This window comes from Canis lupus, chromosome 9 (genome assembly GCF_011100685.1).
Source record: "Canis lupus familiaris isolate Mischka breed German Shepherd chromosome 9, alternate assembly UU_Cfam_GSD_1.0, whole genome shotgun sequence".
Classification (NCBI taxonomy): domain Eukaryota; kingdom Metazoa; phylum Chordata; class Mammalia; order Carnivora; family Canidae; genus Canis; species Canis lupus.
Genome location: NC_049230.1, coordinates 21,356,504 through 21,488,420, shown reverse-complemented (window position 1 = coordinate 21,488,420; position 131,917 = coordinate 21,356,504). Strand labels below are relative to the sequence as shown.

Sequence of the window (131,917 nt, the reverse complement as noted above, 5' to 3'; positions counted from 1 at the left end):
TTTTCAAACCTGACACATTTCATTTCTAGGAATCAGTCCTTAACTGTTACTCTTCTCCAGTATTATCAACACACTGTACCTGACATTTCTCTTCCTGTTAAATTCAAGATTCCATTGTGAACTACATGAGGGATGGGAACTGGATCTCATATAGCATGTGTACTTCCCAGAGCCCAATAGCACACAAAAACCTTGCTAGGTGGTCTATAATTCAATTTCTAATAAAAAGACATTCTTGTTTTCTCTCCATAAACTTGTTGACAGGTAAGGTGGATAATATGATTTTGGGGGAAATTTAATTATTTGCATTTTCTCTAACATAGGCTTTGATTGATATGTGCAAAATTAGTTTTCTTTGTTTGCCTGAGAGAAGCTCAAACTTATCTCCAGTTCATAACCAACATTAAAAAATAATTAAGGACCACAAATGTTTCTGACACCAAGAGAGTAAGTATTTATTGAGACATAGTTATTCTGTCACACATGATTCATTGTAAAGGCCAAGCCATGCACAGCAATCATAAGATTAGGAGCCTGTCCCCATGAAGTAGTGTAGACATTTGACTGAATGCCAAAGAAATAGGCATAGAACTTGGAGGGTCTGTGTGGTATTTAGTTTAGATTGTTGCTCTTTAAATAGTTGGTTGGTGGCATAACCAATGGGATAAATAAATATAGTGACAAATCAGAACAGGGCCAGATGCTGTGGACAAAAGAAATGAGAACAATACCAATATATTGGCATGATGGTGTTTAATTCAGGGCTGGTGGTGAAGAGCAAATTTCAACAATAAGAGGATCCACAGCATATTTGGCAACAGAAGGTGGTATGGCAGCAGGGGATCTGATAGCATGCTGGGCAGAAGCAGCTGGAGCCATAGCAGGAAAGGTGGCAGCAGCTGGACACATAGCAGCTGAGGCAGCAGCAATTCTATCAGAGGCCATGGTCAGAGCAGAAAGAGCCACAAAAGGAGGTGACCATAGTGCAAAAGAGTGGGGGTTCTGGGTAGGTTTCCAGGAGATTGGGATTCTCGAGTAAAAGTCTCCCAAATTCTGATGAGAATTCTGATGTCCAAGATTATTTTCTTTGTATTGTTTGTCATGTTTAAAGAGAACTTATCAGATATTGTGATTGTGGCATGATTCAGATGCAGAGGTCATCTTCACATTTAAAATGGATGCTTACAGTTTTTTTCTTAATATTTTATTTATTTATTTTAGAGAGAGAGAGAGACAGAGAGTAAGCAGGAGAGGAGAAGAGGGAGAGGGAGAGATCATCTTCAGCAGGCTCTGCACTGAGCATAGAACCCAGTGCAGGGCTCTACCCCAGGGCCCTAAGACCATGACCTGAGCCAAAACCAAGAGTTGGACGCTCAATCAACTGAGCCATCCAGGCACCTCTGCTTACACAATTTCCATAAAAGTGTTTCTTTATCCCTAAAAGCATCATTTCCCTTTCCTTTCATTTGAAAAATATTGTCCCATTGTCTCATTTGTTTGTCTACTTTTCATAAATGTCATTTGATATTCTGAACATAGTTAGAGTCATTCTTTGGCCTTCCAACCATTTAACCCCTTGCATCCAAAAGAGACATAGAGCTACATTTCCTCCTATTGGAACAACTCTTTTTTTTTTTTTTTATTTTTTATTGGTGTTCAATTTACTAACATACAGAATAACACCCAGTGCCCGTCACCCATTCACTCCCACCCCCCGCCCTCCTCCCCTTCTACCACCCTTAGTTCGTTTCCCAGAGTTAGCAGTCTTTACGTTCTGTCTCCCTTTCTGATATTTCCTACACATTTCTTCTCCCTTCCCTTATTTTCCCTTTCACTATTATTTATATTCCCCAAATGAACGAGAACAGTCGGAGATGGAACAACTCTTAATATAGACACAAGCATGGGTATGCTATTGTACAAAAAATCAGACCTCAATCCACTATAACACCATGGCTAGCGATAAAATCAGCACAACACATTTATTTTATTTTTTTTAAAGATTTATTTATTTATTTACGATAGACAGAGAAAGAGAGAGGCAGAGACATAGGAGGAGGGAGAAGCAGGCTCCATGCCGGGAGCCCGACATGGGACTCTATCCCGGGACTCCAGGATCGTGCCCTGGGCCAAAGGCAGGCGCTAAACCGCTGAGCCACTCAGGGATCCCCAGCACAACACATTTAAAACTGAATGAAGAAGCTAAGAAATATAATTGTATTTAAGGTGTGCGACTTCAAATTTACCTTGTTCAAAATTGAATTGGTCATTCTGTCACTTATCTAAACCAAACCCCAATTATCCAGTCCAATACAAATTATTGTTAGTCCAAGTTTTCAAGCTAATAAACTTCAAGTTCTCCTTTATTCAAATGATTGTGTATTGATTCTCACTCTGTGCGAGAGCCATTCTCAGGATGCAGACACAGAAACAAATAATATCCATCCCATCCTTTTGCTACTATGACTCCATTTTGATTCAATGAACAGCAGCTGATTGTTTGATAGGATGAATTGGTAAAGCCATTACCCATATGCTGGGTCTGCAAACAGAGTATTTACCCATCCAGTGCCCAGATCAGGACACTTCAGCAGCAGAGTCACCAGAAACACTAGCCACAGTTAAGTCAGAGTAAATGAAGCTGCATTAGGAGCCTCATTATTGCTTGCCACTGAAAGGAAAAGGCTCTTTCTTTCAAAGCTTACAAATGTAGTAATTGCTAAGTATCCAAAATATTATGCACTTGCTCTGCTTTGCTCCATTGATACACAAGATGAAATAATTGTCCCTTTTGTTCCTGCATGAATATGTTTGTATGTTTATTTTATTTTTTTAATTGAAGCATGATTAACATACAGTGTTATATTAGTTTCAAGTGTACAATATAATGATTCAACAATTCTATACATTATCCAGTGCTAATCATAGTAAATGTGCTCTTAATACACTTCATCTGTTTCATCCGTTCCCTCCCCCCCACCCCAATAACCACCAGTTTGTTCTCTATATTTTAGAGTCTGTTTTGTCATTTGTTTCTTTGTTTGTTCATTTGTTTTGTTTCTTTTATTCCACATATCAGTGAAACCATATGGTATTTGTCTTTATCTGACTTACTTTCCTTAACATTATACCTTCTAGGTCCATTCATATTGCTGCAAATGGCAAGATCTTGTTCTTTTTTATGGCTGAGTAATACTTGATTTTATATATATATATATATACCACAGCTTCTTGTCCATCCATCTAATGATGGACACTTGGGATGCTACCATATCTTGTTATTGCAAATATCTTTATTGATTATTGAATTTTGTGACACATAGGAACACGTTGTGAACATATGGCTTTAGTTACAAATGTGTTAAAATATGTTTTGAATTAATCACCTTTGTTTCATCTATCATCAGAAGTGTAGTATAATAGGTAATGCCAGGGCACCTGGGTAGCTCAGTTGATTAAAGCATCTGCCTTTGGCTCAGGTCATGATCCCAGAGTTCCAGGATTAAGCCCCACATTGGGCTCCCTGCCAGCAGGGAGTCTGCTTCACTCTCTGCCCCTCACCCTGCTTGTGCTCGCTCTCTCTTGCTTACCCTCTATCTCTCTCAAATAAATAAATAAAATATTTTAAAAATAAAATAAGTAGTGTCAAAGAAAAAAGTAGATGGTGATAGTGGTTCTGACTTCTCCAAATTTGCTTGAATTGTCAGGTAACTAGAGGATGTATTCTATCTTGAAAATGATGATTCATAGTTAAATGATGCTTTTTAAAAAAGATTTTGTTTATTCATGAGAGACACAGAGAGAGAGGCAGAGACAGGAGAGACAGGGAGCCTGATGCAGGGAGCCTGATGCAGGACTCAATCCCAGGACCTCAGGATCACAACCTGAGCCAAAGGCAGATGCTCAACCACTGAGCCATCCAGACTTCCCTAAATGATGCTATTACTGTCCATTACCTCTTGCATTCTGGAAATAAGTACCTAAGAGTTATCTATTAACTAGTAGAACAATCCTATCATTTATGTTCCAAAGTTCATATTCTTTAAGGAATTCTTTCTCCTTGGATAATTCTCCATGGATCTAAAAGAAAAAAATCATAAATAATACCAGGAAAATTTTAATCATTGGTCCCATATTTCACAACCAGTGTATGAAAGGCCTAGTGGAGAAGATGATTTCAAATCTTCAAGTTTGGGAATCCCTGGGTGGCACAGCGGTTTAGCACCTGCCTTTGGCCCAGGGCGTGATCCTGGGGTCCTGAGATTGAGTCCCACATTGACTTCCCAGCATGGAGCCTGCTTCTCCCTCTGTCTGTGTCTCTGCCTCTCTCTCTCTCTCTCTCTCTCTGTCTCTCTCTCCTCTCTCTCTTTGTGTCTCTCATGAATAAATAAATAAAATCTTTATAAAAATGGACTCTCCACAGAAACTCAATGCCCTATACCTGAGACCATGAGCCACTCTGTTGCTTTCCTTGGTACCAGCTTATGTGTCATGGGACCATCTGCTGCCAGCCTACCTGCTTTGGAACCAGTAGCTGTGGACAAACATGCTATGGGTCCAGCTATTATCAGCCTTGCTTACCTCCAACATGAAGTCAAACCACTTGCTGAAGGTCTACCTGCTCTCAGCTGCTGTGAGTCCAGTAGCTATGAACCAATGTACTGTGGGTCCAGCTGTTGCCAGCCAGCTTGCTGTGCACCTGTGTACTATAGTAGAACCTCTTACAGCCTACCTGCTTTTACCTGCCTGGATGCCTAGCCCAGGGCTTCAGATCCAGCTGCTGCCATCCTTGCTTCCTCCACCATACTGCAACACCTACCTATTGTAGGACCCCTGCTGCCAGCCTTCCTGCTGTTGATTGCCATGCCTAGAGCCATCATCGGAAAAAAAAAAAATTGCTGTTTGGGAAACAAAGTTACTGTCAAACGTTTCTCAAAGCCAGCATACAATTGCCAATGTTTTTGTCACTCATCTGCCTATTTACAAGCTAATGAGTAAGCTTGATGAAATGTGGACCATTTATCCCTTCTTCCTTAATCTTATGGATTATTATTCTCTTCTTCTTTCATCTTATGGATCATGTGCCACTCATGCATCCTGATTTGGAATCACGACCTTTGCCTTGACTCCTTCATAGTCAAGATCTTCATCCTATCTGTATCACTAAATTAGAGACACAAGTCCTTATGCCTATTGTACAGAGGTCTGCCACTAATGAAAGTCTTGGCATCATGTTTTCTCTTTCCGTGTCCTCACAGTCCTTGTATCCTTTTCTCATCCTTGCATGAACACATCAAAGGGCTCCCTCCATGCAGGGGGGAGGTCTCACCTATACCTTTTAATAAACCGTGTATCATTCTGCATCCCATATGGTGTCCATGTCTTCTTCAGTGCTCACAACATCACGATGTATACACAAGTTCCATACCACGTGCATTATCCATTTAGAGCCTCCTATAATCCCCCACAAATTTGTATCTCCACTTGGAGATGATAAAATCCCATGACATCATGTCACAGAGCTGACAGGGGCAGAATCAGATGCCAGGCTGTATCTCCTGCCCTGGCTGAAGGGCGCTCACATTCCCATCTGCAGACCAGTTAGGAAACACCCTGGCCCTGAGCTCCAGCAAGCTATTCAGTTGAGTGTCTTCATTGACCATGGAACTGGTCTCCCCTACATATGTGGGGAACATCTGGGACAAAGTTGTAGACATTGTGTCCTACACCTCAGTGACCAGAATCCCTGTGTGAGGGCAGTGGGCCCTTCCTTGTAGAGTTCCTGTGCACAGGAGCCCTTTGGTTGCCTTGGGCCCCATCCAGTCCCTCATGCACCCCTCCGCATCAAAGATAGGTGAGCCTACGGTGTCCTCATGACTGAGGGCTGCAGATGAACACACACATTGAGGGACACGGAAGACCCCTTCTGGTATGCCTTCCTGGTGCTCAGGACCTCTTGGCATTGTCCAGAGGCATCAGGCAACTTTCTGCCAAACACATCCTGCTCCCCAGCTGGAATGTAATTTGGCATTATGATCAACATGTCCCCAAGAAAAGGAAGGAAGGGGAAGATCTCGGACCAAGCGCCTGTGCAGTGGGCATGTATGATGACTTGGAGTAATGCAGGACCTCTGAATCATAGAAGGGAACAAAACAATCTCTGGCATTTGGTGCAGGAACTGTGAAGCATTGGAGGGAAAGAAAGCTGCCTGTTCTAGGGGGATGGGACAAATATGAGGAAGAAGAAAGAGAAAAGAATGTGGGCATTCATAGGAGTCATGATAGACAAAGGGCTGGCACTTCTGCTCCTGAACTAATGGTGCTGCCTTGATACTAAGGTATCTGAGGTTTGATTCAGGCTTTGAGAGGAAGAGGAGACCTAGGCCCTGGGTCACCTCCTGGGAGCCCTAGAGGGACCTTTGTAGAGCTAGGAAGGCTCCTGCCCCAGGCACACTCCAACATTGGAGACTTGCTCTCCAGGAGGCTCTGGACAGACTGCCGAGACCAGACAGACTGTCAAGCATGTTTGGATGACCAGATGAAAAACTACATGACCTATGTTTTCTACCATTTGCTGGATGTTGACTTAATGCTTCATATACATTTTCTTTCATTCTTGAAGCAATTTCTTTTTCTTTCAAGATTTTATTTAAATTCAAGTGTAGTGGTAGGGGAGACAGGTGGAGGGATGGGGTAACTGGGTGATGGGCACTGAGGAGGGCACTTGATGGGATGAACACTGGGTATGATACTATATGTTGGCAAATTGAACTTCAGTAAAATAAAGAAATAAATAAAATAAAATTAATTCAAGTTAGTTCACAAACAGTGTAGTATTAGTTTCAGGGGCAGAATTTAGTGATTTATCAGTTGCATATAATACCCAGTGCTTATTCCATCATGTGCCCTCCTTAATGCCCATCACCCAGTTACCCCATCTACCCATCCACCTCCCCTCCAGCAACCTTCAGTTTATTCCCTATACTTGAGTCTCTTATGGCTTGCCTCCCTCTCTGTCTTCATCTTATTTTATTTTCCTCTCTCTTCCCCTATGTTCATATGTTTTGTTTCTTAAATTCCACATATGAGTGAAATAATATGGTATTTGTCTTTCCCTGACTGACTTACCTCACTTAGCATAATACACTCTAGTTCCATCCATGTCATTGCAAATGGCAAGATTCAATTCTTTTTGAATTAAATATATATATTATATATATATAATATATATATAAAACTCAGCCACCAATATATATATATATATATATATATATATATATATATATATATATATATATATATCCATTCGTCAGTTGCTAGACATTTGGGCTCTTTCCAGGTTTTGGCTATTGTGGATCATGCTGCTATTAACATTTGGGTGTATTTGCTCTTCAAATCACTATTTTTGTATCCTTTGGATAAATATCTAATAGTGCAATTGATGGGTCCCAAGGTAGTTCTATTTTTAACTTATTGAGGAACTCCCTTTTCTAGAGTGGCCACAACAGTTTATGTTCCCACCAACAATGTAAGAGGGTTCTTTTTTTTCTGCATCCTCTCCAACATCTGTTGTTTCCTAAGTTGTTAATTTTAGCCGTTCTGGCAAGTGTGAGATGGTATCTCATTGTGTTTTTGATTTGTATTTCCCTGATTTCTGAGTAATGTTGAACATTTATTCATATTTCTGTTGGCCATTTGTATGTCTTCTTTGGAGAAATGTCTGTTCATGTCTTCTGCACATTTCATGATGAGCTTCTTTGTTTTTCGGGTGTTGAATTTGATAAGTTCTTTACAGATTTTGGATACTAACCCTTTATCCATATGTCATTTGCAAATAACTTCTCCCATTCCATCCCAATAGTTATTTTTTGCTTTTGTTTCTTTTTTCTCCAGAGACATCAGGTAAGAAGTTGCTATGTCGAAGGTCAAAGAGCTTGCTGCTCTAGGATTTTGATGGATTCCTGTGGCACATTTAGGTCCTTCATCCATTTTGAGTTTATTTTTATGTATGGTGCAAGAAACCAGTCCTGTTTCATTATTCTGCATGTTGCTGTTCAGTTTCCCAACACTATTTCTTTAAGAGATTGTCTTTTTTCCATTGTATATTTTTTCCTGCTTTTTGAAGATTAGTTGACCATAGAGTTGATGGTCCACTTCTGGGTTTTCTGTTCTGTTCCATTGATCTTTGTGTCTGTTTTGTGCCAGTATCATACTGTCTTGATGATTATGGCTTTGTAATATAGCTTGAAGTCTGGAATTGTGATGGCTCCTGCTTCACTTTTCTTTTTCAACATTAATCTGACTATTTGGGATTTTATTGGCTCCATAGAAAAAATTAGAATTGTTTGTTCTAGTTCTGTGTTATTTTGATAGAGATTGAATTGAATATGTAGATTGCTCTGGGAAATGTAGACATTTTAACAATATTTGTTCTTCCAATACATGAGCATGGAGTATTCTCCAATTCTTTGTGTCTTCCTCAATTTCATTCCTTTTATAAAAATATATTTTCTTATTGGAGTTAAATTTGACAACATATAGCATAACACCCAGTGCTCATCCCACGAAGTGCCCCCCTGAGTGCCCATGAAAAGTCACAGAACCCACCGCCCACCTCCCTTTCCATTACCCCATGTTTGCTTCCCAGAGTTAGGTGTCTCTCATGTTATATCACCCTCGCTGATACTTTCACTCATTTTCTCTCCTTTCCCTTTATTCCCTTTCATTATTCTTTATATTCCCCAAATGAATGAGACCATATAATCTTTGTTCTTCTCCAAAGTGAGGTATTTCACTCAGCATAATATACTCCAGTTCCACCCATGTCGAAGCAAATGGTGGGTATTTGTCATTTCTAATGGCTGAGTAATATTCCATTGTATACATAGACCACATCTTCTTTATCCATTCATCTTTGATGGACACCAAAGCTCCTTCCACAGTTTGGCTATTGTGGACATTGCTGCTATAAACATTGGGGTGCAGGTGTTCCGGTGTCTCACTGCATCTGTATCTTTGGGGTAAATCCCGAGCAGTGCAATTACTGGGTCTTAGGGCAGATCTATTTTTAGCTTTTTGAGGAACCTCCACACATGTGTTTTCTAGAGTAGCTGTACCAGTTCACATTCCTAACAACAGTGCAGGAGGGTTCCCCTTTCTCCACAACCTCTCCAACAGTTGTTGTTTCCTGTCTTGTTAATTTTCACTGGTGTGAGGTGGTATCTCATTGTGGTTTTGATTTGTATTTCCTTGATGGCAGGTGATGCGGAGAATTTCCTCATGTGCTTGTTGGCTGTGTCTATGTCTTCCTCTGTGAGATTTCTGTCCATGTCTTTTGCCCATTTCATGATTGGATTGTTTGTTTGCTGTTGAGTTTAATAAGTTCTTTATAGATCTTGGATACTAGCCTTTTATCTGATACGTCATTGGCAATTATCTTCTCCCATTACGTAGGTTGTCTTTCAGTTTTGTGCACTGTTTCTTTAGCTGTGCAGAAGCTTTTTATCTTAAGTCCCAATAATTTATTTTTGCTTTTGTTTCCCTTGCCTTCATGGATGTATCTTGCAAGAAGTTTCTGTGGCCAAGTTCAAAAAGGGTGTTGCCTGTGTTCTCCTCTAGGATTTTGATGGATTCTTGTCTCACATTTAGATCTTTCATCCATCTTGAGTTTATCTTTGTGTATGGTGTAAAGAATGGTCCAGTTTCATTCTTCTGCATGTGGATGTCCAATTTTCCCAGCACCATTTACTGAAGAGACTTTTTTCCAGTGGATAGTCTTTCCTGCTTTGTCGAATATTAGTTGACCATAGAGTTGAGGGCCCATTTCTGAGTTCTCTATTCTGTTCCATTGATCTATGTGTCTGTTTTTGTGCCAGTACCACACCGTCTTCATGACCACAGCTTTGTAGTACAACCTGAAATCTGGCATTGTGATGCCCCCAGATATGGTTTTCTTTTTTAAAATTCCCCTGGCTATTCGGGGTCTTTTCTGATTCCACACAAATCTTAAGATGATTTGTTCCAACTCTTTGAAGAAAGTCCATGGTATTTTGATAGGGATTGCATTAAATGTGTAAATTGCCCTGGGTAGCATTGACATTTTCACAATATTAGTTCTTCCAATCCATGAGCATGGAATATTTTTCCATCTCTTTGTGTCTTCCTCAATTTCTTTCAGAAGTGTTCTGTAGTTTTTAGGGTAGAGATCCTTTACCTCTTTGGTTAGGTTTATTCCTAGCTATCTTATGCTTTTGGGTGCAATTGTAAATGGAATTGACTCCTTAATTTCTCTTTCTTCAGTTTCATTGTTAGTGTATAGAAATGCCACTGACTTCTGGGCATTGATTTTGTATCCTACCATGCTACCAAATTGCTGTTTGAGTTCTAACAATCTTGGGGTGGAGTCTTTTGGGTTTTCTAGGTACACTATCATGCCATCTGTGAAGAGGGAGAGTTTGACTTCTTCTTTGCCAATTTGAATGCCTTTTATTTCTTTTTGTCGCCTGATTGCTGAGGCTAGGACTTCTAGTACTATGTTGAATAGCAGCCGTGAGAGTGGACATCCTTGTCATGTTCCTGCTCTTAGGGGAAAGGCTCCCAGTGTTTCCTCATTGAGAATGATATTTGCGGTGGGCATTTTGTAGATGGCTTTTAAGAAACTGAGTTATGTTCCCTCTATCCCTACACTCTGAAGAGTTTTGATCAGGAATGGATGCTGTATTTTGTCAAATGCTTTCTCTGCATCTATTGATAGGATCTATGGTTCTTGTTTTTTCTCTTGTTGATATGATCTATCACGTTGATTGTTTTACGAGTGTTGAACCAGCCTTGCATCCCGGGGATAAATCCCACTTGATTATGGTGAATAATCTTCTTAATATACTGTTGGATCCTATTGGCTAGTATCTTGTTGAGAATGTTTGCACCTGGGCAGCCCCGGGTGGCTCAGCAGTTTAGCGCCACCTTTAGCCCAGTTTGTGATCCTGGAGACCCGGGATCGAGTCCCACATCGGGCTCTCTGTATGGAGCCTGCTTCTCCCTCTCCCTGTGTCTCTGCCAATCTCTCTCTCTCTCTCTCTCTCTCTCTCTCTCTCTCTCCCCGTGTGTGTGTGTGTGTGTGTGTGTGTGTGTGTGTGTGTGTGTGTCATGAATAAATAAATAAAATCTTTAAAAAAAGAGAGAGAGAGAATGTTTGCTTCTGTGTTCATCAGGGATATTGGTCTATAATTCTCTTTTTTGGTGGGGTCTTTGTCTGGTTTTGGAATTAAGGTAATGCTGGCCTCATAGAAGTTTGGAAGTATTCCATCTCTTTCTATCTTTCGGAATAGCTTTGGTAGAATAGTATTGTTTCTTCTTTAAACGTTTGTTAGAATTCCCCTGGGGAACCATCTGGCCCTGGACTTTTGTGACTTGGGAGGTTTCTGATGACTGCTTCAGTTTCCTCCCTGGTTATCAGCCCGTTCAGGTTTTCTATTTCTTCCTGTTCCAGTTTTGGTAGTTTGTAGTCTTGCAGAAATATGTTCATTTCTTCTAGATTGCCTAATTTATTGGCATATAGCTGCTCATAATAAGTTTTTAAAATCGTTTGTATTTCCTTGGTATTGGTGATGATCTCTCCTTTTTCATTCATGATTTTATTAATTTGAGTCTTTTCTCTTTTGTTTTTAATAAGGCTGCCTAATGGTTTATCTATCTTATTAATTCTTTCAAGAGCCAACTCCTGGTTTTGTTGATCTGTTCTATAGTTCTTCTGGTCCCTATTGCATTGAGTTCTGCTCTAATCTTTATTAACTCTCTTCTTATGACTGGTGTAGGATTTACCTGCTGTTCTTTCTCCCATTTCTTTAGGTGCTAGGTTAGCTTGTGTTTGAGTTTTTTCCAATTTTTGAGGGATGCTTGTATTGTGATGTATTTCCCTCTTAGGCCTGCATTTGCTGTATCCCAAATATTTTGAATTGTTGTATCTTCATTCTCATTAGTTTCCATGATCCTTATAATTCTTCTCTGATTTCATGGTTGACACTTTCATCTTTTATTTTTTTTAAAGATTTTATTTATTTATTGAGAGACACAGAGAGAGACAGAGAGAGAGAGAGAGGCAGAGACACAGGCAGAGGGAGAAGCAGGCTCCATGCAGGGAGCCCGATGTGGGACTCGATCCCGGGTCTCCAGGATCATGCCCTGGGCCGAAGGCAGGTGCTAAACCGCTGAGCCACCCAGGGATCCCCGACACTTTCATCTTTTAGCAGGATGGTATTTAATCTCCACGTGTTTGAATTCCTTCCAAACTTCTTCTTATAGTTTAGTTCTGGTTTCAAAGCATATGTTCTGAAAAAATGCAGGGAACAATCCCAATCTTTTGGTATCGGTTAAGAACTGATTTGTGACCCAGTATGTGGTCTATTCTGGAGACAGCTCCATGTGCACTTGAGAAGAATGTGTATTCAGTTGCATTTGGATGTAAGCTTCTGTAAATATCTGTGAAATCCATCTGGTCCAGCGTATCATTTAAAGCTCTTGTTTCTTTGGAGATGTTGTGCTTAGAAGATCTATCTATTGAAGAAAGCACTGTGTTCAAGTCTCCCAGTGTAAGTGTAGTATTATCTAAGTATGTCTTAACTTTGGTTATTAATTGATTGATATACTTGGCAGCTCCCACATTAGGGGCATAAATATTCATGATTGTTAGGTCCTCTTGTTGGATAGATCCTTTAAGTATGATATTGTGTCCCTCTTCATCTCTTACAACAATCTTTGGGATAAACTTTAGTTTATCTGATATGAGGATGGCTACCCCTGCTTTCTTTGAGGACCATTTGAATGGTAAATGGTTTCCAACCTTTTATTTTCAGGCTGTAGGTGTCCTTAGGTCTAAAATGAGTCTCTTGTAGACAGCAAATAGATAGGTATTGCTTTTTTATGCAGCCTGAAACCCTGCACCTTTTGATGGGGTCATTAAGCCCCTTCACATTCAGAGTTACTATTGAAAGATATGAGTTTAGTGTCGTCATAATACCTATTCAGTCCCTGTTTTTTGTGGATTATTTCTTTGGACTTCCTCTTCTTTTACAGAGTCCCCCTTAATATTTCTTGCAGTACTGGTTTGGTGGTCACATATTCCTTCAGTTTCTACTTATGTTGGAAGCTCTTTATCTCTCCTTCTATTCTGAATGAGAGCCTTGCTGGATAAATTCTTCTCATTTAGGACCCTGAATATATCCTGCCAGCCCTTTCTGGCCTGCGAGGCCTCTGTGGAGAGGTCTGCTGTTAACCTAATACTTCTCCCCATAAAGGTTAGGGATCTCTTGTCTCTTGCTGCTTTAAGGATTTTCACTTTATCTTTGGAATTTGCAAGTTTTACTATTAAATGTCGGGGTGTTGAATGTTTTTTTATTGATTTTAGGGGGATCTCTCTATCTCCTGGATCTGAATGTCTGTTTCCCTTCCCAAGTTAGGGAAGTTCTCAGCTATGATTTGTTCAAATACGCTTTCTGGTCCTTCTTCCTTTTCAGCACCCTCTGGAACCGCAATTAAACGTAGATTTGTCCTTTGAGGCTGTCATTTATTTCCCTCAACTTTCCTCATGATCTTTTAATTGTTTTTCTCTTTTTTCCTCAGTTTCCTTCCTTGCCATCGACTTGTCTTCTATGTCACTCACTCTTCTTCTGACTCATTAACCCTCATGGTTAGGACCTCCAGTTTGGATTGCATCTCATTTAATTGATTTTTAATTTCGGCCTGATTAGATCTAAATTCTGCAGTCATAAAGTCTCTTGAATCCTTTATGCTTTTTTCCAGAGCCACCAGTAGCTTTATAATTGTGCTTCTGAATTGGCTTTCTGACATTGAATTGTAATCCAAATTCTGTAACTCTGTGGGAGAGATTACTGCTTCTGATTCTTTTGTGGTGAGTTCTTCCTTCTAATCATTTTGCTCAGTGTAGAATGGCTAAAAACAAGTTGTACTGGAAAAAGAGAAAAAGGAGGGCAAACTAAAAAACAAGGAGGGGTATCCTCTCATTCTATATTGTAAGTCCCTCGACTTCCCCTGGAGCTTTCCATTGCTGCTCTGTCAAGAACTTGCTCTTCCCCTGTCCTTCCAGCTGGTCTTCTTGGGGAGGGGCTGCTGTGCTGATTATCAGGTGTGTGCCCCCGAGGGCGCTGCCCTGCCCCCTGCCAGGTGCACGGTTCAGTGGGAGCCATTTATCCTGTGAGGCCCCTGTTCCCTGGCGGCCCTGCTCAGTCCCAGGCACAAGGTGACACCAGGAGGAACAACAACAGTGGCGGCGGCCAGCCGTCCAGCTCTAGAGTCAGCTCCCGCAGTAACTACCACAGTCTCCCAGTCCACAGGGGCCTGACCCTCTGGGGGCGGGCGTGGGGCACTGCTCTGCACAGCTCGGGGCCGCCGGGCAGCAGGAGCGTCCCTGCCGTCCTGTGACCTCCCAGCCTCTGCCTGTCCTGGGGGGAACACCGGATCCTAGGCTGTGTCCCCCAGCACCTTGGGTTCCGGGGCCTGCACCACTGGAATTGCGCTCCCGGGGCTGCGCAGCCCCCTCCGCGTGGAGCTGCCACCTGAGCCACCGCCTGAGCCGGTCCCGGGGCCTCGCAAGACACACGCTCCAGCCCTTTAGGGAGCTTAGCACGTGTGTGGCGTGCTCTTCCCCGGGAACAGTCCCTCTGTTAGTGACCCTGGGAGCCGGGGGCACCACTGCCCCTCCTGGGATCCTGCCCGAGTTCCCTGCAAGTGCCTTTCCGACCGGGAAGAATATCTTCCCGCTTCTCTGGGCCTGGACTTTCCTGCCCAGAGGCTCTCGCCTCTCTGCCTTAGCCCGACTCCTCGCGGGGGCCCCTCTCCCTTGGATGCTATTTTTATTTCTTTATTTTTTTCCGTCTTCCTACCTTGATAGAAGTGTGAACTCTTCTCACTGTAGCATTCCAGCTGTTCTCTCTTTAAATCTCAGGCCGAATTCGTAGGTTTTCAAGATGATTTGAAAGTTATTTAGGTAACTTGGTGGGGACAGGTGACTTGGGGACCCTACTCTTCTGCCATCTTGCCCTGCCTCCCCTCAATTTCATTCTTAAGTGTTATATAGTTTTCAGAGTATAAATCTTTTACCTCTTTGGTTACATGTATTTTTTGTATATTATTTATTGGAGTTCAATTTGCCAACATATAGTGTAACACCAGTGCTCATCCCACAAAGTGCCCCCCTCAGTGCTTGTCACCCAGTCACCCCATGCCCCCGCCCACCTCCCCTTCCAATACCCCTTGTTTGTTTCCCAGAGTTAGAAGTCTCTCATGTTTTGTCACCCTAATTTTTCCCACTCATTTTCCCTCCTTTCCCTTATAATCCCTTTCACTATTTCTTATATTCCCCATATGAGGGAAACCACATAATGATTGTCCTTCTCCGATTGATTTACTTCACTCAGCATAACATCCTCTGATTCCATCCACATCTAAGCAAATGGTGGGCATTTGTCATTTCAAATGGCTGAGTAATATTTGATTGTATATATAGACCACATATTCTTTATTCATTCATCTGTCAATGGACATTGAGGCTCCTTACACACTTTGGCTATTGTGGACACTGCTACTATAAACATTGGGGTGCAGGTGTCCCAGCATTTCACTGCATCTATATATTTGGGGTAAATCCCCAGTAGTACAATTGCTGAGTTGTAGGGTAGCTCTACTTTGAACTCTTTGAGAAACCTCCACAATTTTCCAGAGTGGCTGTACCAGTTCACATTCTGAAAGCCTTTCCCTTAAGATCAGGAACATAACAGGGATGTCCACTCTCACCACTGTTATTCAACATAGTACTAGAATTCCTAGCCTCAGCAATAAGGCAACAAAAGAAATAAAAGGCATTCACATTGGCAGAGAAGTCAAACTCTCCCTCTTTGCAGATGACATAGAAACCCAAAAGACTCCACTCCAAGATTGCTAGAACTTATACAGCAATTCGGCAGTGTGGCAGGATACAAAATCAATGCCCAGATTTCAGTGGCATTTCTATACACTAACAATGAGACTGAAGAAAGAGAAATTAAGGAGTCAATTCCATTTACAATTGCACCCAAAAGCATAAGATAGCTAGGAATAAACCTAACCAAAGAGGTAAAGGATCTCTACCCTAAAAACTACAGAACACTTCTGAAAGAAATTGAGGAAGACACAAAGAGATGGAAAAATATTCCATGCTCATGGATTGGAAGAATCAATATTGTGAAAATGTCAATGCTACCCAGGAAAATTTACATGTTCAATGCAATCCCTATCAAAATATCATGGACTTCCTTTTTTTAAGATTTTATTTATTTATTCATGAGACAGAGAGAGAGAGAGAAAGAGAGAGAGAGAGAGAGAGAGGCAGAGACACAGGCCGAGGGAGAAGCAGGCTCCATGCAGGGAGCCCAATGCAGGACTTGATCCCAAGATGCAAGGATCACACCTCAAGCCAAAGGCAGACACTCAACTGCTAAGCCAGTCAGGCATCCAATACCACAGAATTTCTTCACAGAGTTGGAACAAATCATCTTAAGATTTGTGTGGAATCAGAAAGGACCTTGAATAGCCAGGGGAATATTGAAGAAGAAAACTAATGCCAGGGGCATCACAATGATGGATTTCAAGGTGTATTACAAAGCTGTGATCATCAAGACAGTGTGGTCCTGGCACAAAAACAGACACATAGATCAATGGAACAGAATAGAGAACTCAGAAATGGGCCCTCAACTCTATGGTCAACTTGTCTTTAACAAAGCAGATAAGACTATCCACTGGAAAAAAGACAGTCTCTTCAATAAATGGTGCTGGGAAAATTGGACAGCCACATGCAGAAGAAGGATACTAGACCACTCTCTTGCACCATACACAAAGATAAACTCAAAATGGATGAAAGATCTAAATGTGAGACAAGAATCCATCAAAATTGTGGAGGAGAACAAGGGCAACACCCTTTTTTATCTTGGCCACAACAACTTCTTACAAGATACATCTATGAAGGCAAGGGAAACAAAATCAAAAATGAACTATTGGGACTTGATCAAGTTAAAAAGACTTCTGTATGGCAAAGAAACAGTCAACAAAACTAAAAGACAACCTACAGAATGGGAGAAGATATTTGCAAATGACCTATCAGATAAAGGGCTAGTATCCAAGATCTATAAAGAACTTATTAAACTCAACACCCAAGACAAACAATCCAATAATGAAATGGGCAAAAGACATGAACAGAAATTTCACCAAAGAAGGCATAGTATGGCCAACAAGCACATGAGAAAATACTCTGCATCACTTGCCATCAGGGAAATACAAATCAAAACCACAATGAGATACCACCTCACTCCAGTGAGAATGGGGAAAATTAACAAGACAAGAAATAACAAATATTGGAGTGGATGTGGAGAAAGGGGAATGCTCTTGCACTGTTGGTGGGAATCTCCTCTTTCCTTTATGATTTTACTTATTTGGATCCTTTATCTTTTATTTTTGATAAGCCTGGCTAGGGATTTACCCATTTTTTAATTTTTTTTACTTTATTTTTTATTGGTGTTCAATTTACCAACATACAGAATAACCCCCAGTGCCCATCACCCATTCACTCCCACCCCCACCCTCCTCCCCTTCTACCACCCCTAGTTCGTTTCCCAGAGTTAGCAGTCTTTACGTTCTGTCTCCCTTTCTGATATTTACCCATTTTGTTAATTCTTTCAAAGAACCAACTCCTGGTTTCATTGATCTGTTCTCTCTTATTTTTAATTTCTGTATCATTGATTTCTGCTCTAATCTTTATTATTTCCCTTCTCTGGCTGGACTTAGGCTCTATTTGCTATTCTTTTTCCAGCTCACCTAGGTGTAAGGTTAGGTTTTTATTTGAAACTTTTCTTGCCTCTTGCAGAAGGCCTGTATTGCTATCTACTTCCCTCTTAAGACTGCCTTTGTTACATCCCAAAGATTTTGGACTGTTTGCTTTTATTTTCATTTACTTCCATACATTTTTTAATTCTTCTTAATTTCCTGGTTAACCCATTCATTCTTTAGTTGAATGTTCTTTAATCTCCATGTATTTTGGTCTTTTCCAATTTTTTTCTTGTGATTGACTTGATGTTTCATAGCATTGTGGTCTGAAAGTATGCATGGTATGATTTCAATCTTTCTGTACCAGTTGAGGCCTGATTTGTGACCCAGTCTGTGATCTATTCTGGATAATTTTCCCTGTGCACTTGAAAAGAAAGATTCTACTGTCTTAAGATGAAAAGCTCTGAATATATCTGTTAAGTCCATCTGGTCTAGTGTGTCATTCAGAGCCCTTGTTTCCTTGTTTATTTTCTGCTTAGATTATACATCCCTTGCTGTGAGTGAGATGTTAAAGTCCCCTAATATTATTGCATTATTATCAATGAATTTCTTTAAGTTTATTATTAATTGATTTATATATTTGGCTGATCCCAAGTTAGGGCCATAAATATTTACAATTGTTAGATCTTCTTCTCAGATAGTAATTCCAGCTTTCTTTTGATGTCCATTAGATGGACATTAAATGGTTCTCCACCCTGTCACTTTCAATGTGGAGGTGTCTTTGGGTCTAAAATGAATCTCTTGTAAGCAGCAGATTGATGGGTCCTTTTATTACCCATTCTGATGCCCTTTGTCTTTTTATTAGAGCATCTAGGCCTTTTATATTCAGAGTAATTATTGAAAAATATGAATTTAGTGTTATTGTATTACCTATAAAGTTACTGTTCCTGTAGATTGTCTGTGTTCCTTTTTAGTCTGTATTGCTTTTGTTCTCTTTTTCCCAGTGTCCCCTTTAATATTTCTTGCAAAGCTGGTTTAACATTCACAAACTCTTATAGTTTCTGCTTGTCTTGGAAACTCTTTATCTCTCCTTGTATTTTGAATGACAGCTTTGCTGGATAAAGTATTCTTGGCTGCATATTGTTCCCATTTAGCACTTTGAATACTTCCATCCACTCCTTTATGGCCTGCCAGGTCTCAGTGGACGTGTCAGCTGCTAACTTTATGTGTCTATTCTTGTAAGTTAAGGACCTTTTGTCCCTAGTGGCTTTCTGAATTCCCTATCTTTGTGTTTTGCAAGTTTTACTATAATATATTATGGTGTTGACCTGTTTTTGTTGATTTTGAGGGGAGTTATTTATGCATCTTGGACTTGAATGCCTATTTTCTTACTCAGATTAGGGAAATCCTCAGCTATAATTTGTTCAAATATACCTTCGGCCCCTTTTTCCTCCTCTTCTTCTAGGACTTCTATGATACAAGTTTTTTGTTTGTTTATGGAATTGCTGAGTTCCCTAAGTCTACCTTCATGATATAATAGTTTCCTTTCCCTCTTCTCAGCTTTATTATTTTCCATAATTTTATCTTCTATATCACCTATTCTCTGCTTCTTCAGTCCTCGTGATTATATCCAGTTGTTTTTGCATCTCAGTTATAGCATTTTTTAATTTCAGCCTATTTTTAGGTCCTTTATCTCTGTAGCAGGGGCTTCCAGAGAAAACAGAGAAATCCCTGGTGTCTTCTGTGCTCTTTTTTCAAGCACATCTAATATTCTTATGGCTGCTGTTCTAAATTCTTATTCAGATATATTGCTTATATCTGTTTTGAGCAAGTTCCCTGCCTCTGATTTCTTCTTTAACTTTCTTTTGAGGAGAGTTCTTCCATCTTGTCATTTTGGCTAAGTTTCTGTCTTTTGCATATTATGGAAGCTTGTTATATTTTCTGCACCAGAGAGTAATACTATATTAAAAAGGGGTCATATACTTTCCAGGGCCTGGCACTTCAGCAAATGCTTTTGGTATATACTCTTTGCACTTTGCTGTTGCATTTTGGGTCTTATTTCCCACGAGTTGTCCTCTGCAGAGTTCCTCCTTGCTTGCAGTGGGGATAGTTTGGGCCTTTAACTAGGTATGCTTTGATTTGTTAAAATAAGCCTAAGAAAAAAGAAATAAGAAAAGAAAACGTCTGATCAAAAAAAGATACAGAAAAGGAAAAGGTAAGATAAAAAACCCAAAGACTATAAGCCTGATTTCAAAGAAAAAAAAAGTAAAGACAAAAGCTTTATTGGAAGGAAAATGGAAAAAGGAATGAAACAAACAAATAATTATAAGCCTGATTCTAAAGGGGAAAAAAAGAAGAAGGAAAAGAAAACAAACATCTGATGGTATTTCCAACAGAACTGAACATGATGCTTTGAAGCACTGTATGATCAGTAGGCTTGGCGCAAGTGGGGTGCTATCTGTGCTGCTGTTTGAGGGAGAGGCCCATTGTACTGGCTCAATCAGTGCTAACCAGGGAATATGCACTTGCGAAGCACGGGGCATGAGGACAGGCTTTGAAGTAAGCAGCTGCTACCTCCATTGGGGCCCACTGCATTGTTCTTTGAAGTCTGACCCTGTTGGTGGTGAGGGGAATATGGGATCACCCCACTCTGTTGTCATTAGACAGGGTGTCTCATATCCCCTGCTGTTCAGGAAGCCCTCACAGAAAACCAAGGACCATCAGCCTCCTACATTTTCTCTTTGGCACGTGGCGGGGATTCAAATCTTCACATCTCCTCTGCATAGATCCACTGCCTCCACTGAAGAAGAGCTCCCTACCAGGCTGTATCTAGCTCCCTCAGTGCCAGAAAAGCAGTCGCATTCCTGCACAGTGTGTGAAATCTGTGAGTAGCAGCTGAAAAAGCATCACCAGGTTATCTACCCTGTGTATACATCTCATCACCAGTGAGAGACAGGCTACTAGCTACCACCTGCAGGATCATTTGTCCTTAGAGAGGCAATATAGCCTCTTTCACATGTATTGCAGAAGGGGACCAAGCCCACTGAGACTCGGGAGATCCCGACAACACTTTAGGCCTCTACAGCTGGTGCCTTCCTTTTCCCCAAAAGGATATGACAAAGATCCAAAAGTAGACTCCCATAACATCGGAGAATGAGATGCACAACTGAAAAACACTGTGACACAAAGAAAACTTGGTTCCGAAAGTTGAGAGTCCACTAAGATTACATCATTTTTTATAGTTAAATCCTATTTATTTATTTGACAGAGAGTAAAAGAAGAAAGAAGAAGGGACAGAGGGAGAGGAGGGCAATAGCAGACTCCCCATAGAGCAAACACTGAGGGAGCCTGATGCTGGCCTCAGCCCCAGACCCCAGAGACATAACCTGAGCCAAATTCAGACTCTGAACAAACTGAGCCACACACGTGCCCCAGGGACTTTTCCTCTTGTGTGCACCCAACACACGACTCTCTCAACCTCTCTCTATTTGTCTACCTTTCCTCTCCCCACAGAAACGGCCCCCCTCCCCTCCGTGGCACAACAGTTTTCCTCTCCCCCAATTCACTTAAACACACCTCATACCTGCAGGGCCATGTGCCCCCAACCACACAGGTCCTTCTTCCCACATTCCTATCAATTTCCTGGGTGTTCCAAGTGACCTGACCTCAACAGAGCTGTGTTGGAGGGATCAGGAAAGCCCATGGCCCCCTCCTTCTCTGCCACTTAACTCCTCCCTCCTAATCCTTGAAGGAATTCTTAAAGTACATCCTAAGGTTCCCATGGTAGAAGTGAGGAAATCAGGACAGAGATAGGTAATGTCAGAGTTTGGTTTTTCCCAGAAGCTACTCTGAAGAACAGCATTCAGGCATGTGGTTTCTTGCGGGAGGGAGGGCAGATCCCACTGGTTGGAAGGTGGGGAAGTGATACAGGATGGAGGCCAGCGTCACAGTTTTCAACTGGCTCAATCCTGAGAAATATATCAGAAAAAAAAAAAAAAGAAAGAAAGAAAGAGCCATGTCAGGATTCTCCTATTTCAGGAGCAAGGACAGCCCTGTAGTCACATAAACCAACTCTGCAGAAGCATTGGTTGAGCGTTTCTGTCAGTGCGGCACACACCCAGGCAACATGACATCCTGCTGTTGCATGAAAACAGCCAGCCCCGAGGCATAGAGATGCGGATCTGCTGCTGCATAGAAATTGTCCTGAACACAGGAAGATCTGAGTTCTATGGCTGGCGTGTGTAAGGCATCATCTACAGTCCACGATTTTCTCCACTCAGACCCCACATTTTCTCCTTCACGATGGCAGGCAGGCAGGCGGGCACAATTTGTGTTAAAGGAAGACAGAGGAGAAAGACGAGGGAAAAGAGGAGGAGAAGGGATGGCACGGGGGGAGGGAGGAAGAGAAAACAGTAACTGTGGAGTCAGTGCCATTAAATATCTCACTCTGCTGGTTAACAAGGTTAGGACTAGGGTCACCGACTCACCCCAAAATGCCCCGCTTATACCCACAGCCTGGGAAAACACTCATTTCTGGGTAAATCAGAGCAGGACTGCTGGTCACTGAGGAAGTATGATCATGGATGCTGGTTTAGTCCTGTTTCTATCCACCTGCTCGATTCGGCCTTGACATATGGAAGACATGATGCCAGATGTCCTCCACCCAAGTTTCTTTGAATGCACTGCCCTATGCAAACGAGGTAGGGTGCTCCAAGAGACAGATGCCTGCGGGCCTCTGGAATGAGGCACTTTGGGGAAACAGACTCGGGCTCCAGCATGATTGCAATTCATCACTATGAACATATAACCATCAAGCTCCCTTCACCTCAGGGATACTCCCAGTCTGCATGCAGCCAAACTACCAATGCTGGGCAAGGAGCACGAAACTGACTCACCAACCACTTCCCAGGAACTGCATCACGTGATCCCACGGCCCCGGAAGCAAGAACGAGGCTGCTAACGTGACCACCTTGCTTCCCTCTGACAATCTTCCTATGAGTTACTCTCAATTAAAACATGTTAAGCACCCATTCTCTAGGGATTCCTAACACTTAGGGAACTTCCTCTTCTACCAGCCGCCAGTGACTATGGAAAACGGTATAAACAAGGGAAGTCCTGCCCATTGGTCCATACGTTGGGGGTGAGGGGGTCCAGTGTATAAAAGCCCCAGAATGGAAGGAGGCATCAGTCAGAATCTGAGAACGTCACCTCAGAACAGAAGCCCACGCCTCCACCTGCGACACCATGAGTGAATCGTGCTGCTCCCCGTGCTGCCAGCCCACGTGCTGCAGGACCACCTGCTGCGAACCCAGCTGCTGTGGATCCAGCTGCTGCGAGCCTTGCTGCTGCCGCCCAACGTGCTGTCACACCACCTGCTGCAGGACCACGTGCTGCAAGCCCGCATGCTCTGTGTCCAGCTGCTGCCAACCCAGCTGCTGTGGGTCCAGCGGCTGCGGGTCCAGCTGCTGCCAGCCTTGCTGCTGCCGCCCAACGTGCTGTCAGACCACCTGCTGTAGGACCACGTGCTGCAAGCCCGCATGCTGTGTGTCCAGCTGCTGCCAGCCTTGCTGCTGCCGCCCAACGTGCTGTCAGACCACCTGCTGTAGGACCACGTGCTGCAAGCCCGCATGCTGTGTGTCCAGCTGCTGCCAGCCTTGCTGCTGCCGCCCAACGTGCTGTCAGACCACCTGCTGTAGGACCACCTGCTGCAAGCCCGCATGCTGTGTGTCCAGCTGCTGCCAGCCCAGCTGCTGTGGGTCCAGTGGCTGCGGGTCCAGCTGCTGCCAGCCTTGCTGCTGCCGCCCAACTTGCTGTCAAACCACCTGCTGTAGGACCACCTGCTGCAAGCCCACATGCTGTGTGTCCAGCTGCTGCCAGCCTTGCTGCCACCCCAGTTGCTGCTGCACTCCCTGCTCCCAGCCAGCTTGCTGCACCCCCGTTATCTGCAGGAGAACCTGCTACCAGCCCACCTGCTGCTGCCTGCCCGGGTGCCTAGCCCAGGGCTGTGGATCCAGCTGCTGCCAGCCTTGCTGCTGCTGAGCAACTTGCTATAGACTCAGCACTCACCGGAATATATATCCTACGCCATTTTGCCAAAGTTCCTGTCTTACAAGAAGTTGCTCCCTCGGCTTTCCTGGGAACACATGCTTACACTGCCCCTGTCATCTTTCTCAGCAATGCTTATGAGTCTATGGAGGGAATGCAATCTACTTCAATTTGATTGTATTCTAGTGTCTCTGGCTTACTGTAGCAATTGCTGAGCCACAACATTTGGTCAACCCCAGATGCTGGTCAACATCCACTGATTCACACTCTCAGTCTCCGAAAAGTGATCATCACCTTTCACTTCTACGGCATAGAAACACATTCTTATGAGTGCATAGTTAGCTCTCCGCAGTGATCAGTACTGATCATCTTTTTAGATAGATGCATTATAGTTAGTAAGTCCTGCCAGGTTACTAAGCCCTTTGCAATGGCTTTGAACTTTCTTCCTTCCGTTCTTTCCTAATAAAATCTGTGTCATCCTGCATCCAATGTTTGTATGTTCATGTCGTTTTTCCTGTCTGTGTGTGTGTGTGTGTGTGTACGTGTGTGTGTGTTATTACAGCACTTCCTTTATGAAGTCCTTCTTGAAGTTTTACTTTAAGTATATGTATATATGTATATATACATATATATGTGTATATATATATATGTATACGTAGATATGACGCCCAAAAGTAAATTGTAGCTTCAATATATTTATTATCTCATTCAGTCATCACAATTGTCCCACAAATCAGGCAGAGCCAAGATTATCATTCCATTTTCATTCTCACTTAGAGAGCAGGAAATGCTTGACCATACAGCAAATAATTGACAGAAGCAGGTCCTTTGATTTCAGGTCAAGGACATTTTTAGTTACATCTTTCTAAAAATAGAAATAATCCTGGTGATGGGGCATACATTTTGAGTTGTTTCAATAACAAAGGAAATTATTATATCTTTCCTATAGAGAACCATTTCAGTCTACAAACCTCTTCCTAAACATTCTTCTCAGCTTTATGACCAATATGCCTTTAAGAGTTCTGGCTAATGAAAAGGGGCTTTGCATCTTCTCTGACATGAGGTTCATTGGCACATATAGTGTTCCTGGCCCCATTCTTGCCGAGGGGAACCTGTTCTTTGTGGTCATGGATTGGCGTACTGGTATCATTGCATTTATCTCTTTTTTTAAGAGTTATTTATTTATTTTTTTATTCATTCATTCATTCATTCATTTATTCATTTATATTTTGAGAGAGAGCATGAGTGGGAAAGGCAGAGGGAGCTGGAGAGAGAATCTCAAACAGACTTCCCCCATGAGCATAGAGCCTGACCCAGGACTCAGTCTCACAACCCTGAGATCATGATCGGAGCCAAAACCAAGAGTGGATGCTTCACTGACTGCGCCACCCAAGTGCCCCTCATTTCATTCATCTTAAAGAAATTGGTAGGAAGAATCGGCCTTGCAAGCACACAAGCTCAGGCCACAATCCAAGGCTCTCAAACTTTGGGGCAATTTGATCTCCTGACCTGGACATTGTTCAGAGAAGAGAAGTTTGTAGAGTCCTGATAGTTGAGGTACCTATGCAGTAGGCATAGACAGCTTTGACCAATCACAGTCCTCAGGCTGTAAACAAAAAGAGAACGATTTCCTGTGTTCCTTTCTTTTAAGATTTTCTGTCTTTCTTCGTGAGAGACACCGGGAGAGAGGCTGAGACATAGGCAGAGGGAGCACAGGCTCCCTGTTGGGGGGTCGATGTGGGACTCCATTCCAGGACCCCAGGATCACCACCTGAGCTGAAGGCAGATGCTCAACCACTGAGCCACCAGGCTTCCCCAACTTCCTGTGTTCTGTCAGATAAAGACACATAGGCTACAGGAAATTCACATCCGAATTTTCAAGAAAAGGAGGATAAAGGAGAATGAAAACAAAAACGGAGCAGAAAGGATGCACTCTTCCAAATCAAGACGGATGTTAGTTAGGTGACCTCCCCAAAGGTTGAAACCTTGATCTTTGGGTGAAAAGCTGAATAATAAAGACAACTGCCAAGGCACCCAGCAGGACAAGGATTAGGAAGGCTCTGGGCAGAAAATAAGAGGTTTTGATCATGGCCACCTTCTCAAGAGATATAAAAATGCTTTGGAATAGTTAACACACTACATGTGACAGAGAGTATCCTCTTCCTAGAGGACGTATCTGGAATTCTCTGCCAGAGTACTTAAGTTTCCAAGGCAGAGAACGTATGGGAAGAATTCCTGACATTTCCTGAGGACCTGCCACACACTGGGCACTCAGAGAGATGCTTTACCTGCACAGTCTTTATTTGTCATACAATCCTGGAAAGTGAGCATCACTACTTCCATATTGGAGCTGAGGAAACCAGTGTTGAGGAAAGTAACTTGTTCAAAATTGCATGTGCACTGAAACTCCATCTTGGTTTCAAAAACAGAGCTGTTTGGTGGGCTACACATGAAATGATGAACATAGAAATCAGTGCAACAAAACCGAGAGTCCACAAATAGACACACGTTGATTAGGCATTGAATTTTGCAGAAAGGTGCCAAGTTTATAGGCAGAGAAAGTGTAGTCTTTTAAACAGATGGTGTTGGAACAATTAAACAGACATGTCCCCCCACTCCTCAAAATAAACTTCAACCCAACCCTCATATCATATACAACATCCGACTCAAATAGATTATAGCCCCAAATGTAAAGCCTAAACCTATAAAACTTGCAGACAGAAATCTAGGGAAAGGTTCTATAGAGCTTCTAGCTTCCACCCCCACCCCATTTTGGGGCCTACGTCTGTTTGTGCCAACTTCAGAGGATGATGCTAGCTTGCATTATCCGTTTTCTGTACTACTCTCCTTCAATAATTGTGCAACTCTTCATCTCCAATTTTATGTTCAATCATTAGTTTCTCTATCAGAGATTACGGTAGATCTTGGTTATGAGAATTGGAATCGTTAAGAACACTATTCAAATTCCTCTTCTGCTACTCACTAGCTACATGTGTTGGGCAAAACATAAGCTGTATTTACGTTGCCTCATGAAAATCTCTCCTACATTTTGTGTCATCCATCTATTTTTTTTTTTTGAGAGACAGAGAGACAGAGAAAGAGAGAGAAAGCGAGCATTGCAGGGGTGTGGGACAAAGAAGGAAGGGACGAGAGGTCTCTCACTGAGCTCCCACTGAGAGAGCCTGATGCTGGCCTCAGCCCCAGGACCCAGAGATCATGACCTGAGCCAAAGTCAGACTCTGAACAAACTGAGCCACACACGTGCCCCAGGGACTTTTCCTCTTGTGTGCACCCAACACTGGACTCTCTCAACCCCTCTCTCTTTGTCTCCCTTTTCTCCCCCCACAGAAACGGCCCCCCTCCCCTCCGTGGCACAACAGTTTTCCTCTCCCCCAATTCACTTAAACACACCTCATACCTGCAGGGGCCATGTGCCCCCAACCACACAGGTCCTTCTTCCCACATTCCTATCAATTTCCTGGGTGTTCCAAGTGACCTGACCTCAACAGAGCTGTGTTGGAGGGATCAGGAAAGCCCATGGCCCCCTCCTTCTCTGCCACTTAACTCCTCCCTCCTAATCCTTGAAGGAATTCTTAAAGTACATCCTAAGGTTCCCATGGTAGAAGTGAGGAAATCAGGACAGAGATAGGTAATGTCAGAGTTTGGTTTTTCCCAGAAGCTACTCTGAAGAACAGCATTCAGGCATGTGGTTTCTTGCGGGAGGGAGGGCAGATCCCACTGGTTGGAAGGTGGGGAAGTGATACAGGATGGAGGCCAGCGTCACAGTTTTCAACTGGCTCAATCCTGAGAAATATATCAGAAAAAAAAAAAAAAGAAAGAAAGAAAGAGCCATGTCAGGATTCTCCTATTTCAGGAGCAAGGACAGCCCTGTAGTCACATAAACCAACTCTGCAGAAGCATTGGTTGAGCGTTTCTGTCAGTGCGGCACACACCCAGGCAACATGACATCCTGCTGTTGCATGAAAACAGCCAGCCCCGAGGCATAGAGATGCGGATCTGCTGCTGCATAGAAATTGTCCTGAACACAGGAAGATCTGAGTTCTATGGCTGGCGTGTGTAAGGCATCATCTACAGTCCACGATTTTCTCCACTCAGACCCCACATTTTCTCCTTCACGATGGCAGGCAGGCAGGCGGGCACAATTTGTGTTAAAGGAAGACAGAGGAGAAAGACGAGGGAAAAGAGGAGGAGAAGGGATGGCACGGGGGGAGGGAGGAAGAGAAAACAGTAACTGTGGAGTCAGTGCCATTAAATATCTCACTCTGCTGGTTAACAAGGTTAGGACTAGGGTCACCGACTCACCCCAAAATGCCCCGCTTATACCCACAGCCTGGGAAAACACTCATTTCTGGGTAAATCAGAGCAGGACTGCTGGTCACTGAGGAAGTATGATCATGGATGCTGGTTTAGTCCTGTTTCTATCCACCTGCTCGATTCGGCCTTGACATATGGAAGACATGATGCCAGATGTCCTCCACCCAAGTTTCTTTGAATGCACTGCCCTATGCAAACGAGGTAGGGTGCTCCAAGAGACAGATGCCTGCGGGCCTCTGGAATGAGGCACTTTGGGGAAACAGACTCGGGCTCCAGCATGATTGCAATTCATCACTATGAACATATAACCATCAAGCTCCCTTCACCTCAGGGATACTCCCAGTCTGCATGCAGCCAAACTACCAATGCTGGGCAAGGAGCACGAAACTGACTCACCAACCACTTCCCAGGAACTGCATCACGTGATCCCACGGCCCCGGAAGCAAGAACGAGGCTGCTAACGTGACCACCTTGCTTCCCTCTGACAATCTTCCTATGAGTTACTCTCAATTAAAACATGTTAAGCACCCATTCTCTAGGGATTCCTAACACTTAGGGAACTTCCTCTTCTACCAGCCGCCAGTGACTATGGAAAACGGTATAAACAAGGGAAGTCCTGCCCATTGGTCCATACGTTGGGGGTGAGGGGGTCCAGTGTATAAAAGCCCCAGAATGGAAGGAGGCATCAGTCAGAATCTGAGAACGTCACCTCAGAACAGAAGCCCACGCCTCCACCTGCGACACCATGAGTGAATCGTGCTGCTCCCCGTGCTGCCAGCCCACGTGCTGCAGGACCACCTGCTGCGAACCCAGCTGCTGTGGATCCAGCTGCTGCGAGCCTTGCTGCTGCCGCCCAACGTGCTGTCACACCACCTGCTGCAGGACCACGTGCTGCAAGCCCGCATGCTCTGTGTCCAGCTGCTGCCAACCCAGCTGCTGTGGGTCCAGCGGCTGCGGGTCCAGCTGCTGCCAGCCTTGCTGCTGCCGCCCAACGTGCTGTCAGACCACCTGCTGTAGGACCACGTGCTGCAAGCCCGCATGCTGTGTGTCCAGCTGCTGCCAGCCTTGCTGCTGCCGCCCAACGTGCTGTCAGACCACCTGCTGTAGGACCACGTGCTGCAAGCCCGCATGCTGTGTGTCCAGCTGCTGCCAGCCTTGCTGCTGCCGCCCAACGTGCTGTCAGACCACCTGCTGTAGGACCACCTGCTGCAAGCCCGCATGCTGTGTGTCCAGCTGCTGCCAGCCCAGCTGCTGTGGGTCCAGTGGCTGCGGGTCCAGCTGCTGCCAGCCTTGCTGCTGCCGCCCAACTTGCTGTCAAACCACCTGCTGTAGGACCACCTGCTGCAAGCCCGCATGCTGTGTGTCCAGCTGCTGCCAGCCTTGCTGCCACCCCAGTTGCTGCTGCACTCCCTGCTCCCAGCCAGCTTGCTGCACCCCCGTTATCTGCAGGAGAACCTGCTACCAGCCCACCTGCTGCTGCCTGCCCGGGTGCCTAGCCCAGGGCTGTGGATCCAGCTGCTGCCAGCCTTGCTGCTGCTGAGCAACTTGCTATAGACTCAGCACTCACCGGAATATATATCCTACGCCATTTTGCCAAAGTTCCTGTCTTACAAGAAGTTGCTCCCTCGGCTTTCCTGGGAACACATGCTTACACTGCCCCTGTCATCTTTCTCAGCAATGCTTATGAGTCTATGGAGGGAATGCAATCTACTTCAATTTGATTGTATTCTAGTGTCTCTGGTTTACTGTAGCAATTGCTGAGCCACAACATTTGGTCAACCCCAGATGCTGGTCAACATCCACTGATTCACACTCTCAGTCTCCGAAAAGTGATCATCACCTTTCACTTCTACGGCATAGAAACACATTCTTATGAGTGCATAGTTAGCTCTCCGCAGTGATCAGTACTGATCATCTTTTTAGATAGATGCATTATAGTTAGTAAGTCCTGCCAGGTTACTAAGCCCTTTGCAATGGCTTTGAACTTTCTTCCTTCCGTTCTTTCCTAATAAAATCTGTGTCATCCTGCATCCAATGTTTGTATGTTCATGTCGTTTTTCCTGTCTGTGTGTGTGTGTGTGTGTGTACGTGTGTGTGTGTTATTACAGCACTTCCTTTATGAAGTCCTTCTTGAAGTTTTACTTTAAGTATATGTATATATGTATATATACATATATATGTGTATATATATATATGTATACGTAGATATGACGCCCAAAAGTAAATTGTAGCTTCAATATATTTATTATCTCATTCAGTCATCACAATTGTCCCACAAATCAGGCAGAGCCAAGATTATCATTCCATTTTCATTCTCACTTAGAGAGCAGGAAATGCTTGACCATACAGCAAATAATTGACAGAAGCAGGTCCTTTGATTTCAGGTCAAGGACATTTTTAGTTACATCTTTCTAAAAATAGAAATAATCCTGGTGATGGGGCATACATTTTGAGTTGTTTCAATAACAAAGGAAATTATTATATCTTTCCTATAGAGAACCATTTCAGTCTACAAACGTCTTCCTAAACATTCTTCTCAGCTTTATGACCAATATGCCTTTAAGAGTTCTGGCTAATGAAAAGGGGCTTTGCATCTTCTCTGACATGAGGTTCATTGGCACATATAGTGTTCCTGGCCCCATTCTTGCCGAGGGGAACCTGTTCTTTGTGGTCATGGATTGGCGTACTGGTATCATTGCATTTATCTCTTTTTTTAAGAGTTATTTATTTATTTTTATTCATTCATTCATTCATTCATTTATTCATTTATATTTTGAGAGAGAGCATGAGTGGGAAAGGCAGAGGGAGCTGGAGAGAGAATCTCAAACAGACTTCCCCCATGAGCATAGAGCCTGACCCAGGACTCAGTCTCACAACCCTGAGATCATGATCGGAGCCAAAACCAAGAGTGGATGCTTCACTGACTGCGCCACCCAAGTGCCCCTCATTTCATTCATCTTAAAGAAATTGGTAGGAAGAATCGGCCTTGCAAGCACACAAGCTCAGGCCACAATCCAAGGCTCTCAAACGTTGAGGCAATTTGATCTCCTGACCTGGACATTGTTCAGAGAAGAGAAGTTTGTAGAGTCCTGATAGTTGAGGTACCTATGCAGTAGGCATAGACAGCTTTGACCAATCACAGTCCTCAGGCTGTAAACAAAAAGAGAACGATTTCCTGTGTTCCTTTCTTTTAAGATTTTCTGTCTTTCTTCGTGAGAGACACCGGGAGAGAGGCTGAGACATAGGCAGAGGGAGCACAGGCTCCCTGTTGGGGGGTCGATGTGGGACTCCATTCCAGGACCCCAGGATCACCACCTGAGCTGAAGGCAGATGCTCAACCACTGAGCCACCAGGCTTCCCCAACTTCCTGTGTTCTGTCAGATAAAGACACATAGGCTACAGGAAATTCACATCCGAATTTTCAAGAAAAGGAGGATAAAGGAGAATGAAAACAAAAACGGAGCAGAAAGGATGCACTCTTCCAAATCAAGACGGATGTTAGTTAGGTGACCTCCCCAAAGGTTGAAACCTTGATCTTTGGGTGAAAAGCTGAATAATAAAGACAACTGCCAAGGCACCCAGCAGGACAAGGATTAGGAAGGCTCTGGGCAGAAAATAAGAGGTTTTGATCATGGCCACCTTCTCAAGAGATATAAAAATGCTTTGGAATAGTTAACACACTACATGTGACAGAGAGTATCCTCTTCCTAGAGGACGTATCTGGAATTCTCTGCCAGAGTACTTAAGTTTCCAAGGCAGAGAACGTATGGGAAGAATTCCTGACATTTCCTGAGGACCTGCCACACACTGGGCACTCAGAGAGATGCTTTACCTGCACAGTCTTTATTTGTCATACAATCCTGGAAAGTGAGCATCACTACTTCCATATTGGAGCTGAGGAAACCAGTGTTGAGGAAAGTAACTTGTTCAAAATTGCATGTGCACTGAAACTCCATCTTGGTTTCAAAAACAGAGCTGTTTGGTGGGCTACACATGAAATGATGAACATAGAAATCAGTGCAACAAAACCGAGAGTCCACAAATAGACACACGTTGATTAGGCATTGAATTTTGCAGAAAGGTGCCAAGTTTATAGGCAGAGAAAGTGTAGTCTTTTAAACAGATGGTGTTGGAACAATTAAACAGACATGTCCCCCCACTCCTCAAAATAAACTTCAACCCAACCCTCATATCATATACAACATCCGACTCAAATAGATTATAGCCCCAAATGTAAAGCCTAAACCTATAAAACTTGCAGACAGAAATCTAGGGAAAGGTTCTATAGAGCTTCTAGCTTCCACCCCCACCCCATTTTGGGGCCTACGTCTGTTTGTGCCAACTTCAGAGGATGATGCTAGCTTGCATTATCCGTTTTCTGTACTACTCTCCTTCAATAATTGTGCAACTCTTCATCTCCAATTTTATGTTCAATCATTAGTTTCTCTATCAGAGATTACGGTAGATCTTGGTTATGAGAATTGGAATCGTTAAGAACACTATTCAAATTCCTCTTCTGCTACTCACTAGCTACATGTGTTGGGCAAAACATAAGCTGTATTTACGTTGCCTCATGAAAATCTCTCCTACATTTTGTGTCATCCATCTATTTTTTTTTTTGAGAGACAGAGAGACAGAGAAAGAGAGAGAAAGCGAGCATTGCAGGGGTGTGGGACAAAGAAGGAAGGGACGAGAGGTCTCTCACTGAGCTCCCACTGAGAGAGCCTGATGCTGGCCTCAGCCCCAGGACCCAGAGATCATGACCTGAGCCAAAGTCAGACTCTGAACAAACTGAGCCACACACGTGCCCCAGGGACTTTTCCTCTTGTGTGCACCCAACACTGGACTCTCTCAACCCCTCTCTCTTTGTCTCCCTTTTCTCCCCCCACAGAAACGGCCCCCCTCCCCTCCGTGGCACAACAGTTTTCCTCTCCCCCAATTCACTTAAACACACCTCATACCTGCAGGGGCCATGTGCCCCCAACCACACAGGTCCTTCTTCCCACATTCCTATCAATTTCCTGGGTGTTCCAAGTGACCTGACCTCAACAGAGCTGTGTTGGAGGGATCAGGAAAGCCCATGGCCCCCTCCTTCTCTGCCACTTAACTCCTCCCTCCTAATCCTTGAAGGAATTCTTAAAGTACATCCTAAGGTTCCCATGGTAGAAGTGAGGAAATCAGGACAGAGATAGGTAATGTCAGAGTTTGGTTTTTCCCAGAAGCTACTCTGAAGAACAGCATTCAGGCATGTGGTTTCTTGCGGGAGGGAGGGCAGATCCCACTGGTTGGAAGGTGGGGAAGTGATACAGGATGGAGGCCAGCGTCACAGTTTTCAACTGGCTCAATCCTGAGAAATATATCAGAAAAAAAAAAAAAAGAAAGAAAGAAAGAGCCATGTCAGGATTCTCCTATTTCAGGAGCAAGGACAGCCCTGTAGTCACATAAACCAACTCTGCAGAAGCATTGGTTGAGCGTTTCTGTCAGTGCGGCACACACCCAGGCAACATGACATCCTGCTGTTGCATGAAAACAGCCAGCCCCGAGGCATAGAGATGCGGATCTGCTGCTGCATAGAAATTGTCCTGAACACAGGAAGATCTGAGTTCTATGGCTGGCGTGTGTAAGGCATCATCTACAGTCCACGATTTTCTCCACTCAGACCCCACATTTTCTCCTTCACGATGGCAGGCAGGCAGGCGGGCACAATTTGTGTTAAAGGAAGACAGAGGAGAAAGACGAGGGAAAAGAGGAGGAGAAGGGATGGCACGGGGGGAGGGAGGAAGAGAAAACAGTAACTGTGGAGTCAGTGCCATTAAATATCTCACTCTGCTGGTTAACAAGGTTAGGACTAGGGTCACCGACTCACCCCAAAATGCCCCGCTTATACCCACAGCCTGGGAAAACACTCATTTCTGGGTAAATCAGAGCAGGACTGCTGGTCACTGAGGAAGTATGATCATGGATGCTGGTTTAGTCCTGTTTCTATCCACCTGCTCGATTCGGCCTTGACATATGGAAGACATGATGCCAGATGTCCTCCACCCAAGTTTCTTTGAATGCACTGCCCTATGCAAACGAGGTAGGGTGCTCCAAGAGACAGATGCCTGCGGGCCTCTGGAATGAGGCACTTTGGGGAAACAGACTCGGGCTCCAGCATGATTGCAATTCATCACTATGAACATATAACCATCAAGCTCCCTTCACCTCAGGGATACTCCCAGTCTGCATGCAGCCAAACTACCAATGCTGGGCAAGGAGCACGAAACTGACTCACCAACCACTTCCCAGGAACTGCATCACGTGATCCCACGGCCCCGGAAGCAAGAACGAGGCTGCTAACGTGACCACCTTGCTTCCCTCTGACAATCTTCCTATGAGTTACTCTCAATTAAAACATGTTAAGCACCCATTCTCTAGGGATTCCTAACACTTAGGGAACTTCCTCTTCTACCAGCCGCCAGTGACTATGGAAAACGGTATAAACAAGGGAAGTCCTGCCCATTGGTCCATACGTTGGGGGTGAGGGGGTCCAGTGTATAAAAGCCCCAGAATGGAAGGAGGCATCAGTCAGAATCTGAGAACGTCACCTCAGAACAGAAGCCCACGCCTCCACCTGCGACACCATGAGTGAATCGTGCTGCTCCCCGTGCTGCCAGCCCACGTGCTGCAGGACCACCTGCTGCGAACCCAGCTGCTGTGGATCCAGCTGCTGCGAGCCTTGCTGCTGCCGCCCAACGTGCTGTCACACCACCTGCTGCAGGACCACGTGCTGCAAGCCCGCATGCTCTGTGTCCAGCTGCTGCCAACCCAGCTGCTGTGGGTCCAGCGGCTGCGGGTCCAGCTGCTGCCAGCCTTGCTGCTGCCGCCCAACGTGCTGTCAGACCACCTGCTGTAGGACCACGTGCTGCAAGCCCGCATGCTGTGTGTCCAGCTGCTGCCAGCCTTGCTGCTGCCGCCCAACGTGCTGTCAGACCACCTGCTGTAGGACCACGTGCTGCAAGCCCGCATGCTGTGTGTCCAGCTGCTGCCAGCCTTGCTGCTGCCGCCCAACGTGCTGTCAGACCACCTGCTGTAGGACCACCTGCTGCAAGCCCGCATGCTGTGTGTCCAGCTGCTGCCAGCCCAGCTGCTGTGGGTCCAGTGGCTGCGGGTCCAGCTGCTGCCAGCCTTGCTGCTGCCGCCCAACTTGCTGTCAAACCACCTGCTGTAGGACCACCTGCTGCAAGCCCACATGCTGTGTGTCCAGCTGCTGCCAGCCTTGCTGCCACCCCAGTTGCTGCTGCACTCCCTGCTCCCAGCCAGCTTGCTGCACCCCCGTTATCTGCAGGAGAACCTGCTACCAGCCCACCTGCTGCTGCCTGCCCGGGTGCCTAGCCCAGGGCTGTGGATCCAGCTGCTGCCAGCCTTGCTGCTGCTGAGCAACTTGCTATAGACTCAGCACTCACCGGAATATATATCCTACGCCATTTTGCCAAAGTTCCTGTCTTACAAGAAGTTGCTCCCTCGGCTTTCCTGGGAACACATGCTTACACTGCCCCTGTCATCTTTCTCAGCAATGCTTATGAGTCTATGGAGGGAATGCAATCTACTTCAATTTGATTGTATTCTAGTGTCTCTGGTTTACTGTAGCAATTGCTGAGCCACAACATTTGGTCAACCCCAGATGCTGGTCAACATCCACTGATTCACACTCTCAGTCTCCGAAAAGTGATCATCACCTTTCACTTCTACGGCATAGAAACACATTCTTATGAGTGCATAGTTAGCTCTCCGCAGTGATCAGTACTGATCATCTTTTTAGATAGATGCATTATAGTTAGTAAGTCCTGCCAGGTTACTAAGCCCTTTGCAATGGCTTTGAACTTTCTTCCTTCCGTTCTTTCCTAATAAAATCTGTGTCATCCTGCATCCAATGTTTGTATGTTCATGTCGTTTTTCCTGTCTGTGTGTGTGTGTGTGTGTGTACGTGTGTGTGTGTTATTACAGCACTTCCTTTATGAAGTCCTTCTTGAAGTTTTACTTTAAGTATATGTATATATGTATATATACATATATATGTGTATATATATATATGTATACGTAGATATGACGCCCAAAAGTAAATTGTAGCTTCAATATATTTATTATCTCATTCAGTCATCACAATTGTCCCACAAATCAGGCAGAGCCAAGATTATCATTCCATTTTCATTCTCACTTAGAGAGCAGGAAATGCTTGACCATACAGCAAATAATTGACAGAAGCAGGTCCTTTGATTTCAGGTCAAGGACATTTTTAGTTACATCTTTCTAAAAATAGAAATAATCCTGGTGATGGGGCATACATTTTGAGTTGTTTCAATAACAAAGGAAATTATTATATCTTTCCTATAGAGAACCATTTCAGTCTACAAACGTCTTCCTAAACATTCTTCTCAGCTTTATGACCAATATGCCTTTAAGAGTTCTGGCTAATGAAAAGGGGCTTTGCATCTTCTCTGACATGAGGTTCATTGGCACATATAGTGTTCCTGGCCCCATTCTTGCCGAGGGGAACCTGTTCTTTGTGGTCATGGATTGGCGTACTGGTATCATTGCATTTATCTCTTTTTTTAAGAGTTATTTATTTATTTATTCATTCATTCATTCATTCATTTATTCATTTATATTTTGAGAGAGAGCATGAGTGGGAAAGGCAGAGGGAGCTGGAGAGAGAATCTCAAACAGACTTCCCCCATGAGCATAGAGCCTGACCCAGGACTCAGTCTCACAACCCTGAGATCATGATCGGAGCCAAAACCAAGAGTGGATGCTTCACTGACTGCGCCACCCAAGTGCCCCTCATTTCATTCATCTTAAAGAAATTGGTAGGAAGAATCGGCCTTGCAAGCACACAAGCTCAGGCCACAATCCAAGGCTCTCAAACGTTGAGGCAATTTGATCTCCTGACCTGGACATTGTTCAGAGAAGAGAAGTTTGTAGAGTCCTGATAGTTGAGGTACCTATGCAGTAGGCATAGACAGCTTTGACCAATCACAGTCCTCAGGCTGTAAACAAAAAGAGAACGATTTCCTGTGTTCCTTTCTTTTAAGATTTTCTGTCTTTCTTCGTGAGAGACACCGGGAGAGAGGCTGAGACATAGGCAGAGGGAGCACAGGCTCCCTGTTGGGGGGTCGATGTGGGACTCCATTCCAGGACCCCAGGATCACCACCTGAGCTGAAGGCAGATGCTCAACCACTGAGCCACCAGGCTTCCCCAACTTCCTGTGTTCTGTCAGATAAAGACACATAGGCTACAGGAAATTCACATCCGAATTTTCAAGAAAAGGAGGATAAAGGAGAATGAAAACAAAAACGGAGCAGAAAGGATGCACTCTTCCAAATCAAGACGGATGTTAGTTAGGTGACCTCCCCAAAGGTTGAAACCTTGATCTTTGGGTGAAAAGCTGAATAATAAAGACAACTGCCAAGGCACCCAGCAGGACAAGGATTAGGAAGGCTCTGGGCAGAAAATAAGAGGTTTTGATCATGGCCACCTTCTCAAGAGATATAAAAATGCTTTGGAATAGTTAACACACTACATGTGACAGAGAGTATCCTCTTCCTAGAGGACGTATCTGGAATTCTCTGCCAGAGTACTTAAGTTTCCAAGGCAGAGAACGTATGGGAAGAATTCCTGACATTTCCTGAGGACCTGCCACACACTGGGCACTCAGAGAGATGCTTTACCTGCACAGTCTTTATTTGTCATACAATCCTGGAAAGTGAGCATCACTACTTCCATATTGGAGCTGAGGAAACCAGTGTTGAGGAAAGTAACTTGTTCAAAATTGCATGTGCACTGAAACTCCATCTTGGTTTCAAAAACAGAGCTGTTTGGTGGGCTACACATGAAATGATGAACATAGAAATCAGTGCAACAAAACCGAGAGTCCACAAATAGACACACGTTGATTAGGCATTGAATTTTGCAGAAAGGTGCCAAGTTTATAGGCAGAGAAAGTGTAGTCTTTTAAACAGATGGTGTTGGAACAATTAAACAGACATGTCCCCCCACTCCTCAAAATAAACTTCAACCCAACCCTCATATCATATACAACATCCGACTCAAATAGATTATAGCCCCAAATGTAAAGCCTAAACCTATAAAACTTGCAGACAGAAATCTAGGGAAAGGTTCTATAGAGCTTCTAGCTTCCACCCCCACCCCATTTTGGGGCCTACGTCTGTTTGTGCCAACTTCAGAGGATGATGCTAGCTTGCATTATCCGTTTTCTGTACTACTCTCCTTCAATAATTGTGCAACTCTTCATCTCCAATTTTATGTTCAATCATTAGTTTCTCTATCAGAGATTACGGTAGATCTTGGTTATGAGAATTGGAATCGTTAAGAACACTATTCAAATTCCTCTTCTGCTACTCACTAGCTACATGTGTTGGGCAAAACATAAGCTGTATTTACGTTGCCTCATGAAAATCTCTCCTACATTTTGTGTCATCCATCTATTTTTTTTTTTTGAGAGACAGAGAGACAGAGAAAGAGAGAGAAAGCGAGCATTGCAGGGGTGTGGGACAAAGAAGGAAGGGACGAGAGGTCTCTCACTGAGCTCCCACTGAGAGAGCCTGATGCTGGCCTCAGCCCCAGGACCCAGAGATCATGACCTGAGCCAAAGTCAGACTCTGAACAAACTGAGCCACACACGTGCCCCAGGGACTTTTCCTCTTGTGTGCACCCAACACTGGACTCTCTCAACCCCTCTCTCTTTGTCTCCCTTTTCTCCCCCCACAGAAACGGCCCCCCTCCCCTCCGTGGCACAACAGTTTTCCTCTCCCCCAATTCACTTAAACACACCTCATACCTGCAGGGGCCATGTGCCCCCAACCACACAGGTCCTTCTTCCCACATTCCTATCAATTTCCTGGGTGTTCCAAGTGACCTGACCTCAACAGAGCTGTGTTGGAGGGATCAGGAAAGCCCATGGCCCCCTCCTTCTCTGCCACTTAACTCCTCCCTCCTAATCCTTGAAGGAATTCTTAAAGTACATCCTAAGGTTCCCATGGTAGAAGTGAGGAAATCAGGACAGAGATAGGTAATGTCAGAGTTTGGTTTTTCCCAGAAGCTACTCTGAAGAACAGCATTCAGGCATGTGGTTTCTTGCGGGAGGGAGGGCAGATCCCACTGGTTGGAAGGTGGGGAAGTGATACAGGATGGAGGCCAGCGTCACAGTTTTCAACTGGCTCAATCCTGAGAAATATATCAGAAAAAAAAAAAAAAGAAAGAAAGAAAGAGCCATGTCAGGATTCTCCTATTTCAGGAGCAAGGACAGCCCTGTAGTCACATAAACCAACTCTCCAGAAGCATTGGTTGAGCGTTTCTGTCAGTGCGGCACACACCCAGGCAACATGACATCCTGCTGTTGCATGAAAACAGCCAGCCCCGAGGCATAGAGATGCGGATCTGCTGCTGCATAGAAATTGTCCTGAACACAGGAAGATCTGAGTTCTATGGCTGGCGTGTGTAAGGCATCATCTACAGTCCACGATTTTCTCCACTCAGACCCCACATTTTCTCCTTCACGATGGCAGGCAGGCAGGCGGGCACAATTTGTGTTAAAGGAAGACAGAGGAGAAAGACGAGGGAAAAGAGGAGGAGAAGGGATGGCACGGGGGGAGGGAGGAAGAGAAAACAGTAACTGTGGAGTCAGTGCCATTAAATATCTCACTCTGCTGGTTAACAAGGTTAGGACTAGGGTCACCGACTCACCCCAAAATGCCCCGCTTATACCCACAGCCTGGGAAAACACTCATTTCTGGGTAAATCAGAGCAGGACTGCTGGTCACTGAGGAAGTATGATCATGGATGCTGGTTTAGTCCTGTTTCTATCCACCTGCTCGATTCGGCCTTGACATATGGAAGACATGATGCCAGATGTCCTCCACCCAAGTTTCTTTGAATGCACTGCCCTATGCAAACGAGGTAGGGTGCTCCAAGAGACAGATGCCTGCGGGCCTCTGGAATGAGGCACTTTGGGGAAACAGACTCGGGCTCCAGCATGATTGCAATTCATCACTATGAACATATAACCATCAAGCTCCCTTCACCTCAGGGATACTCCCAGTCTGCATGCAGCCAAACTACCAATGCTGGGCAAGGAGCACGAAACTGACTCACCAACCACTTCCCAGGAACTGCATCACGTGATCCCACGGCCCCGGAAGCAAGAACGAGGCTGCTAACGTGACCACCTTGCTTCCCTCTGACAATCTTCCTATGAGTTACTCTCAATTAAAACATGTTAAGCACCCATTCTCTAGGGATTCCTAACACTTAGGGAACTTCCTCTTCTACCAGCCGCCAGTGACTATGGAAAACGGTATAAACAAGGGAAGTCCTGCCCATTGGTCCATACGTTGGGGGTGAGGGGGTCCAGTGTATAAAAGCCCCAGAATGGAAGGAGGCATCAGTCAGAATCTGAGAACGTCACCTCAGAACAGAAGCCCACGCCTCCACCTGCGACACCATGAGTGAATCGTGCTGCTCCCCGTGCTGCCAGCCCACGTGCTGCAGGACCACCTGCTGCGAACCCAGCTGCTGTGGATCCAGCTGCTGCGAGCCTTGCTGCTGCCGCCCAACGTGCTGTCACACCACCTGCTGCAGGACCACGTGCTGCAAGCCCGCATGCTCTGTGTCCAGCTGCTGCCAACCCAGCTGCTGTGGGTCCAGCGGCTGCGGGTCCAGCTGCTGCCAGCCTTGCTGCTGCCGCCCAACGTGCTGTCAGACCACCTGCTGTAGGACCACGTGCTGCAAGCCCGCATGCTGTGTGTCCAGCTGCTGCCAGCCTTGCTGCTGCCGCCCAACGTGCTGTCAGACCACCTGCTGTAGGACCACGTGCTGCAAGCCCGCATGCTGTGTGTCCAGCTGCTGCCAGCCTTGCTGCTGCCGCCCAACGTGCTGTCAGACCACCTGCTGTAGGACCACCTGCTGCAAGCCCGCATGCTGTGTGTCCAGCTGCTGCCAGCCCAGCTGCTGTGGGTCCAGTGGCTGCGGGTCCAGCTGCTGCCAGCCTTGCTGCTGCCGCCCAACTTGCTGTCAAACCACCTGCTGTAGGACCACCTGCTGCAAGCCCGCATGCTGTGTGTCCAGCTGCTGCCAGCCTTGCTGCCACCCCAGTTGCTGCTGCACTCCCTGCTCCCAGCCAGCTTGCTGCACCCCCGTTATCTGCAGGAGAACCTGCTACCAGCCCACCTGCTGCTGCCTGCCCGGGTGCCTAGCCCAGGGCTGTGGATCCAGCTGCTGCCAGCCTTGCTGCTGCTGAGCAACTTGCTATAGACTCAGCACTCACCGGAATATATATCCTACGCCATTTTGCCAAAGTTCCTGTCTTACAAGAAGTTGCTCCCTCGGCTTTCCTGGGAACACATGCTTACACTGCCCCTGTCATCTTTCTCAGCAATGCTTATGAGTCTATGGAGGGAATGCAATCTACTTCAATTTGATTGTATTCTAGTGTCTCTGGTTTACTGTAGCAATTGCTGAGCCACAACATTTGGTCAACCCCAGATGCTGGTCAACATCCACTGATTCACACTCTCAGTCTCCGAAAAGTGATCATCACCTTTCACTTCTACGGCATAGAAACACATTCTTATGAGTGCATAGTTAGCTCTCCGCAGTGATCAGTACTGATCATCTTTTTAGATAGATGCATTATAGTTAGTAAGTCCTGCCAGGTTACTAAGCCCTTTGCAATGGCTTTGAACTTTCTTCCTTCCGTTCTTTCCTAATAAAATCTGTGTCATCCTGCATCCAATGTTTGTATGTTCATGTCGTTTTTCCTGTCTGTGTGTGTGTGTGTGTGTGTACGTGTGTGTGTGTTATTACAGCACTTCCTTTATGAAGTCCTTCTTGAAGTTTTACTTTAAGTATATGTATATATGTATATATACATATATATGTGTATATATATATATGTATACGTAGATATGACGCCCAAAAGTAAATTGTAGCTTCAATATATTTATTATCTCATTCAGTCATCACAATTGTCCCACAAATCAGGCAGAGCCAAGATTATCATTCCATTTTCATTCTCACTTAGAGAGCAGGAAATGCTTGACCATACAGCAAATAATTGACAGAAGCAGGTCCTTTGATTTCAGGTCAAGGACATTTTTAGTTACATCTTTCTAAAAATAGAAATAATCCTGGTGATGGGGCATACATTTTGAGTTGTTTCAATAACAAAGGAAATTATGATATCTTTCCTATAGAGAACCATTTCAGTCTACAAACGTCTTCCTAAACATTCTTCTCAGCTTTATGACCAATATGCCTTTAAGAGTTCTGGCTAATGAAAAGGGGCTTTGCATCTTCTCTGACATGAGGTTCATTGGCACATATAGTGTTCCTGGCCCCATTCTTGCCGAGGGGAACCTGTTCTTTGTTGTCATGGATTGGCGTACTGGTATCATTGCATTTATCTCTTTTTTTAAGAGTTATTTATTTATTTATTCATTCATTCATTCATTCATTCATTCATTTATTCATTTATATTTTGAGAGAGAGCATGAGTGGGAAAGGCAGAGGGAGCTGGAGAGAGAATCTCAAACAGACTTCCCCCATGAGCATAGAGCCTGACCCAGGACTCAGTCTCACAACCCTGAGATCATGATCGGAGCCAAAACCAAGAGTGGATGCTTCACTGACTGCGCCACCCAAGTGCCCCTCATTTCATTCATCTTAAAGAAATTGGTAGGAAGAATCGGCCTTGCAAGCACACAAGCTCAGGCCACAATCCAAGGCTCTCAAACGTTGAGGCAATTTGATCTCCTGACCTGGACATTGTTCAGAGAAGAGAAGTTTGTAGAGTCCTGATAGTTGAGGTACCTATGCAGTAGGCATAGACAGCTTTGACCAATCACAGTCCTCAGGCTGTAAACAAAAAGAGAACGATTTCCTGTGTTCCTTTCTTTTAAGATTTTCTGTCTTTCTTCGTGAGAGACACCGGGAGAGAGGCTGAGACATAGGCAGAGGGAGCACAGGCTCCCTGTTGGGGGGTCGATGTGGGACTCCATTCCAGGACCCCAGGATCACCACCTGAGCTGAAGGCAGATGCTCAACCACTGAGCCACCAGGCTTCCCCAACTTCCTGTGTTCTGTCAGATAAAGACACATAGGCTACAGGAAATTCACATCCGAATTTTCAAGAAAAGGAGGATAAAGGAGAATGAAAACAAAAACGGAGCAGAAAGGATGCACTCTTCCAAATCAAGACGGATGTTAGTTAGGTGACCTCCCCAAAGGTTGAAACCTTGATCTTTGGGTGAAAAGCTGAATAATAAAGACAACTGCCAAGGCACCCAGCAGGACAAGGATTAGGAAGGCTCTGGGCAGAAAATAAGAGGTTTTGATCATGGCCACCTTCTCAAGAGATATAAAAATGCTTTGGAATAGTTAACACACTACATGTGACAGAGAGTATCCTCTTCCTAGAGGACGTATCTGGAATTCTCTGCCAGAGTACTTAAGTTTCCAAGGCAGAGAACGTATGGGAAGAATTCCTGACATTTCCTGAGGACCTGCCACACACTGGGCACTCAGAGAGATGCTTTACCTGCACAGTCTTTATTTGTCATACAATCCTGGAAAGTGAGCATCACTACTTCCATATTGGAGCTGAGGAAACCAGTGTTGAGGAAAGTAACTTGTTCAAAATTGCATGTGCACTGAAACTCCATCTTGGTTTCAAAAACAGAGCTGTTTGGTGGGCTACACATGAAATGATGAACATAGAAATCAGTGCAACAAAACCGAGAGTCCACAAATAGACACACGTTGATTAGGCATTGAATTTTGCAGAAAGGTGCCAAGTTTATAGGCAGAGAAAGTGTAGTCTTTTAAACAGATGGTGTTGGAACAATTAAACAGACATGTCCCCCCACTCCTCAAAATAAACTTCAACCCAACCCTCATATCATATACAACATCCGACTCAAATAGATTATAGCCCCAAATGTAAAGCCTAAACCTATAAAACTTGCAGACAGAAATCTAGGGAAAGGTTCTATAGAGCTTCTAGCTTCCACCCCCACCCCATTTTGGGGCCTACGTCTGTTTGTGCCAACTTCAGAGGATGATGCTAGCTTGCATTATCCGTTTTCTGTACTACTCTCCTTCAATAATTGTGCAACTCTTCATCTCCAATTTTATGTTCAATCATTAGTTTCTCTATCAGAGATTACGGTAGATCTTGGTTATGAGAATTGGAATCGTTAAGAACACTATTCAAATTCCTCTTCTGCTACTCACTAGCTACATGTGTTGGGCAAAACATAAGCTGTATTTACGTTGCCTCATGAAAATCTCTCCTACATTTTGTGTCATCCATCTATTTTTTTTTTTTGAGAGACAGAGAGACAGAGAAAGAGAGAGAAAGCGAGCATTGCAGGGGTGTGGGACAAAGAAGGAAGGGACGAGAGGTCTCTCACTGAGCTCCCACTGAGAGAGCCTGATGCTGGCCTCAGCCCCAGGACCCAGAGATCATGACCTGAGCCAAAGTCAGACTCTGAACAAACTGAGCCACACACGTGCCCCAGGGACTTTTCCTCTTGTGTGCACCCAACACTGGACTCTCTCAACCCCTCTCTCTTTGTCTCCCTTTTCTCCCCCCACAGAAACGGCCCCCCTCCCCTCCGTGGCACAACAGTTTTCCTCTCCCCCAATTCACTTAAACACACCTCATACCTGCAGGGGCCATGTGCCCCCAACCACACAGGTCCTTCTTCCCACATTCCTATCAATTTCCTGGGTGTTCCAAGTGACCTGACCTCAACAGAGCTGTGTTGGAGGGATCAGGAAAGCCCATGGCCCCCTCCTTCTCTGCCACTTAACTCCTCCCTCCTAATCCTTGAAGGAATTCTTAAAGTACATCCTAAGGTTCCCATGGTAGAAGTGAGGAAATCAGGACAGAGATAGGTAATGTCAGAGTTTGGTTTTTCCCAGAAGCTACTCTGAAGAACAGCATTCAGGCATGTGGTTTCTTGCGGGAGGGAGGGCAGATCCCACTGGTTGGAAGGTGGGGAAGTGATACAGGATGGAGGCCAGCGTCACAGTTTTCAACTGGCTCAATCCTGAGAAATATATCAGAAAAAAAAAAAAAAGAAAGAAAGAAAGAGCCATGTCAGGATTCTCCTATTTCAGGAGCAAGGACAGCCCTGTAGTCACATAAACCAACTCTCCAGAAGCATTGGTTGAGCGTTTCTGTCAGTGCGGCACACACCCAGGCAACATGACATCCTGCTGTTGCATGAAAACAGCCAGCCCCGAGGCATAGAGATGCGGATCTGCTGCTGCATAGAAATTGTCCTGAACACAGGAAGATCTGAGTTCTATGGCTGGCGTGTGTAAGGCATCATCTACAGTCCACGATTTTCTCCACTCAGACCCCACATTTTCTCCTTCACGATGGCAGGCAGGCAGGCGGGCACAATTTGTGTTAAAGGAAGACAGAGGAGAAAGACGAGGGAAAAGAGGAGGAGAAGGGATGGCACGGGGGGAGGGAGGAAGAGAAAACAGTAACTGTGGAGTCAGTGCCATTAAATATCTCACTCTGCTGGTTAACAAGGTTAGGACTAGGGTCACCGACTCACCCCAAAATGCCCCGCTTATACCCACAGCCTGGGAAAACACTCATTTCTGGGTAAATCAGAGCAGGACTGCTGGTCACTGAGGAAGTATGATCATGGATGCTGGTTTAGTCCTGTTTCTATCCACCTGCTCGATTCGGCCTTGACATATGGAAGACATGATGCCAGATGTCCTCCACCCAAGTTTCTTTGAATGCACTGCCCTATGCAAACGAGGTAGGGTGCTCCAAGAGACAGATGCCTGCGGGCCTCTGGAATGAGGCACTTTGGGGAAACAGACTCGGGCTCCAGCATGATTGCAATTCATCACTATGAACATATAACCATCAAGCTCCCTTCACCTCAGGGATACTCCCAGTCTGCATGCAGCCAAACTACCAATGCTGGGCAAGGAGCACGAAACTGACTCACCAACCACTTCCCAGGAACTGCATCACGTGATCCCACGGCCCCGGAAGCAAGAACGAGGCTGCTAACGTGACCACCTTGCTTCCCTCTGACAATCTTCCTATGAGTTACTCTCAATTAAAACATGTTAAGCACCCATTCTCTAGGGATTCCTAACACTTAGGGAACTTCCTCTTCTACCAGCCGCCAGTGACTATGGAAAACGGTATAAACAAGGGAAGTCCTGCCCATTGGTCCATACGTTGGGGGTGAGGGGGTCCAGTGTATAAAAGCCCCAGAATGGAAGGAGGCATCAGTCAGAATCTGAGAACGTCACCTCAGAACAGAAGCCCACGCCTCCACCTGCGACACCATGAGTGAATCGTGCTGCTCCCCGTGCTGCCAGCCCACGTGCTGCAGGACCACCTGCTGCGAACCCAGCTGCTGTGGATCCAGCTGCTGCGAGCCTTGCTGCTGCCGCCCAACGTGCTGTCACACCACCTGCTGCAGGACCACGTGCTGCAAGCCCGCATGCTCTGTGTCCAGCTGCTGCCAACCCAGCTGCTGTGGGTCCAGCGGCTGCGGGTCCAGCTGCTGCCAGCCTTGCTGCTGCCGCCCAACGTGCTGTCAGACCACCTGCTGTAGGACCACGTGCTGCAAGCCCGCATGCTGTGTGTCCAGCTGCTGCCAGCCTTGCTGCTGCCGCCCAACGTGCTGTCAGACCACCTGCTGTAGGACCACGTGCTGCAAGCCCGCATGCTGTGTGTCCAGCTGCTGCCAGCCTTGCTGCTGCCGCCCAACGTGCTGTCAGACCACCTGCTGTAGGACCACCTGCTGCAAGCCCGCATGCTGTGTGTCCAGCTGCTGCCAGCCCAGCTGCTGTGGGTCCAGTGGCTGCGGGTCCAGCTGCTGCCAGCCTTGCTGCTGCCGCCCAACTTGCTGTCAAACCACCTGCTGTAGGACCACCTGCTGCAAGCCCGCATGCTGTGTGTCCAGCTGCTGCCAGCCTTGCTGCCACCCCAGTTGCTGCTGCACTCCCTGCTCCCAGCCAGCTTGCTGCACCCCCGTTATCTGCAGGAGAACCTGCTACCAGCCCACCTGCTGCTGCCTGCCCGGGTGCCTAGCCCAGGGCTGTGGATCCAGCTGCTGCCAGCCTTGCTGCTGCTGAGCAACTTGCTATAGACTCAGCACTCACCGGAATATATATCCTACGCCATTTTGCCAAAGTTCCTGTCTTACAAGAAGTTGCTCCCTCGGCTTTCCTGGGAACACATGCTTACACTGCCCCTGTCATCTTTCTCAGCAATGCTTATGAGTCTATGGAGGGAATGCAATCTACTTCAATTTGATTGTATTCTAGTGTCTCTGGTTTACTGTAGCAATTGCTGAGCCACAACATTTGGTCAACCCCAGATGCTGGTCAACATCCACTGATTCACACTCTCAGTCTCCGAAAAGTGATCATCACCTTTCACTTCTACGGCATAGAAACACATTCTTATGAGTGCATAGTTAGCTCTCCGCAGTGATCAGTACTGATCATCTTTTTAGATAGATGCATTATAGTTAGTAAGTCCTGCCAGGTTACTAAGCCCTTTGCAATGGCTTTGAACTTTCTTCCTTCCGTTCTTTCCTAATAAAATCTGTGTCATCCTGCATCCAATGTTTGTATGTTCATGTCGTTTTTCCTGTCTGTGTGTGTGTGTGTGTGTACGTGTGTGTGTGTTATTACAGCACTTCCTTTATGAAGTCCTTCTTGAAGTTTTACTTTAAGTATATGTATATATGTATATATACATATATATGTGTATATATATATATGTATACGTAGATATGACGCCCAAAAGTAAATTGTAGCTTCAATATATTTATTATCTCATTCAGTCATCACAATTGTCCCACAAATCAGGCAGAGCCAAGATTATCATTCCATTTTCATTCTCACTTAGAGAGCAGGAAATGCTTGACCATACAGCAAATAATTGACAGAAGCAGGTCCTTTGATTTCAGGTCAAGGACATTTTTAGTTACATCTTTCTAAAAATAGAAATAATCCTGGTGATGGGGCATACATTTTGAGTTGTTTCAATAACAAAGGAAATTATGATATCTTTCCTATAGAGAACCATTTCAGTCTACAAACGTCTTCCTAAACATTCTTCTCAGCTTTATGACCAATATGCCTTTAAGAGTTCTGGCTAATGAAAAGGGGCTTTGCATCTTCTCTGACATGAGGTTCATTGGCACATATAGTGTTCCTGGCCCCATTCTTGCCGAGGGGAACCTGTTCTTTGTTGTCATGGATTGGCGTACTGGTATCATTGCATTTATCTCTTTTTTTAAGAGTTATTTATTTATTTATTCATTCATTCATTCATTCATTCATTTATTCATTTATATTTTGAGAGAGAGCATGAGTGGGAAAGGCAGAGGGAGCTGGAGAGAGAATCTCAAACAGACTTCCCCCATGAGCATAGAGCCTGACCCAGGACTCAGTCTCACAACCCTGAGATCATGATCGGAGCCAAAACCAAGAGTGGATGCTTCACTGACTGCGCCACCCAAGTGCCCCTCATTTCATTCATCTTAAAGAAATTGGTAGGAAGAATCGGCCTTGCAAGCACACAAGCTCAGGCCACAATCCAAGGCTCTCAAACGTTGAGGCAATTTGATCTCCTGACCTGGACATTGTTCAGAGAAGAGAAGTTTGTAGAGTCCTGATAGTTGAGGTACCTATGCAGTAGGCATAGACAGCTTTGACCAATCACAGTCCTCAGGCTGTAAACAAAAAGAGAACGATTTCCTGTGTTCCTTTCTTTTAAGATTTTCTGTCTTTCTTCGTGAGAGACACCGGGAGAGAGGCTGAGACATAGGCAGAGGGAGCACAGGCTCCCTGTTGGGGGGTCGATGTGGGACTCCATTCCAGGACCCCAGGATCACCACCTGAGCTGAAGGCAGATGCTCAACCACTGAGCCACCAGGCTTCCCCAACTTCCTGTGTTCTGTCAGATAAAGACACATAGGCTACAGGAAATTCACATCCGAATTTTCAAGAAAAGGAGGATAAAGGAGAATGAAAACAAAAACGGAGCAGAAAGGATGCACTCTTCCAAATCAAGACGGATGTTAGTTAGGTGACCTCCCCAAAGGTTGAAACCTTGATCTTTGGGTGAAAAGCTGAATAATAAAGACAACTGCCAAGGCACCCAGCAGGACAAGGATTAGGAAGGCTCTGGGCAGAAAATAAGAGGTTTTGATCATGGCCACCTTCTCAAGAGATATAAAAATGCTTTGGAATAGTTAACACACTACATGTGACAGAGAGTATCCTCTTCCTAGAGGACGTATCTGGAATTCTCTGCCAGAGTACTTAAGTTTCCAAGGCAGAGAACGTATGGGAAGAATTCCTGACATTTCCTGAGGACCTGCCACACACTGGGCACTCAGAGAGATGCTTTACCTGCACAGTCTTTATTTGTCATACAATCCTGGAAAGTGAGCATCACTACTTCCATATTGGAGCTGAGGAAACCAGTGTTGAGGAAAGTAACTTGTTCAAAATTGCATGTGCACTGAAACTCCATCTTGGTTTCAAAAACAGAGCTGTTTGGTGGGCTACACATGAAATGATGAACATAGAAATCAGTGCAACAAAACCGAGAGTCCACAAATAGACACACGTTGATTAGGCATTGAATTTTGCAGAAAGGTGCCAAGTTTATAGGCAGAGAAAGTGTAGTCTTTTAAACAGATGGTGTTGGAACAATTAAACAGACATGTCCCCCCACTCCTCAAAATAAACTTCAACCCAACCCTCATATCATATACAACATCCGACTCAAATAGATTATAGCCCCAAATGTAAAGCCTAAACCTATAAAACTTCCAGACAGAAATCTAGGGAAAGGTTCTATAGAGCTTCTAGCTTCCACCCCCACCCCATTTTGGGGCCTACGTCTGTTTGTGCCAACTTCAGAGGATGATGCTAGCTTGCATTATCCGTTTTCTGTACTACTCTCCTTCAATAATTGTGCAACTCTTCATCTCCAATTTTATGTTCAATCATTAGTTTCTCTATCAGAGATTACGGTAGATCTTGGTTATGAGAATTGGAATCGTTAAGAACACTATTCAAATTCCTCTTCTGCTACTCACTAGCTACATGTGTTGGGCAAAACATAAGCTGTATTTACGTTGCCTCATGAAAATCTCTCCTACATTTTGTGTCATCCATCTATTTTTTTTTTTTGAGAGACAGAGAGACAGAGAAAGAGAGAGAAAGCGAGCATTGCAGGGGTGTGGGACAAAGAAGGAAGGGACGAGAGGTCTCTCACTGAGCTCCCACTGAGAGAGCCTGATGCTGGCCTCAGCCCCAGGACCCAGAGATCATGACCTGAGCCAAAGTCAGACTCTGAACAAACTGAGCCACACACGTGCCCCAGGGACTTTTCCTCTTGTGTGCACCCAACACTGGACTCTCTCAACCCCTCTCTCTTTGTCTCCCTTTTCTCCCCCCACAGAAACGGCCCCCCCTCCCCTCCGTGGCACAACAGTTTTCCTCTCCCCCAATTCACTTAAACACACCTCATACCTGCAGGGGCCATGTGCCCCCAACCACACAGGTCCTTCTTCCCACATTCCTATCAATTTCCTGGGTGTTCCAAGTGACCTGACCTCAACAGAGCTGTGTTGGAGGGATCAGGAAAGCCCATGGCCCCCTCCTTCTCTGCCACTTAACTCCTCCCTCCTAATCCTTGAAGGAATTCTTAAAGTACATCCTAAGGTTCCCATGGTAGAAGTGAGGAAATCAGGACAGAGATAGGTAATGTCAGAGTTTGGTTTTTCCCAGAAGCTACTCTGAAGAACAGCATTCAGGCATGTGGTTTCTTGCGGGAGGGAGGGCAGATCCCACTGGTTGGAAGGTGGGGAAGTGATACAGGATGGAGGCCAGCGTCACAGTTTTCAACTGGCTCAATCCTGAGAAATATATCAGAAAAAAAAAAAAAAGAAAGAAAGAAAGAGCCATGTCAGGATTCTCCTATTTCAGGAGCAAGGACAGCCCTGTAGTCACATAAACCAACTCTGCAGAAGCATTGGTTGAGCGTTTCTGTCAGTGCGGCACACACCCAGGCAACATGACATCCTGCTGTTGCATGAAAACAGCCAGCCCCGAGGCATAGAGATGCGGATCTGCTGCTGCATAGAAATTGTCCTGAACACAGGAAGATCTGAGTTCTATGGCTGGCGTGTGTAAGGCATCATCTACAGTCCACGATTTTCTCCACTCAGACCCCACATTTTCTCCTTCACGATGGCAGGCAGGCAGGCGGGCACAATTTGTGTTAAAGGAAGACAGAGGAGAAAGACGAGGGAAAAGAGGAGGAGAAGGGATGGCACGGGGGGAGGGAGGAAGAGAAAACAGTAACTGTGGAGTCAGTGCCATTAAATATCTCACTCTGCTGGTTAACAAGGTTAGGACTAGGGTCACCGACTCACCCCAAAATGCCCCGCTTATACCCACAGCCTGGGAAAACACTCATTTCTGGGTAAATCAGAGCAGGACTGCTGGTCACTGAGGAAGTATGATCATGGATGCTGGTTTAGTCCTGTTTCTATCCACCTGCTCGATTCGGCCTTGACATATGGAAGACATGATGCCAGATGTCCTCCACCTAAGTTTCTTTGAATGCACTGCCCTATGCAAACGAGGTAGGGTGCTCCAAGAGACAGATGCCTGCGGGCCTCTGGAATGAGGCACTTTGGGGAAACAGACTCGGGCTCCAGCATGATTGCAATTCATCACTATGAACATATAACCATCAAGCTCCCTTCACCTCAGGGATACTCCCAGTCTGCATGCAGCCAAACTACCAATGCTGGGCAAGGAGCACGAAACTGACTCACCAACCACTTCCCAGGAACTGCATCACGTGATCCCACGGCCCCGGAAGCAAGAACGAGGCTGCTAACGTGACCACCTTGCTTCCCTCTGACAATCTTCCTATGAGTTACTCTCAATTAAAACATGTTAAGCACCCATTCTCTAGGGATTCCTAACACTTAGGGAACTTCCTCTTCTACCAGCCGCCAGTGACTATGGAAAACGGTATAAACAAGGGAAGTCCTGCCCATTGGTCCATACGTTGGGGGTGAGGGGGTCCAGTGTATAAAAGCCCCAGAATGGAAGGAGGCATCAGTCAGAATCTGAGAACGTCACCTCAGAACAGAAGCCCACGCCTCCACCTGCGACACCATGAGTGAATCGTGCTGCTCCCCGTGCTGCCAGCCCACGTGCTGCAGGACCACCTGCTGCGAACCCAGCTGCTGTGGATCCAGCTGCTGCGAGCCTTGCTGCTGCCGCCCAACGTGCTGTCACACCACCTGCTGCAGGACCACGTGCTGCAAGCCCGCATGCTCTGTGTCCAGCTGCTGCCAACCCAGCTGCTGTGGGTCCAGCGGCTGCGGGTCCAGCTGCTGCCAGCCTTGCTGCTGCCGCCCAACGTGCTGTCAGACCACCTGCTGTAGGACCACGTGCTGCAAGCCCGCATGCTGTGTGTCCAGCTGCTGCCAGCCTTGCTGCTGCCGCCCAACGTGCTGTCAGACCACCTGCTGTAGGACCACGTGCTGCAAGCCCGCATGCTGTGTGTCCAGCTGCTGCCAGCCTTGCTGCTGCCGCCCAACGTGCTGTCAGACCACCTGCTGTAGGACCACCTGCTGCAAGCCCGCATGCTGTGTGTCCAGCTGCTGCCAGCCCAGCTGCTGTGGGTCCAGTGGCTGCGGGTCCAGCTGCTGCCAGCCTTGCTGCTGCCGCCCAACTTGCTGTCAAACCACCTGCTGTAGGACCACCTGCTGCAAGCCCGCATGCTGTGTGTCCAGCTGCTGCCAGCCCAGCTGCTGTGGGTCCAGTGGCTGCGGGTCCAGCTGCTGCCAGCCTTGCTGCTGCCGCCCAACTTGCTGTCAAACCACCTGCTGTAGGACCACCTGCTGCAAGCCCGCATGCTGTGTGTCCAGCTGCTGCCAGCCTTGCTGCCACCCCAGTTGCTGCTGCACTCCCTGCTCCCAGCCAGCTTGCTGCACCCCCGTTATCTGCAGGAGAACCTGCTACCAGCCCACCTGCTGCTGCCTGCCCGGGTGCCTAGCCCAGGGCTGTGGATCCAGCTGCTGCCAGCCTTGCTGCTGCTGAGCAACTTGCTATAGACTCAGCACTCACCGGAATATATATCCTACGCCATTTTGCCAAAGTTCCTGTCTTACAAGAAGTTGCTCCCTCGGCTTTCCTGGGAACACATGCTTACACTGCCCCTGTCATCTTTCTCAGCAATGCTTATGAGTCTATGGAGGGAATGCAATCTACTTCAATTTGATTGTATTCTAGTGTCTCTGGTTTACTGTAGCAATTGCTGAGCCACAACATTTGGTCAACCCCAGATGCTGGTCAACATCCACTGATTCACACTCTCAGTCTCCGAAAAGTGATCATCACCTTTCACTTCTACGGCATAGAAACACATTCTTATGAGTGCATAGTTAGCTCTCCGCAGTGATCAGTACTGATCATCTTTTTAGATAGATGCATTATAGTTAGTAAGTCCTGCCAGGTTACTAAGCCCTTTGCAATGGCTTTGAACTTTCTTCCTTCCGTTCTTTCCTAATAAAATCTGTGTCATCCTGCATCCAATGTTTGTATGTTCATGTCGTTTTTCCTGTCTGTGTGTGTGTGTGTGTGTGTACGTGTGTGTGTGTTATTACAGCACTTCCTTTATGAAGTCCTTCTTGAAGTTTTACTTTAAGTATATGTATATATGTATATATACATATATATGTGTATATATATATATGTATACGTAGATATGACGCCCAAAAGTAAATTGTAGCTTCAATATATTTATTATCTCATTCAGTCATCACAATTGTCCCACAAATCAGGCAGAGCCAAGATTATCATTCCATTTTCATTCTCACTTAGAGAGCAGGAAATGCTTGACCATACAGCAAATAATTGACAGAAGCAGGTCCTTTGATTTCAGGTCAAGGACATTTTTAGTTACATCTTTCTAAAAATAGAAATAATCCTGGTGATGGGGCATACATTTTGAGTTGTTTCAATAACAAAGGAAATTATGATATCTTTCCTATAGAGAACCATTTCAGTCTACAAACGTCTTCCTAAACATTCTTCTCAGCTTTATGACCAATATGCCTTTAAGAGTTCTGGCTAATGAAAAGGGGCTTTGCATCTTCTCTGACATGAGGTTCATTGGCACATATAGTGTTCCTGGCCCCATTCTTGCCGAGGGGAACCTGTTCTTTGTTGTCATGGATTGGCGTACTGGTATCATTGCATTTATCTCTTTTTTTAAGAGTTATTTATTTATTTATTCATTCATTCATTCATTCATTCATTCATTTATTCATTTATATTTTGAGAGAGAGCATGAGTGGGAAAGGCAGAGGGAGCTGGAGAGAGAATCTCAAACAGACTTCCCCCATGAGCATAGAGCCTGACCCAGGACTCAGTCTCACAACCCTGAGATCATGATCGGAGCCAAAACCAAGAGTGGATGCTTCACTGACTGCGCCACCCAAGTGCCCCTCATTTCATTCATCTTAAAGAAATTGGTAGGAAGAATCGGCCTTGCAAGCACACAAGCTCAGGCCACAATCCAAGGCTCTCAAACGTTGAGGCAATTTGATCTCCTGACCTGGACATTGTTCAGAGAAGAGAAGTTTGTAGAGTCCTGATAGTTGAGGTACCTATGCAGTAGGCATAGACAGCTTTGACCAATCACAGTCCTCAGGCTGTAAACAAAAAGAGAACGATTTCCTGTGTTCCTTTCTTTTAAGATTTTCTGTCTTTCTTCGTGAGAGACACCGGGAGAGAGGCTGAGACATAGGCAGAGGGAGCACAGGCTCCCTGTTGGGGGGTCGATGTGGGACTCCATTCCAGGACCCCAGGATCACCACCTGAGCTGAAGGCAGATGCTCAACCACTGAGCCACCAGGCTTCCCCAACTTCCTGTGTTCTGTCAGATAAAGACACATAGGCTACAGGAAATTCACATCCGAATTTTCAAGAAAAGGAGGATAAAGGAGAATGAAAACAAAAACGGAGCAGAAAGGATGCACTCTTCCAAATCAAGACGGATGTTAGTTAGGTGACCTCCCCAAAGGTTGAAACCTTGATCTTTGGGTGAAAAGCTGAATAATAAAGACAACTGCCAAGGCACCCAGCAGGACAAGGATTAGGAAGGCTCTGGGCAGAAAATAAGAGGTTTTGATCATGGCCACCTTCTCAAGAGATATAAAAATGCTTTGGAATAGTTAACACACTACATGTGACAGAGAGTATCCTCTTCCTAGAGGACGTATCTGGAATTCTCTGCCAGAGTACTTCCGTTTCCAAGGCAGAGAACGTATGGGAAGAATTCCTGACATTTCCTGAGGACCTGCCACACACTGGGCACTCAGAGAGATGCTTTACCTGCACAGTCTTTATTTGTCATACAATCCTGGAAAGTGAGCATCACTACTTCCATATTGGAGCTGAGGAAACCAGTGTTGAGGAAAGTAACTTGTTCAAAATTGCATGTGCACTGAAACTCCATCTTGGTTTCAAAAACAGAGCTGTTTGGTGGGCTACACATGAAATGATGAACATAGAAATCAGTGCAACAAAACCGAGAGTCCACAAATAGACACACGTTGATTAGGCATTGAATTTTGCAGAAAGGTGCCAAGTTTATAGGCAGAGAAAGTGTAGTCTTTTAAACAGATGGTGTTGGAACAATTAAACAGACATGTCCCCCCACTCCTCAAAATAAACTTCAACCCAACCCTCATATCATATACAACATCCGACTCAAATAGATTATAGCCCCAAATGTAAAGCCTAAACCTATAAAACTTCCAGACAGAAATCTAGGGAAAGGTTCTATAGAGCTTCTAGCTTCCACCCCCACCCCATTTTGGGGCCTACGTCTGTTTGTGCCAACTTCAGAGGATGATGCTAGCTTGCATTATCCGTTTTCTGTACTACTCTCCTTCAATAATTGTGCAACTCTTCATCTCCAATTTTATGTTCAATCATTAGTTTCTCTATCAGAGATTACGGTAGATCTTGGTTATGAGAATTGGAATCGTTAAGAACACTATTCAAATTCCTCTTCTGCTACTCACTAGCTACATGTGTTGGGCAAAACATAAGCTGTATTTACGTTGCCTCATGAAAATCTCTCCTACATTTTGTGTCATCCATCTATTTTTTTTTTTGAGAGACAGAGAGACAGAGAAAGAGAGAGAAAGCGAGCATTGCAGGGGTGTGGGACAAAGAAGGAAGGGACGAGAGGTCTCTCACTGAGCTCCCACTGAGAGAGCCTGATGCTGGCCTCAGCCCCAGGACCCAGAGATCATGACCTGAGCCAAAGTCAGACTCTGAACAAACTGAGCCACACACGTGCCCCAGGGACTTTTCCTCTTGTGTGCACCCAACACTGGACTCTCTCAACCCCTCTCTCTTTGTCTCCCTTTTCTCCCCCCACAGAAACGGCCCCCCTCCCCCCCGTGGCACAACAGTTTTCCTCTCCCCCAATTCACTTAAACACACCTCATACCTGCAGGGGCCATGTGCCCCCAACCACACAGGTCCTTCTTCCCACATTCCTATCAATTTCCTGGGTGTTCCAAGTGACCTGACCTCAACAGAGCTGTGTTGGAGGGATCAGGAAAGCCCATGGCCCCCTCCTTCTCTGCCACTTAACTCCTCCCTCCTAATCCTTGAAGGAATTCTTAAAGTACATCCTAAGGTTCCCATGGTAGAAGTGAGGAAATCAGGACAGAGATAGGTAATGTCAGAGTTTGGTTTTTCCCAGAAGCTACTCTGAAGAACAGCATTCAGGCATGTGGTTTCTTGCGGGAGGGAGGGCAGATCCCACTGGTTGGAAGGTGGGGAAGTGATACAGGATGGAGGCCAGCGTCACAGTTTTCAACTGGCTCAATCCTGAGAAATATATCAGAAAAAAAAAAAAAAGAAAGAAAGAAAGAGCCATGTCAGGATTCTCCTATTTCAGGAGCAAGGACAGCCCTGTAGTCACATAAACCAACTCTCCAGAAGCATTGGTTGAGCGTTTCTGTCAGTGCGGCACACACCCAGGCAACATGACATCCTGCTGTTGCATGAAAACAGCCAGCCCCGAGGCATAGAGATGCGGATCTGCTGCTGCATAGAAATTGTCCTGAACACAGGAAGATCTGAGTTCTATGGCTGGCGTGTGTAAGGCATCATCTACAGTCCACGATTTTCTCCACTCAGACCCCACATTTTCTCCTTCACGATGGCAGGCAGGCAGGCGGGCACAATTTGTGTTAAAGGAAGACAGAGGAGAAAGACGAGGGAAAAGAGGAGGAGAAGGGATGGCACGGGGGGAGGGAGGAAGAGAAAACAGTAACTGTGGAGTCAGTGCCATTAAATATCTCACTCTGCTGGTTAACAAGGTTAGGACTAGGGTCACCGACTCACCCCAAAATGCCCCGCTTATACCCACAGCCTGGGAAAACACTCATTTCTGGGTAAATCAGAGCAGGACTGCTGGTCACTGAGGAAGTATGATCATGGATGCTGGTTTAGTCCTGTTTCTATCCACCTGCTCGATTCGGCCTTGACATATGGAAGACATGATGCCAGATGTCCTCCACCCAAGTTTCTTTGAATGCACTGCCCTATGCAAACGAGGTAGGGTGCTCCAAGAGACAGATGCCTGCGGGCCTCTGGAATGAGGCACTTTGGGGAAACAGACTCGGGCTCCAGCATGATTGCAATTCATCACTATGAACATATAACCATCAAGCTCCCTTCACCTCAGGGATACTCCCAGTCTGCATGCAGCCAAACTACCAATGCTGGGCAAGGAGCACGAAACTGACTCACCAACCACTTCCCAGGAACTGCATCACGTGATCCCACGGCCCCGGAAGCAAGAACGAGGCTGCTAACGTGACCACCTTGCTTCCCTCTGACAATCTTCCTATGAGTTACTCTCAATTAAAACATGTTAAGCACCCATTCTCTAGGGATTCCTAACACTTAGGGAACTTCCTCTTCTACCAGCCGCCAGTGACTATGGAAAACGGTATAAACAAGGGAAGTCCTGCCCATTGGTCCATACGTTGGGGGTGAGGGGGTCCAGTGTATAAAAGCCCCAGAATGGAAGGAGGCATCAGTCAGAATCTGAGAACGTCACCTCAGAACAGAAGCCCACGCCTCCACCTGCGACACCATGAGTGAATCGTGCTGCTCCCCGTGCTGCCAGCCCACGTGCTGCAGGACCACCTGCTGCGAACCCAGCTGCTGTGGATCCAGCTGCTGCGAGCCTTGCTGCTGCCGCCCAACGTGCTGTCACACCACCTGCTGCAGGACCACGTGCTGCAAGCCCGCATGCTCTGTGTCCAGCTGCTGCCAACCCAGCTGCTGTGGGTCCAGCGGCTGCGGGTCCAGCTGCTGCCAGCCTTGCTGCTGCCGCCCAACGTGCTGTCAGACCACCTGCTGTAGGACCACGTGCTGCAAGCCCGCATGCTGTGTGTCCAGCTGCTGCCAGCCTTGCTGCTGCCGCCCAACGTGCTGTCAGACCACCTGCTGTAGGACCACGTGCTGCAAGCCCGCATGCTGTGTGTCCAGCTGCTGCCAGCCTTGCTGCTGCCGCCCAACGTGCTGTCAGACCACCTGCTGTAGGACCACCTGCTGCAAGCCCGCATGCTGTGTGTCCAGCTGCTGCCAGCCCAGCTGCTGTGGGTCCAGTGGCTGCGGGTCCAGCTGCTGCCAGCCTTGCTGCTGCCGCCCAACTTGCTGTCAAACCACCTGCTGTAGGACCACCTGCTGCAAGCCCACATGCTGTGTGTCCAGCTGCTGCCAGCCTTGCTGCCACCCCAGTTGCTGCTGTACTCCCTGCTCCCAGCCAGCTTGCTGCACCCCCGTTATCTGCAGGAGAACCTGCTACCAGCCCACCTGCTGCTGCCTGCCCGGGTGCCTAGCCCAGGGCTGTGGATCCAGCTGCTGCCAGCCTTGCTGCTGCTGAGCAACTTGCTATAGACTCAGCACTCACCGGAATATATATCCTACGCCATTTTGCCAAAGTTCCTGTCTTACAAGAAGTTGCTCCCTCGGCTTTCCTGGGAACACATGCTTACACTGCCCCTGTCATCTTTCTCAGCAATGCTTATGAGTCTATGGAGGGAATGCAATCTACTTCAATTTGATTGTATTCTAGTGTCTCTGGTTTACTGTAGCAATTGCTGAGCCACAACATTTGGTCAACCCCAGATGCTGGTCAACATCCACTGATTCACACTCTCAGTCTCCGAAAAGTGATCATCACCTTTCACTTCTACGGCATAGAAACACATTCTTATGAGTGCATAGTTAGCTCTCCGCAGTGATCAGTACTGATCATCTTTTTAGATAGATGCATTATAGTTAGTAAGTCCTGCCAGGTTACTAAGCCCTTTGCAATGGCTTTGAACTTTCTTCCTTCCGTTCTTTCCTAATAAAATCTGTGTCATCCTGCATCCAATGTTTGTATGTTCATGTCGTTTTTCCTGTCTGTGTGTGTGTGTGTGTGTGTACGTGTGTGTGTGTTATTACAGCACTTACTTTATGAAGTCCTTCTTGAAGTTTTACTTTAAGTATATGTATATATGTATATATACATATATATGTGTATATATATATATGTATACGTAGATATGACGCCCAAAAGTAAATTGTAGCTTCAATATATTTATTATCTCATTCAGTCATCACAATTGTCCCACAAATCAGGCAGAGCCAAGATTATCATTCCATTTTCATTCTCACTTAGAGAGCAGGAAATGCTTGACCATACAGCAAATAATTGACAGAAGCAGGTCCTTTGATTTCAGGTCAAGGACATTTTTAGTTACATCTTTCTAAAAATAGAAATAATCCTGGTGATGGGGCATACATTTTGAGTTGTTTCAATAACAAAGGAAATTATTATATCTTTCCTATAGAGAACCATTTCAGTCTACAAACCTCTTCCTAAACATTCTTCTCAGCTTTATGACCAATATGCCTTTAAGAGTTCTGGCTAATGAAAAGGGGCTTTGCATCTTCTCTGACATGAGGTTCATTGGCACATATAGTGTTCCTGGCCCCATTCTTGCCGAGGGGAACCTGTTCTTTGTGGTCATGGATTGGCGTACTGGTATCATTGCATTTATCTCTTTTTTTAAGAGTTATTTATTTATTTTTTTATTCATTCATTCATTCATTCATTTATTCATTTATTCATTTATATTTTGAGAGAGAGCATGAGTGGGAAAGGCAGAGGGAGCTGGAGAGAGAATCTCAAACAGACTCCCCCCATGAGCATAGAGCCTGACCCAGGACTCAGTCTCACAACCCTGAGATCATGATCGGAGCCAAAACCAAGAGTGGATGCTTCACTGACTGCGCCACCCAAGTGCCCCTCATTTCATTCATCTTAAAGAAATTGGTAGGAAGAATCGGCCTTGCAAGCACACAAGCTCAGGCCACAATCCAAGGCTCTCAAACGTTGAGGCAATTTGATCTCCTGATCTGGACATTGTTCAGAGAAGAGAAGTTTGTAGAGTCCTGATAGTTGAGGTACCTATGCAGTAGGCATAGACAGCTTTGACCAATCACAGTCCTCAGGCTGTAAACAAAAACAGAACGATTTTCTGTGTTCCTTTCTTTTAAGATTTTCTGTCTTTCTTCGTGAGAGACACCGGGAGAGAGGCTGAGACATAGGCAGAGGGAGCACAGGCTCCCTGTTGGGGGGTCGATGTGGGACTCCATTCCAGGACCCCGGGATCACCACCTGAGCTGAAGGCAGATGCTCAACCACTGAGCCACCAGGCTTCCCCAACTTCCTGTGTTCTGTCAGATAAAGACACATAGGCTACAGGAAATTCAAATCCGAATTTTCAAGAAAAGGAGGATAAAGGAGAATGAAAACAAAAACGGAGCAGAAAGGATGCACTCTTCCAAATCAAGACGGATGTTAGTTAGGTGACCTCCCCAAAGGTTGAAACCTTGATCTTTGGGTGAAAAGCTGAATAATAAAGACAACTGCCAAGGCACCCAGCAGGACAAGGATTAGGAAGGCTCTGGGCAGAAAATAAGAGGTTTTGATCATGGCCACCTTCTCAAGAGATATAAAAATGCTTTGGAATAGTTAACACACTACATGTGACAGAGAGTATCCTCTTCCTAGAGGACGTATCTGGAATTCTCTGCCAGAGTACTTCCGTTTCCAAGGCAGAGAACGTATGGGAAGAATTCCTGACATTTCCTGAGGACCTGCCACACACTGGGCACTCAGAGAGATGCTTTACCTGCACAGTCTTTATTTGTCATACAATCCTGGAAAGTGAGCATCACTACTTCCATATTGGAGCTGAGGAAACCAGTGTTGAGGAAAGTAACTTGTTCAAAATTGCATGTGCACTGAAACTCCATCTTGGTTTCAAAAACAGAGCTGTTTGGTGGGCTACACATGAAATGATGAACATAGAAATCAGTGCAACAAAACCGAGAGTCCACAAATAGACACACGTTGATTAGGCATTGAATTTTGCAGAAAGGTGCCAAGTTTATAGGCAGAGAAAGTGTAGTCTTTTAAACAGATGGTGTTGGAACAATTAAACAGACATGTCCCCCCACTCCTCAAAATAAACTTCAACCCAACCCTCATATCATATACAACATCCGACTCAAATAGATTATAGCCCCAAATGTAAAGCCTAAACCTATAAAACTTCCAGACAGAAATCTAGGGAAAGGTTCTATAGAGCTTCTAGCTTCCACCCCCACCCCATTTTGGGGCCTACGTCTGTTTGTGCCAACTTCAGAGGATGATGCTAGCTTGCATTATCCGTTTTCTGTACTACTCTCCTTCAATAATTGTGCAACTCTTCATCTCCAATTTTATGTTCAATCATTAGTTTCTCTATCAGAGATTACGGTAGATCTTGGTTATGAGAATTGGAATCGTTAAGAACACTATTCAAATTCCTCTTCTGCTACTCACTAGCTACATGTGTTGGGCAAAACATAAGCTGTATTTACGTTGCCTCATGAAAATCTCTCCTACATTTTGTGTCATCCATCTATTTTTTTTTTGAGAGACAGAGAGACAGAGAAAGAGAGAGAAAGCGAGCATTGCCGGAGTGTGGGACAAAGAAGGAAGGGACGAGAGGTCTCTCACTGAGCTCCCACTGAGAGAGCCTGATGCTGGCCTCAGCCCCAGGACCCAGAGATCATGACCGGAGCCAAAGTCAGACTCTGAACAAACTGAGCCACACACGTGCCCCAGGGACTTTTCCTCTTGTCACTGAGCTACACCCCCACCCGGGACTTTTCCTCTTGTGTGCACCCAACACCGGACTCTCTCAACCCCTCTCTCTTTGTCTCCCTTTCCTCTCCCCACAGAAACGGCCCCCCTCCCCTCCGTGGCACAACAGTTTTCCTCTCCCCCAATTCACTTAAACACACCTCATACCTGCAGGGGCCATGTGCCCCCAACCACACAGGTCCTTCTTCCCACATTCCTATCAATTTCCTGGGTGTTCCAAGTGACCTGACCTCAACAGAGCTGTGTTGGAGGGATCAGGAAAGCCCATGGCCCCCTCCTTCTCTGCCACTTAACTCCTCCCTCCTAATCCTTGAAGGAATTCTTAAAGTACATCCTAAGGTTCCCATGGTAGAAGTGAGGAAATCAGGACAGAGATAGGTAATGTCAGAGTTTGGTTTTTCCCAGAAGCTACTCTGAAGAACAGCATTCAGGCATGTGGTTTCTTGCGGGAGGGAGGGCAGATCCCACTGGTTGGAAGGTGGGGAAGTGATACAGGATGGAGGCCAGCGTCACAGTTTTCAACTGGCTCAATCCTGAGAAATATATCAGAAAAAAAAAAAAAAAAGAAAGAAAGAAAGAGCCATGTCAGGATTCTCCTATTTCAGGAGCAAGGACAGCCCTGTAGTCACATAAACCAACTCTCCAGAAGCATTGGTTGAGCGTTTCTGTCAGTGCGGCACACACCCAGGCAACATGACATCCTGCTGTTGCATGAAAACAGCCAGCCCCGAGGCATAGAGATGCGGATCTGCTGCTGCATAGAAATTGTCCTGAACACAGGAAGATCTGAGTTCTATGGCTGGCGTGTGTAAGGCATCATCTACAGTCCACGATTTTCTCCACTCAGACCCCACATTTTCTCCTTCACGATGGCAGGCAGGCAGGCGGGCACAATTTGTGTTAAAGGAAGACAGAGGAGAAAGACGAGGGAAAAGAGGAGGAGAAGGGATGGCACGGGGGGAGGGAGGAAGAGAAAACAGTAACTGTGGAGTCAGTGCCATTAAATATCTCACTCTGCTGGTTAACAAGGTTAGGACGAGGGTCACCGACTCACCCCAAAATGCCCCGCTTATACCCACAGCCTGGGAAAACACTCATTTCTGGGTAAATCAGAGCAGGACTGCTGGTCACTCAGGAAGTATGTTCATGGATGCTGGTTTAGTCCTGTTTCTATCCACCTGCTTGATTCGGCCTTGACATATGGAAGACATGATGCCAGATGTCCTCCACCCAAGTGTCTTTGAATGCACTGCCCTATGCAAACGGGGTAGGGTGCTCCAAGAGACAGATGCCTGCGGGCGTCTGGAATGAGGCACTTTGGGGAAACAGACTCGGGCTCCAGCATGATTGCAATTCATCACTATGAACATATAACCATCAAGCTCCCTTCACCTCAGGGATACTCCCAGTCTGCATGCAACCAAACTACCAATGCTGGGCAAGGAGCACGAAACTGACTCACCAACCACTTCCCAGGAACTGCATCACGTGATCCCACGGCCCCGGAAGCAAGAACGAGGCTGCTAACTGACCACCTTGCTTCCCTCTGACAATCTTCCTATGAGTTACTCTCAATTAAAACATGTTAAGCACCCATTCTCTAGGGATTCCTAACACTTAGGGAACTTCCTCTTCTACCAGCCGCCAGTGACTATGGAAAACGGTATAAACAAGGGAAGTCCTGCCCATTGGTCCATACGTTGGGGTTGAGGGGGTCCAGTGTATAAAAGCCCCAGAATGGAAGGAGGCATCAGTCAGAATCTGAGAACGTCACCTCAGAACAGAAGCCCACGCCTCCACCTGCGACACCATGAGTGAATCGTGCTGCTCCCCGTGCTGCCAGCCCACGTGCTGCAGGACCACCTGCTGCGAGCCCAGCTGCTGTGGATCCAGCTGCTGCGAGCCTTGCTGCTGCCGCCCAACGTGCTGTCACACCACCTGCTGCAGGACCACGTGCTGCAAGCCCGCATGCTCTGTGTCCAGCTGCTGCCAGCCCGGCTGCTGTGGGTCCAGCGGCTGCGGGTCCAGCTGCTGCCAGCCTTGCTGCTGCCGCCCAACGTGCTGTCAGACCACCTGCTGTAGGACCACCTGCTGCAAGCCCGCATGCTGTGTGTCCAGCTGCTGCCAGCCTTGCTGCTGCCGCCCAACGTGCTGTCAGACCACCTGCTGTAGGACCACCTGCTGCAAGCCCGCATGCTGTGTGTCCAGCTGCTGCCAGCCCAGCTGCTGTGGGTCCAGTGGCTGCGGGTCCAGCTGCTGCCAGCCTTGCTGCTGCCGCCCAACTTGCTGTCAAACCACCTGCTGTAGGACCACCTGCTGCAAGCCCACATGCTGTGTGTCCAGCTGCTGCCAGCCTTGCTGCCACCCCAGTTGCTGCTGCACTCCCTGCTCCCAGCCAGCTTGCTGCACCCCCGTTATCTGCAGGAGAACCTGCTACCAGCCCACCTGCTGCTGCCTGCCCGGGTGCCTAGCCCAGGGCTGTGGATCCAGCTGCTGCCAGCCTTGCTGCTGCTGAGCAACTTGCTATAGACTCAGCACTCACCGGAATATATATCCTACGCCATTTTGCCAAAGTTCCTGTCTTACAAGAAGTTGCTCCCTCGGCTTTCCTGGGAACACATGCTTACACTGCCCCTGTCATCTTTCTCAGCAATGCTTATGAGTCTATGGAGGGAATGCAATCTACTTCAATTTGATTGTATTCTAGTGTCTCTGGTTTACTGTAGCAATTGCTGAGCCACAACATTTGGTCAACCCCAGATGCTGGTCAACATCCACTGATTCACACTCTCAGTCTCCGAAAAGTGATCATCACCTTTCACTTCTACGGCATAGAAACACATTCTTATGAGTGCATAGTTAGCTCTCCGCAGTGATCAGTACTGATCATCTTTTTAGATAGATGCATTATAGTTAGTAAGTCCTGCCAGGTTACTAAGCCCTTTGCAATGGCTTTGAACTTTCTTCCTTCCGTTCTTTCCTAATAAAATCTGTGTCATCCTGCATCCAATGTTTGTATGTTCATGTCGTTTTTCCTGTCTGTGTGTGTGTGTGTGTGTGTGTGTGTACGTGTGTGTGTGTTATTACAGCACTTACTTTATGAAGTCCTTCTTGAAGTTTTACTTTAAGTATATGTATATATGTATATATACATATATATGTGTATATATATATGTATACGTAGATATGACGCCCAAAAGTAAATTGTAGCTTCAATATATTTATTATCTCATTCAGTCATCACAATTGTCCCACAAATCAGGCAGAGCCAAGATTATCATTCCATTTTCATTCTCACTTAGAGAGCAGGAAATGCTTGACCATACAGCCAATAATTGACAGAAGCAGGTCCTTTGATTTCAGGTCAAGGACATTTTTAGTTACATCTTTCTAAAAATAGAAATAATCCTGGTGATGGGGCATACATTTTGAGTTGTTTCAATAACAAAGGAAATTATTATATCTTTCCTATAGAGAACCATTTCAGTCTACAAACCTCTTCCTAAACATTCTTCTCAGCTTTATGACCAATATGCCTTTAAGAGTTCTGGCTAATGAAAAGGGGCTTTGCATCTTCTCTGACATGAGGTTCATTGGCACATATAGTGTTCCTGGCCCCATTCTTGCCGAGGGGAACCTGTTCTTTGTGGTCATGGATTGGCGTACTGGTATCACTGCATTTATCTCTTTTTTTAAGAGTTATTTATTTATTTATTTATTCATTCATTCATTCATTCATTTATTCATTTATTCATTTATATTTTGAGAGAGAGCATGAGTGGGAAAGGCAGAGGGAGCTGGAGAGAGAATCTCAAACAGACTCCCCCCATGAGCATAGAGCCTGACCCAGGACTCAGTCTCACAACCCTGAGATCATGATCGGAGCCAAAACCAAGAGTGGATGCTTCACTGACTGCGCCACCCAAGTGCCCCTCATTTCATTCATCTTAAAGAAATTGGTAGGAAGAATCGGCCTTGCAAGCACACAAGCTCAGGCCACAATCCAAGGCTCTCAAACGTTGAGGCAATTTGATCTCCTGACCTGGACATTGTTCAGAGAAGAGAAGTTTGTAGAGTCCTGATAGTTGAGGTACCTATGCAGTAGGCATAGACAGCTTTGACCAATCACAGTCCTCAGGCTGTAAACAAAAAGAGAACGATTTCCTGTGTTCCTTTCTTTTAAGATTTTCTGTCTTTCTTCGTGAGAGACACCGGGAGAGAGGCTGAGACATAGGCAGAGGGAGCACAGGCTCCCTGTTGGGGGGTCGATGTGGGACTCCATTCCAGGACCCCAGGATCACCACCTGAGCTGAAGGCAGATGCTCAACCACTGAGCCACCAGGCTTCCCCAACTTCCTGTGTTCTGTCAGATAAAGACACATAGGCTACAGGAAATTCACATCCGAATTTTCAAGAAAAGGAGGATAAAGGAGAATGAAAACAAAAACGGAGCAGAAAGGATGCACTCTTCCAAATCAAGACGGATGTTAGTTAGGTGACCTCCCCAAAGGTTGAAACCTTGATCTTTGGGTGAAAAGCTGAATAATAAAGACAACTGCCAAGGCACCCAGCAGGACAAGGATTAGGAAGGCTCTGGGCAGAAAATAAGAGGTTTTGATCATGGCCACCTTCTCAAGAGATATAAAAATGCTTTGGAATAGTTAACACACTACATGTGACAGAGAGTATCCTCTTCCTAGAGGACGTATCTGGAATTCTCTGCCAGAGTACTTCCGTTTCCAAGGCAGAGAACGTATGGGAAGAATTCCTGACATTTCCTGAGGACCTGCCACACACTGGGCACTCAGAGAGATGCTTTACCTGCACAGTCTTTATTTGTCATACAATCCTGGAAAGTGAGCATCACTACTTCCATATTGGAGCTGAGGAAACCAGTGTTGAGGAAAGTAACTTGTTCAAAATTGCATGTGCACTGAAACTCCATCTTGGTTTCAAAAACAGAGCTGTTTGGTGGGCTACACATGAAATGATGAACATAGAAATCAGTGCAACAAAACCGAGAGTCCACAAATAGACACACGTTGATTAGGCATTGAATTTTGCAGAAAGGTGCCAAGTTTATAGGCAGAGAAAGTGTAGTCTTTTAAACAGATGGTGTTGGAACAATTAAACAGACATGTCCCCCCACTCCTCAAAATAAACTTCAACCCAACCCTCATATCATATACAACATCCGACTCAAATAGATTATAGCCCCAAATGTAAAGCCTAAACCTATAAAACTTGCAGACAGAAATCTAGGGAAAGGTTCTATAGAGCTTCTAGCTTCCACCCCCACCCCATTTTGGGGCCTACGTCTGTTTGTGCCAACTTCAGAGGATGATGCTAGCTTGCATTATCCGTTTTCTGTACTACTCTCCTTCAATAATTGTGCAACTCTTCATCTCCAATTTTATGTTCAATCATTAGTTTCTCTATCAGAGAAGACGGTAGATCTTGGTTATGAGAATTGGAATCGTTAAGAACACTATTCAAATTCCTCTTCTGCTACTCACTAGCTACATGTGTTGGGCAAAACATAAGCTGTATTTACGTTGCCTCATGAAAATCTCTCCTACATTTTGTGTCATCCATCTATTTTTTTTTTGAGAGACAGAGAGACAGAGAAAGAGAGAGAAAGCGAGCATTGCCGGAGTGTGGGACAAAGAAGGAAGGGACGAGAGGTCTCTCACTGAGCTCCCACTGAGAGAGCCTGATGCTGGCCTCAGCCCCAGGACCCAGAGATCATGACCGGAGCCAAAGTCAGACTCTGAACAAACTGAGCCACACACGTGCCCCAGGGACTTTTCCTCTTGTCACTGAGCTACACCCCCACCCGGGACTTTTCCTCTTGTGTGCACCCAACACCGGACTCTCTCAACCCCTCTCTCTTTGTCTCCCTTTCCTCTCCCCACAGAAACGGCCCCCCTCCCCTCCGTGGCACAACAGTTTTCCTCTCCCCCAATTCACTTAAACACACCTCATACCTGCAGGGGCCATGTGCCCCCAACCACACAGGTCCTTCTTCCCACATTCCTATCAATTTCCTGGGTGTTCCAAGTGACCTGACCTCAACAGAGCTGTGTTGGAGGGATCAGGAAAGCCCATGGCCCCCTCCTTCTCTGCCACTTAACTCCTCCCTCCTAATCCTTGAAGGAATTCTTAAAGTACATCCTAAGGTTCCCATGGTAGAAGTGAGGAAATCAGGACAGAGATAGGTAATGTCAGAGTTTGGTTTTTCCCAGAAGCTACTCTGAAGAACAGCATTCAGGCATGTGGTTTCTTGCGGGAGGGAGGGCAGATCCCACTGGTTGGAAGGTGGGGAAGTGATACAGGATGGAGGCCAGCGTCACAGTTTTCAACTGGCTCAATCCTGAGAAATATATCAGAAAAAAAAAAAAAAAGAAAGAAAGAAAGAGCCATGTCAGGATTCTCCTATTTCAGGAGCAAGGACAGCCCTGTAGTCACATAAACCAACTCTCCAGAAGCATTGGTTGAGCGTTTCTGTCAGTGCGGCACACACCCAGGCAACATGACATCCTGCTGTTGCATGAAAACAGCCAGCCCCGAGGCATAGAGATGCGGATCTGCTGCTGCATAGAAATTGTCCTGAACACAGGAAGATCTGAGTTCTATGGCTGGCGTGTGTAAGGCATCATCTACAGTCCACGATTTTCTCCACTCAGACCCCACATTTTCTCCTTCACGATGGCAGGCAGGCAGGCGGGCACAATTTGTGTTAAAGGAAGACAGAGGAGAAAGACGAGGGAAAAGAGGAGGAGAAGGGATGGCACGGGGGGAGGGAGGAAGAGAAAACAGTAACTGTGGAGTCAGTGCCATTAAATATCTCACTCTGCTGGTTAACAAGGTTAGGACGAGGGTCACCGACTCACCCCAAAATGCCCCGCTTATACCCACAGCCTGGGAAAACACTCATTTCTGGGTAAATCAGAGCAGGACTGCTGGTCACTCAGGAAGTATGTTCATGGATGCTGGTTTAGTCCTGTTTCTATCCACCTGCTTGATTCGGCCTTGACATATGGAAGACATGATGCCAGATGTCCTCCACCCAAGTGTCTTTGAATGCACTGCCCTATGCAAACGGGGTAGGGTGCTCCAAGAGACAGATGCCTGCGGGCGTCTGGAATGAGGCACTTTGGGGAAACAGACTCGGGCTCCAGCATGATTGCAATTCATCACTATGAACATATAACCATCAAGCTCCCTTCACCTCAGGGATACTCCCAGTCTGCATGCAACCAAACTACCAATGCTGGGCAAGGAGCACGAAACTGACTCACCAACCACTTCCCAGGAACTGCATCACGTGATCCCACGGCCCCGGAAGCAAGAACGAGGCTGCTAACTGACCACCTTGCTTCCCTCTGACAATCTTCCTATGAGTTACTCTCAATTAAAACATGTTAAGCACCCATTCTCTAGGGATTCCTAACACTTAGGGAACTTCCTCTTCTACCAGCCGCCAGTGACTATGGAAAACGGTATAAACAAGGGAAGTCCTGCCCATTGGTCCATACGTTGGGGTTGAGGGGGTCCAGTGTATAAAAGCCCCAGAATGGAAGGAGGCATCAGTCAGAATCTGAGAACGTCACCTCAGAACAGAAGCCCACGCCTCCACCTGCGACACCATGAGTGAATCGTGCTGCTCCCCGTGCTGCCAGCCCACGTGCTGCAGGACCACCTGCTGCGAGCCCAGCTGCTGTGGATCCAGCTGCTGCGAGCCTTGCTGCTGCCGCCCAACGTGCTGTCACACCACCTGCTGCAGGACCACGTGCTGCAAGCCCGCATGCTCTGTGTCCAGCTGCTGCCAGCCCGGCTGCTGTGGGTCCAGCGGCTGCGGGTCCAGCTGCTGCCAGCCTTGCTGCTGCCGCCCAACGTGCTGTCAGACCACCTGCTGTAGGACCACCTGCTGCAAGCCCGCATGCTGTGTGTCCAGCTGCTGCCAGCCTTGCTGCTGCCGCCCAACGTGCTGTCAGACCACCTGCTGTAGGACCACCTGCTGCAAGCCCGCATGCTGTGTGTCCAGCTGCTGCCAGCCCAGCTGCTGTGGGTCCAGTGGCTGCGGGTCCAGCTGCTGCCAGCCTTGCTGCTGCCGCCCAACTTGCTGTCAAACCACCTGCTGTAGGACCACCTGCTGCAAGCCCACATGCTGTGTGTCCAGCTGCTGCCAGCCTTGCTGCCACCCCAGTTGCTGCTGCACTCCCTGCTCCCAGCCAGCTTGCTGCACCCCCGTTATCTGCAGGAGAACCTGCTACCAGCCCACCTGCTGCTGCCTGCCCGGGTGCCTAGCCCAGGGCTGTGGATCCAGCTGCTGCCAGCCTTGCTGCTGCTGAGCAACTTGCTATAGACTCAGCACTCACCGGAATATATATCCTACGCCATTTTGCCAAAGTTCCTGTCTTACAAGAAGTTGCTCCCTCGGCTTTCCTGGGAACACATGCTTACACTGCCCCTGTCATCTTTCTCAGCAATGCTTATGAGTCTATGGAGGGAATGCAATCTACTTCAATTTGATTGTATTCTAGTGTCTCTGGTTTACTGTAGCAATTGCTGAGCCACAACATTTGGTCAACCCCAGATGCTGGTCAACATCCACTGATTCACACTCTCAGTCTCCGAAAAGTGATCATCACCTTTCACTTCTACGGCATAGAAACACATTCTTATGAGTGCATAGTTAGCTCTCCGCAGTGATCAGTACTGATCATCTTTTTAGATAGATGCATTATAGTTAGTAAGTCCTGCCAGGTTACTAAGCCCTTTGCAATGGCTTTGAACTTTCTTCCTTCCGTTCTTTCCTAATAAAATCTGTGTCATCCTGCATCCAATGTTTGTATGTTCATGTCGTTTTTCCTGTCTGTGTGTGTGTGTGTGTGTGTGTGTGTGTGTACGTGTGTGTGTGTTATTACAGCACTTCCTTTATGAAGTCCTTCTTGAAGTTTTACTTTAAGTATATGTATATATGTATATATACATATATATGTGTATATATATATATGTATACGTAGATATGACGCCCAAAAGTAAATTGTAGCTTCAATATATTTATTATCTCATTCAGTCATCACAATTGTCCCACAAATCAGGCAGAGCCAAGATTATCATTCCATTTTCATTCTCACTTAGAGAGCAGGAAATGCTTGACCATACAGCCAATAATTGACAGAAGCAGGTCCTTTGATTTCAGGTCAAGGACATTTTTAGTTACATCTTTCTAAAAATAGAAATAATCCTGGTGATGGGGCATACATTTTGAGTTGTTTCAATAACAAAGGAAATTATTATATCTTTCCTATAGAGAACCATTTCAGTCTACAAACCTCTTCCTAAACATTCTTCTCAGCTTTATGACCAATATGCCTTTAAGAGTTCTGGCTAATGAAAAGGGGCTTTGCATCTTCTCTGACATGAGGTTCATTGGCACATATAGTGTTCCTGGCCCCATTCTTGCCGAGGGGAACCTGTTCTTTGTGGTCATGGATTGGCGTACTGGTATCACTGCATTTATCTCTTTTTTTAAGAGTTATTTATTTATTTATTTATTCATTCATTCATTCATTCATTTATTCATTTATTCATTTATATTTTGAGAGAGAGCATGAGTGGGAAAGGCAGAGGGAGCTGGAGAGAGAATCTCAAACAGACTCCCCCCATGAGCATAGAGCCTGACCCAGGACTCAGTCTCACAACCCTGAGATCATGATCGGAGCCAAAACCAAGAGTGGATGCTTCACTGACTGCGCCACCCAAGTGCCCCTCATTTCATTCATCTTAAAGAAATTGGTAGGAAGAATCGGCCTTGCAAGCACACAAGCTCAGGCCACAATCCAAGGCTCTCAAACGTTGAGGCAATTTGATCTCCTGACCTGGACATTGTTCAGAGAAGAGAAGTTTGTAGAGTCCTGATAGTTGAGGTACCTATGCAGTAGGCATAGACAGCTTTGACCAATCACAGTCCTCAGGCTGTAAACAAAAAGAGAACGATTTCCTGTGTTCCTTTCTTTTAAGATTTTCTGTCTTTCTTCGTGAGAGACACCGGGAGAGAGGCTGAGACATAGGCAGAGGGAGCACAGGCTCCCTGTTGGGGGGTCGATGTGGGACTCCATTCCAGGACCCCAGGATCACCACCTGAGCTGAAGGCAGATGCTCAACCACTGAGCCACCAGGCTTCCCCAACTTCCTGTGTTCTGTCAGATAAAGACACATAGGCTACAGGAAATTCAAATCCGAATTTTCAAGAAAAGGAGGATAAAGGAGAATGAAAACAAAAACGGAGCAGAAAGGATGCACTCTTCCAAATCAAGACGGATGTTAGTTAGGTGACCTCCCCAAAGGTTGAAACCTTGATCTTTGGGTGAAAAGCTGAATAATAAAGACAACTGCCAAGGCACCCAGCAGGACAAGGATTAGGAAGGCTCTGGGCAGAAAATAAGAGGTTTTGATCATGGCCACCTTCTCAAGAGATATAAAAATGCTTTGGAATAGTTAACACACTACATGTGACAGAGAGTATCCTCTTCCTAGAGGACGTATCTGGAATTCTCTGCCAGAGTACTTCCGTTTCCAAGGCAGAGAACGTATGGGAAGAATTCCTGACATTTCCTGAGGACCTGCCACACACTGGGCACTCAGAGAGATGCTTTACCTGCACAGTCTTTATTTGTCATACAATCCTGGAAAGTGAGCATCACTACTTCCATATTGGAGCTGAGGAAACCAGTGTTGAGGAAAGTAACTTGTTCAAAATTGCATGTGCACTGAAACTCCATCTTGGTTTCAAAAACAGAGCTGTTTGGTGGGCTACACATGAAATGATGAACATAGAAATCAGTGCAACAAAACCGAGAGTCCACAAATAGACACACGTTGATTAGGCATTGAATTTTGCAGAAAGGTGCCAAGTTTATAGGCAGAGAAAGTGTAGTCTTTTAAACAGATGGTGTTGGAACAATTAAACAGACATGTCCCCCCACTCCTCAAAATAAACTTCAACCCAACCCTCATATCATATACAACATCCGACTCAAATAGATTATAGCCCCAAATGTAAAGCCTAAACCTATAAAACTTGCAGACAGAAATCTAGGGAAAGGTTCTATAGAGCTTCTAGCTTCCACCCCCACCCCATTTTGGGGCCTACGTCTGTTTGTGCCAACTTCAGAGGATGATGCTAGCTTGCATTATCCGTTTTCTGTACTACTCTCCTTCAATAATTGTGCAACTCTTCATCTCCAATTTTATGTTCAATCATTAGTTTCTCTATCAGAGAAGACGGTAGATCTTGGTTATGAGAATTGGAATCGTTAAGAACACTATTCAAATTCCTCTTCTGCTACTCACTAGCTACATGTGTTGGGCAAAACATAAGCTGTATTTACGTTGCCTCATGAAAATCTCTCCTACATTTTGTGTCATCCATCTATTTTTTTTTTGAGAGACAGAGAGACAGAGAAAGAGAGAGAAAGCGAGCATTGCCGGAGTGTGGGACAAAGAAGGAAGGGACGAGAGGTCTCTCACTGAGCTCCCACTGAGAGAGCCTGATGCTGGCCTCAGCCCCAGGACCCAGAGATCATGACCGGAGCCAAAGTCAGACTCTGAACAAACTGAGCACACACGTGCCCCAGGGACTTTTCCTCTTGTCACTGAGCTACACCCCCACCCGGGACTTTTCCTCTTGTGTGCACCCAACACCGGACTCTCTCAACCCCTCTCTCTTTGTCTCCCTTTCCTCTCCCCACAGAAACGGCCCCCCTCCCCTCCGTGGCACAACAGTTTTCCTCTCCCCCAATTCACTTAAACACACCTCATACCTGCAGGGGCCATGTGCCCCCAACCACACAGGTCCTTCTTCCCACATTCCTATCAATTTCCTGGGTGTTCCAAGTGACCTGACCTCAACAGAGCTGTGTTGGAGGGATCAGGAAAGCCCATGGCCCCCTCCTTCTCTGCCACTTAACTCCTCCCTCCTAATCCTTGAAGGAATTCTTAAAGTACATCCTAAGGTTCCCATGGTAGAAGTGAGGAAATCAGGACAGAGATAGGTAATGTCAGAGTTTGGTTTTTCCCAGAAGCTACTCTGAAGAACAGCATTCAGGCATGTGGTTTCTTGCGGGAGGGAGGGCAGATCCCACTGGTTGGAAGGTGGGGAAGTGATACAGGATGGAGGCCAGCGTCACAGTTTTCAACTGGCTCAATCCTGAGAAATATATCAGAAAAAAAAAAAAAAAAAAAAGAAAGAAAGAAACAGCCATGTCAGGATTCTCCTATTTCAGGAGCAAGGACAGCCCTGTAGTCACATAAACCAACTCTCCAGAAGCATTGGTTGAGCGTTTCTGTCAGTGCGGCACACACCCAGGCAACATGACATCCTGCTGTTGCATGAAAACAGCCAGCCCCAAGGCATAGAGATGCGGATCTGCTGCTGCATAGAAATTGTCCTGAACACAGGAAGATCTGAGTTCTATGGCTGGCGTGTGTAAGGCATCATCTACAGTCCACGATTTTCTCCACTCAGACCCCACATTTTCTCCTTCACGATGGCAGGCAGGCAGGGCGGGCACAATTTGTGTTAAAGGAAGACAGAGGAGAAAGACGAGGGAAAAGAGGAGGAGAAGGGATGGCACGGGGGGAGGGAGGAAGAGAAAACAGTAACTGTGGAGTCAGTGCCATTAAATATCTCACTCTGCTGGTTAACAAGGTTAGGACGAGGGTCACCGACTCACCCCAAAATGCCCCCGCTTATACCCCACAGCCTGGGAAAACACTCATTTCTGGGTAAATCAGAGCAGGACTGCTGGTCACTCAGGAAGTATGTTCATGGATGCTGGTTTAGTCCTGTTTCTATCCACCTGCTTGATTCGGGCCTTGACATATGGAAGACATGATGCCAGATGTCCTCCACCCAAGTGTCTTTGAATGCACTGCCCTATGCAAAACGGGGTAGGGTGCTCCAAGAGACAGATGCCTTGCGGGCGTCTGGAATGAGGCACTTTGGGGAAACAGACTCGGGCTCCAGCATGATTGCAATTCATCACTATGAACATATAACCATCAAGCTCCCTTCACCTCAGGATACTCCAGTCTGCATGCAACCAAACTACCAATGCTGGGCAAGGAGCACGAAACTGACTCACCAACCACTTCCCAGGAACTGCATCACGTGATCCCGACGGCCCCCGGAAGCAGAACGAGGCTGCTAACTGACCACCTTGCTTCCCTCTGACAATCTTCCTATGAGTTACTCTCAATTAAAACATGTTAAGCACCCTATTCTCTAGGGATTCCTAACACTTAGGGGAACTTCCTCTTCTACCAGCCGCCAGTGACTATGGAAAACGGTATAAACAAGGGAAGTCCTGCCCATTGGTCCATACGTTGGGGTTGAGGGGGTCCAGTGTATAAAGCCCCCAGAATGGAAGGAGGCATCAGTCAGAATCTGAGAACGTCACCTCAGAACAGAAGCCCACGCCTCCACCTGCGACACCATGAGTGAATCGTGCTGCTCCCCGTGCTGCCAGCCCACGTGCTTGCAGGACCCACCTGCTGCGAGCCCAGCTGCTGTGGATCCAGCTGCTGCGAGCCTTGCTGCTGGGCCGCCCAACGTGCTGTCACACCACCTGCTGCAGGAACCACGTGCTGCAAGCCCGCATGCTCTGTGTCCAGCTGCTGCCAGCCCGGCTTGCTGTGGGTCCAGCGGCTGCGGGTCCAGCTGCTGCCAGCCTTGCTGCTGCCGCCCCAACGTGCTGTCAGACACACCTGCCTGTAGGACCACCTGCTGCCAAGCCCGCAGGCTGTTGTGTCCAGCTGCTGCCAGCCTTGCTGCTGCTCTGCCGCCCAACCGTGCTGTCCAGGACCACCTGCTGTAGGACCACCACCTGCTGCAAAGCACCGCATGCGTGTGGTCCATCTGCTGCCAGCCCAGCTGCTGTGGGGTCCAGTGGGCTGCGGGTCCAGCTGCTGCCAGCCTTGCCTGCTGGCCCGCCAACCTTGCTGTCAAACAACCTGCTGTGGAGGAACCACCTGGGCTTGCAAGCCCACATGGCTGTGTGTCAGCTGCTGGCCAGCCATTGCTGCCCACCCCAGTGCCTGCTGCACTCCTCCCTGCTCCCAGCCAGCTTGCCTGCAACCCGCCGTTAGCTGCATAGAGAACCTGCTACCAGCCCACCTGCTGCTGCCTGCCCGGGTGGCCTAGCCCAGGGCTGTGGATCCAGCTGCTGCCAGCTGCTTGCGCTGCTGAGCACTTGCTATAGACTCAGCACTCACCGGAATATATATCCTACGCCATTTTGCCAAAGTTCCTGTCTTACAAGAAGTTGCTCCCTCGGCTTTCCTGGGAAACACATGCTTACACTGCCCCTGTCATCTTTCTCAGCAATGCTTATGAGTCTATGGAGGGAATGCAATCTACTTCAATTTGATTGTATTCTAGTGTCTCTTGGTTTACTGTAGCAATTGCTGAGCCACAACATTTGGTCAACCCCAGATGCTGGTCAACATCCACTGATTCACACTCTCAGTCTCCGAAAAGTGATCATCACCTTTCACTTCTACGGCATAGAAACACATTCTTATGAGTGCATAGTTAGCTCTCCGCAGTGATCAGTACTGATCATCTTTTTAGATAGATGCATTATAGTTAGTAAGTCCTGCCAGGTTACTAAGCCCTTTGCAATGGCTTTGAACTTTCTTCCTTCCGTTCTTTCCTAATAAAATCTGTGTCATCCTGCATCCAATGTTTGTATGTTCATGTCGTTTTTCCTGTCTGTGTGTGTGTGTGTGTGTGTGTGTGTGTACGTGTGTGTGTGTTATTACAGCACTTACTTATGAAGTCCTTCTTGAAGTTTTACTTTAAGTATATGTATATATGTATATATACATATATATGTGTATATATATATATGTATACGTAGATATGACGCCCAAAAGTAAATTGTAGCTTCAATATATTTATTATCTCATTCAGTCATCACAATTGTCCCACAAATCAGGCAGAGCCAAGATTATCATTCCATTTTCATTCTCACTTAGAGAGCAGGAAATGCTTGACCATACAGCCAATAATTGACAGAAGCAGGTCCTTTGATTTCAGGTCAAGGACATTTTTAGTTACATCTTTCTAAAAATAGAAATAATCCTGGTGATGGGGCATACATTTTGAGTTGTTTCAATAACAAAGGAAATTATTATATCTTTCCTATAGAGAACCATTTCAGTCTACAAACCTCTTCCTAAACATTCTTCTCAGCTTTATGACCAATATGCCTTAAGAGTTCTGGCTAATGAAAAGGGGCTTTGCATCTTCTCTGACATGAGGTTCATTGGCACATATAGTGTTCCTGGCCCCATTCTTGCCGAGGGGAACCTGTTCTTTGTGGTCATGGATTGGCGTACTGGTATCACTGCATTTATCTCTTTTTTTAAGAGTTATTTATTTATTTATTTATTCATTCATTCATTCATTCATTTATTCATTTATTCATTTATATTTTGAGAGAGAGCATGAGTGGGAAAGGCAGAGGGAGCTGGAGAGAGAATCTCAAACAGACTCCCCCCATGAGCATAGAGCCTGACCCAGGACTCAGTCTCACAACCCTGAGATCATGATCGGAGCCAAAACCAAGAGTGGATGCTTCACTGACTGCGCCACCCAAGTGCCCCTCATTTCATTCATCTTAAAGAAATTGGTAGGAAGAATCGGCCTTGCAAGCACACAAGCTCAGGCCACAATCCAAGGCTCTCAAACGTTGAGGCAATTTGATCTCCTGACCTGGACATTGTTCAGAGAAGAGAAGTTTGTAGAGTCCTGATAGTTGAGGTACCTATGCAGTAGGCATAGACAGCTTTGACCAATCACAGTCCTCAGGCTGTAAACAAAAAGAGAACGATTTCCTGTGTTCCTTTCTTTTAAGATTTTCTGTCTTTCTTCGTGAGAGACACCGGGAGAGAGGCTGAGACATAGGCAGAGGGAGCACAGGCTCCCTGTTGGGGGGTCGATGTGGGACTCCATTCCAGGACCCCAGGATCACCACCTGAGCTGAAGGCAGATGCTCAACCACTGAGCCACCAGGCTTCCCCAACTTCCTGTGTTCTGTCAGATAAAGACACATAGGCTACAGGAAATTCAAATCCGAATTTTCAAGAAAAGGAGGATAAAGGAGAATGAAAACAAAAACGGAGCAGAAAGGATGCACTCTTCCAAATCAAGACGGATGTTAGTTAGGTGACCTCCCCAAAGGTTGAAACCTTGATCTTTGGGTGAAAAGCTGAATAATAAAGACAACTGCCAAGGCACCCAGCAGGACAAGGATTAGGAAGGCTCTGGGCAGAAAATAAGAGGTTTTGATCATGGCCACCTTCTCAAGAGATATAAAAATGCTTTGGAATAGTTAACACACTACATGTGACAGAGAGTATCCTCTTCCTAGAGGACGTATCTGGAATTCTCTGCCAGAGTACTTCCGTTTCCAAGGCAGAGAACGTATGGGAAGAATTCCTGACATTTCCTGAGGACCTGCCACACACTGGGCACTCAGAGAGATGCTTTACCTGCACAGTCTTTATTTGTCATACAATCCTGGAAAGTGAGCATCACTACTTCCATATTGGAGCTGAGGAAACCAGTGTTGAGGAAAGTAACTTGTTCAAAATTGCATGTGCACTGAAACTCCATCTTGGTTTCAAAAACAGAGCTGTTTGGTGGGCTACACATGAAATGATGAACATAGAAATCAGTGCAACAAAACCGAGAGTCCACAAATAGACACACGTTGATTAGGCATTGAATTTTGCAGAAAGGTGCCAAGTTTATAGGCAGAGAAAGTGTAGTCTTTTAAACAGATGGTGTTGGAACAATTAAACAGACATGTCCCCCCACTCCTCAAAATAAACTTCAACCCAACCCTCATATCATATACAACATCCGACTCAAATAGATTATAGCCCCAAATGTAAAGCCTAAACCTATAAAACTTGCAGACAGAAATCTAGGGAAAGGTTCTATAGAGCTTCTAGCTTCCACCCCCACCCCATTTTGGGGCCTACGTCTGTTTGTGCCAACTTCAGAGGATGATGCTAGCTTGCATTATCCGTTTTCTGTACTACTCTCCTTCAATAATTGTGCAACTCTTCATCTCCAATTTTATGTTCAATCATTAGTTTCTCTATCAGAGAAGACGGTAGATCTTGGTTATGAGAATTGGAATCGTTAAGAACACTATTCAAATTCCTCTTCTGCTACTCACTAGCTACATGTGTTGGGCAAAACATAAGCTGTATTTACGTTGCCTCATGAAAATCTCTCCTACATTTTGTGTCATCCATCTATTTTTTTTTTGAGAGACAGAGAGACAGAGAAAGAGAGAGAAAGCGAGCATTGCCGGAGTGTGGGACAAAGAAGGAAGGGACGAGAGGTCTCTCACTGAGCTCCCACTGAGAGAGCCTGATGCTGGCCTCAGCCCCAGGACCCAGAGATCATGACCGGAGCCAAAGTCAGACTCTGAACAAACTGAGCCACACACGTGCCCCAGGGACTTTTCCTCTTGTCACTGAGCTACACCCCCACCCGGGACTTTTCCTCTTGTGTGCACCCAACACCGGACTCTCTCAACCCCTCTCTCTTTGTCTCCCTTTCCTCTCCCCACAGAAACGGCCCCCCTCCCCTCCGTGGCACAACAGTTTTCCTCTCCCCCAATTCACTTAAACACACCTCATACCTGCAGGGGCCATGTGCCCCCAACCACACAGGTCCTTCTTCCCACATTCCTATCAATTTCCTGGGTGTTCCAAGTGACCTGACCTCAACAGAGCTGTGTTGGAGGGATCAGGAAAGCCCATGGCCCCCTCCTTCTCTGCCACTTAACTCCTCCCTCCTAATCCTTGAAGGAATTCTTAAAGTACATCCTAAGGTTCCCATGGTAGAAGTGAGGAAATCAGGACAGAGATAGGTAATGTCAGAGTTTGGTTTTTCCCAGAAGCTACTCTGAAGAACAGCATTCAGGCATGTGGTTTCTTGCGGGAGGGAGGGCAGATCCCACTGGTTGGAAGGTGGGGAAGTGATACAGGATGGAGGCCAGCGTCACAGTTTTCAACTGGCTCAATCCTGAGAAATATATCAGAAAAAAAAAAAAAAAAAAAAAAGAAAGAGCCATGTCAGGATTCTCCTATTTCAGGAGCAAGGACAGCCCTGTAGTCACATAAACCAACTCTCCAGAAGCATTGGTTGAGCGTTTCTGTCAGTGCGGCACACACCCAGGCAACATGACATCCTGCTGTTGCATGAAAACAGCCAGCCCCGAGGCATAGAGATGCGGATCTGCTGCTGCATAGAAATTGTCCTGAACACAGGAAGATCTGAGTTCTATGGCTGGCGTGTGTAAGGCATCATCTACAGTCCACGATTTTCTCCACTCAGACCCCACATTTTCTCCTTCACGATGGCAGGCAGGCAGGCGGGCACAATTTGTGTTAAAGGAAGACAGAGGAGAAAGACGAGGGAAAAGAGGAGGAGAAGGGATGGCACGGGGGGAGGGAGGAAGAGAAAACAGTAACTGTGGAGTCAGTGCCATTAAATATCTCACTCTGCTGGTTAACAAGGTTAGGACGAGGGTCACCGACTCACCCCAAAATGCCCCGCTTATACCCACAGCCTGGGAAAACACTCATTTCTGGGTAAATCAGAGCAGGACTGCTGGTCACTCAGGAAGTATGTTCATGGATGCTGGTTTAGTCCTGTTTCTATCCACCTGCTTGATTCGGCCTTGACATATGGAAGACATGATGCCAGATGTCCTCCACCCAAGTGTCTTTGAATGCACTGCCCTATGCAAACGGGGTAGGGTGCTCCAAGAGACAGATGCCTGCGGGCGTCTGGAATGAGGCACTTTGGGGAAACAGACTCGGGCTCCAGCATGATTGCAATTCATCACTATGAACATATAACCATCAAGCTCCCTTCACCTCAGGGATACTCCCAGTCTGCATGCAACCAAACTACCAATGCTGGGCAAGGAGCACGAAACTGACTCACCAACCACTTCCCAGGAACTGCATCACGTGATCCCACGGCCCCGGAAGCAAGAACGAGGCTGCTAACTGACCACCTTGCTTCCCTCTGACAATCTTCCTATGAGTTACTCTCAATTAAAACATGTTAAGCACCCTATTCTCTAGGGATTCCTAACACTTAGGGAACTTCCTCTTCTACCAGCCGCCAGTGACTATGGAAAACGGTATAAACAAGGGAAGTCCTGCCCATTGGTCCATACGTTGGGGTTGAGGGGGTCCAGTGTATAAAAGCCCCAGAATGGAAGGAGGCATCAGTCAGAATCTGAGAACGTCACCTCAGAACAGAAGCCCACGCCTCCACCTGCGACACCATGAGTGAATCGTGCTGCTCCCCGTGCTGCCAGCCCACGTGCTGCAGGACCACCTGCTGCGAGCCCAGCTGCTGTGGATCCAGCTGCTGCGAGCCTTGCTGCTGCCGCCCAACGTGCTGTCACACCACCTGCTGCAGGACCACGTGCTGCAAGCCCGCATGCTCTGTGTCCAGCTGCTGCCAGCCCGGCTGCTGTGGGTCCAGCGGCTGCGGGTCCAGCTGCTGCCAGCCTTGCTGCTGCCGCCCAACGTGCTGTCAGACCACCTGCTGTAGGACCACCTGCTGCAAGCCCGCATGCTGTGTGTCCAGCTGCTGCCAGCCTTGCTGCTGCCGCCCAACGTGCTGTCAGACCACCTGCTGTAGGACCACCTGCTGCAAGCCCGCATGCTGTGTGTCCAGCTGCTGCCAGCCCAGCTGCTGTGGGTCCAGTGGCTGCGGGTCCAGCTGCTGCCAGCCTTGCTGCTGCCGCCCAACTTGCTGTCAAACCACCTGCTGTAGGACCACCTGCTGCAAGCCCACATGCTGTGTGTCCAGCTGCTGCCAGCCTTGCTGCCACCCCAGTTGCTGCTGCACTCCCTGCTCCCAGCCAGCTTGCTGCACCCCCGTTATCTGCAGGAGAACCTGCTACCAGCCCACCTGCTGCTGCCTGCCCGGGTGCCTAGCCCAGGGCTGTGGATCCAGCTGCTGCCAGCCTTGCTGCTGCTGAGCAACTTGCTATAGACTCAGCACTCACCGGAATATATATCCTACGCCATTTTGCCAAAGTTCCTGTCTTACAAGAAGTTGCTCCCTCGGCTTTCCTGGGAACACATGCTTACACTGCCCCTGTCATCTTTCTCAGCAATGCTTATGAGTCTATGGAGGGAATGCAATCTACTTCAATTTGATTGTATTCTAGTGTCTCTGGTTTACTGTAGCAATTGCTGAGCCACAACATTTGGTCAACCCCAGATGCTGGTCAACATCCACTGATTCACACTCTCAGTCTCCGAAAAGTGATCATCACCTTTCACTTCTACGGCATAGAAACACATTCTTATGAGTGCATAGTTAGCTCTCCGCAGTGATCAGTACTGATCATCTTTTTAGATAGATGCATTATAGTTAGTAAGTCCTGCCAGGTTACTAAGCCCTTTGCAATGGCTTTGAACTTTCTTCCTTCCGTTCTTTCCTAATAAAATCTGTGTCATCCTGCATCCAATGTTTGTATGTTCATGTCGTTTTTCCTGTCTGTGTGTGTGTGTGTGTGTGTGTGTGTGTACGTGTGTGTGTGTTATTACAGCACTTCCTTTATGAAGTCCTTCTTGAAGTTTTACTTTAAGTATATGTATATATGTATATATACATATATATGTGTATATATATATATGTATACGTAGATATGACGCCCAAAAGTAAATTGTAGCTTCAATATATTTATTATCTCATTCAGTCATCACAATTGTCCCACAAATCAGGCAGAGCCAAGATTATCATTCCATTTTCATTCTCACTTAGAGAGCAGGAAATGCTTGACCATACAGCAAATAATTGACAGAAGCAGGTCCTTTGATTTCAGGTCAAGGACATTTTTAGTTACATCTTTCTAAAAATAGAAATAATCCTGGTGATGGGGCATACATTTTGAGTTGTTTCAATAACAAAGGAAATTATTATATCTTTCCTATAGAGAACCATTTCAGTCTACAAACCTCTTCCTAAACATTCTTCTCAGCTTTATGACCAATATGCCTTTAAGAGTTCTGGCTAATGAAAAGGGGCTTTGCATCTTCTCTGACATGAGGTTCATTGGCACATATAGTGTTCCTGGCCCCATTCTTGCCGAGGGGAACCTGTTCTTTGTGGTCATGGATTGGCGTACTGGTATCACTGCATTTATCTCTTTTTTTAAGAGTTATTTATTTATTTATTTATTCATTCATTCATTCATTCATTTATTCATTTATTCATTTATATTTTGAGAGAGAGCATGAGTGGGAAAGGCAGAGGGAGCTGGAGAGAGAATCTCAAACAGACTCCCCCCATGAGCATAGAGCCTGACCCAGGACTCAGTCTCACAACCCTGAGATCATGATCGGAGCCAAAACCAAGAGTGGATGCTTCACTGACTGCGCCACCCAAGTGCCCCTCATTTCATTCATCTTAAAGAAATTGGTAGGAAGAATCGGCCTTGCAAGCACACAAGCTCAGGCCACAATCCAAGGCTCTCAAACGTTGAGGCAATTTGATCTCCTGACCTGGACATTGTTCAGAGAAGAGAAGTTTGTAGAGTCCTGATAGTTGAGGTACCTATGCAGTAGGCATAGACAGCTTTGACCAATCACAGTCCTCAGGCTGTAAACAAAAAGAGAACGATTTCCTGTGTTCCTTTCTTTTAAGATTTTCTGTCTTTCTTCGTGAGAGACACCGGGAGAGAGGCTGAGACATAGGCAGAGGGAGCACAGGCTCCCTGTTGGGGGGTCGATGTGGGACTCCATTCCAGGACCCCAGGATCACCACCTGAGCTGAAGGCAGATGCTCAACCACTGAGCCACCAGGCTTCCCCAACTTCCTGTGTTCTGTCAGATAAAGACACATAGGCTACAGGAAATTCAAATCCGAATTTTCAAGAAAAGGAGGATAAAGGAGAATGAAAACAAAAACGGAGCAGAAAGGATGCACTCTTCCAAATCAAGACGGATGTTAGTTAGGTGACCTCCCCAAAGGTTGAAACCTTGATCTTTGGGTGAAAAGCTGAATAATAAAGACAACTGCCAAGGCACCCAGCAGGACAAGGATTAGGAAGGCTCTGGGCAGAAAATAAGAGGTTTTGATCATGGCCACCTTCTCAAGAGATATAAAAATGCTTTGGAATAGTTAACACACTACATGTGACAGAGAGTATCCTCTTCCTAGAGGACGTATCTGGAATTCTCTGCCAGAGTACTTCCGTTTCCAAGGCAGAGAACGTATGGGAAGAATTCCTGACATTTCCTGAGGACCTGCCACACACTGGGCACTCAGAGAGATGCTTTACCTGCACAGTCTTTATTTGTCATACAATCCTGGAAAGTGAGCATCACTACTTCCATATTGGAGCTGAGGAAACCAGTGTTGAGGAAAGTAACTTGTTCAAAATTGCATGTGCACTGAAACTCCATCTTGGTTTCAAAAACAGAGCTGTTTGGTGGGCTACACATGAAATGATGAACATAGAAATCAGTGCAACAAAACCGAGAGTCCACAAATAGACACACGTTGATTAGGCATTGAATTTTGCAGAAAGGTGCCAAGTTTATAGGCAGAGAAAGTGTAGTCTTTTAAACAGATGGTGTTGGAACAATTAAACAGACATGTCCCCCCACTCCTCAAAATAAACTTCAACCCAACCCTCATATCATATACAACATCCGACTCAAATAGATTATAGCCCCAAATGTAAAGCCTAAACCTATAAAACTTGCAGACAGAAATCTAGGGAAAGGTTCTATAGAGCTTCTAGCTTCCACCCCCACCCCATTTTGGGGCCTACGTCTGTTTGTGCCAACTTCAGAGGATGATGCTAGCTTGCATTATCCGTTTTCTGTACTACTCTCCTTCAATAATTGTGCAACTCTTCATCTCCAATTTTATGTTCAATCATTAGTTTCTCTATCAGAGAAGACGATAGATCTTGGTTATGAGAATTGGAATCGTTAAGAACACTATTCAAATTCCTCTTCTGCTACTCACTAGCTACATGTGTTGGGCAAAACATAAGCTGTATTTACGTTGCCTCATGAAAATCTCTCCTACATTTTGTGTCATCCATCTATTTTTTTTTTGAGAGACAGAGAGACAGAGAAAGAGAGAGAAAGCGAGCATTGCCGGAGTGTGGGACAAAGAAGGAAGGGACGAGAGGTCTCTCACTGAGCTCCCACTGAGAGAGCCTGATGCTGGCCTCAGCCCCAGGACCCAGAGATCATGACCGGAGCCAAAGTCAGACTCTGAACAAACTGAGCCACACACGTGCCCCAGGGACTTTTCCTCTTGTCACTGAGCTACACCCCCACCCGGGACTTTTCCTCTTGTGTGCACCCAACACCGGACTCTCTCAACCCCTCTCTCTTTGTCTCCCTTTCCTCTCCCCACAGAAACGGCCCCCCTCCCCTCCGTGGCACAACAGTTTTCCTCTCCCCCAATTCACTTAAACACACCTCATACCTGCAGGGGCCATGTGCCCCCAACCACACAGGTCCTTCTTCCCACATTCCTATCAATTTCCTGGGTGTTCCAAGTGACCTGACCTCAACAGAGCTGTGTTGGAGGGATCAGGAAAGCCCATGGCCCCCTCCTTCTCTGCCACTTAACTCCTCCCTCCTAATCCTTGAAGGAATTCTTAAAGTACATCCTAAGGTTCCCATGGTAGAAGTGAGGAAATCAGGACAGAGATAGGTAATGTCAGAGTTTGGTTTTTCCCAGAAGCTACTCTGAAGAACAGCATTCAGGCATGTGGTTTCTTGCGGGAGGGAGGGCAGATCCCACTGGTTGGAAGGTGGGGAAGTGATACAGGATGGAGGCCAGCGTCACAGTTTTCAACTGGCTCAATCCTGAGAAATATATCAGAAAAAAAAAAAAAAAAAAAAAAAGAAACAGCCATGTCAGGATTCTCCTATTTCAGGAGCAAGGACAGCCCTGTAGTCACATAAACCAACTCTCCAGAAGCATTGGTTGAGCGTTTCTGTCAGTGCGGCACACACCCAGGCAACATGACATCCTGCTGTTGCATGAAAACAGCCAGCCCCAAGGCATAGAGATGCGGATCTGCTGCTGCATAGAAATTGTCCTGAACACAGGAAGATCTGAGTTCTATGGCTGGCGTGTGTAAGGCATCATCTACAGTCCACGATTTTCTCCACTCAGACCCCACATTTTCTCCTTCACGATGGCAGGCAGGCAGGCGGGCACAATTTGTGTTAAAGGAAGACAGAGGAGAAAGACGAGGGAAAAGAGGAGGAGAAGGGATGGCACGGGGGGAGGGAGGAAGAGAAAACAGTAACTGTGGAGTCAGTGCCATTAAATATCTCACTCTGCTGGTTAACAAGGTTAGGACGAGGGTCACCGACTCACCCCAAAATGCCCCGCTTATACCCACAGCCTGGGAAAACACTCATTTCTGGGTAAATCAGAGCAGGACTGCTGGTCACTCAGGAAGTATGTTCATGGATGCTGGTTTAGTCCTGTTTCTATCCACCTGCTTGATTCGGCCTTGACATATGGAAGACATGATGCCAGATGTCCTCCACCCAAGTGTCTTTGAATGCACTGCCCTATGCAAACGGGGTAGGGTGCTCCAAGAGACAGATGCCTGCGGGCGTCTGGAATGAGGCACTTTGGGGAAACAGACTCGGGCTCCAGCATGATTGCAATTCATCACTATGAACATATAACCATCAAGCTCCCTTCACCTCAGGGATACTCCCAGTCTGCATGCAACCAAACTACCAATGCTGGGCAAGGAGCACGAAACTGACTCACCAACCACTTCCCAGGAACTGCATCACGTGATCCCACGGCCCCGGAAGCAAGAACGAGGCTGCTAACGTGACCACCTTGCTTCCCTCTGACAATCTTCCTATGAGTTACTCTCAATTAAAACATGTTAAGCACCCATTCTCTAGGGATTCCTAACACTTAGGGAACTTCCTCTTCTACCAGCCGCCAGTGACTATGGAAAACGGTATAAACAAGGGAAGTCCTGCCCATTGGTCCATACGTTGGGGTTGAGGGGGTCCAGTGTATAAAAGCCCCAGAATGGAAGGAGGCATCAGTCAGAATCTGAGAACGTCACCTCAGAACAGAAGCCCACGCCTCCACCTGCGACACCATGAGTGAATCGTGCTGCTCCCCGTGCTGCCAGCCCACGTGCTGCAGGACCACCTGCTGCGAGCCCAGCTGCTGTGGATCCAGCTGCTGCGAGCCTTGCTGCTGCCGCCCAACGTGCTGTCACACCACCTGCTGCAGGACCACGTGCTGCAAGCCCGCATGCTCTGTGTCCAGCTGCTGCCAGCCCGGCTGCTGTGGGTCCAGCGGCTGCGGGTCCAGCTGCTGCCAGCCTTGCTGCTGCCGCCCAACGTGCTGTCAGACCACCTGCTGTAGGACCACCTGCTGCAAGCCCGCATGCTGTGTGTCCAGCTGCTGCCAGCCTTGCTGCTGCCGCCCAACGTGCTGTCAGACCACCTGCTGTAGGACCACCTGCTGCAAGCCCGCATGCTGTGTGTCCAGCTGCTGCCAGCCCAGCTGCTGTGGGTCCAGTGGCTGCGGGTCCAGCTGCTGCCAGCCTTGCTGCTGCCGCCCAACTTGCTGTCAAACCACCTGCTGTAGGACCACCTGCTGCAAGCCCACATGCTGTGTGTCCAGCTGCTGCCAGCCTTGCTGCCACCCCAGTTGCTGCTGCACTCCCTGCTCCCAGCCAGCTTGCTGCACCCCCGTTATCTGCAGGAGAACCTGCTACCAGCCCACCTGCTGCTGCCTGCCCGGGTGCCTAGCCCAGGGCTGTGGATCCAGCTGCTGCCAGCCTTGCTGCTGCTGAGCAACTTGCTATAGACTCAGCACTCACCGGAATATATATCCTACGCCATTTTGCCAAAGTTCCTGTCTTACAAGAAGTTGCTCCCTCGGCTTTCCTGGGAACACATGCTTACACTGCCCCTGTCATCTTTCTCAGCAATGCTTATGAGTCTATGGAGGGAATGCAATCTACTTCAATTTGATTGTATTCTAGTGTCTCTGGTTTACTGTAGCAATTGCTGAGCCACAACATTTGGTCAACCCCAGATGCTGGTCAACATCCACTGATTCACACTCTCAGTCTCCGAAAAGTGATCATCACCTTTCACTTCTACGGCATAGAAACACATTCTTATGAGTGCATAGTTAGCTCTCCGCAGTGATCAGTACTGATCATCTTTTTAGATAGATGCATTATAGTTAGTAAGTCCTGCCAGGTTACTAAGCCCTTTGCAATGGCTTTGAACTTTCTTCCTTCCGTTCTTTCCTAATAAAATCTGTGTCATCCTGCATCCAATGTTTGTATGTTCATGTCGTTTTTCCTGTCTGTGTGTGTGTGTGTGTGTGTGTGTGTGTACGTGTGTGTGTGTTATTACAGCACTTCCTTTATGAAGTCCTTCTTGAAGTTTTACTTTAAGTATATGTATATATGTATATATACATATATATGTGTATATATATATATGTATACGTAGATATGACGCCCAAAAGTAAATTGTAGCTTCAATATATTTATTATCTCATTCAGTCATCACAATTGTCCCACAAATCAGGCAGAGCCAAGATTATCATTCCATTTTCATTCTCACTTAGAGAGCAGGAAATGCTTGACCATACAGCAAATAATTGACAGAAGCAGGTCCTTTGATTTCAGGTCAAGGACATTTTTAGTTACATCTTTCTAAAAATAGAAATAATCCTGGTGATGGGGCATACATTTTGAGTTGTTTCAATAACAAAGGAAATTATTATATCTTTCCTATAGAGAACCATTTCAGTCTACAAACCTCTTCCTAAACATTCTTCTCAGCTTTATGACCAATATGCCTTTAAGAGTTCTGGCTAATGAAAAGGGGCTTTGCATCTTCTCTGACATGAGGTTCATTGGCACATATAGTGTTCCTGGCCCCATTCTTGCCGAGGGGAACCTGTTCTTTGTGGTCATGGATTGGCGTACTGGTATCACTGCATTTATCTCTTTTTTTAAGAGTTATTTATTTATTTATTTATTCATTCATTCATTCATTCATTTATTCATTTATTCATTTATATTTTGAGAGAGAGCATGAGTGGGAAAGGCAGAGGGAGCTGGAGAGAGAATCTCAAACAGACTCCCCCCATGAGCATAGAGCCTGACCCAGGACTCAGTCTCACAACCCTGAGATCATGATCGGAGCCAAAACCAAGAGTGGATGCTTCACTGACTGCGCCACCCAAGTGCCCCTCATTTCATTCATCTTAAAGAAATTGGTAGGAAGAATCGGCCTTGCAAGCACACAAGCTCAGGCCACAATCCAAGGCTCTCAAACGTTGAGGCAATTTGATCTCCTGACCTGGACATTGTTCAGAGAAGAGAAGTTTGTAGAGTCCTGATAGTTGAGGTACCTATGCAGTAGGCATAGACAGCTTTGACCAATCACAGTCCTCAGGCTGTAAACAAAAAGAGAACGATTTCCTGTGTTCCTTTCTTTTAAGATTTTCTGTCTTTCTTCGTGAGAGACACCGGGAGAGAGGCTGAGACATAGGCAGAGGGAGCACAGGCTCCCTGTTGGGGGGTCGATGTGGGACTCCATTCCAGGACCCCAGGATCACCACCTGAGCTGAAGGCAGATGCTCAACCACTGAGCCACCAGGCTTCCCCAACTTCCTGTGTTCTGTCAGATAAAGACACATAGGCTACAGGAAATTCAAATCCGAATTTTCAAGAAAAGGAGGATAAAGGAGAATGAAAACAAAAACGGAGCAGAAAGGATGCACTCTTCCAAATCAAGACGGATGTTAGTTAGGTGACCTCCCCAAAGGTTGAAACCTTGATCTTTGGGTGAAAAGCTGAATAATAAAGACAACTGCCAAGGCACCCAGCAGGACAAGGATTAGGAAGGCTCTGGGCAGAAAATAAGAGGTTTTGATCATGGCCACCTTCTCAAGAGATATAAAAATGCTTTGGAATAGTTAACACACTACATGTGACAGAGAGTATCCTCTTCCTAGAGGACGTATCTGGAATTCTCTGCCAGAGTACTTCCGTTTCCAAGGCAGAGAACGTATGGGAAGAATTCCTGACATTTCCTGAGGACCTGCCACACACTGGGCACTCAGAGAGATGCTTTACCTGCACAGTCTTTATTTGTCATACAATCCTGGAAAGTGAGCATCACTACTTCCATATTGGAGCTGAGGAAACCAGTGTTGAGGAAAGTAACTTGTTCAAAATAGCATGTGCACTGAAACTCCATCTTGGTTTCAAAAACAGAGCTGTTTGGTGGGCTACACATGAAATGATGAACATAGAAATCAGTGCAACAAAACCGAGAGTCCACAAATAGACACACGTTGATTAGGCATTGAATTTTGCAGAAAGGTGCCAAGTTTATAGGCAGAGAAAGTGTAGTCTTTTAAACAGATGGTGTTGGAACAATTAAACAGACATGTCCCCCCACTCCTCAAAATAAACTTCAACCCAACCCTCATATCATATACAACATCCGACTCAAATAGATTATAGCCCCAAATGTAAAGCCTAAACCTATAAAACTTCCAGACAGAAATCTAGGGAAAGGTTCTATAGAGCTTCTAGCTTCCACCCCCACCCCATTTTGGGGCCTACGTCTGTTTGTGCCAACTTCAGAGGATGATGCTAGCTTGCATTATCCGTTTTCTGTACTACTCTCCTTCAATAATTGTGCAACTCTTCATCTCCAATTTTATGTTCAATCATTAGTTTCTCTATCAGAGAAGATGGTAGATCTTGGTTATGAGAATTGGAATCGTTAAGAACACTATTCAAATTCCTCTTCTGCTACTCACTAGCTACATGTGTTGGGCAAAACATAAGCTGTATTTACGTTGCCTCATGAAAATCTCTCCTACATTTTGTGTCATCCATCTATTTTTTTTTTGAGAGACAGAGAGACAGAGAAAGAGAGAGAAAGCGAGCATTGCCGGAGTGTGGGACAAAGAAGGAAGGGACGAGAGGTCTCTCACTGAGCTCCCACTGAGAGAGCCTGATGCTGGCCTCAGCCCCAGGACCCAGAGATCATGACCGGAGCCAAAGTCAGACTCTGAACAAACTGAGCCACACACGTGCCCCAGGGACTTTTCCTCTTGTCACTGAGCTACACCCCCACCCGGGACTTTTCCTCTTGTGTGCACCCAACACCGGACTCTCTCAACCCCTCTCTCTTTGTCTCCCTTTCCTCTCCCCACAGAAACGGCCCCCCTCCCCTCCGTGGCACAACAGTTTTCCTCTCCCCCAATTCACTTAAACACACCTCATACCTGCAGGGGCCATGTGCCCCCAACCACACAGGTCCTTCTTCCCACATTCCTATCAATTTCCTGGGTGTTCCAAGTGACCTGACCTCAACAGAGCTGTGTTGGAGGGATCAGGAAAGCCCATGGCCCCCTCCTTCTCTGCCACTTAACTCCTCCCTCCTAATCCTTGAAGGAATTCTTAAAGTACATCCTAAGGTTCCCATGGTAGAAGTGAGGAAATCAGGACAGAGATAGGTAATGTCAGAGTTTGGTTTTTCCCAGAAGCTACTCTGAAGAACAGCATTCAGGCATGTGGTTTCTTGCGGGAGGGAGGGCAGATCCCACTGGTTGGAAGGTGGGGAAGTGATACAGGATGGAGGCCAGCGTCACAGTTTTCAACTGGCTCAATCCTGAGAAATATATCAGAAAAAAAAAAAAAAAAAAAAAAGAAACAGCCATGTCAGGATTCTCCTATTTCAGGAGCAAGGACAGCCCTGTAGTCACATAAACCAACTCTCCAGAAGCATTGGTTGAGCGTTTCTGTCAGTGCGGCACACACCCAGGCAACATGACATCCTGCTGTTGCATGAAAACAGCCAGCCCCAAGGCATAGAGATGCGGATCTGCTGCTGCATAGAAATTGTCCTGAACACAGGAAGATCTGAGTTCTATGGCTGGCGTGTGTAAGGCATCATCTACAGTCCACGATTTTCTCCACTCAGACCCCACATTTTCTCCTTCACGATGGCAGGCAGGCAGGCGGGCACAATTTGTGTTAAAGGAAGACAGAGGAGAAAGACGAGGGAAAAGAGGAGGAGAAGGGATGGCACGGGGGGAGGGAGGAAGAGAAAACAGTAACTGTGGAGTCAGTGCCATTAAATATCTCACTCTGCTGGTTAACAAGGTTAGGACGAGGGTCACCGACTCACCCCAAAATGCCCCGCTTATACCCACAGCCTGGGAAAACACTCATTTCTGGGTAAATCAGAGCAGGACTGCTGGTCACTCAGGAAGTATGTTCATGGATGCTGGTTTAGTCCTGTTTCTATCCACCTGCTTGATTCGGCCTTGACATATGGAAGACATGATGCCAGATGTCCTCCACCCAAGTGTCTTTGAATGCACTGCCCTATGCAAACGGGGTAGGGTGCTCCAAGAGACAGATGCCTGCGGGCGTCTGGAATGAGGCACTTTGGGGAAACAGACTCGGGCTCCAGCATGATTGCAATTCATCACTATGAACATATAACCATCAAGCTCCCTTCACCTCAGGGATACTCCCAGTCTGCATGCAACCAAACTACCAATGCTGGGCAAGGAGCACGAAACTGACTCACCAACCACTTCCCAGGAACTGCATCACGTGATCCCACGGCCCCGGAAGCAAGAACGAGGCTGCTAACTGACCACCTTGCTTCCCTCTGACAATCTTCCTATGAGTTACTCTCAATTAAAACATGTTAAGCACCCATTCTCTAGGGATTCCTAACACTTAGGGAACTTCCTCTTCTACCAGCCGCCAGTGACTATGGAAAACGGTATAAACAAGGGAAGTCCTGCCCATTGGTCCATACGTTGGGGTTGAGGGGGTCCAGTGTATAAAAGCCCCAGAATGGAAGGAGGCATCAGTCAGAATCTGAGAACGTCACCTCAGAACAGAAGCCCACGCCTCCACCTGCGACACCATGAGTGAATCGTGCTGCTCCCCGTGCTGCCAGCCCACGTGCTGCAGGACCACCTGCTGCGAGCCCAGCTGCTGTGGATCCAGCTGCTGCGAGCCTTGCTGCTGCCGCCCAACGTGCTGTCACACCACCTGCTGCAGGACCACGTGCTGCAAGCCCGCATGCTCTGTGTCCAGCTGCTGCCAGCCCGGCTGCTGTGGGTCCAGCGGCTGCGGGTCCAGCTGCTGCCAGCCTTGCTGCTGCCGCCCAACGTGCTGTCAGACCACCTGCTGTAGGACCACCTGCTGCAAGCCCGCATGCTGTGTGTCCAGCTGCTGCCAGCCTTGCTGCTGCCGCCCAACGTGCTGTCAGACCACCTGCTGTAGGACCACCTGCTGCAAGCCCGCATGCTGTGTGTCCAGCTGCTGCCAGCCCAGCTGCTGTGGGTCCAGTGGCTGCGGGTCCAGCTGCTGCCAGCCTTGCTGCTGCCGCCCAACTTGCTGTCAAACCACCTGCTGTAGGACCACCTGCTGCAAGCCCACATGCTGTGTGTCCAGCTGCTGCCAGCCTTGCTGCCACCCCAGTTGCTGCTGCACTCCCTGCTCCCAGCCAGCTTGCTGCACCCCCGTTATCTGCAGGAGAACCTGCTACCAGCCCACCTGCTGCTGCCTGCCCGGGTGCCTAGCCCAGGGCTGTGGATCCAGCTGCTGCCAGCCTTGCTGCTGCTGAGCAACTTGCTATAGACTCAGCACTCACCGGAATATATATCCTACGCCATTTTGCCAAAGTTCCTGTCTTACAAGAAGTTGCTCCCTCGGCTTTCCTGGGAACACATGCTTACACTGCCCCTGTCATCTTTCTCAGCAATGCTTATGAGTCTATGGAGGGAATGCAATCTACTTCAATTTGATTGTATTCTAGTGTCTCTGGTTTACTGTAGCAATTGCTGAGCCACAACATTTGGTCAACCCCAGATGCTGGTCAACATCCACTGATTCACACTCTCAGTCTCCGAAAAGTGATCATCACCTTTCACTTCTACGGCATAGAAACACATTCTTATGAGTGCATAGTTAGCTCTCCGCAGTGATCAGTACTGATCATCTTTTTAGATAGATGCATTATAGTTAGTAAGTCCTGCCAGGTTACTAAGCCCTTTGCAATGGCTTTGAACTTTCTTCCTTCCGTTCTTTCCTAATAAAATCTGTGTCATCCTGCATCCAATGTTTGTATGTTCATGTCGTTTTTCCTGTCTGTGTGTGTGTGTGTGTGTGTGTGTGTGTGTACGTGTGTGTGTGTTATTACAGCACTTCCTTTATGAAGTCCTTCTTGAAGTTTTACTTTAAGTATATGTATATATGTATATATACATATATATGTGTATATATATATGTATACGTAGATATGACGCCCAAAAGTAAATTGTAGCTTCAATATATTTATTATCTCATTCAGTCATCACAATTGTCCCACAAATCAGGCAGAGCCAAGATTATCATTCCATTTTCATTCTCACTTAGAGAGCAGGAAATGCTTGACCATACAGCAAATAATTGACAGAAGCAGGTCCTTTGATTTCAGGTCAAGGACATTTTTAGTTACATCTTTCTAAAAATAGAAATAATCCTGGTGATGGGGCATACATTTTGAGTTGTTTCAATAACAAAGGAAATTATTATATCTTTCCTATAGAGAACCATTTCAGTCTACAAACGTCTTCCTAAACATTCTTCTCAGCTTTATGACCAATATGCCTTTAAGAGTTCTGGCTAATGAAAAGGGGCTTTGCATCTTCTCTGACATGAGGTTCATTGGCACATATAGTGTTCCTGGCCCCATTCTTGCCGAGGGGAACCTGTTCTTTGTGGTCATGGATTGGCGTACTGGTATCACTGCATTTATCTCTTTTTTTAAGAGTTATTTATTTATTTATTTATTCATTCATTCATTCATTTATTCATTTATTCATTTATATTTTGAGAGAGAGCATGAGTGGGAAAGGCAGAGGGAGCTGGAGAGAGAATCTCAAACAGACTCCCCCCATGAGCATAGAGCCTGACCCAGGACTCAGTCTCACAACCCTGAGATCATGATCGGAGCCAAAACCAAGAGTGGATGCTTCACTGACTGCGCCACCCAAGTGCCCCTCATTTCATTCATCTTAAAGAAATTGGTAGGAAGAATCGGCCTTGCAAGCACACAAGCTCAGGCCACAATCCAAGGCTCTCAAACGTTGAGGCAATTTGATCTCCTGACCTGGACATTGTTCAGAGAAGAGAAGTTTGTAGAGTCCTGATAGTTGAGGTACCTATGCAGTAGGCATAGACAGCTTTGACCAATCACAGTCCTCAGGCTGTAAACAAAAAGAGAACGATTTCCTGTGTTCCTTTCTTTTAAGATTTTCTGTCTTTTTTCGTGAGAGACACCGGGAGAGAGGCTGAGACATAGGCAGAGGGAGCACAGGCTCCCTGTTGGGGGGTCGATGTGGGACTCCATTCCAGGACCCCAGGATCACCACCTGAGCTGAAGGCAGATGCTCAACCACTGAGCCACCAGGCTTCCCCAACTTCCTGTGTTCTGTCAGATAAAGACACATAGGCTACAGGAAATTCACATCCGAATTTTCAAGAAAAGGAGGATAAAGGAGAATGAAAACAAAAACGGAGCAGAAAGGATGCACTCTTCCAAATCAAGACGGATGTTAGTTAGGTGACCTCCCCAAAGGTTGAAACCTTGATCTTTGGGTGAAAAGCTGAATAATAAAGACAACTGCCAAGGCACCCAGCAGGACAAGGATTAGGAAGGCTCTGGGCAGAAAATAAGAGGTTTTGATCATGGCCACCTTCTCAAGAGATATAAAAATGCTTTGGAATAGTTAACACACTACATGTGACAGAGAGTATCCTCTTCCTAGAGGACGTATCTGGAATTCTCTGCCAGAGTACTTCCGTTTCCAAGGCAGAGAACGTATGGGAAGAATTCCTGACATTTCCTGAGGACCTGCCACACACTGGGCACTCAGAGAGATGCTTTACCTGCACAGTCTTTATTTGTCATACAATCCTGGAAAGTGAGCATCACTACTTCCATATTGGAGCTGAGGAAACCAGTGTTGAGGAAAGTAACTTGTTCAAAATTGCATGTGCACTGAAACTCCATCTTGGTTTCAAAAACAGAGCTGTTTGGTGGGCTACACATGAAATGATGAACATAGAAATCAGTGCAACAAAACCGAGAGTCCACAAATAGACACACGTTGATTAGGCATTGAATTTTGCAGAAAGGTGCCAAGTTTATAGGCAGAGAAAGTGTAGTCTTTTAAACAGATGGTGTTGGAACAATTAAACAGACATGTCCCCCCACTCCTCAAAATAAACTTCAACCCAACCCTCATATCATATACAACATCCGACTCAAATAGATTATAGCCCCAAATGTAAAGCCTAAACCTATAAAACTTGCAGACAGAAATCTAGGGAAAGGTTCTATAGAGCTTCTAGCTTCCACCCCCACCCCATTTTGGGGCCTACGTCTGTTTGTGCCAACTTCAGAGGATGATGCTAGCTTGCATTATCCGTTTTCTGTACTACTCTCCTTCAATAATTGTGCAACTCTTCATCTCCAATTTTATGTTCAATCATTAGTTTCTCTATCAGAGAAGACGGTAGATCTTGGTTATGAGAATTGGAATCGTTAAGAACACTATTCAAATTCCTCTTCTGCTACTCACTAGCTACATGTGTTGGGCAAAACATAAGCTGTATTTACGTTGCCTCATGAAAATCTCTCCTACATTTTGTGTCATCCATCTATTTTTTTTTGAGAGACAGAGAGACAGAGAAAGAGAGAGAAAGGGAGCATTGCAGGGGTGTGGGACAAAGAAGGAAGGGACGAGAGGTCTCTCACTGAGCTCCCACTGAGAGAGCCTGATGCTGGCCTCAGCCCCAGGACCCAGAGATCATGACCGGAGCCAAAGTCAGACTCTGAACAAACTGAGCCACACACGTGCCCCAGGGACTTTTCCTCTTGTGTGCACCCAACACCGGACTCTCTCAACCCCTCTCTCTTTGTCTCCCTTTCCTCTCCCCACAGAAACGGCCCCCCTCCCCTCCGTGGCACAACAGTTTTCCTCTCCCCCAATTCACTTAAACACACCTCATACCTGCAGGGGCCATGTGCCCCCAACCACACAGGTCCTTCTTCCCACATTCCTATCAATTTCCTGGGTGTTCCAAGTGACCTGACCTCAACAGAGCTGTGTTGGAGGGATCAGGAAAGCCCATGGCCCCCTCCTTCTCTGCCACTTAACTCCTCCCTCCTAATCCTTGAAGGAATTCTTAAAGTACATCCTAAGGTTCCCATGGTAGAAGTGAGGAAATCAGGACAGAGATAGGTAATGTCAGAGTTTGGTTTTTCCCAGAAGCTACTCTGAAGAACAGCATTCAGGCATGTGGTTTCTTGCGGGAGGGAGGGCAGATCCCACTGGTTGGAAGGTGGGGAAGTGATACAGGATGGAGGCCAGCGTCACAGTTTTCAACTGGCTCAATCCTGAGAAATATATCAGAAAAAAAAAAAAAAAAAAAAAAAAGAAACAGCCATGTCAGGATTCTCCTATTTCAGGAGCAAGGACAGCCCTGTAGTCACATAAACCAACTCTGCAGAAGCATTGGTTGAGCGTTTCTGTCAGTGCGGCACACACCCAGGCAACATGACATCCTGCTGTTGCATGAAAACAGCCAGCCCCGAGGCATAGAGATGCGGATCTGCTGCTGCATAGAAATTGTCCTGAACACAGGAAGATCTGAGTTCTATGGCTGGCGTGTGTAAGGCATCATCTACAGTCCACGATTTTCTCCACTCAGACCCCACATTTTCTCCTTCACGATGGCAGGCAGGCAGGCGGGCACAATTTGTGTTAAAGGAAGACAGAGGAGAAAGACGAGGGAAAAGAGGAGGAGAAGGGATGGCACGGGGGGAGGGAGGAAGAGAAAACAGTAACTGTGGAGTCAGTGCCATTAAATATCTCACTCTGCTGGTTAACAAGGTTAGGACGAGGGTCACCGACTCACCCCAAAATGCCCCGCTTATACCCACAGCCTGGGAAAACACTCATTTCTGGGTAAATCAGAGCAGGACTGCTGGTCACTCAGGAAGTATGTTCATGGATGCTGGTTTAGTCCTGTTTCTATCCACCTGCTCGATTCGGCCTTGACATATGGAAGACATGATGCCAGATGTCCTCCACCCAAGTGTCTTTGAATGCACTGCCCTATGCAAACGGGGTAGGGTGCTCCAAGAGACAGATGCCTGCGGGCGTCTGGAATGAGGCACTTTGGGGAAACAGACTCGGGCTCCAGCATGATTGCAATTCATCACTATGAACATATAACCATCAAGCTCCCTTCACCTCAGGGATACTCCCAGTCTGCATGCAACCAAACTACCAATGCTGGGCAAGGAGCACGAAACTGACTCACCAACCACTTCCCAGGAACTGCATCACGTGATCCCACGGCCCCGGAAGCAAGAACGAGGCTGCTAACGTGACCACCTTGCTTACCCTCTGACAATCTTCCTATGAGTTACTCTCAATTAAAACATGTTAAGCACCCATTCTCTAGGGATTCCTAACACTTAGGGAACTTCCTCTTCTACCAGCCGCCAGTGACTATGGAAAACGGTATAAACAAGGGAAGTCCTGCCCATTGGTCCATACGTTGGGGTTGAGGGGGTCCAGTGTATAAAAGCCCCAGAATGGAAGGAGGCATCAGTCAGAATCTGAGAACGTCACCTCAGAACAGAAGCCCACGCCTCCACCTGCGACACCATGAGTGAATCGTGCTGCTCCCCGTGCTGCCAGCCCACGTGCTGCAGGACCACCTGCTGCGAGCCCAGCTGCTGTGGATCCAGCTGCTGCGAGCCTTGCTGCTGCCGCCCAACGTGCTGTCACACCACCTGCTGCAGGACCACGTGCTGCAAGCCCGCATGCTCTGTGTCCAGCTGCTGCCAGCCCGGCTGCTGTGGGTCCAGCGGCTGCGGGTCCAGCTGCTGCCAGCCTTGCTGCTGCCGCCCAACGTGCTGTCAGACCACCTGCTGTAGGACCACCTGCTGCAAGCCCGCATGCTGTGTGTCCAGCTGCTGCCAGCCTTGCTGCTGCCGCCCAACGTGCTGTCAGACCACCTGCTGTAGGACCACCTGCTGCAAGCCCACATGCTGTGTGTCCAGCTGCTGCCAGCCCAGCTGCTGTGGGTCCAGTGGCTGCGGGTCCAGCTGCTGCCAGCCTTGCTGCTGCCGCCCAACTTGCTGTCAAACCACCTGCTGTAGGACCACCTGCTGCAAGCCCACATGCTGTGTGTCCAGCTGCTGCCAGCCTTGCTGCCACCCCAGTTGCTGCTGCACTCCCTGCTCCCAGCCAGCTTGCTGCACCCCCGTTATCTGCAGGAGAACCTGCTACCAGCCCACCTGCTGCTGCCTGCCCGGGTGCCTAGCCCAGGGCTGTGGATCCAGCTGCTGCCAGCCTTGCTGCTGCTGAGCAACTTGCTATAGACTCAGCACTCACCGGAATATATATCCTACGCCACTTTGCCAAAGTTCCTGTCTTACAAGAAGTTGCTCCCTCGGCTTTCCTGGGAACACATGCTTACACTGCCCCTGTCATCTTTCTCAGCAATGCTTATGAGTCTATGGAGGGAATGCAATCTACTTCAATTTGATTGTATTCTAGTGCCTCTGGTTTACTGTAGCAATTGCTGAGCCACAACATTTGGTCAACCCCAGATGCTGGTCAACATCCACTGATTCACACTCTCAGTCTCCGAAAAGTGATCATCACCTTTCACTTCTACGGCATAGAAACACATTCTTATGAGTGCATAGTTAGCTCTCCGCAGTGATCAGTACTGATCATCTTTTTAGATAGATGCATTATAGTTAGTAAGTCCTGCCAGGTTACTAAGCCCTTTGCAATGGCTTTGAACTTTCTTCCTTCCGTTCTTTCCTAATAAAATCTGTGTCATCCTGCATCCAATGTTTGTATGTTCATGTCGTTTTTCCTGTCTGTGTGTGTGTGTGTGTGTGTGTACGTGTGTGTGTGTTATTACAGCACTTCCTTTATGAAGTCCTTCTTGAAGTTTTACTTTAAGTATATGTATATATGTATATATACATATATATGTGTATATATATATGTATACGTAGATATGACGCCCAAAAGTAAATTGTAGCTTCAATATATTTATTATCTCATTCAGTCATCACAATTGTCCCACAAATCAGGCAGAGCCAAGATTATCATTCCATTTTCATTCTCACTTAGAGAGCAGGAAATGCTTGACCATACAGCAAATAATTGACAGAAGCAGGTCCTTTGATTTCAGGTCAAGGACATTTTTAGTTACATCTTTCTAAAAATAGAAATAATCCTGGTGATGGGGCATACATTTTGAGTTGTTTCAATAACAAAGGAAATTATTATATCTTTCCTATAGAGAACCATTTCAGTCTACAAACGTCTTCCTAAACGTTCTTCTCAGCTTTATGACCAATATGCCTTTAAGAGTTCTGGCTAATGAAAAGGGGCTTTGCATCTTCTCTGACATGAGGTTCATTGGCACATATAGTGTTCCTGGCCCCATTCTTGCCGAGGGGAACCTGTTCTTTGTTGTCATGGATTGGCGTACTGGTATCATTGCATTTATCTCTTTTTTTAAGAGTTATTTATTTATTTATTTATTTATTTATTTATTTATTCATTCATTCATTCATTCATTTATTCATTTATTCATTTATATTTTGAGAGAGAGCATGAGTGGGAAAGGCAGAGGGAGCTGGAGAGAGAATCTCAAACAGACTCCCCCCATGAGCATAGAGCCTGACCCAGGACTCAGTCTCACAACCCTGAGATCATGATCGGAGCCAAAACCAAGAGTGGATGCTTCACTGACTGCGCCACCCAAGTGCCCCTCATTTCATTCATCTTAAAGAAATTGGTAGGAAGAATCGGCCTTGCAAGCACACAAGCTCAGGCCACAATCCAAGGCTCTCAAACTTTGAGGCAATTTGATCTCCTGACCTGGACATTGTTCAGAGAAGAGAAGTTTGTAGAGTCCTGATAGTTGAGGTACCTATGCAGTAGGCATAGACAGCTTTGACCAATCACAGTCCTCAGGCTGTAAACAAAAAGAGAACGATTTCCTGTGTTCCTTTCTTTTAAGATTTTCTGTCTTTCTTCGTGAGAGACACCGGGAGAGAGGCTGAGACATAGGCAGAGGGAGCACAGGCTCCCTGTTGGGGGGTCGATGTGGGACTCCATTCCAGGACCCCAGGATCACCACCTGAGCTGAAGGCAGATGCTCAACCACTGAGCCACCAGGCTTCCCCAACTTCCTGTGTTCTGTCAGATAAAGACACATAGGCTACAGGAAATTCACATCCGAATTTTCAAGAAAAGGAGGATAAAGGAGAATGAAAACAAAAACGGAGCAGAAAGGATGCACTCTTCCAAATCAAGACGGATGTTAGTTAGGTGACCTCCCCAAAGGTTGAAACCTTGATCTTTGGGTGAAAAGCTGAATAATAAAGACAACTGCCAAGGCACCCAGCAGGACAAGGATTAGGAAGGCTCTGGGCAGAAAATAAGAGGTTTTGATCATGGCCACCTTCTCAAGAGATATAAAAATGCTTTGGAATAGTTAACACACTACATGTGACAGAGAGTATCCTCTTCCTAGAGGACGTATCTGGAATTCTCTGCCAGAGTACTTCCGTTTCCAAGGCAGAGAACGTATGGGAAGAATTCCTGACATTTCCTGAGGACCTGCCACACACTGGGCACTCAGAGAGATGCTTTACCTGCACAGTCTTTATTTGTCATACAATCCTGGAAAGTGAGCATCACTACTTCCATATTGGAGCTGAGGAAACCAGTGTTGAGGAAAGTAACTTGTTCAAAATTGCATGTGCACTGAAACTCCATCTTGGTTTCAAAAACAGAGCTGTTTGGTGGGCTACACATGAAATGATGAACATAGAAATCAGTGCAACAAAACCGAGAGTCCACAAATAGACACACGTTGATTAGGCATTGAATTTTGCAGAAAGGTGCCAAGTTTATAGGCAGAGAAAGTGTAGTCTTTTAAACAGATGGTGTTGGAACAATTAAACAGACATGTCCCCCCACTCCTCAAAATAAACTTCAACCCAACCCTCATATCGTATACAACATCCGACTCAAATAGATTATAGCCCCAAATGTAAAGCCTAAACCTATAAAACTTCCAGACAGAAATCTAGGGAAAGGTTCTATAGAGCTTCTAGCTTCCACCCCCACCCCATTTTGGGGCCTACGTCTGTTTGTGCCAACTTCAGAGGATGATGCTAGCTTGCATTATCCGTTTTCTGTACTACTCTCCTTCAATAATTGTGCAACTCTTCATCTCCAATTTTATGTTCAATCATTAGTTTCTCTATCAGAGAAGACGGTAGATCTTGGTTATGAGAATTGGAATCGTTAAGAACACTATTCAAATTCCTCTTCTGCTACTCACTAGCTACATGTGTTGGGCAAAACATAAGCTGTATTTACGTTGCCTCATGAAAATCTCTCCTACATTTTGTGTCATCCATCTATTTTTTTTTTGAGAGACAGAGAGACAGAGAAAGAGAGAGAAAGGGAGCATTGCAGGGGTGTGGGACAAAGAAGGAAGGGACGAGAGGTCTCTCACTGAGCTCCCACTGAGAGAGCCTGATGCTGGCCTCAGCCCCAGGACCCAGAGATCATGACCGGAGCCAAAGTCAGACTCTGAACAAACTGAGCCACACACGTGCCCCAGGGACTTTTCCTCTTGTGTGCACCCAACACCGGACTCTCTCAACCCCTCTCTCTTTGTCTCCCTTTCCTCTCCCTACAGAAACGGCCCCCCTCCCCTCCGTGGCACAACAGTTTTCCTCTCCCCCAATTCACTTAAACACACCTCATACCTGCAGGGGCCATGTGCCCCCAACCACACAGGTCCTTCTTCCCACATTCCTATCAATTTCCTGGGTGTTCCAAGTGACCTGACCTCAACAGAGCTGTGTTGGAGGGATCAGGAAAGCCCATGGCCCCCTCCTTCTCTGCCACTTAACTCCTCCCTCCTAATCCTTGAAGGAATTCTTAAAGTACATCCTAAGGTTCCCATGGTAGAAGTGAGGAAATCAGGACAGAGATAGGTAATGTCAGAGTTTGGTTTTTCCCAGAAGCTACTCAAGAACAGCATTCAGGCATGTGGTTTCTTGCGGGAGGGAGGGCAGATCCCACTGGTTGGAAGGTGGGGAAGTGATACAGGATGGAGGCCAGCGTCACAGTTTTCAACTGGCTCAATCCTGAGAAATACATCAGAAAAAAAAAGAAACAGCCATGTCAGGATTCTCCTATTTCAGGAGCAAGGACAGCCCTGTAGTCACATAAACCAACTCTGCAGAAGCATTGGTTGAGCGTTTCAGTCAGTGCGGCACCCAGGCAACATGATATCCTGCTGTTGCATGAAAACAGCCACCCTGAGGCATAGAGATGCAGATCGGCTGCTGCATAGAAATTGTCCTGAGCACAGGAAGATCTCAGATGTATGGCTGGCATGTGTAAGCATCATCTACAGTACGATTTTCTCAACTCAGACCCCACATTTTCTCCTTCTCGATGGCAGGCAGGCAGGCAGGCACAATTTGTGTAAAAGGAAGACAGAGGAGAAAGACAAGGGAAAAGAGGAGGAGAAGGGAATGCACGGGGGGAGGGGAAGGGAGGAAGAGAAAACAGTAACTGTGGAGTCAGTGTCATTAAATAACTCACTCTGCTGGTTAACAAGGTTAGGACGAGAGTCACCGACTCATCCCAAACTGCCCCACTTATACCACTGAACGGCCCACGGCCTGGGAAAACACCCATTTCTGGGTAAATCAGAGCAGGACTGCTGGTCACTCAGGAAGTATGTTCATGGATGCTGGTTTAGTCCTGTTTCTATCCACCTGCTCGATTCGGCCTTGACATATGGAAGACATGATGCCAGATGTCCTCCACCCAAGTTTCTTTGAATGCACTGCCCTATGCAAACGAGGTAGGGTGCTCCAAGAGACAGATGCCTGCGGGCGTCTGGAATGAGGCACTTTGGGGAAACAGACTCGGGCTCCAGCATGGTTGCAATTCATCACTATGAACATATCACCATCAAGCTCCCTTCACCTCAGGGATATTCCCAGTCTGCATGCAACCAAACTAACTGGGCTAGGACCACGAAACTGACTCACCAACCACGTCCCAGGAACTGCATCACGTGATCCCACGGCCCCGGAAGCAAGAACGAGGCTGCTAACGTGACCACCTTGCTTCCCTCTGACAATCTTCCTATGAGTTACTCTCAATTAAAAACTGTTAAGCACCTATTCTCTAGGGATTCCTAACATTTAGGGAACTTCCTCTTCTACCAGCCGCCAGTGACTATGGAAAACGGTATAAACAAGGGAAGTCCTGCCCATTGGTCCATACGTTGGGGTTGAGGGGGTCCAGTGTATAAAAGCGCCAGAATGGAAGGAGGCATCAGTCAGAATCTGAGAACGTCACCTCAGAACAGAAGCCCACGCCTCCCCCGGCGACACCATGAGTGAATCGTGCTGCTCCCCGTGCTGCCAGCCCACGTGCTGCAAGACCACCTGCTACAGGACCACCTGCTGCGAGCCCAGATGCTGTGGATCCAGCTGCTGTGAGCCTTGCTGCTGCCTCCCAACGTGCTGTCACACCACCTCCTGCAGGACCTGGAGCTGTAAGCCCACATGCTGTGGGTCCAGCTGCTGCCAGCCTTGCTGCCGCCCAACATGCTGTCATACCACCTGCTGCAGGACCACCTGCTGCAAGCCCACATGCTGTGTGTCCAGCTGCTGCCAGCCAAGCTGCTGTGGGTCCAGTGGCTGCGGGTCCAGCTGCTGCCAGCCTTGCTGCTGCCTCCCAACGTGCTGTCACACCACCTGCTGCAGGACCACGTGCTGCAAGCCCACATGCTGTGTGTCCAGCTGCTGCCAGCCCAGCTGCTGTGGGTCCAGTGGCTGCGGGTCCAGCTGCTGCCAGCCTTGCTGCTGCCGCCCAACGTGCTGTCACACCACCTGCTGCAGGACCACCTGCTGCAAGCCCACATGCTGTGTGTCTAGCTGCTGCCAGCCTTGCTGCTGCTGAGCAACTTGCCATAGACTCAGCACTCACTGGAGTATATATCCTACGCCATTTTCCCAAAGTTCCTGTCTTACAAGAAGTTACTCCCTCAGCTTTCCTGGGAACACATGCTTACACTGCCCCTGTCATCTTTCTCAACAATGCTCATGAGTCTACGGAGGAAATGCAATCTACTTCAATTTGATTGTATTCTAGTATCTCTGGTTTACTATAGCAATTGCTGAGCCACAACATTTGGTCAACCCCAGATGCTGGTCAACATCCACTGATTCACACTCTCAGTCTCCAAAAAGTGATCATCACCTTCACTTCTTTCTACAGCATATAAACACATTCTTATGAGTGCATAGTTAGCTCTCCGCAGTGACCAGTACTGATCATCTTTTTAGATAGATGCATTATAGTTAGTAAGTCCTGCCAGGTTACTAAGCCCTTTGCAATGGCTTTGAACTTTCTTCCTTCCGTTCTTTCCTAATAAAATCTGTGTCATCCTGCATCCAATGTTTGTATGTTCATGTCGTTTTTCCTGTCTGTGTGTGTGTATGTGTGTGTGTGTGTGTGTGTGTGTTATTACAGCACTTCCTTTATGAAGTCCTTCTTCACCTTTTACTTTAAGTACATGTATATACATCCGTAGGTATGATGCCCAAAAGTAAATGGAAGCTTCAATATATTTATTGTCTCATTCAGTTATCGCAATTGTCCCACAAATCAGGCAGAGCCAAGATTATCATTCCATTTTCATTCTCAGAGAGCAGGAAATGTTTGACCATACAGCAAATAATTGACAGAAGCAGGTCCTTTGATTTCAGGTCAAGGACATTTTTAGTTACATCTTTCTAAAAATAGAAATAATCCTGGTGATGGGGCATAAGGGAGGTAGACATTTTGAGTTGATTCAATAACAAAGGAAAGTATTATATGTTTCCTATAGAGAACCATTTCAGTCTACAAACCTCTTCCTAAATATTCTTCGACCTTTATGACCAATATGCCTTTAAGAGTTTATGGTTAATGAGAAGGGGCTTTAAATCTTCTCTGACATGAGGTTCATTGGCACATATAGTGTTCCTGGCCCTATTCTTGACGAGAAGAACCTGTTCTTTGTTGTCATGGATTGGCATGCTGGTATCATTACATTTATCTCTTTTTTTTAAGAGTTATTTATTTTTTCATTCATTTATTTATTTATTTATTTATTCACTTGAGAGAGTGCATGAGTGGGATTGGCAGATGGAGGTGGAGAGAGAATCTCAAACAGACTCCCCCCATGAGCATAGAGCCTGACCCAGGGCTCAGTCTCACAACTATGAGATCATGATCTGAGCCAAAACCAAGAGTGGATGCTTCTCTGAATGTGCCACCCCAGTGCCCCTCATTTCATTTCTCTTAAAGAAATTGGTGGGAAGAATCAGCCTTGCAAGCACATAAGCTCAGGCCACAATTCCTGGGCTCTCAAACTTTGAGGCAATTTGATCTCCTGACCTGGACATTGTTCAGAGAAGAGAAGTTTGTAGAGTCCTGATAGTTGAGGTATCCATGCAGTAGGCATAGACTGCTTTGATCCAATCACAGTCTTTAGGCGCTAAACAAAAAGAGAACGATTTCCTGTGTTCTTTTCTTTTAAGATTCTTTCTCTCTTTCTCTTTCTTTCTTTCTTTCTTTCTTTCTTTCTTTCTTTCTTTCTTTCTTTCTTTCCTTTCTTTCTTCGTGAGAGACACCGGGAGAGAGGCTGAGACATAGGCAGAGGGAGAACAGGCTCCCTGTTAGGGGGCCGATGTGGGACTCCATTAAAGGACTCCAGGATCACCACCTGAGCTGAAGGCAGATGCTCAACCACTGAGCCACCAGGCTTCCCCAACTTCCTGTGTTCTGTGAGATAAAGACACATAGGCTACAGGAAATTCACATCCGAATTTTCAAGAAAAGGAGGATAAAGGAGAATGAAAACAAAAACGGAGCAGAAAGGATGCACTCTTCCAAATCAAGACGGATGTTAGTTAGGTGACCTCCCCAAAGGTTGAAACCTTGATCTTTGGGTGAAAAGCTGAATAATAAAGACAACTGCCAAGGCACCCAGCAGGACAAGGATTAGGAAGGCTCTGGGCAGAAATTAAGAGGTTTTGATCATGGCCACCTTCTCAAGAGATATAAAAATGCTTTGGAATAGTTAACACACTACATGTGACAGAGAGTATCCTCTTCCTAGAGGACGTATCTGGAATTCTCTGCCAGAGTACTTCCGTTTCCAAGGCAGAGAACGTATGGGAAGAATTCCTGACATTTCCTGAGGACCTGCCACACACTGGGCACTCAGAGAGATGCTTTACCTGCACAGTCTTTATTTGTCATACAATCCTGGAAAGTGAGCATCACTACTTCCATACTGGAGCTGAGGAAACCAGTGTTGAGGAAAGTAACTTGTTCAAAATAGCATGTGCACTGAAACTCCATCTTGGTTTCAAAAACAGAGCTGTTTGGTGGGCTACACATGAAATGATGAACATAGAAATCAGTGCAACAAAACCGAGAGTCCACAAATAGACACACGTTGATTAGGCATTGAATTTTGCAGAAAGGTGCCAAGTTTATAGGCAGAGAAAGTGTAGTCTTTTAAACAGATGGTGTTGGTACAATTAAACAGACATGTCCCCCCACACCTCAAAATAAACTTCAACCCATACCTCATCTCATAGAGAACATCCGACTCAAATAGATTATAGCCCCAAATGTAAAGCCCAAAACTACAAAACTTCCAGACAGAAATCTAGGGAAAGATTCTACAGAGCTCCTAGCTTCCACCCCCACCCCATTATGGGGCCTACGTCTGTTTGTGCCAACTTCGGAGGATGCTGCGAGCTTGCATTATCCGTTTTCTGTACTACTCCCCTTCAGTGATTGTGCAACTCTTCATCTGCAATTTTATCTTCAATCACTAGGTTCTCTATCCTAGACGACGATAGATCTTGGTTATGAGAATTGGAATCGTTTAGAAGACTATTTAAATACCTGTTCTGCTACTTACCAGCTACATGTGTTGGGCAAAATATAAGCTGTATTTACGCTCCCTCATGCAACTTTCTCCTACATTTCGTGTCATCCGTCTTTTTTTTTTTTTCACACAGAGAGAGAGAGAGGGACGGAGAGAGAGAGAGAGAGGGAGAAAGCGAGCATTACAGGTGTCTGGGACAGAGAATGAAGGAGGGGACTAGCGGACTCCCACTGAGCTCCCACTGAGAGGGCCTGATGCTGGCCTCAGCCCCAGGACCCAGAGATCATGACCTGAGCCAAAGTCAGACTCTGAACAAACTGAGCCACACACGTGCCCCAGGGACTTTTCCTCTTGGGTGTACCCAACACCGGACTCTCTCAACCCCTCTCTCTTTGTCTCCCTTTTCTCTCCCCACAGAAACGGCCCCCCTCCCCTCTGTGGCACAACAGTTTTCCTCTCCCCCAATTCACTTAAACACACTTCATACCTGCAGGGGCCATGTGTCCCCAAACACACAGATCCTTCTTCCCACATTCCTATCAATTTCCTGGGTGTTCCAAGTGACCTGACCTCAACAGAGCTGTGTTGGAGGGATCAGGAAAGCCCATGGCCCCCTCCTTCTCTGCCACTTAACTCCTCCCTCCTAATCCTTGAAGGAATTCTTAAAGTACATCCTAAGGTTCCCATGGTAGAAGTGAGGAAATCAGGACAGAGATAGGTAAAGTCTGAGTTTGGTTTTGCCCAGAAGCTACTCTGAAGAACAGCATTCAGGCATGTGGTTTCTTGCGGGAGGGAGGGCAGATCCCACTGGTTGGAAGGTGGGGAAGTGATACAGGATGGAGGCCAGCGTCACAGTTTTCAACTGGCTCAATCCTGAGAAATATATCAGAAAAAAAAAGAAACAGCCATGTCAGGATTCTCCTATTTCAGGAGCAAGGACAGCCCTGTAGTCACATAAACCAACTCTCCAGAAGCATTGGTTGAGCGTTTCAGTCAGTGCGGCACACACCAAGGCAACATGATATCCTGCTGTTGCATGAAAACAGCCACCCTGAGGCATAGAGATGCAGATCTGCTGCTGCATAGAAATTGTCCTGAACACAGGAAGATCTCAGATGTATGGCTGGCATGTGTAAGCATCATCTACAGTACGATTTTCTCAACTCAGACCCCACATTTTCTCCTTCTCGATGGCAGGCAGGCAGGCAGGCACAATTTGTGTTAAAGGAAGACAGAGGAGAAAGACGAGGGAAAAGAGGAGGAGAAGGGATGGCACGGGGGGCGGGGGGGAGGGAGGAAGAGAAAACAGTAACTGTGGAGTCAGTGTCATTAAATAACTCACTCTGCTGGTTAACAAGGTTAGGACGAGGGTCACCGACTCATCCCAAACTGCCCCACTTATACCACTGAACGGCCCACGGCCTGGGAAAACACCCATTTCTGGGTAAATCAGAGCAGGACGCTGGTCACTCAGGAAGTATGTTCATGGATGCTGGTTTAGTCCTGTTTCTATCCACCTGCTCGATTCGGCCTTGACATATGGAAGACATGATGCCAGATGTCCTCCACCCAAGTGTCTTTGAATGCACTGCCCTATGCAAACGAGGTAGGGTGCTCCAAGAGACAGATGCCTGCGGGCGTCTGGAATGAGGCACTTTGGGGAAACAGACTCGGGCTCCAGCATGATTGCAATTCATCACTATGAACATATCACCATCAAGCTCCCTTCACCTCAGGGATACTCCTAGTCTGCATGCAACCAAACTAACTGGGCAAGGAGCACGAAACTGACTCACCAACCACTTCCCAGGAACTGCATCACGTGATCCCATGGCCCCGGAAGCAAGAGCGAGGCTGCTAATGTGACCATCTTGCTTCCCTCTGACAATGTTCCTATGAGTTACTCTCAATTAAAACCTGTTAAGCACCTATTCTCTAGGGATTCCTAACACTTAGGGAACTTCCTCTTCTACCAGCCGCCAGTGACTATGGAAAACGGTATAAACAAGGGAAGTCCTGCCCATTGGTCCATACGTTGGGGTTGAGGGGGTCCAGTGTATAAAAGCCCCAGAATGGAAGGAGGCATCAGTCAGAATCTGAGAACGTCACCTCAGAACAGAAGCCCACGCCTCCCCCGGCGACACCATGAGTGAATCGTGCTGCTCCCCGTGCTGCCAGCCCACGTGCTGCAGGACCACGTGCTGCAGGACCACCTTCTGCGAGCCCAGCTGCTGTGGATCCAGCTGCTGTGAGCCTTGCTGCTGCCTCCCAACGTGCTGTCACACCACCTGCTGCAGGACCACATGCTGCAAGCCCACATGCTGTGTGTCCAGCTGCTGCCAGCCCAGCTGCTGTGGGTCCAGTGGCTGCGGGTCCAGCTGCTGCCAGCCTTGCTGCTGCCGCCCAACGTGCTGTCACACCACCTGCTGCAGGACCACGTGCTGCAAGCCCACATGCTGTGTGTCCAGCTGCTGCCAGCCCAGCTGCTGTGGGTCCAGTGGCTGCGGGTCCAGCTGCTGCCAGCCTTGCTGCTGCCGCCCAACGTGCTGTCACACCACCTGCTGCAGGACCACCTGCTGCAAGCCCACATGCTGTGTGTCTAGCTGCTGCCAGCCTTGCTGCTGCTGAGCAACTTGCCATAGACTCAGCACTCACTGGAGTATATATCCTACGCCATTTTCCCAAAGTTCCTGTCTTACAAGAAGTTACTCCCTCAGCTTTCCTGGGAACACATGCTTACACTGCCCCTGTCATCTTTCTCAACAATGCTCATGAGTCTACGGAGGAAATGCAATCTACTTCAATTTGATTGTATTCTAGTGTCTCTGGTTTACTATAGCAATTGCTGAGCCACAACATTTGGTCAACCCCAGATGCTGGTCAACATCCACTGATTCACACTCTCAGTCTCCAAAAAGTGATCATCACCTTCACTTCTTTCTACAGCATATAAACACATTCTTATGAGTGCATAGTTAGCTCTCCGCAGTGACCAGTACTGATCATCTGTTTAGATAGATGCATTAGAGTTAGTAAGTCCTGCCAGGTTACTAAACTCCTTGCAATGGCTTTGAACTTTCTTCCTTCCGTTCTTTCCTAATAAAATCTGTGTCATCCTGCATCCAATGTTTGTATGTTCATGTCGTTTTTCCTGTCTGTGTGTGTGTATGTGTGTGTGTGTGTGTGTGTGTTATTACAGCACTTCCTTTATGAAGTCCTTCTTCACCTTTTACTTTAAGTACATGTATATACATCCGTAGATATGACGCCCAAAAGTAAAGGGAAGCTTCAATATATTTATTGTCTCATTCAGTTATCGCAATTGTCCCACAAATCAGGCAGAGCCAAGATTATCATTCCATTTTCATTCTCAGAGAGCAGGAAATGTTTGACCATACAGCAAATAATTGACAGAAGCAGGTCCTTTGATTTCAGGTCAAGGACATTTTTAGTTACATCTTTCTAAAAATAGAAATAATCCTGGTGATGGGGCATAAGGGAGGTAGACATTTTGAGTTGATTCAATAACAAAGGAAATAATTATATCTTTCCTATAAAGAACCATTTCAGTCTACAAACTTCTTCCTTAATATTCTTCCTATCTTTATGACCAATATGCCTTTAAGAGTTCTAGTTAATGAAAGGAGGCTTTAAATCTTCTCTGACATGAGGGTCATTGGCACATATAGTGTTCCTGGCCCTATTCTTGTCTAGAGGAACCTGTTCTTTGTTTTTATGGATTGACATGCTGGTATCATTGCATTTATCTTTTTTTTAAAGAGTTATTTATTTATTTATTTACTTACTTACTTATTTATTTAAGATAGAACATGAATGGGAGTGGTAGAGGGAGGTGGAGAGAGAATATCAAGCAGACTCTCCGCTGAACATGGTGTCTGACTCAGGGCTCAGTCTCAGAATCTTGTGATAATGACCTGATCCAAGACCAAGAGTCGGATGCTTAACTGCCTGTCCCAACCCAATGTAGAGGGATAGAAAAAAAGCAGCTGACACGGACTCCATGGGGAGCAAGACTGGATGGAGGGCCCAATCTCATTTTTTTTAAATCATTACTCAATCAGAAATAAGAATCAGATTCTTAACCATCTAAACCATCTAGGAACTTTATCATCCCTCCTTTCGTATGTATCTTTCTTTTTCCCACTTACATCCTAAATAGTATTCCACCTATGGATTAATTTGGAATGATTTATTTTTCCCTTTTTTTCCCTCTCATTGTTTCAGCCAATCTTTAGCAGATACCTCTGTAGCAGGTCACAGTTCTTCTATTTAGAGAATTATAGCAGAAATACATCTTTTTTTGTTGTTGTTGTTGTTTGTTTTTTTTTTTTTTTGCAGAAATACATCTTATTTAAAATCCTTAATAGTGTAAAATAGATTTTGTCCCTCTATAGCCTTAACAGCGTTAAGAATGTAAAAAGTTTACTAGGAAATAATGCGAATGAAAGAGTTAAAAGGGGGAGTAAAGGCAGCCCAGGTGGCTCAGCAGTTTAGCACCAACCTTCAGCCCAGGGCCTGATCCTGGAGACCCAGGATCGAGTCCCACGTCGGGCTCCCTGCATGGAGCCTGCTTCTCCCTCTGCCTGTGTCTCTGCCTCTCTCTCTCTCTCTCTCTTTCTCTCTAATGAATAAATAAATAAATAAATAAATAAATAAATAAATAAATAAATAAAATCTTTAAAAAGGTGGGGGAGTAAGGGAGAGTAGGTGGCAAAAGCCTACAGACTGCAATGTAGGTATGACATCTTTCCCAAAAATGTCTGAAATAGACAACATTAGGCAAAGAGAGCATAAGCCTACCATGCGGGCTTGACAAAACATTGGTCAACCCAATGGAGATATCCAGAGCAAAGACGGCCATTAATAAGTTCCCATGTTGGGAAGAAAATGCTAGGCCCTAGTACTTTTATGGTGTGTAATTATGAGCCATGGGTTTACAGAAAAAACATGGCCTTAGCTCTAAAGGTGATGAAGATCCTGAAGTTGCTAACAGTTGGAATCTATCAGCTACCTGCACTCTTTACAACAGAAGTGCAAATATCTCCAGACATATGAAGTAAAAACCACAATAGAAACAAAGACCGAATAAGAGCCCCTAAACACTCCTCTCTTCCTAACCAATATATTAACCAGAAGCAGTAGCAATCCATGTGGACCAGCAGAATTTAGGGCTCCCTCAAAGACTTAAAGAATGCAGGTATGGTAGTTCCCAGCAAACTTCATTTGATTGACAAACTGGCTCCTCCAAAAACCTAATGGATCACGGTATATAATTATGGAATATCTTAAACTTAAATCAATTTATAGACCCATTAACAGCTATAACATTTCAGTACCATTTAAGTTTAAAGGCTGTAGAAAGAAGAAATACTCCCAGTGAGCATAGCCATGAGTACACATGGTCATAAGTTTCTTTTGTAGAAAAAGTGGCCTATTCCATCCTAAAGCAAGAGAAAACCCATTCTTGGGCAGCCCAGGTGGCCCAGCAGTTTAGTGCCACCTTCGGCCCGGGGTGTGATCCTGGAGACCTGAGATTGAGCCCCATGTCGGGCTCCCTGGATGGAGCCTGCTTCTCCCTCTGCCTGTGTCTCTGCCTCTCTCTTTCTCTCTGTGTCTTCATGAATAAATAAATAAAATCTTTATATAAAAAAAAGAATACCCATTCTTCTCCAGTGCACATGGAACATCCTCCAGAATAGATCACATACTGCGTCACAAATCAGGTCTCAACTGATACCAAAAGACTGGTATTATTCCCTGCATATTTTCAGACCACAATGCTTTGAATTTTGAACTTAATCACAAGAAGAAATTTGGAAGAAACTCAAATACTTGGAGGTTAAAGAGCATCCTACTAAAGAATGAATGGGTCAACCAGGAAATTAAGAATTAAAAAAATCATGGAAGCAAATGAAAATGAAAACACAACAGTTCAGAACCTTTGGGATGTAACAAAGATGGTCCTAAGATGGAAGTATATAGCAATAGAGGCCTTTCTCAATAAATAAGTCTCAAACACACAAGCTAACCTTACATCTAAAGGAGCTGGAAAAAGAATTGCAAATAAAGGCTAAACCTAGCAGAAGAGAAATAATAAAGATTAGAGCAGAAATCAATGAAATTGAAACCAAATAACAGTGGAACAATCAATGACACTAGGTTCTTTGAAAGAATTAATAAGATTGATAAACCGCTAGCCAGCCTTATGAAGAAGAAGGAGGAGGAGGAGGAAGAGGAGGAGGAGAAAAAAGAAGAAAAAAGAAAAGAAAAGAAAAGAGAAGAGAAGAGAAGAGAAGAGAAGAGAAGAGAAGAGAAGAGAAGAAAAGAAGGCCCAGATAAATAAAATCACAAATGAAAGAGGATAGATCACAATCAACACTCAAGAAATACAAACAATTATAAGAACATATTATGAGCAACTATATGCCAACAAATTGGGCAATCTGGAAGAAATGGATGCATTCCTAGAAACATATAAACTACCAAAATAGAAAACCTGAACAGACCCATAGCCAGCAAGGAAATTGAAGCAGTAATCAAAAGACTCTGAACAAACAAGAGTTCAGGACCAGAACAAACAAGAGTTCAGTCTTCCCAGGGGAATTCAACCAAACATTTAATGAAGAATGAATACCTATTCTTCTAAAGCTGTTTCAAAAAGTAGAAACAGAAGGAAAACTTCTAAACTCATTCTATGAGACCAATATTACCTTGATCCCAAAACTAGGCAAAGACCCATTAAAAAGGAAAATTACAGAGCAGTATCCCTGATGAACATGGATGCCAATATTCTCACCAAAATACTAGCCAATAGGATCCAATAGTACATTAAGAGGATTATTTACCACAACCAAATGGGATTTATCCCTGGGATGCAAGAATGGTTCAACATCTACAAATCAATCAATGTGATAAATCACATTAATAAAAGAAAGGACAAGAACCATATGATCCTCTCAATTGATGCAGGAAAAGCATTTGACAAAGTGCAGCTTACTTTCTTAATTAAAACTCTCCACAGTGTAGGGATGGAGGGAACATTCCCCAATATCATAAAAAACATATATGAAGATCCCATAGCAAATCTCATTCTCAATGGGGAAAAACAAATGTCTATATGAGGGACATTTCAGCCAGAGGACAAGATCTAATGAAAAACTGTCACCTAGTCATTTTGTACTCCTCATGTTAGTAGACGAGCATGTAGAGAAAAGGGTCACTGTTCGGTGATGGATAATTATCATAAAAAGGTAGACTGCAGAGAGAAAGGTATCTGGAACTCAGGAGATTTCACTGGAATATCTATGGGTCTGTCCATCCCTGTATCAGTAATCAGACACTCAGATCCATTGGACAGGATTATCTGGGTTACTCCATTGGGACATTATCCAAAATAATAGAAATATCCAAAATAATAGAAGCATTGGCTAAGATAAAGGAAATATAGGACTACTAGCAAAAGATGGAGACGATGAGTATTCGTTGCACGCTACTACAGTGCCAGTAGCTGCCGCTTCTTCCATTAGACTTCCTGTTATACACCCCTTTATTTTCCTCCCCACCTTCTTCTCTGCCAACATTCCTTTCTTATTTCCTTCCTTCTTTCCTTTTTTATTCCCTCCTTCCTATGATTTCTTCTTCTCTATAATTCTCTTCTTTTTCTCCTCCTCCTTCTTTTCCTTATTCATCTTTTTCTAGAAATTGTGGGTCTCCATCACCTTGAAAAAACAGAGATTAGTCTGAGAGGAACAAAGATGATGTATTCATTGTAGATGATATATTCAATACCTCACTTCTATGTGCTGAGTATTAGTGTCTTTTCAAATCCATCTGCTGAAGACTTAATCCCCAATGAGATGACATTTAGAGATGGGATCTTTAAGAGGTAATTATATTTGGATGAGGTTATGAGGATGAACCCCCTATAATAGGATTGATGTTCTTATAATGAGAGACAGAGACCAAAGCTCTCTCACTTTCTCTCTGCCATTTGAAGATACAACCAAAACGCAGCCATCAGCAAACCAGGAAGAGGATTCAAGCAGACACTTAAACAGCCAGCACCTTGATCTTTGACTTCCCAGCCTCCAGAACTGTGGCATATAAAATTTATTGTGTGAGCCACCCAGTCTGTGGAAGTTCATTATAGCACTCTAAACTGTCTGACACAACCATTCACATATCTTGGATCTCAGTGCGCTCAGGCCAGCTTCCAATAGCCATATGTACTTCTCTGTGTCTAAGGGTTCTCTTCATGCAACAGCAGAAAGTCATTAAGTCTATGCATGTCATACTGTGAAAAACACACAACCAATGATTCTGGAGAGTTGTCTATAAAGATTCCAGCTCCATTTCATCAAGTAGGATAGTTCTAAAGTGTATATTTTTACACTGTTTCTGATCATTTTCCATCAGGCTTAAGCTTCAGTTGCAGACAGTGATGCTAAATTCATATATATTCTTACCTGTCTCATTTCTTCAATTCTCTGCGAGTTTGCTATGCACATCCTAAAAAATGTCCACTTGGTTCTTTTTCTTGGGATAGTGTTTCTGAGGAAACAAACTATGAATTCACCTCTCTGGGTCTTAATTTCTTCTTTTCTAAAATGGGAATATTTATATTTCCTTGAAACTTTCTTCAGAATTAAAGGTAATGTATATGAAGCATTTGGTCCCTACCTAGCAACCCAGGTCAGATCCGTTCCTCACCTCTGAATGCAAACCCCCATCTCTGAATGACCAGCAGGAGGCACAACTGGTCTTGGCAGCCTGTCCAGAGCCTCCCATAGAGCTAGTCTCCAATGTTGGTGCGTGCCCCAGGCAGGAACCTTCCTAGCTCATCAGAGGTCCCTCCACTGCTCCCAGGAGGTGACCCAGAGCCTAGGTCTCCTCTTCCTCTCAGAGCCCAAATCAGGCCTCACATCCTTGAGCACCCAGGCAGCATTGTTAATATGTTGGGGACTGGAAGCACCAGCCTTCTATCTATGGCGGCTCCTAATGAATACCCATGGTTTTGTTTTGGTTTTTTTTTCTCCTCTTTCTTCTTCCTCACATTCGTCTCACCCCCCTGGAACATGCTCTTAATTCACCTCAAGTTCTTCATAGTTGGCCTCAGAAAATACAAGAGGTTGTTTAGTTTCTTGGATGGTTCATAGGTCATGTGTTACTCAAAGTCATACATGCCCATTACATAGTCTCTGAGTCTTCAACTTTGTCTTAACTTGAATTTCTTAATAGCATTTTGGTGAGCAATTTCCATAACTTTAGGGGAATACAATATATAGTCCACTTCTTATTGCAGAGAATTATTTATTTTCTTACTATATTGAGAGAGATTTAGTAGAAGGAGGCTATTCAGAATTGGATTTACACAATACAGAGAAAGTCAGTTTAGATAAGAGTCTCTCTTGTGAGGACACAGTGGATGCTAACTATTTCATGAGGATGAATTGCATGTGTGACTGAACATGTGGAAACAGGAAAGGCTATGTGTTTTCTTGAGAGCTCCAAAAGGCAGCTCCCACCTGCCCTTCCATGTATATACTGCTTGCTGTGTTGTGAGAAACTGATTTTTTAACAGTTTCTGCATATATGAGGGATTGTTTCTTCCATTTGTAAAGAATAAATACATTTGCATAGCTTACTAGTGTTCAGTACTAAATATTATTGCTACTTCTATTGACATGTCAATGTGTTGCCTTTGAGCAGGAACAAATGATCCAATCCTGTATCTAAGTTTATCATTATTAACTACATTAAATTACACAGTGAAATATTATCACTTTAAAATGTAGAATATAATTCATGACAGGCTGTTGTGTAGCTCAGGTCAGATAATGCATATTGTACCCAATATGTATATAAGTTCCTATATTGGGAATATTGTACAGTAAAATAAAACACAATATAGGGTGAATTATGATATAGCCTTTATTAAGAAACATATAAGTAAGATACTTGCATCTAAAGATGAAAGCAGGAGAAAGAACCACGAGCACGTTGAAAAATATATATAATTATGAAGTTTATTAATCAGTTTCAGGAACCTATGAAAAAGTTTTGGAGACTTATTTTCCTAACCTACTTAGAGGGAACAGATGATCCTGACTTCAGAAACCAAGACGATAACTTAGTATCAAGGATTTATGAAACTGACACAAGATCCACATACTTGAAAGGAAGAGAATTGGAGGAAGTCCTCTGTACAACATCAAACTGATTCACAAGCTTATAAAAACACATATGAGAAAAAAAATTTGATGGTTGCATGGTGACTTTCAGCAAAATCAAGCAAGGAAATTTGTCCTAAATGGCAAGTCAGTTAACAGGAAGGTGTGCAGATGGTGTTTCTTTGGTCACGTGATGAGCAACAGGAAGGCTAACAGCAGCTGGATCCACAGCCTTGGGCTAGGCACCCAGGCAGGCAGCAACAGGTGGGCTGGTAGCAGGTTCTCCTGCAGAAAACGGGGGTGCAGCAAGCTGGCTGGGAGCAGGGTGTGCAGCAGCAACTGGGGCGGCAGCAAGGCTGGCAGCAGCTGGACACACAGCATGTGGGCTTGCAGCAGGTGGTCCTACAGCAGGTGGTTTGACAGCACGTTGGGCGGCAGCAGCAAGGCTGGCAGCAGCTGGACCCGCAGCCACTGGACCCACAGTAGCTGGGCTGGCAGCAGCTGGACACACAGCATGTGGGCTTGCAGCAGGTGGTCCTGCAGCAGGTGGTTTGACAGCACGTTGGGCGGCAGCAAGGCTGGCAGCAGCTGGACCCGCAGCCACTGGACCCACAGTAGCTGGGCTGGCAGCAGCTGGACACACAGCATGTGGGCTTGCAGCAGGTGGTCCTACAGCAGGTGGTTTGACAGCAAGTTGGGCGGTAGCAGCAAGGCTGGCAGCAGCTGGACACACAGCAGCTGGGCTGGCAGCAACTGGACACACAGCATGTGGGCTTGCAGCAGGTGGTCCTGCAGCAGGTGGTTTGACAGCACGTTGGGCGAGAGCAGCAAGGCTGGCAGCAGCTGGACCCGCAGCCACTGGACCCAGAGCAGCTGGGCTGGCAGCAGCTGGACACACAGCATGTGGGCTTGCAGCAGGTGGTCCTGCAGCAGGTGGTCCTGCAGCAGGTGGTCCTGCAGCACGTAGGCTGGCAGCAAGAGGAGCAACACGAGTTGGTCATGGTGTCACGAATTGGGGGGTTGGCTTCAGTTCAGAGGTAAGATTCTCAGATTCTGACTGATGCCTCCTTCTGTTTTGGGGCTTTTATGCACTGAACTCCCCAATGTGGACCAATGGGCAGGACTTTCTTTTTTTGTTGTTTATGCTTTTGTTTTTGTTTTTGTTTTTTTATAGTCACTAACAATTTTCAAGGAAGAAGTTGTTCCCCTAGTGTTTTGAAGGTTCTGTAATTTAGTGTTTGATCATTACCTTAATTGAGAATACTATTTAGGAACCTTTTCCAGAAATGAGAAAATCAAGAATCATCACCAGCTACATTCTGTTATTTGGCATCATCTAATCATGTGATAGTTTTGGCTGTCTTGGCAAAGGTCAGAACAGTTGTTCCTTGTCTGCTATTCCTTTGACCATAGTGAGATTAGGAAGTGCCTTTATTTCTCCTCTGATCTTTATTATTCCCTTCCTTATTGTACCTTATTGTAACTTTGGGCTTTGTTCATTTTTCAAGTTCCTTGAGATGAAAAATTGGTTGTTTACTTGAGATTTTTCTTGTTTCATGATGTAGACATTTATCACTTTTAACTTCCCTCTAAGAACTGCTTTTGCTGCATCACGTAATTTTTGGTATGTTGTATTTCCATTTCCATTTGTCTCAATGTATTTTTTTATTTCACTTTTGAATCATTCTTTGACCCATTGGTTGTTCATTGCATTGTTGTTTAATTTTCATATATTTGTGAATTTTGCAGGTTTTTTCTAATTGACTTATGGATTCATACTATTGCTGTCACAAAAGACGCCTGATATATTTTAATCTTATTAAATTTATTAAGACTTATTTTGTGACCTAACATATGATCTATTCTGGAAGTTTACCATGTGCATATGAGAAGAATGCAGATGTATTCTGTTGTTTTTGAATGGAATGTTCTGTATATGTCTCTTAATTCCCTCTATTGTAATATATTGTTTAAGACCCATGCTTGTTTTGATTTTCTGTCTAGATGATCTATACATTGGAGACAATAGAGTATTAAAAGATCTCTATTATTATTATATTGTTATATGTTGTTCTCTTTAGGTCTATTACTGTTCACTTTATATATTTAGGTGCTCCTATAATATAAACATTCTCACAGAGAAATAACATGAACAATCCACCTCATGGTATTATTTCAATAAAAATGTATAGATAAATAAATAAAGTCAAAAGACTTGTACAATAGAATTCATACAAAATTTTGATATTCGTAATAATTTCAAAAGTCCCAAACAGCAACAACCCACTTATATATTAATGGTAGATAGACAAATATATCATTTGTATACATTGGGGAACTATAAAGAAAAGGGATGAATGAAGTGCCTGCGTAAGTCTCACATTCATGATATAAAGTGAAAGTAGCCAATTCTAAAAGCATCTGAAATGAACTATTAACATACACAATGTGTGAGTCACTAGAATACATACATACCTTTGGGAATAATAAGGATTATAATTTGAAGGGGATTAAATTAAGTTCTTTTTGTTAACCTGGTAATAGCGACATGGGGGTTCACTCGGTGATATTCTATCAGATTTGAAATTATCGATTTTAATGTATTATAATTTATAAAAAGGAGCACTATCACCAAGACTACCCCTTCAATTAAAAATAGGAGAAAACAAAACATAGTGCATACGTGAAGTAAACAAATATGTTAAAAATGAGTTAGGGTTGAGTCATGAGGTCATTGTGCTTTGCCCAAATTACCCCAGCATATCAGTGAAAGATCCACATGCTGGGAAAGCCCACAATTCTGACTAAATCAAGACCACTGGTCACACAGGTTGATAATTGCTTTTCCCTGTGTGCTGTTGCAGCTTTTGCCCACCTGCTTCGGTTCTGCCTAGCCATTTGGAAGATAAGATGCCAGACATCGTTGGGCCAAGGTCCTTGATGGAATTGGGATATGCAGATGGGGTAGGGTGCTCCAAGAAGCAGATGCCATCAGGGTGTCTCCCATCAGGCTTTGTGGGGAGACTGACTTGGGCTCAGGCATGGATTCCGGTGCTCCCTGTGAACAGAGGGACCTCATGTCCCCACTCCCCCAGGGACATTTCCATCTACAGACAACCCAGAGACCAGAGCTGGGGAAGGACCACTGCTGACACTCCTCAGGCCAGCAGAAACTAGAGCACATGATCCCATGGTCCCTGAAGCAAGAACAAGGCTGCTGATGTGACCACCTTCCTTCCTTCTGAGAATGTTTCTATGAGTTATTCTCAATTAAGAAGCAAATAAGCAATTATTTCCTAAGGATTCATAACATTTCGGAACAACTTCCTCTTTTACACTTCCCTCAGTGATTATTGAAAATTATTTAAACAACAACAAGGAACGTCGTGCCCATTGGTCCAAATGTCAGGAGGTCCAGTGTATAAAAGCCCCAGAATGGAAGGAATAGGTAACAGAATCTAAAAACCACAACGCAAAACAGAAGCTCACCTTCCACCACTGACAGCATGACTGGTTCATTCTGCTCCCCTTACTGCCAGCCTACATGCTGCAGGACCACCTGCTGCAGGACCACCTGCTGCAAGCCCACATGCTGTGTGTCCAGCTGCTGCCAGCCTAGCTGCTGTGGGTCCAGTGGCTGTGGACAAGGCTGCAGTGGGTCCAGCTGCTGCGGGTCCAGCTGCTGCCAACCTTGCTGCTGCCGCCCAACTTGCTGTCAAACCACCTGCTGTAGGACCACCTGCTGCAAGCCCACATGCTGTGTGTCCAGCTGCTGCCAGCCTTGCTGCCGCTCCAGTTGCTGCTCCACACCATGCTCCCAGCCAGCTTGCTGCACCCCTGTGTACTGCAGAAGAACCTGCTACCAACCCACCTGCTGCTGCCTGCCTGGGTGCCTAGCCCAAGGCTGTGGATCCAACTGTTGTCAGCCTTGCTGCCAACCAACCTGCTGTCAGAATAATTGCTAAAGGACCACTCTCTTGTTGTGGTGTTCAGCTTCAGCCAAACATTTTGCTGTTGGTTGCTTCACAAAGAAATACAATGTGCAAAAAATGTTTGCCATCACCCATTTCCAATCACTGTAATGTTTAAGACTCATTAGGCTATTCCAAAGAATGTGAAGTACCTTTATGAAATATATGTCCCTTCTCACTGAGTCTGTTCTTTCTGTCTGTAAATCATGTGCCAGCTTCCTATATAGTTATATGGATTCATCATATCTGCAATACAACACAGTGCAGATCTCACTTCCATCCCACTAAGGTGTAGAGAAAAAAATTCATGCATCATAGATAAGTATCTGACACTAATGAAAGTTTAGGATCAAGTTTTCTATTCCATTCCTCACAGTCCTTGTATCCTCTTTTCATCCTTGCATGAACCTTTCAAAGGCCTCCCTCCATGCAGTGGTGGGGGGAGGGTCTCACCTATATCTCTTAATAAACCCTGTACCATTCTGCATCCCATATGGTGTCCATGTCCTTGTTCAACATTCATGACAAAATGTATGCACAGGTCCCATACTATGTGCATTATCCATTTGGAGTCTCCTATAGTCCCCCACAAATTTGTATCTCCATTTGCAGGTGAGGAGATCCTATAATGTTATGTCACAGAGCTGAAAGGGACAGAATCGGATGCCAGGCTGCATCTTCTGCCCTGGCTAAAGGGCACTCACATTCCCATCTGCAGACCAGTTAGGAAACACCCTGGGCCTGAGCTCCAGCAAGCTTCTGGGTGGAGTGTCTTCGTTGACCATGGAAATTTATTCTCCTGTACATGTGAGATATGTCTGGGACAAAGGTAGAGATATTCGTGTCCTAAACCTCAGCGACCAGGAGCCCTGTGTGAGGGCAGCAGGCCCTGCCCCGGAGAGCTCCTGTGCACACAGGGACCCTTTGATTTCCTCAGGCCCCATCCAGCCCCTCATGCACTCTTCCGCATCAAAGATAGGTGAGCCTATGGTGTCCTCACAACCAAAGGCTGCAACTGAACACACTCATTGTGGGGTCATGGAAGACCTTTTCTGCTATGTCCTCCTGGTGCTCAAGACCTCTAGGCAGAGTCCAGAGCTGTCAGGCAACTTTCTGCCAAACACATTGTGCTCCTCAACTGGAACATAATTGGTGTTGTGATCAACATGTTCCCAAGAAAAGGAAGAAAGGATGACATCAGGGTCTGAGAGACCGTTCAGTGGGCATGTATGATGACTTGGACTCATCTGGGACCTCTGAAAAATCAAGGGGAACAACACAACCACCAGCATTTGGTGCAGGAACTGTGAAGCATTGGAGGGAAAGAAAGCTGCCTGTTCTGGCAGTGGGCAGAAAAAATGGAGGGATGGAGATGAATGTGAGGAAGAAGAAAGAGAAAAAATGTGGGCATTCATAGGAGTTGCCAGAGACAGAAGCCTAGCACTTCTGGTCCTGAACTAAGTAATGATGCAGCTTTGGTGCTCAGGGATTTGAGATGCTTAATTCAGACTGAGAGGAAGAGGAAACCTAGGCCCTGTGTCAACTCCCAGGAGCAGTGGAGGGACCTCTGAAGAACCAGGAAGGCTCCTGCCCAGGGCACACACCAACATTGAACATTGAACTAGCTCTCCGGGAGGCTCTGGATAGACTGCCAAGACTATGCCTCCTTCAGAGCTGGGAGTTTGTGTGCCAAGGTGAGGAACAGACATGACTCAAGTTGCTTCCTACATGCTACATATGGACCAGTGCTCCATGTCCATTATCCTTCATTCTTTTCTTGGAGCAAACTTTCATTTCTTTGCAGCATAGTTAACCTTACAGTCCTTTCATGTGAATCCCATAGAGTGATTCAGCACTGCCATACATCTCCTAGGGCTCATCCTGACAGGGGTCCCTTCCACAGTTTGGCTATTGTGGACAACACTGCTATGAACATTGATTGGGATGCGGGTGTCCCATTGTTTCACTACATTTATATCTTTGGGGTAAATACCTAGTAGTGCAATTGCTGACTCATTGGATATCTCTATTTTTAACTTCTTGAAGAACCTCCATACTGTTTTCCAGAGAGGCTGCGCCAACCTGCCTTCTCACCAACAGTGCAAGAGGGCTTCCTTTTCTCCATATCCTTGCTAACATTTGTTGTTTCCTGTCTTATTAATTTTAGCCACTCTCACCAGTGTAAAGTGGTATCTCATTGTGGTTTTTATGTGTATTTCCCTGTGGCAAGTGTTGTGGAGTATTTTTTCATGTGCTTGTTGGCCATGTATAGATCTTCTTTGGAGAAATATCTGTTCATGTCTTCTGCCTATTTCATGACTGGATTGATTGTCTCATAAGTATTGGGTTTGATAAGTTCTTTATAAATCTTGGATACTAGCCCTTTATCTGTTGTATCATGTATCAAATATCTTCTCCCATTCTGTAGGTTGCCTTTTAGTTTTGTTGATGATTTCCTTTGCTGTCAGAAGCTTTTTATCTTGAAGTCCCAATAGTTCATTTTTGCTTTTGTTTCCTTTCCTTCATTGATGTGTCTTGCAAGAAGTTGCTGTGGCCAAGTTCTAAAATGTTGTTGCCTGTATTCTTCTCTAGGATTTTGGTGGATTCTTGTCTCACGTTTATTTATTATTTATTTATTTATTCATGAGAGACACAGAGAGAGAGAGGTGGAGACATAGATAGAGGATAGGCAATCTCCACACAGGGAGCTCGATGGGGGACTCAACCCCAGATCAGGGATCATGCCCTGAGCTAAAGGCAGATGCTCAATAGCGGAGACACCGAGGTATCCCTCTTGTCTCACATTTAGATCTTTCAACCATATTGATCTTATCATTGTGTATGGTGTAAGAGAATGGCCCAGTTTCATTCTTCTTCATATGGCTGTCCAATTTTCCCAACACCGTTTATTGAAGAGACTGTCTTTTTTTCATTGGATATTCTTTCCTGCTTTGTTGAAGATGAGTTGACCGTAGAGTTGAAGGTCCATTTCTGGGTTCTCTATTCTGTTCCATTGATCTACATGTCCGTTCTTGTGTCAGTACCGTGCTGTCTTGATTATCACAGCTTTGTAATACAGTTTGAAGTCAGGCATTGTGATGCCCCCAGCTTTGGTTTTATTTTTCAACATTCCTCTAGCTATTCAGACTCTTTTCTGGTTCCATACAAATCTTAGTATTGTTCGTTTTAACTCTGTGAAGAAAGTTAATGGTGTTTTGATAAGGATTGCATTGAATGTGTAAATTGCTCTAGGTAGCATAGACATTTTCACAATATTTATTTCCTTAATCCATGAATATGGAGTGTTTTTCCATCTCTTTATGTCTTCTTCAATCTCTTTCATAAGTGTTCTGTAGTTTCTAGAGTGCAGATCCTTTACCTCTTTGGTTAGGTTTATTCCTAGGTATCTTACAGTTTGGAGTGCAATTGTAAATGGGGTTGATTCCTTAATTTCTCTTTTTTCAGTCTCATTGTTAATGTATAGAAATGCAACTGATTTATGTGCATTGATTTTGTATCCTACCACATTGCTGAATTGCAGTGAGTTCTAGCAATTTTGGGATGGAGTCTTTTGGGTTTTCTTTATACAGTATCGTGCGTGTCATCTGCAAAGAGGGAGAGTTTGACTTCTTCCTTGCCAATTTGAATGCCTTTTATTTCTTTTTGTTGTCTGATTTATGAGGCTAGGGTTTCTAGTATTATGTTGAATAACAGAGGTGAGAATGGGCATCCCTGTACGTTCCTAATCTTAAAGCTCTCAGTTTTTCCCCATTGAGAATGACATTCACTGTGTGCTTTACATAGATGGCTTTTATGATATTGAGATATGCTCCCTCTATCATTACACCTTGTTTTTTTTGTTGTTGTTTATTTTTTGCATATTTTTTATTGGAGTTCAATTTGCCAACATGAACACCTAGTGTTCATCCCGTCAAGTGCCGCCCTCAGTGCCCATCACCCAGTCACCCCATCCCCCCACCCACCTCCCCTTCCACTACCCCTTGTTTGTTTCCCAGAGTTAGGAGTCTCTCATGTTCTGTCACCTTCACTGATATTTCCCACTCATTTTCTCTCATTTTCCCTTTAATCCCTTTCACTATTTTTATACTCTCTGAATGAATGAAACCATATAATGTTTGTCCTTCTCCGATTGACTTACTTCATTCAGCATAATACCCTCCAGTTCCATCCACGTTGAAGCAAATGGTGGATATTTGTCTTTTCTAATTACTCAGTAATAGTCCATTGTATATATAGACCATATCTTCTACACTTTGAAGAGTTTAATCAGGAATGGATGCTGTATTTTGCCAAATGCTTTCTCTGTACCTATTGAGAGGATCATATTGTTCTTGTCTTTTCTTTTATTGATACGATCTATCACATTGATTATTTTACAAATGTTGAACCACCTTTGCATCCCAGGGATAAATCCCACTTGGTCCTGGTGAATAATCCTTTTAATGTACTGTTGAATCCTATTGGCTAGTATCTTGTTGAAAACTTTTGCATCCATGTTCATCAGGGATCTTGGTCTGTAATTCTCCATTTTGGTGGTGTCCTTGTCTGGTTTGGGGATCAAGGTAATGCTGACCCCATAGAACAAGTTTGGAAGTATTCCTTCCATTTCTATCATTTGAAACAGCTTCAGTAGAATAGGTATTATTTCTTCTTTAAATATTTGGTAGAATTCCCCTGAGAAGCCATCTGGCATGGACTTCTGTTTCTTGGGAGGTTTTGATGACTGCTTCAATTTACTCACTGGTTACTGGTCTGTTTGGGTTTTCTATTTCTTCTTGTTTCAGTTTTGGTAATTTCTAGGTTTCAAGAAATGCATCAATTTCTTTCAGATAGCCAAATCTGTTGGCATATATTGCTCCAAACAGCACTGGAAAGTTCCAGGGGAAGTCGAGGGATTTACAGTACATAGAGTCAGAGGATACTCCCCTTGTTTTTTGTTTTCTGTTTGTTCCTCCCCCTTTTTTCTTTTTTTTTCTTTTGCTCCTAAAACATTTTTTAAATTGTTTGTATTTCCTTGATATTGGTTGTGATCTCTCCTCTTTCATTCATGATTTTATTGAGTCTTTTCTCTTTTATTTTTAATAAATCTGAGTAGGGAGTTATCTTTCTTATTAATTCTTTCAAAAAACCAGCTTCTGGTTTTGTTGATCTCTTCTGAAGTTCTTCTGGTCTCTGTTTCATTGAGTTCTGCTCTAATCTTTATTATTTCTTTTCTACTGCTCAGTTTAGGCTATATTTACTATTTCTTCTCCAGTTCCTTTAGGTGTCAGGTTGTGTATTTGAGATTTTTCCAATTTTTTGAGGGAGGCTTGTATTGAGATGTATCTCCCTCTTAGGACCACCTTTGCCTATCCCAAAGATTTTAGACAGTTCTGCTTTCATTTTTGTTAGTTTCTGTGAATCTTTTTAATTCTTCTCTAATTTCCTGGTTGACCCATTCATTCTTTAGTAGGATGTTCACTAACCTCCAAGTGTTTGAGTTCCTTCCAAATTTCTTCTTGTAATTTAGTTCTAGTTTTAAAGTATTGTGGTCTGAAAATATGCAGGGAATAATCCCAATCTTTTGGTATTGGTTGAGACCTGATTTGCGACCCAGTGTGTCATCTATTCTGGATAAAGTTCCATGTGCACTTGAGAAGAATGTGTATTCTGTTGCATCAGGATGGAATGATATATATATATATATATATATATATATATATATATATATATATATGAAATCCATTTGGTGTAGTATGTCATTCAAAGCCCTTGTTCTTTGCTAATCTTCTACTTAGAAGATCAGTCTTCTGCTGGGAGTGGAGTGGTGAAGTCTCCTACTATTAATGTACTATTATCTATGTGTCTCTTTACTCTGGTTACTAATTTATTGATATAATTGGCTGTTCCCACATTAGGAGCATAAATATTTATAATTGTTAGGTCTTCATGTTGGATAGACCATCTAAGTATGGTATAGTATCCCTCTTCATCTCTTATTACAGTCTTTGGTTTAACATCTAATTTATCTATGAGGATTGCTACCCCAGAATACTTTAGAGGCCCATTTGCCTGGTAAATAGTTATCTATCCCCTAATTTTCAGTTTGAAAGTGTCCTTAAGTCTAAGATGAATCTCTTGGGATCCCTGGGTGGTGCAGCGGTTTGGCGCCTGCCTTTGGCCCAGGGCTGATCCTGGAGACCTGGGATCAAATCCCACGTCGGGCTCCCGGCATGGAGCCTGCTTCTCCCTCTGCCTGTGTCTCTGCCTCTCTCTCTCTCTCTCTGTGACTATCATAAATAAATAAAAATTTATTTTAAAAAAATAAATAAAAAATAAAATGAATCTCTTATAGACAGCATATAGATAGGTCTTGCTTTTTTATCCAATCTGATATCCTATCTTTTGACTGAATCATTTAGCCCATTCACGTTCAGAGTAACTATTGAAAGATATGAATTTAGTGTCAGAGTATTACCTATAGTCCCTGTTTCTGAAGATTGTTTCTTTGAGTTCCCTATTTCATCGAGGGTCCCCCTTAATATTTCTTGCACAGCTGGTTTGATGGTCACATATTCTTTCAGTTTCCGTCTATATTGGAAGCTCTTTATCTCTTTCTATTCTGAATGGCAGCCTTACCGGATAATGTATTCTTGGGTGCATGTTTTCTCATTTAGTACCCCGAGTATATCATGTCAGCCCCTTCTGGCCTGCCAGGTCTCTGTGGATAGGTCTGCTGTTATCTGATATTTCTCCCTGTATAAGTTAGGAATCTCTGGTCTTGAGCTGCTTTTATAATTTTCTCTTTAACTCTGAAATTTGCAAGTTTCACTATTATATGTTGGGGTGTTGGTTGGTTTGTGTTGATTTGGGGGAGGATTCCTCTCCATCGCTTGGATTTGAATGGTTGTGTCCTTCCCCAAATTAGGGAAGTTCTCAGCTATGATTTGTTTAAACATACTTTCTGGTACTCTCTCTCTTTTCACGTCCTCTGGAATGCCAATAGTATGGATGTTATTCTTTTCCAAACTGTCACTTAATTCTCAGAGTACTGCCTTGTGGGCTCCTGGTTGCTTTTCTCTATTTTCCTTAGCTTCTTTCCTTTCCGTCAACTTGTCTTCTATGTCACCTACTCTCTCTTCTTCCTCATTTACACTAGCTGTTAGAGCATCCAGTTTAGACTGCATCTCAGTTAAAGTATTTTTAATTTGAACCTCATTAGATCTCATTTCTGCAGTAAGAGATTCTGTAGAGCATTTTATGCTTCTTCAAGACCTACCAGTAATTTTATAATCATAATCCTGAATTCTATCTATGACATCTTTCTTAAATCCATATCCATTAGATCTGTGGCAGAGAGTATTACTTCCTATCTTTCTTTTGTGGTGAATTCTTCCTTCTAGTCATTTTGTCCAGCGCAAAATTGCTGTATGAGTGAGAAGAGTCAAAAATATCAATCATGACCTAATAAGATACATCCTAGAGAAAAAAAAAGAGATACATCCTAAACAATTCTGAAGAGATCAAGGACCAGAAAATAAAAGAAAAACAGTAACACCACAAAAGTGAAAGACAAATTTTTTTTTTAAAGTAAACATTTAAAAAAGAAGAAAAGGTGGAGGAGATGTGGTGGGAGAGAGAAAATATAGTCTCACAGAGTGGACCAAGACAGTGATACTCCTGGTTCTGAGTGTAATTTGGTCCATATGTTAGAAGGTACTAATTTCCAAAATTATAAAACAAAACAAAACAAAAAACCCAAAACCCCTAAAACTTATGTATCTACAAAAATTAAATTGAATACACTGAAAGGAAGCCAAAAATGCAGAATATACTTATGACAGTAATTGCAAAAACATGAAAGTCAAAATGGAGGGGGGCGGGGCAAGATGCCAGAAGAGTAGGGTCCCCAAGTCACCTGTCCCCACCAACTTACTTAGATAATTTCCAAATCATCCTGAAAACCTATGGATTTGGCCTGAGATTTAGAGAGAACATCTGGAATTCTAAAGTGAGAAGAGTTCGCGTTTCTATCAAGGAAGGAAGACGGGAAATAAATAAATAAATAAATAAATAAATAAATAAATAATCCAGTGGAGGAGGGGCCCATAAGAGGAGCTGGGCTAAGGCCAGGGGGTGACAGCCTCCAGGACAGGAAAGCCCAGTCCCAGAGAAGCAATCTTCCTGGGCAGAAAGGCGGTCACAGGGAACTCAGGCAGGATCCCAGGATGGGTACTGAAGCCCCCAGGTTCCCGGGGTCACTAACAGAGGAAATGCGCCCCGGGGAGAGCGAGCCACACACCACGCGCCGAGTTCGGCAAAGGGCTGGAGCTGGCCCAGCAGGGCCTCGGGAGCAGCTCAGGCAGCGGCTCCTCGCAGAGGGGGCTGCACAGCCCCGGGAGCGCGATTCCAGTGGTGCAGGCCCCAGAGCCCAGGGCACCGGGGGACACAGCCCAGGATCTGTCGCTCCCCTTGGGACAGGCGGAGGCTGGGAGGACACAGGACAGTGAGGACGCTCTTGCTGCCCAGCAGCCCTGAGTTGTGCAGATTAGCGCCCCTTACCCCGGAGTATCCAGGCCAGTGTGGACTGGGAAATTGTGGTGGTTACTGCGGGAGCTGACTCCAGGGCTGCAGAGCTGGCAGTCTTATTGTTCCTCCCTGTGTCACCTTGTGCCTGGGATGGAGCGGGGATGCCAGGGACCAGGGGCCTCACAGGATAAAGAGCTCCCACTGAGCCGAGCACCTGGCAGAGGGCAGGGCAACTCCCCCAGGTGCACACACCTGAGAATCAGCACAGCAGGCCCTCCCGCAGAAGACCAGCTGGAAGGACAGGGGAAGAGCAAATTCTTGACCGAGCAGCTCTGGAAAGCTCCAGGGGAAGTTGAGGGACTTACAGTATATAGAATCAGAGGATACCCCTCCTT

At 45.6% G+C, this 131,917-nt stretch overlaps 17 protein-coding genes across 23 annotated transcripts; 16 read left to right on the top strand and 1 right to left on the bottom strand.

The window, feature by feature from the left end:
- Window positions 1–22,983: 22,983 nt before the first annotated feature.
- LOC119876608 (keratin-associated protein 4-12-like) lies at window positions 22,984–24,342 on the top strand. 2 transcript variants are annotated; one of them, XM_038546122.1, is made up of 2 exons: window positions 22,984–23,324; window positions 23,415–24,342. In XM_038546122.1, exons 1-2 carry the CDS (start codon window positions 23,053–23,055, stop codon window positions 23,845–23,847), a joined length of 705 nt encoding a protein of 234 aa, XP_038402050.1. In that variant the 5' UTR covers window positions 22,984–23,052; the 3' UTR covers window positions 23,848–24,342. The 2 variants fall into 2 exon arrangements, with proteins under 2 accessions (XP_038402050.1, XP_038402049.1); XM_038546121.1 differs by having other exon boundaries at window positions 22,984–24,342.
- A 4,522-nt stretch (window positions 24,343–28,864) lies between these two features.
- LOC119873270 (keratin-associated protein 4-12-like) lies at window positions 28,865–30,223 on the top strand. 2 transcript variants are annotated; one of them, XM_038547362.1, is made up of 2 exons: window positions 28,865–29,205; window positions 29,296–30,223. In XM_038547362.1, exons 1-2 carry the CDS (start codon window positions 28,934–28,936, stop codon window positions 29,726–29,728), a joined length of 705 nt encoding a protein of 234 aa, XP_038403290.1. In that variant the 5' UTR covers window positions 28,865–28,933; the 3' UTR covers window positions 29,729–30,223. The 2 variants fall into 2 exon arrangements, with proteins under 2 accessions (XP_038403290.1, XP_038403289.1); XM_038547361.1 differs by having other exon boundaries at window positions 28,865–30,223.
- A 4,519-nt stretch (window positions 30,224–34,742) lies between these two features.
- LOC119876643 (keratin-associated protein 4-12-like) lies at window positions 34,743–36,101 on the top strand. Of its 2 annotated transcripts, XM_038547360.1 has the most exons (2): window positions 34,743–35,083; window positions 35,174–36,101. In XM_038547360.1, the coding sequence occupies exons 1-2, from the start codon at window positions 34,812–34,814 to the stop codon at window positions 35,604–35,606; spliced, it is 705 nt and encodes a 234-aa protein (XP_038403288.1). In that variant the 5' UTR covers window positions 34,743–34,811; the 3' UTR covers window positions 35,607–36,101. The 2 variants fall into 2 exon arrangements, with proteins under 2 accessions (XP_038403288.1, XP_038403287.1); XM_038547359.1 differs by having other exon boundaries at window positions 34,743–36,101.
- Window positions 36,102–40,619: 4,518 nt separating this feature from the next.
- Window positions 40,620–41,978, top strand: LOC119873269 (keratin-associated protein 4-12-like). Of its 2 annotated transcripts, XM_038546120.1 has the most exons (2): window positions 40,620–40,960; window positions 41,051–41,978. In XM_038546120.1, exons 1-2 carry the CDS (start codon window positions 40,689–40,691, stop codon window positions 41,481–41,483), a joined length of 705 nt encoding a protein of 234 aa, XP_038402048.1. In that variant the 5' UTR covers window positions 40,620–40,688; the 3' UTR covers window positions 41,484–41,978. The 2 variants fall into 2 exon arrangements, with proteins under 2 accessions (XP_038402048.1, XP_038402047.1); XM_038546119.1 differs by having other exon boundaries at window positions 40,620–41,978.
- Window positions 41,979–46,504: 4,526 nt separating this feature from the next.
- LOC119876607 (keratin-associated protein 4-12-like) lies at window positions 46,505–47,863 on the top strand. 2 transcript variants are annotated; one of them, XM_038546118.1, is made up of 2 exons: window positions 46,505–46,845; window positions 46,936–47,863. In XM_038546118.1, exons 1-2 carry the CDS (start codon window positions 46,574–46,576, stop codon window positions 47,366–47,368), a joined length of 705 nt encoding a protein of 234 aa, XP_038402046.1. In that variant the 5' UTR covers window positions 46,505–46,573; the 3' UTR covers window positions 47,369–47,863. The 2 variants fall into 2 exon arrangements, with proteins under 2 accessions (XP_038402046.1, XP_038402045.1); XM_038546117.1 differs by having other exon boundaries at window positions 46,505–47,863.
- Window positions 47,864–52,384: 4,521 nt separating this feature from the next.
- LOC119876606 (keratin-associated protein 9-2-like) lies at window positions 52,385–53,878 on the top strand. Of its 2 annotated transcripts, XM_038546116.1 has the most exons (2): window positions 52,385–52,725; window positions 52,816–53,878. In XM_038546116.1, the coding sequence occupies exons 1-2, from the start codon at window positions 52,454–52,456 to the stop codon at window positions 53,381–53,383; spliced, it is 840 nt and encodes a 279-aa protein (XP_038402044.1). In that variant the 5' UTR covers window positions 52,385–52,453; the 3' UTR covers window positions 53,384–53,878. The 2 variants fall into 2 exon arrangements, with proteins under 2 accessions (XP_038402044.1, XP_038402043.1); XM_038546115.1 differs by having other exon boundaries at window positions 52,385–53,878.
- Window positions 53,879–58,403: 4,525 nt separating this feature from the next.
- On the top strand, window positions 58,404–59,762 carry LOC119876605 (keratin-associated protein 4-12-like). Its single transcript, XM_038546114.1, has one exon. The coding sequence runs from the start codon at window positions 58,473–58,475 to the stop codon at window positions 59,265–59,267; it is 795 nt and encodes a 264-aa protein (XP_038402042.1). The 5' UTR covers window positions 58,404–58,472; the 3' UTR covers window positions 59,268–59,762.
- A 4,438-nt stretch (window positions 59,763–64,200) lies between these two features.
- LOC119876604 (keratin-associated protein 4-12-like) lies at window positions 64,201–65,598 on the top strand. Its single transcript, XM_038546113.1, has one exon. It carries the CDS (start codon window positions 64,399–64,401, stop codon window positions 65,101–65,103), a length of 705 nt encoding a protein of 234 aa, XP_038402041.1. The 5' UTR covers window positions 64,201–64,398; the 3' UTR covers window positions 65,104–65,598.
- Window positions 65,599–70,039: 4,441 nt separating this feature from the next.
- Window positions 70,040–71,437, top strand: LOC119873182 (keratin-associated protein 9-2-like). Its single transcript, XM_038546112.1, has one exon. It carries the CDS (start codon window positions 70,238–70,240, stop codon window positions 70,940–70,942), a length of 705 nt encoding a protein of 234 aa, XP_038402040.1. The 5' UTR covers window positions 70,040–70,237; the 3' UTR covers window positions 70,943–71,437.
- Window positions 71,438–81,816: 10,379 nt separating this feature from the next.
- LOC119876603 (keratin-associated protein 4-12-like) lies at window positions 81,817–83,182 on the top strand. The gene has a single exon (XM_038546110.1). The coding sequence runs from the start codon at window positions 81,983–81,985 to the stop codon at window positions 82,685–82,687; it is 705 nt and encodes a 234-aa protein (XP_038402038.1). The 5' UTR covers window positions 81,817–81,982; the 3' UTR covers window positions 82,688–83,182.
- Window positions 83,183–87,620: 4,438 nt separating this feature from the next.
- Window positions 87,621–89,026, top strand: LOC119876602 (keratin-associated protein 4-2-like). Its single transcript, XM_038546109.1, has one exon. It carries the CDS (start codon window positions 87,827–87,829, stop codon window positions 88,529–88,531), a length of 705 nt encoding a protein of 234 aa, XP_038402037.1. The 5' UTR covers window positions 87,621–87,826; the 3' UTR covers window positions 88,532–89,026.
- Window positions 89,027–93,470: 4,444 nt separating this feature from the next.
- On the top strand, window positions 93,471–94,868 carry LOC119876601 (keratin-associated protein 4-12-like). The gene has a single exon (XM_038546108.1). The coding sequence runs from the start codon at window positions 93,669–93,671 to the stop codon at window positions 94,371–94,373; it is 705 nt and encodes a 234-aa protein (XP_038402036.1). The 5' UTR covers window positions 93,471–93,668; the 3' UTR covers window positions 94,374–94,868.
- A 4,402-nt stretch (window positions 94,869–99,270) lies between these two features.
- On the top strand, window positions 99,271–100,671 carry LOC119876642 (keratin-associated protein 4-12-like). Its single transcript, XM_038547355.1, has one exon. It carries the CDS (start codon window positions 99,472–99,474, stop codon window positions 100,174–100,176), a length of 705 nt encoding a protein of 234 aa, XP_038403283.1. The 5' UTR covers window positions 99,271–99,471; the 3' UTR covers window positions 100,177–100,671.
- Window positions 100,672–105,232: 4,561 nt separating this feature from the next.
- LOC106557522 (keratin-associated protein 4-2-like) lies at window positions 105,233–106,325 on the top strand. Its single transcript, XM_038547356.1, has one exon. The coding sequence runs from the start codon at window positions 105,274–105,276 to the stop codon at window positions 105,841–105,843; it is 570 nt and encodes a 189-aa protein (XP_038403284.1). The 5' UTR covers window positions 105,233–105,273; the 3' UTR covers window positions 105,844–106,325.
- Window positions 106,326–110,812: 4,487 nt separating this feature from the next.
- LOC102157069 (keratin-associated protein 9-1-like) lies at window positions 110,813–111,916 on the top strand. The gene has a single exon (XM_038547357.1). It carries the CDS (start codon window positions 110,978–110,980, stop codon window positions 111,458–111,460), a length of 483 nt encoding a protein of 160 aa, XP_038403285.1. The 5' UTR covers window positions 110,813–110,977; the 3' UTR covers window positions 111,461–111,916.
- A 6,849-nt stretch (window positions 111,917–118,765) lies between these two features.
- LOC106559287 (keratin-associated protein 9-9-like) lies at window positions 118,766–120,065 on the bottom strand. The gene has a single exon (XM_038547354.1). It carries the CDS (start codon window positions 120,021–120,023, stop codon window positions 119,232–119,234), a length of 792 nt encoding a protein of 263 aa, XP_038403282.1. The 5' UTR covers window positions 120,024–120,065; the 3' UTR covers window positions 118,766–119,231.
- Window positions 120,066–122,054: 1,989 nt separating this feature from the next.
- On the top strand, window positions 122,055–123,473 carry LOC111097353 (keratin-associated protein 9-2-like). The gene has a single exon (XM_038547358.1). The coding sequence runs from the start codon at window positions 122,529–122,531 to the stop codon at window positions 122,985–122,987; it is 459 nt and encodes a 152-aa protein (XP_038403286.1). The 5' UTR covers window positions 122,055–122,528; the 3' UTR covers window positions 122,988–123,473.
- The last annotated feature ends 8,444 nt before the right edge of the window (window positions 123,474–131,917 follow it).

What these genes read in the sequence shown, in the direction of transcription:
- LOC119873269 (XM_038546119.1), top strand. Translation starts at nt 40,689, where the DNA reads ATGAGTGAATCGTGCTGCTCCCCGTGCTGCCAGCCCACGTGCTGCAGG.
- LOC119876607 (XM_038546117.1), top strand. Translation starts at nt 46,574, where the DNA reads ATGAGTGAATCGTGCTGCTCCCCGTGCTGCCAGCCCACGTGCTGCAGG.
- LOC119876643 (XM_038547359.1), top strand. Translation starts at nt 34,812, where the DNA reads ATGAGTGAATCGTGCTGCTCCCCGTGCTGCCAGCCCACGTGCTGCAGG.
- LOC119876604 (XM_038546113.1), top strand. Translation starts at nt 64,399, where the DNA reads ATGAGTGAATCGTGCTGCTCCCCGTGCTGCCAGCCCACGTGCTGCAGG.
- LOC119876642 (XM_038547355.1), top strand. Translation starts at nt 99,472, where the DNA reads ATGAGTGAATCGTGCTGCTCCCCGTGCTGCCAGCCCACGTGCTGCAGG.
- LOC106559287 (XM_038547354.1), bottom strand. Translation starts at nt 120,023, where the DNA reads ATGACCAACTCGTGTTGCTCCTCTTGCTGCCAGCCTACGTGCTGCAGG.
- LOC119876606 (XM_038546115.1), top strand. Translation starts at nt 52,454, where the DNA reads ATGAGTGAATCGTGCTGCTCCCCGTGCTGCCAGCCCACGTGCTGCAGG.
- LOC119873270 (XM_038547361.1), top strand. Translation starts at nt 28,934, where the DNA reads ATGAGTGAATCGTGCTGCTCCCCGTGCTGCCAGCCCACGTGCTGCAGG.
- LOC111097353 (XM_038547358.1), top strand. Translation starts at nt 122,529, where the DNA reads ATGACTGGTTCATTCTGCTCCCCTTACTGCCAGCCTACATGCTGCAGG.
- LOC102157069 (XM_038547357.1), top strand. Translation starts at nt 110,978, where the DNA reads ATGAGTGAATCGTGCTGCTCCCCGTGCTGCCAGCCCACGTGCTGCAGG.
- LOC119876605 (XM_038546114.1), top strand. Translation starts at nt 58,473, where the DNA reads ATGAGTGAATCGTGCTGCTCCCCGTGCTGCCAGCCCACGTGCTGCAGG.
- LOC119876602 (XM_038546109.1), top strand. Translation starts at nt 87,827, where the DNA reads ATGAGTGAATCGTGCTGCTCCCCGTGCTGCCAGCCCACGTGCTGCAGG.
- LOC119876608 (XM_038546121.1), top strand. Translation starts at nt 23,053, where the DNA reads ATGAGTGAATCGTGCTGCTCCCCGTGCTGCCAGCCCACGTGCTGCAGG.
- LOC119876601 (XM_038546108.1), top strand. Translation starts at nt 93,669, where the DNA reads ATGAGTGAATCGTGCTGCTCCCCGTGCTGCCAGCCCACGTGCTGCAGG.
- LOC119876603 (XM_038546110.1), top strand. Translation starts at nt 81,983, where the DNA reads ATGAGTGAATCGTGCTGCTCCCCGTGCTGCCAGCCCACGTGCTGCAGG.
- LOC119873182 (XM_038546112.1), top strand. Translation starts at nt 70,238, where the DNA reads ATGAGTGAATCGTGCTGCTCCCCGTGCTGCCAGCCCACGTGCTGCAGG.
- LOC106557522 (XM_038547356.1), top strand. Translation starts at nt 105,274, where the DNA reads ATGAGTGAATCGTGCTGCTCCCCGTGCTGCCAGCCCACGTGCTGCAAG.